Source organism: Phlebotomus papatasi, chromosome 1 (assembly GCF_024763615.1).
Source record: "Phlebotomus papatasi isolate M1 chromosome 1, Ppap_2.1, whole genome shotgun sequence".
Lineage (NCBI taxonomy): Eukaryota > Metazoa > Arthropoda > Insecta > Diptera > Psychodidae > Phlebotomus > Phlebotomus papatasi.
The window spans coordinates 105,488,707-105,632,885 of record NC_077222.1 but is presented as its reverse complement, the minus strand read 5'-3'; the positions used below and the strand labels follow the sequence as shown (position 1 = coordinate 105,632,885).

General features: G+C 34.5%; 4 protein-coding genes across 6 annotated transcripts; 3 read left to right on the top strand and 1 right to left on the bottom strand.

Moving 5' to 3' along the window:
- Window positions 1-65,836: 65,836 nt before the first annotated feature.
- LOC129799068 (zinc finger protein ZFP2-like) lies at window positions 65,837-70,723 on the bottom strand. Its single transcript, XM_055842676.1, has 3 exons — window positions 70,532-70,723; window positions 68,989-70,461; window positions 65,837-66,115 (listed from the first exon to the last, which is right to left on the bottom strand). Exons 1-3 carry the CDS (start codon window positions 70,622-70,624, stop codon window positions 65,933-65,935), a joined length of 1,749 nt encoding a protein of 582 aa, XP_055698651.1. The 5' UTR covers window positions 70,625-70,723; the 3' UTR covers window positions 65,837-65,932.
- An 8,281-nt stretch (window positions 70,724-79,004) lies between these two features.
- On the top strand, window positions 79,005-106,771 carry LOC129799059 (sodium/potassium/calcium exchanger 3-like). Of its 2 annotated transcripts, XM_055842662.1 has the most exons (8): window positions 79,005-79,248; window positions 95,826-95,999; window positions 96,096-96,283; window positions 96,373-96,559; window positions 100,630-100,707; window positions 100,770-101,246; window positions 101,864-101,965; window positions 106,112-106,771. In XM_055842662.1, the coding sequence occupies exons 1-8, from the start codon at window positions 79,215-79,217 to the stop codon at window positions 106,444-106,446; spliced, it is 1,575 nt and encodes a 524-aa protein (XP_055698637.1). In that variant the 5' UTR covers window positions 79,005-79,214; the 3' UTR covers window positions 106,447-106,771. The 2 variants fall into 2 exon arrangements, with proteins under 2 accessions (XP_055698637.1, XP_055698638.1); XM_055842663.1 differs by lacking the exon at window positions 100,630-100,707 and having other exon boundaries at window positions 79,159-79,248.
- A 7,042-nt stretch (window positions 106,772-113,813) lies between these two features.
- On the top strand, window positions 113,814-129,610 carry LOC129799056 (sodium/potassium/calcium exchanger 3-like). 2 transcript variants are annotated; one of them, XM_055842660.1, is made up of 5 exons: window positions 113,814-114,314; window positions 114,421-114,606; window positions 119,325-119,618; window positions 119,706-120,041; window positions 128,349-129,610. In XM_055842660.1, the coding sequence occupies exons 2-5, from the start codon at window positions 114,459-114,461 to the stop codon at window positions 129,215-129,217; spliced, it is 1,647 nt and encodes a 548-aa protein (XP_055698635.1). In that variant the 5' UTR covers window positions 113,814-114,314; window positions 114,421-114,458; the 3' UTR covers window positions 129,218-129,610. The 2 variants fall into 2 exon arrangements, with proteins under 2 accessions (XP_055698635.1, XP_055698634.1); XM_055842659.1 differs by having other exon boundaries at window positions 113,858-114,314; window positions 119,301-119,618.
- Window positions 129,611-132,359: 2,749 nt separating this feature from the next.
- On the top strand, window positions 132,360-141,589 carry LOC129799058 (sodium/potassium/calcium exchanger 4-like). The gene is made up of 5 exons (XM_055842661.1): window positions 132,360-132,620; window positions 132,838-133,071; window positions 133,311-133,621; window positions 137,377-137,608; window positions 140,679-141,589. Exons 1-5 carry the CDS (start codon window positions 132,542-132,544, stop codon window positions 141,437-141,439), a joined length of 1,617 nt encoding a protein of 538 aa, XP_055698636.1. The 5' UTR covers window positions 132,360-132,541; the 3' UTR covers window positions 141,440-141,589.
- Window positions 141,590-144,179: the final 2,590 nt, after the last annotated feature.

Here is a 144,179-nt window from a genome sequence, read left to right as displayed (position 1 = left end):
AAATCAGATATACCATGAGTTTGAGCAAGAAAAGACAAAAATTGTGATATTGGAATAATTGAAAAACCAGAAGCAAACCCTTTATTTCTGTACAAATACTTTAATTGTTTCAGTGTATTTTCTTTCAAAATATTGTTGATTTAAAGTAAAGGTATTCGTATCTCGTAAAAAAATACATAAAAGGATGGAGCTGGAATAGCGGGAAAAGGTGGAAAATCGTCATAGTGAAATTGGTTCTCTTTGATGATGACAACACGTTCTGTGGTAAAATAGCGTGTCTCTCTCCTTTTCCCAGCTTTCCCACGTTTTCACAAACATCAAACGTTCTTCTTCAGCTCGTTTTATTGCATCTCTTTCGCTATTTGCATTGTGTAATATTTGTGGAAAATTTGTCATCTTCCCAAAAAAAAAAAGGGAATGGATGGGTGCCACTATAAAAGATGTACTAACCATGGAACTTCAAGAGAGTATCACAAATTTCCCAAGCAAAAGACGCGATGAAAAAATGCTCTAAATGGAGCAATTTAAGTTATTTGATTTGCTGGATTATACTAAAAATGCCATTTGAAGGATACTGGTGCAAATTTCCATTGTAAATGACAGTAATGAAAGTTCCAATGAATAGCAATTACTATCAATTGAAGGGCTTCAAGTAGTACATCCTTTGTGCCAATTATTGTTCTGTTACGCAAAGTGGCTTCCATTTGGATTACCCAGACTCCCTCAATGACACTCTATATTGTTTTGAACTATTCCAATGAATCTTTTTGCCAACGTTTGTGGAGCTTTCGCGAGCTTTTTTTTTTTGTTACCAACCACCACACTCGGAAAAAGAATTTATATGCGTAACTGCAACAGGAAGCAATTTATTACATTTTGTCATTTTCATTACAATAAAATAACACATTGACAATCCAAAAAAAAAGTTTTTCCTCTCGTTTATATTTTATTTATGGCGGAAATAAATTTCATCTCAATTTCTTTTTTTTTTGCCTAAACATACTGTCGTATTCATCCTGGCAGCATTCTTTTCGTATAATTTTTTTTCTAGCGAAATAAAATTACATCAGTATTTACTTTTTTGTATTTTCTGCTGGAAAATATATAGATATTTTCCCCAGAATATTTTATATTTTAATATTTTCACTCGCAGCGCAGAGGGAAATAAGAGCTTAATTTATTAATGTAATTTAAATATTCAAAATTCAAAATTATGATGAAATTGCTCTAGTGTAATTAAGTGAAATTTAAATTAGGAAATGGATTTTAATTTCTGAATAAAAGTATTATATATTTACGAGAACTAAGGAAAGGCTTCTGGATTCGCACATACTCTGGCTTCGAACATTTCATATTTTTTTGACACATTCCTGTAACCCTTTATGGCCCCTACACATTGGGAGCAATTTTTGTCAAAAACTGCTTTCTTGAAGGAAATTCTCTGCAGCGTTGTAGGGGGAAACGTCAAATTTCTGTCAAAAACGCAATTTTTGACGAAAATTGCTCCCAATGTGTAGACGCCTTTAGAGACGAATGGAACATCGACGTCCCAAAATTAAAAACTAATTTCTCGGACTATTTAGAGGACAAAATAACTTTCTATAGTCGAAAAATTGTTTTTGTTTTTGGCACAACGGTGTCTCATTCGTCCTTAAAGGATTAAAAAATCCGATCTACTATTCGGTATCGGTAGATCTACAAATACGCCTTAATAGGTTCCGGTGGGCTGGTCATCTGATTTGCAAGAATGAAAACAACCCAGCCTGGAAAGTCTTTAAAGGCGGACTCTATGCTTCGAGGAAACGAGGCCGACTAAGCCTTCGATAGACCGTTGGCGTGGATTAAGACACCACCTCATTTAGGGGTGCGAAATATGAAATGTGAGGAGATCTCGTCCTCGAGGCAGACCCAGGACATGATTGTTGAATCAAATTCAGGATTTTGTCAGGAAGCGCCTTGGGATCGAACACGAACATCTTCCTGAAGTTGCAGAGGATCGACAGACGTGAAATAGAATACTAACCTGGATGTCCTAATGTACCGGACACACCTATGTTTTAAGCTGAGAGATTGCTTAAGTCGCAGTCTAGGCCATAAACCTAAGACTCCGATTATTGTCTGACTTTTCGAACTAGTTGGTCCCGTTTTTTCGCCCTGGTCGTCTCTTGACAAAGCGCCATACAATACAATATTTATTGAAGTGACACTAGCGATCGCACCGGGAATTAGTCAAAGTTGTTCTTTTTCCCCAATCGAGTGAGAGACTTTAATGAACTTGGTTTTTGTCTTTTCTGAGGTTGCCGGGATTGAGTAGAAGCTAAGTGTAAATCCTTTCCATTATTACAATTTCATGATTCTTACAATAACCACATTTGACATTAAAAAATAAAGTAAAAAAGATTGAAATTCGCAAAAATTTAAAAAATATTATTTATAATATATTTTGAATAATATGTTTCTTCAACCTTTTCCGACCAATTTAATTTTTGTATTGTTTAAATTTATCACAAAAAAATAAATATTATGAATCCATTTAGAAAAATATATATATATATAAATATATATATAATACACCTAAATTAAAATTGCATTGCCAAGAATTCTTTTCCGCTTATTTCAGAAAATTAATAACCAAAGAAATTCTGGGGAATTTTTAAGATATTTTAACATTTCATGAATTCTAAAATCGAGAAATATTGAAAAAATTCGGAAACTCATTTAAATACTAAAAGACTAAGAACATATGAAATTTATAGTCTATATCATTTTCATTTAATGGTACAGTCGACGCAAAATGATTTCCAACTAATTGGCATATTTTCCTGACTATAAAGGTATTTAAAATCTCTCTTTTGAAAAATATTAACACGTGTCATTTTAATTTAAAAAATAAGTCATCAAGTCGAATAATTTTTTGATTTAAAAAGTAATATGTGCAGTATAAAGAAAAACAATAATTTGTTAATTTGCTATTATTCCGCGATAAGGAAAGTAATTTTTTGCGCAAAAATGCGCTTCAGAAAATTTATAATCCAAAAGTGTTTTATTAGACCAATACAGCATTAGTCTAATAAAAATTTTTCTAGTAGAATTTTTTGTAGTATTTTTAAAACCAACATTGAACTTAATAAGTAGGGTAGCCACATCTTTTAAAACAATTTTTAATGCTTCTGCAACTTTATTTATCATAAATAAGTTAATTATGTAGAAAAATCCAGTTTCGCGATCAATTACAATAGTTGTGATCGAATGTGAGCATAATACATCGATGGCTGTTTCAGGAAAAATGCCAATATTTAATTGCAAAAATTGAGGAAAATATGCTTTTTTCAAAGGAAAAGACATATTTTTCACAAAAATAATGAATAATTTTATAACCCCCGATTGAATATTTTCTCAGAATAAAATAATTTTTTTCTCAAGAAAATAATGACGCAATTCATTAAAAAATACAGAATTTTTGGTCGGGAGAATGTTTAATACTCCTATTTGACTATTCTCTATAGACAGCTTACCGCAGCATAAATTCTGTAACAATATAGGTAATAAAAATCGTGATTATAATATCCCCCAAGTTGATAAATAATTTCAGGGGAAATTTCAAGTTCATTTTGAGAGAAAAAGAAAAAAATGAAAGAGAAAATCTGCTAAATGGTTTCCAGCATCATCTACCGACAGTGTTTAGTTCTGCCATCATCTGCTGCAAGCGCTAAACAGTGCCATTTTCATGTATTTGCTTAGCACTTTTTGTTCGAGAGCTGCTGATTAGCCAGCAGACCGATTCAGCAAAAAATGCTGAAAATGCTATTTTTCTGCTAACTGTGCTCGCTCGGTAGCAAAACCGGTCAAATTTACCGGCTTAAAAATTTTTAAAATTCAACACATATTTGAGCGGTACAATGTCGCTATCAACCTGTGATTTTTTATGATATACCTGTAATATATTTTTCAGTTTTTAAATTTTAATTATTTGATAATACAAGGGGTTACTCAAGTATGGAATACCGACACATTTTTCCGCTAGAATCCATGGAATCTATGGAATCACTGATCAGATTCTGATAGAATCTAAAATGGAATCCATACAGAATCACTAGAATCAATTGGAATCACTGGAATCAAATGGAATCACAGAATTCCTCATTTATGATTGCTATCAATTTGACAATATGATCCATGAAATTTAAGAAGTATTCCTGAAAATACCGATTAATGATAATTTTTGCTTTGTTGAAATTATGTAGCTTTTTCTTCCAAAAAGTTTTTGCTTAAAAATATTTCACTGTTGTCTTTTTGAAGTCAAGCAGTAAAAATAGAAATGTAAAAAATGTTAAAATTCGATCATTTATGTGAAAAATTGAATATATTTTCATTTTTAATCTGAAATATTTATTATACAGCAAATATCTCGGAACTTGCAAATACTATCTGAGATTCCTCCACCAAAACTGAACTACAACGTTGCAAAGGATTCCCCTACCTCCATAAATCACAAATCCAAGTTCTTCTGATTATTATTGCTCGCCTTTCGATCAAGACCCCATACTACTCACACAGACACATGACTTCGTATAGATAATTTTCGAAAAACAGTGAATAGTTTTCAAAAATCGTTTTATTTTGAAGATTAAATTTGACTTCTCGTCGATTTTTTATGAAATATGCCTTCATATCCTCTTTCCTAATTTGAATTCTATAGTTACCAATTTGTCTTCTTGAATAGCTAATCTTACTTTATTTCAGAGGCGTGCAAAAACCCTTGAAACAGAATAAACGTCCAATGAAACTTGTACGTCAATGATCAAAACCCTACTCTAACAAACTTATTTTTCCGTTTATTCGGTTTCAATGGTTTTTGCACACCTCTGCTTTATTTACATAATTTAATAGATTTTGTTATGAATTAATGTAAAGGATTTGAATTCAGTGACCTTTAAAACACTTTAAGTACGATTTGGTCATCAGTGACCCATATAGAAAATAATTTTACCTCACTTCCTAAAGTTATTTCTGTCAAATTTTTGTACGTAATCGTAAAGTAGAAGGTTATACAAATTTTGAATATTTTTTTGCAAATTTCCAACTGTATGATATAGTAACTAAATATTTAAGCTCAAAAATGGCGAATTTTTAAATTCTAATGTTAATAATTGATTCTAATTATTTTTTATTATAGTTCTTATTTTTTTTAAAGCAAAACCGTTTTGGGAAAAGAAACTCTAATGTTCATACATAATATTTATAAAAAAAACCTACAAAAAATCGACAAATTATTAGCAATAATTCGTTTTAGTGTGCACTGGGAACTGGAATTCGTCAGAGAATCTACAGAAACTTTCTGACGGCTTTTGTCCCAGGTCTAAATGAAGTTCACAGGAATATCTAAAGATTTATCGGCAGATTTTCGGCAGAGGTGTAGATTTTCTTTGCAGAAATCTTAAAGATATATGACGAAATTATTCCATCAGATTTTTTCAGAGTTTTTGTCAAAACGCTACCTGGAATATTTTTTGACTTTCCGGTTCCGTCTACAGAACCCAATAGGACTTGCATAGCCAAAAATAACAAACAAAATTAATTCTGCATTGCAATATGAAAAATGATTCTCAAATAAGAGCAATTTGAAGACCGGAATAAACTGAAACACAAATTGGAATAATTAAGAATCACGGAATACCGAGTTGAATCATTAAGAGAATCACACATTTGGAATCATTGGAATCACAATGGAATCTTATTGGAATCACATGAAATAAACGGAATATGGACACAAATTTTCGACCTTGAGTAACCCCTTGTGATAATAGAGAAAACACGAAAATTTCGACCTGGTTCTTCTCCTCCTTTATTTTCTAGCCAACGTTTTGGAGCTGGATGGCTCCTTCTATTGGCTAGAAAATAAAGGAGGGGAAGAACCAGGTCGAACTTTCCGTGTTTTCTCTATTATCATCAAGTTATCGGCCGGATTCCATATAGTTTTAATTTTTTCCTCTATTGCGAGAAAAATTTGTTGAACCGCTCTAGGAAGGATGACCAAAACCGGTCGGTATGTTTAATATTAAGGCACCTCTAGGTTTAAGTTGTAAGTGTGTCTAGGTGGTCTACTGCATAACCTGGTTGTTTTAAGGTAGCGGCCCCGATGACCGTCCGACTTTTCGAACTAGTTAGTTCACCTTTCCACCGGTGTCCGCCTTTTAGCAAATTACTCTACAACTCAAAACAATGGTTCTTGGATTATCACGAGTGGGTCGATTAAAGAGAGTTTAAGCGGGTTTATCCTTATTCCATCGAGGAGAGAAATCACAAACATTTTTCGTGTAAATCTTTTTGGGATCTTTCTGAGACGTAAGAGAACCTCTTGTGGATAGCAAATAGGCGAATAAGTGTATCAAAAGCAAACCGCTCTTCAAAATTTCACGAAAAGGGGTTGGAACTCTGTGAGAGCGGATTCTGGTGTAACATGGAGTACCAAATATATGGCATTCCGTTGGTGTGGGCCTGAAACAAAGCTCAGATGGGAGCTTTTTGGGAGGTGAAAAGTCGGTCATGGTATTCTTTACTCTTCTTACCTCTTCCTGCCCCATCGCATCTTGCCGTCTGACGGAGCTTTTGATAGGGATTTTTCTTTGGGGGATGAGAGAATTCGCTGCACCAGAGAAATAGCACGACTCGTGGGTGTGGGATTTCTTCGTTGGTACGTAAAAAGAAATAATCACAATCTGTGTCATTCTCCATTGAATGTCTTTTCATGTACCGAAGTGATAGTGCAAAAAAAAAAGAATCCTCTAACCTCTTGCACATTCTCTCGATGCTTCCATCTAACTTTATCCTGTGTCATGCTCATGGACCAAATAAATGGGATATTTGGGTCTGAAGAGGAATGAATGTTGGGAGGTAGAGCTGAAATTGTGTTACCCAGATCCCAAGGACAAAAAAGTTCAGGATGGATTTTGAGTCAATGACACGGAATGTGACGATTATACAAATATCCTTGTCACATCCAAACTGATTTATTCGTGACTTTTCACACATTTTCATCCACTACCCATCTTGAATTGCCTGACTTCCCAAATTTTCTGCGGAAAAAACTTTTCATACCAATTTTCTGCATTCTACTTCTTGTTATTTGCGTGTCTCCAAAATGACATTTTTCCTACGATTTTCCAGTGACTTGCAAAAATGAGACTTTCTTCAATTCAATTTCAATTTCCAAGGAATTTTCAATTATCTTCTTTTACTCAAAGACGTCCAAGAACTATTTTATTACCCGCCCTTAACTAACGACTTATAGTAGTGCTACAAAAATACTACTATATAAAACTTTACAAAGCTTCCCCCTCGTGTTAATTAAAATATAATGAAAACTTCGTATTTTACTTGCAAATTCAACATGCTCAAGAACATTCAGACGACATATTATCATCATCAGAATTAATGCACACACAACGTTACATCGCCAGGGTGAAACAATGGAATTTTATGAATATTCTCATGAGATACTTTTAACATGTCTAACATCTCATCCAATTAATGCTGGAGGGCAACGATGAAGGGGCCAGGACCTTAATGCGAAATGAGGTCTGAAAGTATCATCATTTTCTTTAGATTTGAGCTTCAGGAGCAATCTGACAAGCAAAAGTCTTTAGAGGTGGCACAAGTTCAGGGTTTCCATGGTACGCTACCAAAGTTCTTACCCCCAGTTTACCCATAAAGATAAATATTCGACTTATATTAAATTTCTCTGATAAAATTATAGTGCAATTTCCTAAACCTGGAAAATAGATAGGAATTACAGTGTATCAGAATCCATAGAGAACGTTGTAGTTTTTCATTTAAGATTAAATTTTATACCCTTTGTGAAGATGTAGCGAAGCTTTAAAGCTCTACAAATTTTTAGTGAGACGTGACAGTTTTATATGAAATTTTAAAGGCATTGGAAGATTTTAATTAGAGATTGCATAGGGGAAAGCTCCCTATCTTCGGACGCCTCAAGCTTTGAACTATTCAATTTCTTCAATATGTTTTTTTTTTTAATATTTTTGACCCACTATAATGGCTCCATTTTATAATAACTGGTCCAGTGCTTTGTATTTCCAGAAAAGAAAGTATAAAAAATTGAGGTGCCCGAAACTTGAGTCGTCCGAAGGTAAAGCACCTTCCCCTCCACTGAATTTTTGATTCTTGCTTACGAGAATTCGAATCACGAAAAAACATAAGAAAAATCATTAGGAAAATGTTGCATTTCTCTTTTTGAAAAGTAATTCTCTGTCAAAAATTATTTTTCGGCTCCTTTTAGGGGATCTGTACCAAATTTCGGACAGCTCTCAATTTCGCCCACTTCTTTTGTTTCTCAAATTTGCATGAATTTTTAGTTTTTTGCGCACTCTTGAGATTATATAATGCAAAAACAAAAAACAAAAAAGTACCGCTTCGACGAAAAAAGAAGAGAAGGCAAAGCGTCCCAGCTTTGCGTATTTCTCAAACTCATGATATAGAGCTCTCCGTGAATTCGTTTTTCACGTGATCTTTTAGTGCTTATCGGTCCACTAGAGATCAAATCGACGCTTAAATCACAAAAGCATTTGAGACTCAAAAAAAAAAAAAACGGTACGTAACCGATTCACTACCGATGAAGACCGATGCAGCCTGGTTCGAAATTTCAGTACCTTTCCAAAAGGTGCAAATTTAATCGGTTGAAAAATGGACTTTCTAAATTGGTTGACCTTCGACTTTTAATAATTCAAAATGGCGAATTGTCCTGTCATGGTATGTTAGGACGAAATGCTCGCCTAGACTACCCCTCAAACTTATCCGAAAATGATTGAAAAAGCGTGGGTCAATTTTGAGAAAAACCAAAAAACATCGTATTGGAGGGGATGGAGTGGGTGGGGAGGTTTAAGAAAAAACGTCTTGAGATATTGTTTTTATTATTGGGGTCACCGTCAAAGTTGATATCTTTTACCATTTAAGAAGCTCAACGGTGACAAGTTGAAAAAGAAGTCGATTAACTGCTTCTTTGAGTTCGAGCAGTAATAATCTGAAAAAACTTTTGAAAAAATCAAGAAAGGCAAGGAACTATGAGAATCAAGGTGGTCGAAATACTACTCAAAACTACATATGTCTTTTTTTTTTAATTATTTTAAAATGTATTAAGAATAATTTTAGAGAAAACACTCCTTGAAGAGAAGTAACACAAAAATTGAATTGGTATTAAAAATATTACATTTCAAACTTAAAACTTTGACACTTGCGTGCATCAATTCAGTACAGTTACCTAAATGAGGATATTTCGAAATGAACTCTTCTGTGATATGTTTGTTGAATTAGATCCTTCAGTCATCTGTTATAATGCTCCTAAGTGTGTCTTAGTTGAAATAGTAAGTTCGGTAGCCTTTCTATTTTAGCTGAGACACATTGGGAAGTATTATAACAGATAACTAGAAGATTTAATTCCAGAAACACATTACTAGGAGAGACTTTTCGAAACTCACCGCCAAGTAGCATAGTCCTATAGACCACAGTACGTCCGAGATATTTTTTGAATTTATTTTGAAAAGTTTCGAAGTTTTTTTTAAGAATGTTTTATTAAAAATAATAAAATTTAAAAGGATATCAATTGGGAAAGGTTTATTAACGAGGATCAAGTGAAAATGAAAAGCATATGAGAACTTTATGATAAAATTATTAAAAATTTCAGAAAACATCAAGTATTATGTGGGCCACATGACTTTCCGTCTCGCGAATAATTGCAAATTCATCCTTAAATAGAGACTGAATGTATGCTACTGGAAAACTGCAACTGAATTGCACTTAATGTTCTTCAAAAGCGCAAAACAGATGATTCAACAAAGCTTTCATGTTCGAAAAACTTAAACATTATTCAATGAGCACATTAGAGGGATGTTTCATACGCCGGAAAGTAGAATATTTTGACAATATTTTCGAATATTTTGACATTCAAATCAATTTAAATCAGCTGTTTTGACTGCTCATAATTAACTATTATTTCGAAATAAAATACCCAACTGCGCTGAAGCCCTATTTTATTTTATTATTTTATTTTATACTTTTCGAAGCTGTAAAATTTCCTCCTTTCGAAGTTCAGTATGTTTATGATCGAATAAGCGAAAATTTAAGCTGATCTGAATCATTTTTTTCCTGTCTTAAAACCGATGCCAGCCAAAATCCCGAAGTGATAAAATTCCGAAAACCTGACGTGCAAAATTCCAAATGCTCAAAATATTGATAGGAACGGAATATGTACAATAATTTTTTAACACGGAAAATTTCTCTTCACCTCCAAGAAGCGCGGCTGCAAACGTGACATGAAGTTTTAAGAATTCCGGGTTTCGGTTTTCGGGTTTTCGGCTTTCGAGATTTTGACTTTCGGGATTTTGGCATTTCCAGGTTTTGGATTTCGAAATTTTAGCTTTCGAGTTTTTAGCGACCAGAATTTTTGTCCAGGACCTCTTAAGACATATTTTACAATTGGAAAAAAACTGTATCGTCTTAAATTAATAAAAAGTGTTATTAAAAAAATTCTCTGGTGTTGAACTTTTGTTTGTAAATAATAAATGCCTAATCTTTTTTTTTTTAAGTTATCACGACTAGGCGTATTTATTAACTTTATACCTCTAAAATTTAATTTTTTTTTAATACAACGTGTAAATGAAATGTGAAGCGTTTCGAAATAAAATAGTAAATTTGGAAGATTATCTATTTTAGCCAGGACTCATTTAGGGTGATTATAACAGAAAACGGAGAAAATTTATCTCATGAACAAACCGGTGAGGGACACTTCCCAATTCGAAGTTATATTTCGAAATACCCTCATTTAAAAGAAGCTTAATGGTTCGTTCCTGAGATAAAAATTTCCTATTTTCTGTTATAATCTCCTGAAGTGCGTCTCGGGTAAAATATAGAACCCAGCAGAATTTATTTTCTTCCAATGTCTGAAAGTAAAACAATTTTAAATGAACTTAATGCACTCTAGAATGGAAATGTCAATAAACAGATGTCATGAGGGAAACCATATTCAAGTTTTATTGTTTTTTTCTGTTCCAATTGTAAATTTTAATTACTCTATTTATTCCATTACTTGGTCAACTTTTAAATTAAAGAAAAAAAATGAGCAGTAAAATGTTTGCAATAACGTTCAATAATCATTGACACGGAACCTTTAACTATACCTTCCAATTATTTCTTTTCGTGTTTTGTTTAAGAGTCAATAAAGTGAGTTGTAATTTATTTTAAAATCCACCCAATGCCCCGACACTGCAGCACGATAACACATTGTCCTGCAACGAAGACATAGTTGGAGCGTTTTTTTTTTGAACTTGTCGACGTGAAGTGGCCAGGAAATAACGCAATTTATTTGAAACTACTCGAGAGATTTCCTGCAGCATTGTATGGGAATGGTGAAGAACAGGAGAGACTCTATTAATAAAACAAGGCGGACCAATGAAGTGAAAAGCTTTACAGAACTTTGACTTTAACAATTTTCAGTGATGCCTCACGAAAGGAATTTTGTGTGGGAGATGGCAGGAAAAAAAAGGACAGACATGATGATTTGATTTGACCCTCGTGCAAAATGAAAGGAGTATCTGTTGGACCATGGAAAGGCTTTTTCACAATTTTATTCCAGGACATCGAAGAGAGGAAGAAAATCTTTTGTACACCACTTCCAGACACCAAATTCTACTTGGACTTGGTGAATTATTGCTAAAGCCACTCACAGTTCTTCCTATTCTTCAAGTTCTGTTAAGGGTACTTTTAAACGAGGGTATTTTAATTCGAAATCACCCTTAGGAGAGAGAAATTCTCCGCTGAGTTATATCTTCTGAAATGATTTTTCTTTTGAAGTATTATCGAAAATCTTCTTGTCATAATCAAGGACCAAGTATTGAATAAGTTCCACGAGTTCCACTGTCAAGATTATTCTATTACCAACGTATTGTGTAGTAACGAACATTCGAAATCGAATAATTCCGTTACTCGATTTCGAATGTCTAAACAACCGGAGCTCTGTACTTGACCCTGGGTTATATTGAGTACAAAAACAAAGTTTTTCGAAATTAATTTTCGAATATATGAGGTTATGAGGGACGCTAACGGACGCTAATGATTGGAATGTCGGCCTCCAATAGTAGAGATGGTAAAATTTCAGAAATTTCACAGCAGTCGCCACCTACTTTAGGCGAAAATTCATGAAATTTCTTGAAATTTACCAACTCTATCCAATAGTATCTCGGTTAAAAGGTAAATGAAATTCTACTTGTACAAAGTGTTAATGTTCGAAGGAATCATAACAAATTTCGAAATATCAAACTTTCGAACAAATTCGAACAAGATTTAAGAATTCGTGAAATATTATTGCCCTAGGTCCTGATAAGTCTTCAATCTAATTAAAACTGATTCTTTCTCTCCACGAACACTCCGTTGTGGTACCGTTATCGAGAAGGGAAATGACTGTCAACTTTAAGATTATGACCGTTGTTATCTTGGCAGAAATACTGACTTCTGACTAGGTAGCTTTTAAATTACTTACTCAGTACTTATAAGGCTTACAAGGCGACTTATAATAGAACGAATATTCAGTATGAGCATCACATCTTTGTTTCTTTTACCACAAAAAAGTAAAGACTCTGTTACATGTTCGAAATTCGAAATTCGAACAGGAAATGACAGAACAATCAGCGCCAAAGCGGCGGGTATATGAACATGAACTTTAGACTTCCGGTAGATTTTCGAATAGATGTGGCTTAGCTTTAAAGTGGCTTTGTCTCTTCGAAAGGTTATTACTAAACAGAGCCATTAAGGAAGATTTACTTGCACAAAACCAAGCAGTCTGGGCGGCTACAGGCAACTGTCGCTTGTCCAGACTGTTCATGCCACTTGTGGACAGGAAAAAGACGAAGTCAGGGGGTGAACAAATATGGTCAGCGAATGAACTGTGAGTTGCAGATCGACAGATTGCGCCGATCCGTTTCCAGGATCGCATTGATCGCACGATCACTCTCCAATATCGTACTGATTGCGCGATCAGTCTCCAGGATCGCACTAATCGCGCAATCAGTCTACAGGATCGCGCTGATTGCATGATCAAACTTCATGATCGCACTGATCACGCGATCAGTCAACAGGATCGCGCTGATTGGCACCTAGTGTGAACCATGAGTGACAAACTTGTTTACCCCCTGGACGGAGTACCTGGTGAGCAGTAACCGCTGCAAAACGCGGTAGTTGGCTGATCTTTTCACCGAACACTGTATAAGTAAACTCGGTCCTACATTATGCCAGGCGAGCGCTACTTGGCAAAGTGGTGCTGGACTGGAATGACCTTCCAAAATTGAAGGAGGTTTGTCTAATGGAATTTATCCGTAGCACTAGCTGGTTCAATACACAAAGCCCGAAAGCGACAAAGGGTTTGCACAAGGAGATGAGAAAGTGAATCAATTTCGTGGCTTGGATCAGCAATTCTAGTAACTTATAGGGAATTAGGGTGGAGCCTATACTTATGGATGTTATACACACTTATGGACAACGCAAAAAACTTCAGTTATTACATTAAATAAATTTCGAAAAATTAAAAAAATTGTTAATTACATCATAAACTAATAATATTATAATATTTCGAAATCTGTTTAACGTGAGAACTTAAGACTTTTGGACGCTGTCCATAAGTGTATAGCATCCATAAGTGTAGACTCCACCCTACATCGCTTGAGTTGGTGATTTAGGTGACAAGAAAGTTACGACAAGAGCTGATGCGAGGAACAAGATATAGAAGAGCTCTCAAGCTCAATCGATATCCCGTAGAAGTGACTGATGGCTAACAAAAATTCAAGGCCAAGAGATGTAGGGGAAAGTATGGTTTCTTCGGACAACCCAAGCTTCCAATAATTCAATTTCTCAATTTACATATTAAGTACATACAAAGGATAAAACGGAGGTTCTGCTGGATGCAGCAGACGAGTCTGGGAGGTCATGATGCACGAAGAGGATTGAACGTCTGAAGCTGAGGCTGGGACCGGAGGATGAGCTGAAGATGTATGAGAATGATTCTAATCTAATCTGACCCAGTTTTCGAAACCGATATTTTAGTCGAGACACACAGGAGTATTATAACAGTTTTTATAGAAGCATTTTACCTCAGGAACAATCCACTAGGGGGATATCCGGAATCTCGAAATATCCCCATCTAAATGAGACTTTAGGCCGCATTTTAGATTCTTCAATGATACAGGATTTTCACCAACATTTTTCCCTCCTTCCATTGTGTTTTCCAGGCATAGAAGTCTATACGTGGGAAAAACTGGAGGTAACTTCCGTGTTTGGACACAACATTCATAGACTCTTGATTTATTAAGTTATACTAAAAGAGTCTTCCTGGTGGAGAAGGGAGGGTCTGCCTGGGTGAAGAGTCATCAAAAACACTTGAGATTTCTATCAAAAATATAAACTTTGCAGCAATAGAACATTTTGAAAAAGAGCAGAGGAATAGGAAAGAGTAGAGCTTTTACCCTTACTCCCTCCCCCTCAATTCCAATTTCCAACATGATGTGTGCTTTCGAGCATCAAAAATGTTGAATTTCCGTGGAAATGGAAAGCAGAGAAATTTGTTTGGTAAATAGAAAAATGTTTGCTCATATTTCATCCACATAATGTCTTAATTGTTGTCGATTTGTTGTGCTTCTTGATAACTTTTTCACATGTTAAAAGTTCATCGACGTTTCCTCTACTCCATATAATTCTGCCTGGTGTTTTTTTTTTATTTTAAATCCCCCAAACCCCATAAAGAACATTAAGAGAAAAGCTAGTACAAACATTTTTCCAACACGAATGTGAAAAGAGAAAGATGAGAGGATAATGGAAAGTTTTCCTGACTCGTTTTATAAAAACAAATTAAATAAAATTTATACGGGAATATGCAAAATATATTGTTGAATTTGCCTTAAAATAAAATTTCTGTGATAATATGAATTTGCAAAACAGAAAAAAAAACTGAAAGAAATTGGAACGATAGTGGGAATTGTTTTGAAAAATATTGTTGAATAAATTTTTAGAGTTTAAATCACATGTGAGTTAAATCCCACTTTTTTTCTCGCCACTATCGTGAATTCTAAATGCAAAAATTGCATTTTGTGAAAATGTTTTAAATTAATAAATTCCAGCATACCATAGCATAAATTTTTATTGATTCATAAGTCAATTTCTTCTCTTGAAAATTGCATGCGAGTATTTTACGATACCATGCGTTCGTTAGACTGAAAACTGAGTCTAAAAGAGCTGCAGTGTTTAAGTAGTTTAGCAAAAAAGCTTAAGAAAGTATTATATATATTTAATTTATCAGTTTTTGTGGAAGGAAAATTTCGTCTAACGTTAAAACGATAAAAGAGATGAGGAAGTGAACCGATTTCTTCCCTTGGATCAGCAATTCTCGTAACGTAATAGGGAATTATATCATTTAAATGAGCTGGTGATTTAGCTGAAAAAATTATGACAACAGCTGATCCGACCAATGAGATACAGAAGAGCTTTCAAGCTCAATCGACATTCCGTAGAAGTGACTGATATGGGTAATCAAAATTCAAGGCGAAGAGCTGTAGGGGAAAGTACAGTCTCTTCGGACAACCCAAGCTCCAATAATTCAATTTCTCAATTAACATATTATGTATATAATTAAGCACTTAAAAAGTCATTAATTCAGTGTCTTAATTTTAACAAGGAACTATGGGAATGAAGGTGGCTGAAATAAGGCACCAAAGCTGTGTCTACATTTTTATACATTTTAAAATTTATTAAGAATGATCTTATAGAGTAAATAAAGGCGATAAACTGTATACAAGGTTCCAAGCAACACTCCTTAAGAAGAAGGAAAAAATCAATCTGTATTAAAAATATTACATTTCAAACTTGAGACTTTGGCGCTTGCATGCAATTTTGCCGAAATTTGGCACTCTTACCCTACTCAAAAATATAGATGAAAATTTAACAAATTTCAGTGCCGGAATGGCTAAAACAAATACGACAAGCCTTAACACAGCCTTAATATTAAGTACTTAATTAGGGCCTTTACAAAAGTGCTTAATTAAATAGTTCATATTAAGGACATGAAAAGTATTTTCATTTAGTACTTAACTAAGGACTTTTGGCTCCGCATTTTTACTAACGGTTATTAAACCTGGTATTTCATTCTTGATATTTGTTTTATTTATCAAAGAAATATTTTCACATTTGTTTAGTTGTAATAATTAACACGTTGTTCTAAGCTCTGCTAGACCTATATCTAGGACGAGAAAATTGATAATAAGTTAATGGTTTAAGAAGAATATCGAAAATCTTGTATCAACCACTGTTACAGGTATAAATATAAACCCCGTACTGGAACATGTTGGAATGTCCATCTTCGACAGTCTCCTGGAATAGTGCCCCATTGCCTATTCCCAGAGAGTCACGAATCAAGCATCCTCACATCCTTATAGACAGAATTCGACTGAGGAGTATATTCCTTCGGAATAATCCATCTAACTCTTAACACTCCATCTATCGGCAGATTCTAGCGATACAATATGTCTCTAAAGTTAGCCGTTATAGCACCTCTAAGAGTTACCACCCCAGCTGAGCAGTGATCGTTACCATTGGCTTAGAAGAGTCTTTGTCAAGGTGGGCTTACTCCTTCCAACTCCCCTAGGCTCAACAGTCCTACTGCAATTATTAATCATATCAAATTATCGATGGTTGGGTATCGACCGGTGTCGTATTTGTATTTTTTGTGTCTGCTTTTGGCGCAAGTTCATCTACAGACACAAACATCGCCTCATACGTGAAATGCTAACACAAAAAAAATGCAGATACGACAACGGTCGATGCAACCAACGATGACTACAAGACAGCGATTATTCTAAAAATGATTACTAGGTAATCATTTTTACAGTATCATATCTCGTAGTTGAAGAATCTGCTAAGTTCATTGTAGATCGCGCAGGACTGCCTTTGCATAGATGCTTCTTCCTTGTTCCCGGAGGAGTAAAATTGTTTATTACCAGGAGGATACGGTCACTCATTTTATGTACAACAGGTACCAGACGAGTGCTACTGGGTAAATCGATGCTCTGGTCTGATTCACCTTGTTCGTGAGAAGGTTCAATTGAGGATGCATAATGAGCTCAAATGGGCCTTAGTATAGCGGTCCTGTAAGGTACGGCCCGCACTATCATCTTCTCCCAGAGTGGTTGGACAAAGATCGTGCATTTTATTAAGTTTTTACTACATGTACAAACTGGTGTGGGGTAGTATAAGAGACCTTACCCCTCAATGGGATGTATGGCCACATCAGTTAGTAAGAAAATTGTCTTAATAAGGCACTCCGATCTTTGTACCGGGTGAAACTCGAACTTATAACACTGTGAGTCAACCCGGGAATCCATCTACCCAAAGCCCGCGGGTTGGTCTTGCCTATTTCGCCATTGAGATTTTTTTTAAGCCTAGTAAACGTAGGGGTGTACTGAGTACCTGGGTTGCAAGTCGTAACCAAAGAAAAGCAGTCCAGGTGTTCGCTAGAAGTCTGGGGTCGGATGCCTCGATTAATGGAAGGCCCGATTTGACTTGCCGGGTATGCGATGAGGTCCTGGAAACTCTGGTCCACATACTCGACATCTGCCTCGAAACAAAGAGCAGAAAAGTCCGTGATCTTATCACGTACGAATCGGGTCCGAGAAGATCTCAACGCCAATGCTCTCCAAAGAGCAGACCTCTATTCTCCCCAACGATACCTGTATTCAACCCGACTTGGTGGTAAAGAACGGGGAAGGGATCTCCTTGTTCGACGTAACAGTTAGCCAAGCGTAACGGTTTATAGTGGTATGGTCCATCGTAGTGGACATTAGGTGGTCCCACCTTCCTGGGGATGGTGCCCCGTTCAAAGCCCCTAAGGGTTTCCACCAGGAAGTTTGAAACTACCGTCCTATTATCACTCCGTTGCTCCAACTGAGTTATATTACCTGTTCATGAAGTACGGAGGCCCGACCTCGGCACGGAGTCGCTTGTGTTATGATCTTAATATGTTCTGTCATATATTTTTTTATGCAATTCTTATTTCATCCACAAAAACCTTGGCAAGTGGCTATATGGCGCAACTACTAGCTATGACCAAGTTCTCTCGACAGGGTTTTTTTTAGAGACTGACACAACTCTTCCATAACGGAGACGAGGCACACACCAGTAGCTTCTCCTTATGACCCGGTAGCTTGCTCCTAATCCATTCTGTATCCGCTTTGTTTATTCTATTCCCTAGCCCAAGGATTTTGATTGGATTTGGTAGTTTAACGGAGAATCTCGGTTAACCCTTTAAGAACAATTGGAACACCGGTGTCCCATAAAGAAAATATTTTTTCCTGATTATCTAGGGTTATTTTTTCATATGTCTGTACATAATTGTAAAGTAGAAGGTCGAAATAATCTAGAATATTTTTTTTAAGTCTCTAGCTATTTGCTATGTAGTAAATATTTAAGCTCAAAAATAGCGATTTTTAAATTCTCAAATTCAAAATTGATTTGATTAATTTTTTATACTTCCAATTTTTTTTAAGCAAAACCCTTTTTGCAATAAGAACTACAATACTCATGCGTAATATTTTTCATTAAAGCGAAAAATATTATTCATTGGTATTTTCAGAAAAATTATTTAAATTTTTGGGCTATTTTTGTCCCTATCATTCATAGAAGCACAAAATATACCGAATCAGACTCTGTTGGACTTTCCAAGGCTTGATGTAAGACTTATCATTGATTATGTTTCCCAGTTTAATTTTTATTGTTGATTTTCAGTCCGTAAAAAGTGTGTCGTCGTTAAAGGGTTAATAAGGAATGACGAAAATATAGTACTGCAATGCAGTTCCGGAAGACAACTGCTTTCAAACTAAAAGATTAGCGTCTACCTTTTCCTAAGAAAGAGGGAATATCTAAAGCCCAGTTTCGCAACATTTGGACATGGATCTGTCGAATTCGTGCCGGTCTGCCCCATGTAAGTTTACAAGATTATAGTGTTTCCAGATCAGAATATTAAAATTCACCACTGGAATTGTCTGTAGGAAATTTATAATGTTTCTATTGTATGTTTATATTGTAAAATAGTGCCGAGCTGCCGATTTTTGTTAGCGAACATGGTATGTTCAATATGTCCGTCTGTCGATTTCTGGCCAAATTTTACCGATCTGTTGATTTTTACCTCCAGATCGGCACAATTTTGCCGATCGCCGCTTACGGTTCACTTCGAGAGTCACTTATTCACCCCTTGAACGAAAGCTTTAGTGCTTTCGGCGTCTCAAGGTACCACATTCTCTCCTAAAGTTTCCTGCGGAATTTCCTTGTAAAATTTTATTGCACTGGAAGATCGACAGAAATTAGAGTGATAGAGCTTGGCGATAAGAAAGGCCAAAGTGGTACTTAAAGGTGGATGGATTTTAGCGCCGACTGCTGCCCATCACATAATCCCTCATCCTCAGAATTCTTGCAAAGCCACCACACGAACCTCTTTTACTAACTCATTAATCATATTACGTTCCGGATGAGCGGATGATTCTTTTCCCACAGAGAGAGAGAGATATCTTGAGCATCTTTGAGGCTGAAGGACGTCTTCTTCCTGGTAAGGATGTTTGTGAGTCGGATGGAAATTAAGTTGCCGGTGGAGGCTTAATTGTTGGAAAAAGGAAAGCAGATGGAGCACGTTTTGTGGACATTGGAGGAGCAAGTGATTGTTGGTCTCCATGTCTCTCGGGAGAAGAGTGAGTCGTAAAGGATTATTTCTTTTGTGGATGGCATTAAGCCACGGAAAAAGGGAAATTCCATCAGGATGGAAAATGAATGAAATTCTCGTGTGTTTACTTCCTCGTGATTTTAGGGTAATGGAGCTTTGTGTTGGGTTAACTCAGGCCTTTATCCCCCAAAATACTGGGAATCTGGGGAATGCCTGTTGGGGATTATCAAGCACCCATGTGACACACGCACGTATTTGACCTTAGAGATGGCATCTCTCTTGTGATTTTCCTCAGGGGACCAGTTGACTCCGGAGCAGAGATTCTCCGTCAATCCTCTCAACTTTTGGGGGATTTCCGCCCCATCGTCCTCGTGCCAAGGAAGAGTGCCGAGACAGTTGGTAATTTATCAAGTTTTCCAATTTGAGTGACGACAGAGGGTGTGTTAGGGCTTTCGTGTGGCTGAAAGGTGTCGCCTTGAGCTCAAAATGACCATGTCAAGTGGTCAAGGATGTCTTTTGCTCTCGACCAAATGTGCCAAACACAGTGCATCCACAACTTATTCCCATCTCGATTTAACTGTGTAAATTATCCCACAGTCAATATGTTCCAATCTCAAATCAATTGATCGCGTGATTGGTCACTTCTTGTCTCCCCAGAAGTCCAATTTGAGTTTAGGAAGTGTCCATTTGTGCTGCCCAGATAAATTAACGACAAAATGGACAATCTCCCCAATTATTCCCATCCAAATCAATAGCCACAAAACCAAATTCATCTATAACATCTCTCAAAATATATATCACAGTAACTGTATCAATTGATAATCATATGATTATCTTTGATTGAATTTGCATAATAGAAGTGTACTAAGAAATGGTAATTTGCAGATGAGATGCTTCTCTAGGCATTTCATATAGCTTTCAAAGTAGCCTTTATCTAGCCAAAAGCACTATGCCATGCCATTTTCCTTTTGGCTAATAAATGACTCCCAAGTTCAATAGAATTGCTTGTTCTTCCGTTTCACTCTCGTCTTAATGGTAATTACAGTTAATTACACTGGAAATATCTCAGTGATTTGCAAGACTAATCTTAAGGAAAATATATATGTTTAAAATATGTCAATAGGAAAATTATTCAATTACATTTGCATATTTGATGCTGAGCAATCAATGGATAATTATTCCATTGGCAAATATGCAAATTTTAAAGATATTCAAAGCAGATTTTCAAGGGGATTTAAAGCAATAAATACGCACGATTTATTTTTAGTAAATAAAGATTAATTCAAAAATTTTGAGGCTTTTCTTTTGAGGGCTAAATGAGATGTCTAAAATGGGTTTATTCAGATTCTAAAACAAGTTTTAGGGATAGTCTAGTAGATGTTCCTACCCTTCCCACCGAAATTTTTTAGAGAAAATATTATACTCTATTCAGGGATGAAATCTCTCCCTTGAGAGATTTCCGAAATTTCTAAAACTGAGAGAAATCCGAAAAAGTTAAAATAACATTCCAGAAATGTTAATTTTACCCTGCATTATAGATCCGAAATCGGTGTAAATATTACCCTTTTTAGGTTTGTTATGGGTTAAAGTTATCGTTTTTCGTGTTAATTTTGCACTTGAAAAGGTGTAAAATTAACATCAAAAAATGTTGATGTATTTTTACACCTAAAAAGTGTTAAAGTTACGAGGAATAAAAGTTAAGCGCACCCCCTTTTTTCTCAGTGTAGGACTACCACCGGTCTACTTCCAGGATCTACACCGGTACCATAACAGCTTTTGTCACTAAATTTTCAGTAAGCGACTTCATTCTAAAAGCTTCTTTAACCGGGGCCAATTCGAAATTAAACTGATTCTACTAAACTCAGTAGGAAAATTCTGTTGCAGTATGATGACAATGTCATGTGACAAATAAGAAAGGGGTGCCAATACGTCCCAAGCTTTGCAAAGTGATAGAACTCATGACTTAGATGCTATACCTCCAAAGCGCTTTCGCATCAATTACCGTTTACTGTTTCTGAACCGATTTGAACCGATTCGTAAATCACTCAAAAGATCCCACAAAATAGTTTTAAGAGTAATAAAATTGATTTTATGCTATTAAATTACTTATAGGTTCATAATCGGTTCAGGAATGGATACACGGTGATGATCCTTGTCCATCCTTATCCTTTATTCTCTCATACAACGTTCCGGAAGCAAATACCCTCCTTTCTCAAACGGTTCCTGAGAGAATAAAGGAGAAGGAAGTACAATGAGACTATTACTGAATCCATTACTTTGACTGTAAACACGTTTAACATAACCAGTTCGTTACCGGTTTAGAATTTGAAACGATTTATAAATCACTCAAAACATTGTTCAAAATACACCTCAGGAGCAATACAATTGAATTTCCAATAAAAATTAGTTATCGATTATGAACCGGTTCATTGCCGGTTCCTAAAGCGGGCTTCAGACCTAAGGTTTAGGCATATGGCTTAACTTATCTAATTTCTTTCAAGACAAAATTTAGAAAACATTGACTTAATATGGAATATTAAGGGCAAATGGGTACTCTATGGATCAAGCGATCGAGTCGAGGATCGAGCACTCGCTCTATGATGCAAGTGTCCCGGGTTCTAATCCCCTTTAGGTTACCAGGAATTTTTCTGGAGTTAAAGGTATTCGTATAAGACTGACAATCTTATCCCATATGAGAAAAATTATAATACATGTCTAGAAATCCCTTTTCGAGAAGGCTTAGTTCCTCCATGGAATGTTGTGCCAGCAACGTATAAGGGCAAATGGTACATTACATTTTGAAAAACCAATACAATTGATAAGGGCAAGAGGCAAACAACTGACCAAAATTTCATGTCGTAGAATAAAACAAAATATTCACAATTTTATATGAAAATAAGAAAATATTCGAATATTTCCCTAAATATTCGCAATATTCGCAATATTCAGGGATTATTCGCGATATTCACAATATTCAAGAATTATTCGCGATATTCGCTGTATTCAGGGATTGTAGGTATAAGCCCGACGTTAATTGCAATCAACAATAGGGAAAACCGGAAGTCGTCGGGAAGAGATAATCACTCAGGGAAACACATCAACTATCATCCGAAGCTCTGATGATAGTTGATGTGTTTCCCTGAGTGATTATCTCTTCCCGACGACTTCCGGTTTCGCAATATTCAGGAATTATTGGCAATATTCGCAATATTCATGAAAAAATGCCAATATTCGCGATATTCACGTTGGTAGATGTTCTAGGCTCGCGAGTTGTTTCCCCCTTGGATAGGGGACTCTCCGGTGGTGGCCAGTGGCTTTGAAGTCACCTCACCAAGAAAAACACTTCTTCAATCTTTGCCAGAGCTTTCGGTCCTGGATGTGAACCTTCTTCAGTGGTCGACCAAACTATGTTTTTTGTACTTTATGAGGATCGTTATTTTGTGTGGGTTTAAACAAAATCATCACTTTCAGTTTATCAATTGGGAAGGTTTTTTTAGGAAATTGTTTTCACTGACTTTCAACTTTTGAGCATTTTTTCTTTAGGTACCGATATGATATGATTTGGTGCTTTCTCCAGGAGGTGAGACCCCTATAGGAGAGTCCCCTATCAATACACATCACGTCAGTTCTTCATCCAATCCAATACAATAGTTTCTTATTTGAGATTTAGGGACCTTCAACAACATAGGTTAACCATCCAAGTCTGACATATATCCGAGATTCGTATAACTGATTGGAATCGATTCAGATTTATTGGAAATTCCAAGACCTTTCTAACGAGCACAAACAGGATACAATTCGAATGATATGATTATCTAATACTCGGTGGCATTAGGTGAAAAGAGTATAAGAAAATTGAAAAAATTAAACGAAAATAAGATAAACGGTGAGCAAAAAACTGTAGGATTTTTTTGCCACAGTTTTTACTACAGTTTTTTGTTCAGCATTTATCGCATTTACGTTTTATTTCTTCAATTTTCTTATATTATTTTCACCTAATGCCACCGAGTATGAGATAAGGTAATACGCTAATAATTGAGAATTTGCGTAAGAATTGCAATGAAAATTCGTAAATTAACGAAATATGGTAAGGCTTTTACGGTGACGATGAGCATTTTACTGTAATGCGATTCTGTCCTAAATCCTCTCGTTCAGAAATAACCTTTCCGATTTGAGAGCTCTCTCCGACTGAGGTTTTTCCTTTACCGATTCGAAGGTATATCAGAGAGAACTTACCTAAAAACCCGTTGGAAGTTCGAACGTTTAAACCGACGAGTTACACAAAAGTGAGCAAATTCATCAAAAGGGCTTTTCTTTGAATGAAAATGCAATTAAAACGTTCTGCCATCCTAAATTTCCACAAAACTACACAAAAATTCACTTTTTGCAGCAAACGTTTGCACACTGTTGTTGACATTGTTGACGATTGAAGGGATTGAAGTGTCAAGAATATCGAAATTCGATATGGCAGAACAATCAGCGCTAAAGCGGCGAGTACGTGAACTTGCACTTTAGGCTTCCGGTAGATTTTCGAATAGGTTTGTCTTGGCTTTGGAGTGGCTTTGTCTCTTCGAAAGGTTATTACTGATAGGAGCCAATAGGGGAAAGCGCTCTACCTACGGACAATTCATTTTTTCAAAATAATTTTAACAAATTTAACCCATTATAATATTAGTATTTAAACAGCTAGGTCCAGTACATGATATTTTCTGGACAGGGCTATAGTTCAAATCCATTAAAGACATTAAAAAAAATGAGTTGTCCGAAGTTAGCGAGCTTTCCCCTATTCCAAATTGTTTTGAACGTCGAGCTATCGCAGATCAATCTTAAAGCTCCGAATGATAAGCAAAATAAAGTCGTATAAAGCTCAGAGATTAATTTCTATTTCAAAAGAGAAATTTCAAATAAAAATATCCTTTTTTAAAAGGATTTCTAAAAATAAAAAAAAAAATTAATTAATTAATTTTAAGTTTTTAGATAGAAAAACTTCTAAATAATAAGAACATTTAAACCAATTAAACCTATTTTGAAAGAGCTAATTTTACCAGATTTAAGTGTTAAATTTAGGATAATTCCCAAAGTGCCAAAACTTTATTCAAATGAATACAAGAAACAAGAAGTCTTGTAAATCAAATTTAAGTAGTTAAAATGAGCTAATCGACCAGAAAGCATTCTTTTCAATATAACTTTATATTTTTGAGAAAAACTCAATGTGCCATAAAACGTATAAAAATGCTATTTTTTTTTAAATGTAGCTCCTATTCATCCAATTCCTTTATAACTGTCCATAAAATCAATAAATCTTTTTCATTGTTTTCATTCAAAGTCACCCAACGATGCTCGTAATGTTTTTAAGAGAGAGTTTTTCTCAGAGAAGGCGCCTGATAATGTTCCAAATTGCAGATTAAGCCTGCGGAAGCAAGCCAATTTTTTTGACTTTACCAGCCAAAATTCGACATATAATTTCTTTATTCTCTCGGAAACAAAAAATCATTATTTCCTGAATGGTTCTCCTTATTGTTAATGTTAAATTTTATTTTATTTTTTGTTTTCTGCCATTGCAGGAATTATTCCATTCATTTCTGTACTCAATGTGTACCGGTTTCGGCAAAAATATCAAAAATTCAATCCCACAAATTCACTTTTAATTACATCCATTCTATCCTTTTTACCTTTCATCAATAATTAATAATTGTGGGAAATTTTTCTGCAGTTGTTTCCACTTGGAGCATTTCTTCCCGGTCTTCATTCAACATTAATAATGAATCTTGTGCAATTGAGAAAGAAGTTGGAACAGAAAGCAATACATGAAATCGATTGGATTGAACTTAGCAAGGATATTGGAGGCTTTGTGGGGTGAAATCGATCGAGATGAGCTCGGTTGATGTGGGATGGAATTAAAGAAAAACAAATACTGCGTTAACCAATTGATTGGGTTTGCCATCCTCTCCAAACACGAAAAGGACGTCCGAAAGAGCCAGACACGAGAATTTAGCGATTATCATGGGATATCGACAAGTTAATTAAAAGACAACAATCTGGTGTACACAACTCACAGTTGTGGAATGTACTAATTGTCTGGCGAATGGTGGTAATATCCCTGCAGTACAGCGTCCTGATTTTGCGGAATGCTCGATAAAAAGGCTTTCAATATTACGCAAATGGTTTAATATTCCGAATACCATTTTGGTGCCAAATTTAGGAATTTAATGTAAGAAAAACGTAATTTAGACGTTATTAATACCTTTGACTTGCGGTATTTTTTGGACAACTTTTGGAGACCTCAAAAGTCAATTAGTGATTCGTGTCTACAGTAAAATAAATAGTGAAAAAATAATTTAATTGGAATTTAAAAATATTATGAAACTTTGTCTTAGTATAGACAAAAACATTATGTAAAACTGATCTTGAAAATTACAATAAGAAAAATAACTCTGCTAATAAGCAATAAAAAAGAAATTTAGGGGAAAGTGCACTACTTTTGGACGACTCAAGTTTCGGACAACTCAATTTTTTTTTCTATGTTCCTTCTGGATTTAAAGTATGGTTCTTTTCAAGAAATTTGAGGTAGTTATTAATGAAATAATAATTTTTTATAATGGACCATAAAACTTATTTTATTATTTTGAGTCAATAACATATTGAAAAATGGAACGAGCTTTTCGGAGCTTGAGTCGTCCGAAGAAAGCGAGTTTTTCTCTAAAATGTTTCTTCACTCGGAAAGCAATGAGGTAAAGATGAAACACTGAACAGTGCATTTGACATGCTTCTTTGTCGTTTCAACACAAAACCAACGTACTCTCAGATTTTTTTCCTGCTACCATGAATATTTTCTTTTCGATTTCATATTTCATTTTCTTTATTCTTACTTGATTTTTTATTAGCAATTCAATATTAATGTTTGCAAAAATTTTTGCCGTCAGACTATCGCTGACCTAATTGCGCAATATATTCACAATTTTTTTAGTGAAAAGTATGCAAAAAGGACAATGAGCAAAAGTGGTCTATGGTACGTCCACCAAAGAGACCTGTATCATTAGATAGGCTTTTGTAAAGGTAACAACTTTTGTTCTTGAGCAAAGTTCTAAACCTTGGGGGAAAAATTCTAGAGCATAAAAACTATTTTCGTAGAAGAAAAGCAATCTCTTATACGAAATGTGTGCATTTATTCTGCCTATTGTTAAGAGAAAGAATAAATAAAACACATCAAATGACTGTATAATCTCGAAATGGACATAAAAGCATATGTCTTTACAATGCATGGGACGTCATTGAAACATAATCTTTCCGTACAGAAGTAGATTTTCGAAAATTCGAAAATCTATTTGAAGATCTAAAAAAGAGACTTTCTTACTTCTTAATACTTTCGCAAGGTGGCGGAAGTTACATCCTGTTCGAATTTCGAAGTGCTCAAGTGTCAAAATGTGACGATCTTCACATTGTTTGTGAGGAAACCAACAGAACAACGACGTTTACTGTTCTTGCTCCAGTATTTAATCACTCCATAATCACTGAGTAACTCTTTTGCCAGCTTTTTAGTGTGATATTTGTTAAATTTTCCCCACTTTGTTCGAAAATGTAATATGAAAATTCGAAATTGAATTTGAATTCTTCGAACATCAACGACTTTTTGTGCAAATATAGTTCCATTTACCTTTCATCCAAGACACTATTGGAGAATCAAAATCTACTTGTGATTAGGCTCAATGGCTCAAAGTCAAAACTTTAAACCTTATATCTCAGAGATTTGTCAACCGAATTTAATCAATGAATACTCAGTCGAAAGGTCTCAAAAAATCCTATAAAATGGCAGTATAGATAATTTCACAAATTGACAACAAAGGGCGCAACGCCTTATAAAACTTTTCAAATAATAAGAAAAGTTTTAAGTTTCGAAACTATTCTCAACCGATTTTATGGCCTCATTGGATTCATCGATTTCAGTAGAATCAATATTTAGACTTTTTTGTAACTGTGAATAATTTATTTTCGTCGCCAGAAGAAGAGGGTCAAAGTCAGCAATGTTAATTGATGGAATAAAACTTTAAAAAAATGTTTTTGAAATAATATTTCCTCATTTTTATGCATTAAACTTTTCCTTAAAATGAGCATCCGAGTTTGATCGAATTCAACGGAGTTAAAAAAAAGCATCGCAGTAAGGTTCTTCTTCGCAAGGTTCTTCTTCGCAATAAACTTCTTCTCTAAAATAATGATTCTACATCTGATGTATTAGGGCTTACAACTGCCATCAAGTAACAAAGAGAAAGGTTGAGGTCACGCGAGAGCTTTTTTCAGTCTTTCAAATCACTTGACGAATCTCCGGAGGAGGCTAGTTTCAATCTATGGAAGGAAGTTTTTTCACCAGATTTTGTGGAACTGAGGAAAAGCCTTCCCTGGTGGTGACTAAGACTGGAAGACATGGAAGTCTCTCAATCGTTTGAGAAGCGGCGTAACGCGCTCGAGAGGCAACAAACGGCAATAAGGATTCTCCGAATGTGACATCCTTTGTGACAGAGTCTGTCGTCCCCTGCCTCATGCGAAACAGGGAATTTTATGTCGGCAAGTCCGCTTGCCATTAACGTGTCCCGTTTTTGCGCAAGACAGACTTAATTTCCTCGACACGTTACTAATCGTGTCGATAATAATAACCAAAGCTTCTTTTTAGATCTTTCAATAATAATAATTAATTAGAAAAAAAATATCCCTCAAATAGCTGGAGAAAAAGCATTTCAGCCGATTGTTTACGGAGGCTGGTCACCAACGCTAAGACGGCGGCGGGCGGATGTATGATATAGGGTGATATGCGAAGTTGAATTTTTCAAACCAAACTGAAGAGGAGACTTAAAGAAAACGATGGGATGAAAGAAAAAGTGAAAGTAATAGGGGAATGTAGGCATGGTTCGAACAGAGTGAACCTTCAAACTATGCGAATTTTCTCTTTCTTTGCAAACAGCTGACCTACCATTTCTCATCTCGTATCATGAGATTAATAATGGTCTATCTTATGGGAAGGAAATGACGATCTATCTCTTTGAAAACAAAGAGAAAATTTGCGTTGTTTGAAGGTTCACTCTGTGCGAACCATGCCAACATTCCCTTATGAATAATTCCAGTGTTTTTGTAAAGCAAAACTGACTTGAGGATAATGCTCAACGCACAATAACTTTTGTTTTGTAAACATGTTTTTGACATTTCAGTTAGAATGAATGAAACCGAGATCTAGCCATCTCGCTCTCTCTTATATTAAATTTTGAAAACATGTTTACAAACAAAATATATTGTGCGTTGGGCATAATAATTTATTATGTATAGCCAGAGCACAATAACTTTTGTTTTGTAAACATGTTTTCAAAATTTCTATGAGAGTGAGCGAGATGACTAGATCTAGATCTCACTCACTCTCCTTTAAATATCAAAAACATGTTTACTAAACAAAAGTTATTGTGCGTTGGGCATTAAGTTGATGGGGAAACCCCAGTTCATCGAAAAATGGGATCTCTCAATTGATGAGTTTTCCTTCAGCTCCGTTTCTCAAGGAATTCCGGTATTGTTACCAATATAAGGTTCCAGTGTTCACACATTTAGGGGGGTCCTTCGATAACCTCAAGTTACTATCAGACAACGTTTGAGCTCAGGATCTTTTAGCAAATAAACAGATGTACAAACAACATTAAACTCTTCAAATTCATAAAGTTCTTCATAATAATCGAAATATCCAAGTATTTTTATAAATAAAGTATTGCTCTCTCTCTGTAGTCCGAGCAGTAAGAACCTTTATGTGGGTGCTTAAATAGCCAAGAAATGAACGGACAATTTCTTTAGTTAATCTCAAATAAATACCACTCAAGTGCAGACAAGGTAAAATAATGATAGTTGATCAAGTATATGGTATACCCCTGATAATTGTTTAATTGATGTCCAATTCAGTGGCTTGCGAATGAATTGCTTGTTCGCCCCAACAACAGACTGCTGGAGACCAATAAAAATGTTTTTGGGGAGAAACCTTGGGTGAAGAATGGCAAAATCTCCAGCAGTCATCGATTGCAGTCACATTCAATTTTCCCGAAGTCCCCCCTAGTACGACCCTATCGCAATTTCTTCATACAATGTTGAACTCATTGTTAGATTTATTAATCCAAGCACGAAGTGCAGAAATTGAGGAGACTTTTGTGGATAAATGGATGGAATTTCTCGCGAACTCTTTAAATTGTTGCTGACGGTGGTGGTTTCACTTGCTTTAAATCGCATTACCACCAACTTCCCGCCCACTCTCAGGCACCGGAAGTCCCAGAGTTGGATTGTTTGGATTGAAATGTATGAAACCTTTCAAGAACTCAGCGATTTAGCCAATTCTTTGATTGCATTGCAGGAGATCTGGCATTAAGTGAATATACAGAGACAATATTCAATTTGCACAAACTGTTCTGGATTTTAAAATTAGAAAGGATTTTTGCAAAATTTCCTAAAATTGTGGAAAATTTAAACCTTATTTTCTGCATTTATTTCCTTTTGTGCAACGTTGAGTCTGTGTCCAGGAGAATAATTCTGGCAGAGTGACTCTGAGAAGTGACACAAAAGCAACAACATTACTCAATTTGATGTCTTCCCAAACTCCCTCACCAGAATCCAATCCCCCTCAGTCCCCAATTGAGAGGGTGAGAAGTAGTCTTCAGAATGTGCAGAGAACTTGGTGAAGCCACTTTGTCCCAAGATGACCATCATCGGTTGCCTCCTTGCACAATTTCTCGTCATCGTCAACTGAGTCCGTGTCCGAAAGTGGAGCACCCAGTCCACAGGAGATTCGAGTGGGAGGATGGGAGTTCTCGCCCATCCATGCACCATCTTGAGATATTTACTCATGAAATTGCCAAGAAGAGTAAATGGTGAAGGAGATAAGGAGGAAAATTAAAGGGCTTCCCAAGCACCGGAAAATGGAATTTATCTCTTAGCACAATGTTTCATTGCAAGTAAAATTGTTGCGTCCGGGAATTATAAATCCAAGGATATCCATGGGAAATACGAAATGGTCTTCAGGATAGCCTTCCATCTTAACGGAGAAAGATGCATGATGGCAAAAAAAAAATATCCTCATAAAATTATTGGATAAAATCTGCCACAGAAAGAATATTGATGACGCCTTGTTTGTGTCACAACTTCCGGGGGTGGATACAAGATAAATTGAATGTCTGACACTTGGGATGGGTTGGCTGTTTTATCACCTTCAGCGACACACCTGAAAATTCTGCGATAAGAAAATATTGCAGTCAATGTCACTCGCAATATTTAATCCAAGCGACATTTATGGCCAATTTAGGGGCATTGATTTAAACACACAACGTTTGAGATTTCTTGTAAATGCTCCTAAATTTATGTCACCCTGGACTATTTACCGGATTCACCCTCAAGATTGCTGTAAAAAATAGGTGAAATTGAAATGGAATTTACTAAATTGCCATACATATAGATGGTTTTGGGTGAAAGAAATGAATTGGTTAGCCCTCAATCCTTCACTATGTACCGTACCCAAGTAGCAAAATCCAGCCAGATATTAGAAAGTTCCCAAGAAGCAAAATAGCTGCCTTATAGAACCAAGTATTAAACAAGTCTTTTAGTGCACTTTTAAAAGACTTTAAGTGCGAATTTTCTGTTGAAATTCCTATAGAAGCTCTTAAGATCCTTAAGAGTGCGCCACTTTACTTATAGTAATCTCAGTGATGGAACCAAAAGCTTATAAGTAAATAAAAAGATTTTTTGTTCTATAGTGCCTTACTTAAGGAATTCTATAAGACTATATTAAGAAAAAATGTTTCTTGGGTTGTTTTCTTCCAACTCTACCCTCTACCCCAGGTCTCAAGTTCGTTGAAACAGATTGTTAGGGACAGTTCTAGTTTTCGAGATATTTTTGATTAAAGTTGCTAAAAAGTTCGATTTTTCCATGTTTTCTGACATATATGAGACTAAAGCGCCCCTGGCGTCAGTTGTACGAACTTTATCTGTCCAAAGGATTATCGAGCATCTAAAGGAGAACAAATGTTCCCATATTAAGAAATAAATCGCTCCAGTAGAATCGAAGATATAGCCACCCAAGTATCAAAAACAGCAGAAACGGTTTTGCCTAGATTCCAGGCGCAAAATCCAAATGAAATCAAAATGATAAGTATTTTCGTAAATCATTTGACCCTAGCAATAGAAAAAATAGTATGAGAACCCAGGGACAAAATCACCGTTGCACAGTATAGTAATGCATGCTACAACTGCATGAATAATTAAATAAATAAAATAAAAAATAAAAAATAGTAATATATAAAAAAAAACAAATAAAATTCAACAGAAACTAGATAAAAAATATTCTTATTATATTTTGTTGTGAATACTAATTTTTTTTCTTATTTCAGTTCCATCTTATTAGATTTGGAAAACAGGTCGCAGCAAGAACGTAAGTTTGAAGTAATATTTGCGTCAATTTTACACTATAGACTTCACATACAAAAATGGCGAAATATTTAACTCTAAACAGAAAAAAAATATTTCGTAAAATCGTTCTTAAATGTTTATAAATTCCTACCGGGGGGGATCTACAAAATGCTCGTAATCGTACAACCTACAAAAAAGTTCGTAAAAGTTTGTAATTTCTTCACAAACATTGTTCGTAGCATGAGCACTTAACGAGCATTTTTTGTTCTTTTACAAACATTTGTGAGTAAATATTTGTAAGAAAGCAAGAAGAATGTTTGTAAAATTTTGTAATTTTGTCGGTTGTTCGTTAAGAATTGCCCGAGAAACAAAAATATAGGAACAAAATGTTTGTAATAAAACAAAAAATGCTCGTTAAGTCCTCAAGTTGCGAACAAGATCACTGGAAAACGTGCAAACATTTGTTCGTAAATTTTTGTTTTATTGACAAAGTTTTACGAACAAATGGCAAAATTTTACGAAAACTTCTCTGTGTGTTTGCTAACATTTACAGACAAATGTTTGTAAGAAAAACAATGTTCTAATGCTTGTACTTTTGCTACACTGCAATTAAAAAAAGAAAATGTTAGCTTTCACATAAAGGTATTAATTCACTATTTTTCCATCTATTACACTTACTTTGTCAAATTTAGTCTCCATACTCGACTCTACTGCACACGCTCGTGCACTTCAAGATTTTAATTTATGTTAAACATTACTTTTTCTCACAAATTTTCACTCCAAGATGAACCTATGATAAACAAATAAAGCAGAATTTTGTCAAATTCAGCAGCGTCATACAAAAAGAATACAAGTTGTATACAAGTTGTCTGCTTTACGGAACAAATATAACTAAAAATATCAAAACATGATGTTCATACAATTTCAGGATATTGTTTGAACATTTTACCATGAATATGTAAGATAAATATAATTTCGATATATTCGACATAGATTTACACATTTTCACTAGAAAATAGATTATATTATGACTCGTTTATGGCTCTAATGACATTTAGTCGTAATTTTGAGTGAAAATAGTAATATAATTAACAGGAATTTATCAAACAAAATGTATTATTTATATTAACAGAAAATAACTGATATTTTTCATACATTTTTAGTTAAGTTATTTTTCTGACATACAACGCACTAAATTTTTAGATAATATACCTCCATTATGTTCGTACATTATATTTGTTTTAAAAAAAATTGCTTGAATTCGTTGAAATTATGTTGGTTATATTTGAGACAAACATTATTTGGATATCAAATGCGGCTTAGGTAAGATGATAGAAAAGCATGTTACAATTATAATAGTCACCATGACGTCAGCACATCGTCACTATAACTGCATTTAATCTTTAAATTGGTTGAATTTTAGTCATTTTGGAGTGTAAATGTTAAGTAAATGATCCTTGACGACAAAATAACGTCAATCTTACCACATTTTGCTACTTGGGAAAAATCGAGGGTGATAGAATAAGTAAAAAGTGTCTTCTTTAGGGTAGGATTTCACATGGAACTTTCCACTTTGAAATCATAAGACAGAGTGACAAACTCTCAATGATGGGGCTTCGCATTTTCCAGGGTGCATGGCATGGTAAAAGGGTTCACAACCCATTGGAGGATTAGAAAATTCACATGAATCAATAAAGTGACACTGGGGAGATACCTTTTTGCCAGTGTTTCTCCCCACATTTTCCTCCTCATCGCTCAAATGGCTCCTAAACCCCAAAGCCCCATTGCTTGGGCTTTTGCAGAGGGATGAAAAAGGAGGACTTTTTGGATGGCCCCTCCAGAAAAGATGCTTATCAGCCTAAACTATTACCCTTTTCTCTGCGCAATAGGAAATAAAGAGTCTCTATTTTGATTTATTTGACTTGGAGGCATTTTTGAGTGAGGGAAACATTTACATAATTTCTTGTAAGAAAATATATCTACTCAATATTCAGTGATTTTCATCAAAATGATTTACAAGAATGGAATATTGGACACTAAAGGGCAGAGGTTAAGGAGCCTTTTGGTTCAATCTTTTGAGAAATATTTTGTTGATTTTGCAAAATTTATAGAGAAAAAAATGTTGATTTTTAAGCAATAAAGGAGATTCTCAGAGTTAGAAAACTTCCATAGCCGCTTGAAATATTTTAGTGCAGACCTCTAACTTGAGGATATTCCTCAAAATTTCCATACAGGAAAGATTTCTCTACAAATGAACTTCCTCTTGTCTAAGATAATGAATATTACAGCTTGTAAATTTATCCCCAGAATCTCATGGAGCATAAAATTTGATATTCTTTATTTCAATTTTAAACTTTTCACCTCGAAGCCTTCAAAGGTTGTTCGAGGCCAGTGTTTTCTCTTGAAATAAAGCTGCAAATCTCTCATGCAGACTTATCTGCCGGAGAGATATTAGGAGCACTAAATGATGTAATTCACTTTTTATCAGCACTGTCTTCCTCATTTAATGAAGATTGCCAAAATGAGAGCAAGTTGGGGGGTGCCTGGAGGTAGGGTAGGAAAGGTAAGCAAGTACCTTGGCTGTTGCTTTTTCATTTTCGAAAAGGCAAATTGCCAGAGGGATGAAGGTTATATAAAAGTGTCAGAGACATCGTATAATTTCCATTCCGCACGCATTCAACTTATGCAAATTCAGCCCATTCACCATTATTTTAGCCATTTCTTTGGGTAATTCTCTGTGAGGAATGAGAAAATGTAAGGGGGAGGGCGTGTGAGATAAAGGAGCTCCACTAGATCACAAATTATTCCAGCGAAGCTCGTCGGAGACACAGAAGAAAGTCCTCGACACGCCCGTGCAAGGGACGTTAATCTGATGCCCTCACATGCTGACACGCTCATTATCGCGGCCGTTCATCGTTTGTTCTATGCCATCCGGACTGACTCCTGCAGCACTGTCAACTTCCTTCCAAAGTGCCCTTCCTATTTCTCCCAACCACTCCTCGAGGTGAGAGTCTTTTTTTTCCGCACCCCAACATCTCCCGTACCCTCGCAAAAGCGTCACAGTAACAATTCCGTTGACTTAGGTTAGTAAAACCCGAAGAAGTGCTCCTTCTGTGCCTTTTTCTGACACGGAAGTGCTATAAACCTACCCCTCGATAAGCGTCGTTAGAGCTTCATTCTCTTTCCTACCCTTCGCGCCATCGAGCTTAGGGTGACTTTTTGTCCTCATCGACTTTTGTAAATGTTGAAATTTTACAAAAGTTTCCACGCTTTCGACACTATTTCGCGACTCATGGCCTCAATAGGGAGAGCTCCACAGGGGGTAAAGTACTCAAGACAGACCATGAGGAATGGGTAGAAAAGCACATACTTCAGAAACCGACTATTCACATTTTATCAAAAAATAAGAGTTGAAAAACTAAAATTTGTAGATTAAAGATTTTTACCTTTACAAATATCATGGACCAACGGGTAATTCATTCCAGAGAAGTCGTGCCAGTTCGGCTAGGGAACTCACGGGGTATCCGAGGAACCGACGAAGAACTCGGGGAACCCACGGGAAACTCATACATTTTTCAGGGACCCCAGAGAACTCTTGTATTTTTTCAGGGAACTCACGGGGAACGACTAAATTTTTTCAAAGGACACAGGGGAACCCATGTATTCTTTTCAGGGAACCCAGGGATGCTATACATTTTCCAGGAAACTCTGGGATCTCATATATATTTTTTCAGGGAACTCGAGATCCCATGTATTTTTCAAGCGACCTCACGGGGAAGCCCTAATGTTTACCAAGGATACTTGGGAAAACTATGTGTTTTTTCAGGGAACCCAGAGAATCCAGGGTACCCATGTATTTTTTTCAGGGAACTCGGGATCTCATGTCTTGATATTTTTAATGGGAACCCGGGGAACCCATGTTTTTTCAGGGACCCCCTGGAGAACCCATGTATTTTTTCACGAAAATCACGGAAAACGCCTAAAGTTTTTCAAGGTAGCCCGGGGAACCTGTTGTTTTGTCAGGGAACCCAGAGAAGCCATACATTTTCAGGGAACTTGGGGACCCAGGAACCTGTGATTTTTTTCAGGAAACTCAAGAACTCGTGCATTTTTTATGGGTACCCACGGGGAATTAGAGGAACCCATATACTTTTCGGAAAACCGGTAACTCGAGCCACTAGCAGCTTATAAATATTCCCTTGTCGTGGCTAGTATCAGCAAATATATCGTTCAGAGCAATAGTGGGCTATTTTAATATGGAAACGCGTATACAATTAGCTCCTTATACTCTAAGCATCACAATTATCGTGGTTTACTCGTTGCCAACATTTGAAAATCAGATTGTGTATTTTCATATTGCTACAAGAACTTTTGATATAACCCGTCAAATAATTTCGTTAGATATCTTTCAGATTTCTGCAGAAAATATCTATACCCCTACCGAAAATCTGGAATACAGCAAATAATGTGCTAGGTTTTTGTGCCGGTTGTGTCTCTTCAATTTTTTTTTCGTAAAAAGGTATGGAATGTGTTGAATGTTATGAAGATAATGATTTTAGATGTTTTTTGTTAAATGTCTTAAGTTTTGTTTTTGACCACTGTGTATCGGGAACTGGTCAAAATAGGTCTCATGACCTAAGACCTGGGTAAGGGGGTTAGGGAAGGGGGGGTGAACAAAAAAACCGAAAATCTGCCGATAAATCTGTAAAAATTCCTACGAATTTTATTTGGGTCTGGGACAAAATTCATAAGAAAGCTTTTGCAGATTTTCTGACGAATCTTGGTGGATAATCTGACGAATTTCTGTGGATAATTTGCCGATTTTTTGTAGATTTTTTCTACATTCCAGACTTTCCAGACAGATTTCTCTGAAAAGATGGAACATTTTTCATTGAATTTAATTGCAAAATTCACTATAGACGCCATGTTATAAGTAGAAGTTAGTGAAGTGAACATTTTAAGCAGAGTGTCGACTTAAATTTCGTGTATTTGTATCATTCCATGGGCGACTTTTAAGAAATTAGTATTTCTACTCACTTCTTTATACTTTTTTAAAATGTTCAATCGGTAATGCTTGTTAAACAGAGCATACCATTTTCTTTACAACTTCTACAGTTTCTTCATAAATCAACAATATTTTTGTGAAGTAATGGACACTATGCAGATTTTCTAGGCAGAAATTCTGCCGAAAATCTACAGATTTTCTCTGAATATACTGGAATATGTCGTTAAAATTAAAAAAAAAACTCCGAGTAAAATCGGCAGGTAGAGTAATGATTTGACGGGAAATGACAAGGAACTTGCGACACATGCTGCTACAAGCGACCGACGATATTATGTCAAATTTTCGCTAAATTGTATCATTTTGAAGTAAATGTCAAAATGTTACAAGTATCATCAGTTTACAAACATCGTCAAAATGCTTGATTTTGACGACAAAAAATCTCAAAATATGTAGAAGCCATTGAATATAGATAAAAGATTTATAAGATAATTGTATCGCGTATATCACTTACCACGTTTGATGTTCAGTGGTTCGCGTTGGCCAGTAGTCTGATTTCTTTCCTCTTATTTCTTCTTCTTCTTCTTGTCTATCTCATCTAGTCCCTTTCAGACACTCTAGTATCACACTCTATTGTCATACTTTACGCTGCTTCTTACACTCGGCCAACTTAATTCAAGTCGACCTCGATTCGTACCTTCGTCACATTTGGTCCTTCGCCATTGATTTTCGTCACGTCAAAGCATTGGTTGGGTCTAACTTTCATAATCTTATAAGGTCCCAAAAACACACTCCCGTATTTTTTCCAGAGAGGATCTTGTGCTCGTGAATTGTAAGGTCGTCGTTGGGTCGTTTGGGACTTCATGATGGTTTCTCTGGCTTCCTCTCGAACTTCACGTCGTTGCTCGTTCATCTTATGAGCTCGGATCTCTTCAAGCAATTCTCCTAAATGTAGGGTATTCTCGTGCTGCATTTATACTCAAAACGTAGATTCAAACGGACTGAATCCTGTACAAGTATGCATGTTTGAGTTTATAAACTTCTGAATCGATGCGATATATTTGTACCACTTCCTATTATTCGCGACACACATCTTCATCAGTATAGCGATAATCACTTGATTTACATTTCTCACTTGTCGGTTTTCTTAGGGAATTCCCAAGCTCCAAAGCTTCATAATGACTAAGTTTTCCCTATGTTTCTCAATGAATGTGACTCATCGCACTCATATTTCAAAAGCAGGGTAAAGTGCTCAGTTTTCAAAATATATTGCGGAATCAGACCAATTCAGAACCTAGAAAAAAAATAGTCGTTGTGAAAGTGAAACCTGTGATCGTACGAAGCATGGGCACTTTCTCCTACATCTCGTTCATCAACTACTTTCTTCAGGAGATCATCTTTCATGCAATGATCATCATATGTTCGAGACGTTCGAGTTTTAAAAATCTGAGATATCGCGTAAGTTCTCTCATTTCTTTTTTGTTCATTTTTAATTGCCTCGGTTAACAAATCTGCGTAAATTAACATCACTAGTGCTCGGCTTAAAGCCTCAGCGTGTCTCAAGTGTGTTCCCGAACGATGCTCGACCTCATCATATCTTTTATAAAGAATTAAAAGCAAATAACATTATAAATGTAGTATCCGATCATCAAACTCTGTTATAGCAAGTTTTTCTTGAATTGTTCAATATCTTGTCAATGTGATAAAAGCTATAAAGCTTGGACAGTGAATATCTTTCTGTCCTTAGACAGTATTTAGCCATACAGGATCCTAATGTAATAGAGAAATCACAATGGTTGATCTTCATTTTTCTTCAAAAAAAAAAGAAAACGATTAGCCTGGACACACACCGGATGCCATAAAATTTTTAAAGATCATTTTTTAGGTCTTGAACTTTATCCTGTTTCACTATCTGCCACAATCTATAATATCAAGATAAATTTTTTAAGCTTTTTTGAACGAAACTCATTTATCCTTATCTTTATCTATGATATAAAACTGTCGTTCAACTCTGCATCTATCTTTATATCACGGTATTGGGAAAAATAAAAAAGGAGAGCGGCAACGAAGCCAGTCATATGGATAAATAAAGTTTTCTCTGTAACACAGAGAAAAGCTGTTTACTTCATATTATAAAGTTAAAAGTTTGGTTTGATATTAGAGCGATTTTTTTGTGTGTTTTTCAGAGGGTTGAGAATGTATGTACGCTTTGGAGTTGGTCTTATTGAAACTTTCCATGGCGCATTACGAACAAGGAGAAACTTTCATCATTTCTTCCTGTTTTTTTCTCCGTCAATGCTTTTCTGCTTTTCTCTATACTAACCAACTTGTTCTCTAAAACCCTCTACACTTTTTCTTACCCCTGTCTAAATTCAATCTGATGCTTTCTCTTTCACAACAGGATGCTTTTCAGGAGCTTTTTTTGTGTTTCGTAACACATCTTGAAGCTTTAGTATTCTGAGAACTTTTACACATCATAATTCTATGAGAGAAAATTGCAAAAGTGAAATTTTGTGCTAGCTAGAACCGCAATTGGGATTTTTTTTTTGAACACCATCTCGAGCAAGTTGGGAAAATTGTTGAAAATTTCTGCTCTTGCCTCAATCTACAGCCAAAATGTTTTCAAATCCAATGGTTAAAGTTTGAATACAAAAATAATAATATTGTCTGAATTAGTTTTTCAAAGTATTACCAAAATGCGTGACAACTTTCACCCCAAATTCAAAAAACCGTCTGAGGGGATGGTCCCCCATTGAATTTCCAGTGAATGGAATTCATGTCAGGTACTAATGTAGATGTTATATGATGGAAAAGCTCATAAAATTCACTTGGGTGCATCATAACCCTAAAATGTTGATGGAGAACTTTTTCATGTGGACAATCGCATGAGATTATTGAATGAAGGAACATTCACTAATGGGCGTCGGTAAATTATGCAATTTGTGCTCATCACGTGAATGATACCCGACACGATTTCAAACTATAATTACATAATTCAAATGGCAGTTTCTATAAACCACAAAACCACATTTTGTAAAATTACTGCAGTGGACTTTCAATGATATGGAAACATTTCACGCCAACCTCCACTGAGCCATTAAAATCCGCTTAAATTACTGACTAACTTCTGGAATCAATATTAGCGATATGGCATTCGCACAAAAGATGTACCATTTGCAAAGAAAGACCTACGAATATTAATTGAAATATTAAATTGGAACATTTTTGGGGACTCTCACCATTTATTTCGCTTACTAAAAGCCAAAAAAGGTACAACTTAGCTACAAGTTTGCTTAGGTCCTTGACACACTTAGGACTTAAGCCGAGAGACGGCTTAGCGGAAAATGACAGAAATATGGTTTAATCATTATTTCGAATATAATTACGCTAAGCCGTCTCTCGACTAATCTTCAAGTCTGTCAAGGCCCTTAGGGTAGCTTTAAATTACGGTAGTTATGGTTGACTTTGCCTTCCGTGGGCGACTTTGACCCCTTACTGTTCGTAAGTTTTTTTTTTTAATTCTAGCATTTAAAGATGGTCTCTACCGATTCGATCTACCATGTTTGATCTGTCAGGATCATTCTTACACATTAGAAATAAAGAAAAGCTTATGAACAGTAGGGGGTCAAAGTCACACACGGAGGACAATGTCACCCTCATTTTGGGAGTAGGGTAAGTGTGCCAAATTCCGGCCAGCTTGCAATTTCGGCCACCTTTTTTATTCCTCAAATTTCCATGAATTTTTAGTTTTTACATTCTCTAGAGATTATACAATGCAAAAGAATATCAAAAAATGTAGCTTCGACAAATGAAATGACGTGAAAAAGGCATTGGAAGAATTCCTGAAGGGCAAGGAACTATGAGAATGAAGGTGGCCGAAATAGGGCACCAAAGCTATGTCAACATTTTTATTCATTTTAAAATGTATTAAGAATGATTTTATAGAAAATAAAGACGATAAACTGTCTACAAGGTTCTAAGCAACACTCCTTGAGTAGAAGGAATAAAAAAGTCAATTTCTATTAAAGATATTACATTTCAAAATTGAGACTTTGGCGCTTGCATGCAACTATGCTGAAATTTGGCACACTTACCCTAGATAGATTAAATAAAAAAAATATATAAAAAAAAATCAATTTCTCCGCTCTAAATAAATAGTTATGGTTGCAAAAATTTAAGGAATAAGACGTTCCCACAAAACTCAAGAAAAGCCGTTGCTTTCGATCCCTAGGTAGGGAGTTCCAAATAATACCATTCAGATACAATGACCGGAACTACGATCCCAACTATGTACGTAGCGGGACCTATCAGTATAAAGTAGTCCAGAATTAAAATCCATCAGAAGAATTTTGAGAAAGTAAGGTGCGGTAACCGGATCGTTTTAAGTAGAGTGCTACTTAAATGCTCGTTTTTATTATTAATTATTTTTTTAATTTTTTATTTTTATTTTTTTTTTTATTATTAATTTAATTATTCACTGTTTCATTCACAAACATAATATAAAAAAATATTAAAAATATCAAAGAAAATTTAAAAAATAATGATAATACTGAAATAAGTTAGCATTCACTAAGTGGATGGCCTATTCGCTAATTGAATCAAATGGTTTTTTAATTGGATTACTAAATTTACAAGCATATTAAAGGGGCAAAATAATTTCTTATTACATTTTTTAAAATTTTTATTGGATTATTTCATTTAACATTTAATGTGAACGACAATATTTGGCGTAATATCAGTTTTATGAACAACCATTGGAGGAACAAGTTGGCCAGTAGCAGACAACATGTGGCACATTCCTTCGGTTCAGAATTTTTAAGACCTGGCACAACACGTGAACTTTTCCTGGCCAATACATTTCCATCTTCTGGTGTCAAGAAAAACGCACTTTCTTAAAAATTAAAAAGCCGGTCTGGTAAAATGGTTAGCAGTTCGTGTTCTGTGAATAACACGATAAAGGACCGATTCGTAATCGATAACTAATTTTTATCCGTTAATCCATTATACAACTCCTAGGCTATTTTGTACGATATTTTGAGAAATTTCATCTGTACAATAAATCGGTTGTGAACCGGTAAACGGTAGATTATGCGAAAGTACTTTTGAGGTATAGCGTCAATCACGAGATCGAGCATTCCACCAAGTTGAAATGCTTAGCCAGTAGTTTTAAGTTGAGTTTTGCCTTTTCATATTTTTTTAAATACTGACTATTTTAAAAATTTTATGAGAAATGCATTTGAAAATTATGGATGTATAACTAATTTTAAATTTATTCGTTTTCATGAATCCCATTTGTTTCTTTTTCTTCACTGGGATTTCAGCTAAATACAAGACATTATTTAGTCATAGTTATTTATTTAAGAGAAGATGATAAAAAGTCATTGTTGCACTTTTCCAACTAATAGTAGTTTATAATTTTTTAAAATTTAAATTAATTATTTCCACTTGAAAAATTCTGTTTTTAGTTAAAGTTTTGGCTTTTAAAATGAACTATACAATATTAAAATATTTAAATATTTATAACACAATCTCTTAATACACATGAAGTTTTCTGAGTAGTATGAACAATGTTAGAAAATTCCCACAGGAGAAGATGGAATGTTGAGAAAAATGTTTTTCATTTCAGAACAAAGTTTGTATTTTAAATGTTTTCCTCTTCTATAAAATCACTGAGGAAATTTTGCCATTATCAGTGCAGTAGGAATGCTAAAAATTAGTGGATTTTTTAAAGTGTTTTGAAAATTTCTTTCAGCTATTTTTTCAGTATTGCAAGTTTTTGATCGTATTATGGTTAATTTTCCTCTTTCCTTTTGAAATAGAATATGAATTTAATGTTTCAGTTGTTTTTGGTATTGAAATGAAAAGATAAAGAAATAATAAAGTTGAATTGGTAGCTTAAGTTGATGCAGAAATAGAAATTCGTGACGGAGAAGTACTCCAGGCAAGATCAGAATAATGGTGGTCCATAGAAAAATTTTCAATTCATCTGACAATTTTTCGTCATCTTTCCGAGATTTCATCCCTCTTGTCTGCCCATTTTTCATCAAAACCCCAAACGACTCTCCATTTATTCCCAGCACCATTGAACCATAAATAGGTCTCACTCCCAATTTCGTCAAAGCTCAGAAAGCTCATTCACAGGAAGTGCGGAGAGAAATATAAATGTGCACAGGCAGCCAACAGATAGGCATATTGGGCATATTTGAGCCGGGAAAAACTTAACATGTATGGGAACACAATCTATGGATTGATGCTATTAGCATATTATTCTATCATATCAATGTTCTAAAAGCGAAAATGACATTTTGCTTATGAGTATTGTATGAACCTTACCTGAATATTAACATATTGCGCAAATATCACTCCTAGAAGTATGTCAAGTGCAGATACCTAATGTCCCTGGTACACCATTTAGATCGGAAATGTCTATCGTGAAATCTGAATTTCCTCTAACCTATTTCTTCCTTATTACATTCAAATTACATTTGTTTTGATTTGTTTTGATGCTCGCGAAAAGAAGAAGAGTTCAATAGAATGGAACCGATATATGCGAAATGTTCGAGAAAGAAAGAAAGAGATATAAATTTTCTTTTCATGGAATTTTCCTGATCTAAAAGATGTACCCGAGCCATAAACATACTTTTTTTTAAAGAAAGAAAATCAATTTCTAGCTTAATTTTAAAATTAATGTTGAGATTTAATACATAAAACATATTTACTTTAAAAAAAAAATAGAAATCTTTAACTCAGACGCATACCATTTTGGAATAAAATAAATATGAAAATGCAAATCAATTTTCGGGGATCTTGTCACATTTATAGCCATTTTTTGAGCAATGCATGGTTTAAATTGATTATTTCTTGTTAGTATGGAGGCTTATTAAAACTTTTATGCGGCTTTCCGGATTATCTACTATTAATGGGAACCGATGAACGTTGGGTAAGAAGGGTCAGCTTGAAAAATTCTAGGTTCTTCCCAGAGCTTTCGGCTCAGACTCCAAGCCTTCCTCAGTGGTAAAATCTTGTCTTTTCTTGCTTTGCCTGATTTTATGGCAAAGCGAGAAAAAACAAGATTTGACCGCTGAGGAAGGCTGGGAATCTGAGCCGAAAGCTTTGGAAAAATCTAGAATTTTCTGAGCTGACCCTTCTTTCCCCGGCGTTTAGCGGTTCCCATTATTACTTATTTCTGTTTGCAGATCGGCGTCTCTAACTTGTTTTTGTTCTTTCGGTCCCTAGTGATAAAATTGTAATTGTTAAAGTTTTTAAATCTATTTTATTTCATTTCATATATTTAATAAAGAAACCATACAACAGACTTCTAAGTCCCTCACGTATAGTTACAAACAAAAGAAAATGAAAAAGAAACAAAAAGAAAACAAAAACAGAAAGAAAAGTTAAATCAAAACAATAAAAAAAAATTTTACGATTATTATTATACGACTATTTTACGAGTAGTTTGCAATTGTTTAAATTCTCAGGAACTTCCTTAAATAAAGCTTACCTCAAATGCTTTTGATGTGAAGCTAAACACATTTTAAGCAAGGTGGGAAAAGCTCTAAGGCTTACGTTTCGGTGAAATGAATGAAACTATCATAAAAACCTAATAGAGGCTTCTTATCTTATTTTTCCTTTGGTTTATAATTGTTTTAATTCCCCAAAGTAACATTTTGCGACAGTTCCAATTGAGATTGTATTAATGACAAATGTTCCAGTAGATTTTGAGTCGAAATTCAATACGTTCAGAAACTGTTCAAAGCCTGTAATCTCAAGCTTGTGTAAGATAGCATTGAAAGATGAAGTTATAAAATAGAATTGCTCGATAAAAAGATTGTGATAAAGCCATTAACGGTTAGTATTTAAAATTAATTAACATACTTAATATTAGATACCAATTGTATCGAGACATCTGTGTTACAATGTTATCATTTTTACAATATCATCTTGTAATGCAGGAATTAGCTAAGCCCCTTGTAAACGCTCCAATAGGTTTCCTGCCCTGGATTTTTTTTTTAGCAAAACTGGATCAATTTCGTACGTTTTTATACCGCATTATTTTTGATCGTGTTTTTATCACGTATTATTATATTTTGAAGATATCGGTGATCAGACATTCGGTTCTTAGCAGCGGTCCAGAATCTAAGGCGGTCTTCAGACTAGAAGTTTAGCCCAGTTCCCAAAGGTCTCAAAATCCCGAATAGCGAGCAATTTTAGTGCTTTTTGAGAATCTATAGGTCACTTATCTTTAATAATCCAATCCTAAGTTAAATTTCTCCAAAAAAAATCTTGATTGATAAGAAATTAGAACAGTTAAGCCACATGGCTAAGTCTTAGGTCTGAAGCCCGTATAACTCATAACTGCAAGAATAAAGCCAGGGATTTCACCATACCGAAGAGCTAACTATAGCATTTTTACCAACTGCTCCTCGAGATCCCTTCTAAGATGCTTTTTTTACTTCTCCCCATTTTTAGACTCTTTTGCTCTTTGATTACAAAATTGATTATAATGTAGTAGGGGTGTTGAGCCTAGAGAAGTTGGAGAGAGAAATCCCGTCCTGACGAAGACTCTTCTAAGCCAGCGGTACCAATCACTGTTCAGCTGGGGTGGTAATTTTGAGGGGTGCTATAACGACGCCTAACTTGAAATTACGATATTTCTATCGTTCCGCTAGATGGGATTGTGAATGCTCAATAAGATATTCCGAAGGTACTATCGAATCGACTCCTCAGTCGGTCTTCACCAACGAAGCGAGGAGGATGCCAGATTCGTGGCTATCTTAAAATAGGTAAGGGACAGGCGATGAAGGGTACTCCAGTATGTTTTGGTGTGTGGCCTGTAGCATTCGTGCTACTATAATATTAACTTATAATATTCTATTTTAATAACTAGTTTAATACCCCAAATTTTTCAAAAAAAAAAAAAGAGAGATGGCTTAAATTGTTTCGACGATTCACTAGTTATTCGAGTCGACTAACTCGATTTTTTTTTGTAAAAATCGTTTTATTCACTTTTTGGAAACTCTTTATACCCTCCACCTTCACTGTGAACATTATACTTGAAAGGTAATTGTTTTCGAAGTTATAGAAATTTTAAATCTCAAAAGTCCTATATACTGCATGTAAAATCTCAGCTTCAAATCGCACTCCTGGGTGTTATTTATTTCTTATTCTGACCGATCGATTTAAGTACATAGAAAATATTAGTTGTTCGAAGATTTAGTGATCCGAAGGTACCACGCTTTCTTCTTGCATACGTATAGTCCCTGAATCGTAAAATCCGAAATTTATTTATTACTATGTCAAGGTTTTATCACTCTGGAAGGCTTATTTTTCAACCGATTTTTATAAATTTGGATTTTGTGGAAAGGACTTGAAGTTGTCATATGGGCTGCATTGATTTCAATCGATAATAAATCGTATTTGTATCCGTATGATTTATCTCTCCCAAATATTTCCACTGTTTGTTCGTTTACTTGCTACTGAAATAGAGGTCAAACGGTATAAGATAATGACTTCCGTTCTTCGATAACCCCCCTATAAATTAATATTATCTAGAAAGTATTTTTGTATTGATTTTATAAGATTAGTGGTTTTGAACAGTATCAATAATTTTATAAATCTGTTAAAGTATTTAAAGATTTTTTATTATTTTTCGATTTAATTCTTTGCAAATTTTTCTCCTGACAGACCTATGTATATTGCAAATCTTCTGCACAAGGATTTCAATTTCTATTTAAGTACAATCTTCCATATACACCTCTTGGCATACAACAATGATTTTGAAGACAATTGAATTAGAAATATTTTGAAATGAATTTAAGGGAAAAATTTTCCATAATAACACTGACAATGCTTCATGGGATATTTCCACGTGCGTGGCATTAAATTCATCCCATCGTCAACTTCGAGATGTGATTATGTTCGAAGGATAACGAGAAAAACGAGGGAGAAACTGCCATATAGACTTTACTGAAAATCGTAAGATTGATGATAAAAGAGGAAGAATTAAATGAATTTCATATGGAACCATGGGGACTCCTTTTCTCCATTCGTTTCCCCTCAAAATTATCCACATTACACAGAGTTAAGCGAATTTATTCCATTTCAATTTTTTTTCTTACCTCATCTAAAGTGACGTTTTCTCATGTTGAGGCCCTTCATCTAAAGAGTTTTGTCGCGTATGGGAACAAATTCACATTGAAAAGAAAATGAAAAGGAGACATTCATTTTTCATACATTATTGCGATAATATTCACATCATTTCCTGCTATTTCTCTGTCTCTTGATCTTCAAGAATTCTTCCACTTGGCGCGATTACGCAAAAACGGAAAGTGTGGAGCTGAATGAGCCTCAAACCCTGGAAAATTTTATTGAAAATTCACCTTCTAAGGCCTCCAACTGGGTGGCAACCAAGACGATTCGAGCAAGAGGAATTTTTGCAATACATATATATTTTTTCTTATTCCGTGAGACATTCATGCAACACTTCAAAGCTCTTATTGAGACACATTCTAGCAATTGGTGCTTTTTTTTACGAATATAATGCCTATGGTTGATCTATACTTAGAAGTAGGTTTCATAATGCATACAAAAGTGGAAAATAAGGTCAAATCAGCCAATATGGGCGAAAAAAATTCGATATATATTTTTTTAACTATTTGCTATCTATTGGTTGATTAATTTTCTTTAGCGAAATAGCTTTTAAGTTTGGAGTAAAGACACATGGTATAGGCTTTTTTTAAACTTCTCTATTTCCTACTCTTTATGACGTTTCGGAGATTGGTTGTATCCTTCCTCGAATGAGGGAGGACGGGGTGAATAGAAAAAGATTAACCTAGGGACATTGTTATTTTAAGAGGGGTTGTCGAAGACTGGAAGTTGTTATTTCGAATCGTTTGAATTTTATATGGATCAGAAGACCAAAAAGTGATGGCAAAAGAGTCCCATGTCCCATACTCAAACTTATGACTTCAGTACTGTATTTTAAAAGTGCATTCGCATCAATAAACGTTTACCGGTCCACAACCGATTAGAACCTATTCATATATCGCTCAAAAGATAACCCAGAATAGTTTTGAATAGCCTACAATGAATACAATAGATTTTCAGATTAAAAAGTAACTTATTGGTTCATAATCAGTTCGTTACTGGTTCAAAACCGATTGTAACCGGTTCAGTTTCGTCAGAAAATCCAAGGCGAAGAAGTGGCACGGAATTTTGTGTTTTCTTATCCTGAAAGAGTGGCTATCAATAGCAATACTTCACCAATTAATTACCGATTATGACCGAAGCAGTCCGGTTTAGAATTTCAAGACCTTTCAAATCACACCTTGGAAATTACAAGGAACCAACTCATTTTTAGCCATTTTTCAGGAGGTAGCATGAAAGATTCAACTTTATGTAAATAATTATCTCAATTCAGTAACTGAACGAAAACAATTTATTTCTTTTCTACTTGAATGAGCATTGATACAGTAGAGCCTCGCTATAATCAATATTTGGTTCCAGTTTTGACACTTGGGTCGCACTATAGTCCATGTCATTTTTTAAAATTATCAATGACTTTTAGTATTGAAATTGCTCGACGGCTTCCACTTTCTTTGCGATTACTTGTCCTCGCTTTCTTCATTATGGATCACAATTATCACAACTACTCTATAAAGTTTGCCAAAAATATGCAAATAATTATGACAACATTGCATGTCGCGTACTAAAAAACATAACCTAACTTAAAATCAGTGTTTTGAAGTCAACGGTCGATAAATTGTGGACTATAGAGCGATGGCCTATAGCGGGGTTTTACTGTATAAACATCGAAACATACATATTTTTACCTTTCATTTTTTTTTTGAATTAGCTCCTTATCATTCTACATGACGCGCAAATTTACTTGAAATTAGAATGACAAGGGATTGACTTGCTTGAGTTAGACCCTTATTTCACAAAAAATTGAACGATAAATCTATTTTGTGCCCCTTTATTTCAAACAAATTTGCACAAGTAATAAGAAAGAGAAAAAATTTTTAATACTTTTCCAATAACGAACTTTTATGACTTATATCATCTGAAAATTTATTAAATTCTCTTTCTACGTGTATTAAAATCACAAAATCGTAAAAAAGTGAGGTGGTCTCCTGTAATTTCCAAAGATTGAAGATTCCAAATTTGACTAAATCGGTTTTTAGCTCTTTTTAGCGATTGACATTACATCTTTTCTTTCTGAATTTATTTATAAATGAAAAACTAATAAATAAAATAAATAAATAAATAAAAGATTCAGTGGTTTCTGCCGTTTACCTGATGAGATCGGTAGTGAAGACGGTCGGCAGCCGCAATCAAGCATAGTGAGAGAATAAATTGAATTGAATTGAATTGAAATAAAATAAATAAATATAAATAAAACACTGAAAAAAACTGATTAAAAAATTCATCCTGTCAAATTTTGTCAAAAGGATGTTGTTCATCAATTTCACAAAACTTTTTCTTACTTTTAGAAAACTATGCTTTTGATATTTTTTTTACAAGATTCAGTTGTCCGCCGATTTGTCAATCCTTTCTGTATCCTTTTCTATTCCTGTATGCAATCCTTTTGACAAACTTTTCTTGCTACTTTGACAAAACTTTTTGTTAGAGTATCCTAAAATCGATTTTATTGAGAATTTTTGTGAAATTTTGCATAAATTCTTTTCAGTTGAACAAAATTAATAAGAACCAGAAAAAAAGATTTATAAATCACAAAAATATTAAAATAGCTCTCTGAATCTCCGAATGATAGACCCCTCAAGCAGCTACTTTGCAAGAGGAGCTTAAGCATATGAGATTTAACAATTTTTCTTTTTATGGAAAATGTAACTTGTCGCCTGAACCTATTTTTAGAGTTGGAAGAAAAATTTCGTTGTAGGCGACAAACAGTCAGAAATAGAAAGAAATTCTTCGGAAAAAGAGGAAATAAGAATATGGGATGTAGAGTCTTACCACAATTTTAGACCATTCACCCCGCAAACGTGAGAAGAACCACTAAAAAAAGCTTCGAAAGCTCTTCACGTGCCAGAAGAAAAGGCAGAATTTCTGTGAATATTTAGGCATAATCAAAGCTCAGAGAATGAATCAAAATGAGGAACTAAAGCCCCAAAACTTGAATTACTACATAGTTTATATCATTTCATTGATCTCATGCCATGAACCCATTGCCAAGTATAGCCTTTTCCCGTCTTTATGTTTAGCCTTTGCATTTCAAATTCATCCTTATACATTGCGAGATGAATGCAGAAGACAACGTAGAGCACATGAAAAGTTCATATATCAGATGAAATGATCGAAAAGAGTGAATGAATGTATTTTATTGCAAGTCTGGAAGAAGGAAAGGATTCTCTCATCCATTCACATCCAGATTCATACAATTTTCTTTCTCAAATGAATAAAAATTGATTTTTTTTAGAGAAAAAGTGTACTACAAGGAAAAAGTAGGAGAGTTCAAGGTGTATTCAGAGTAGATGTTAATACTATAGGGGGAAGCGGAGCACCTTTGAAAGTGGGGCACCGTTAAAATTAGGATTTTCCCTTTTTTTAAACAAACTTGAGCTTTATCATGATATATTCTGTTGCACAATCAGATTGAAGAGCTAAATTACATATTAGACGTATTTAGAGTAGAAACTTTACCAAATGACCTTGAGATATCCATAAAGTAATCTTTCAAGGTCACTGAGATGTATGGACGTAAGGACCACTATTAACGTAACGGTTATATTTCGTTTTTTAACCTCACATTTTTTCTCAGTCTTTAAAAAGAAACATTAGCCACAAGTACATTGTCAAACTAACTTGAAACTGAAGTGTATAAGAAAATTCTTTTGGTGATACAGAGAGAATTTCATAACAAAAGAATCTCCAATTTCTAGTATTCTGCCTCAATTCTCCATTCAGTTTGAAAACCAAACCAAATATTCACGGAAGCATCCCATTTCTTTATCTTCTCAATCCTCCATCCGCCCTGTGCACAATCCCAGTCTGTTCTATTCTCAATCCAAGTTGCTCCATTTGTGGCCCGACATCATCATCCCCCAGGAGCTCATTTTGGGGCCATGAACAACTGAAGAAATAGAGAAACGCCTCTTGAACATTTCCTGGCCTTTCCTATCGATGTTCCTTATGTGATTGTTTGAGGAGAATAAAATAGTGCCCCAAAAAAGACATACACTATTAGAAATTTTTTTCCACCCAAGGGGAAGAGAGTATGATGGATAATCAGTACACCGAGTACACTACTTCTAGTATTTATAGATTTTCTATGTGAAAACTTCTTTTCGCATCTACGGCTTCTAGAAGTCTCCCAAAAATCAGTCAACTTAAGTCCTAGAGCTTTTTGTACCTTCTCAATGGGAAGGAATTTTAGGTCACGCCCCTTTGGGAATTACAGTTAACTACACCGAGAAAAATTTGGATGGTATTTTCTACAAATCGTGTCTTTAAATTCTACTGCCTCAAAAGATAGTAGAAAATACCATCCTCCATAGATACTTTCCTTTAGAATCTACCATCTTGACATTTTAAAATTTACTATCCTATGGCTAGTAAATTCTAACAGCCGGATGGTAAAATCTACTATCCTCCTTTAGATTTTACATTGACCTGTCTTAGATTCTAATATCCGGGAAGTAAATTTTACTGGCCGTATATTTGATGTTAAAATTTAACTGGAAGACAGTAAATTTTAACGGAGGATAGTAATTTGGATTGAAATTACTATCCAAGCCAGTAAAATTTGCCATCCTGCTGTTAGAATGTCATTTTGGAATATCGTGGGTGCCGATGCAACGGTTCCCGATATGCTTTGAATATATTATAGCAATTCGTGGCGCAGCTGGAAGATGCTGGACTGTCATCACAAAGGTCGCGTGTTCAAATCTCGGCTGAGTCGTCAATGTTGGAAAAAGATTTTCACGCATCAAAATGGCTTGAAATACAGAGAATGTCATCCAGGAAGGGCCCCAAGCCCTCAAACAATGGCCAAAAATCAATGAAAATAAGGAAAAATAAATTTTTCCGACATTTTTCATTCTAATATCCGGCTAGTAAAATTTACTATCCTGCCAGTAAAATTTACCATCCGGATAGTAAAATCTAATATCCGGGGATATTAGAATTTACCATCCGGCTATTAGAATTTACTATCCATGCAATAGATTCTACAATTTTTGACAGTCCAATTTAATATCGCGTTTGCTGGGTGACTTTTTTACTATCCGGCCATTAGAATTTTGTATGGAGGATGGTAAATTTTACCATCCACATTTTTCTCGGTGTATATTTATATATTTTTTTAATCATTTTTCAATGTGTGATACTGTGATCCTACAATCAAATTTTCAAGCAAACCATTACCAGCAATTACAAATTGAACACAGATTAAAATTAGATAGAAAATTAGGCCATGCCCTCAATGGAACTTGGCTAAAGAACTGTAGGAATTTACATATATTAAGTTTTATAAAACAATTTTCAATACTTCCAGTCTCATGAGAATGCGAATAAAAATTTAAACTGTACACAAAAGATAAGTAAAAAATAGGGCGGGGCTTAAAAAGAAATATGGCAATGATTTTTTTTCCTATCGTTCAGTCGGTTTTGTCGGTTCTGTCATTTCCAAAGGTTTTGTAGAACTTATTTTTTAAAAAACTGCTAAAGCGAAGCATCATAATTAATTCAATGTTTCAATTTTGTTCTTTCGTATTTAGCCTGCATAGAAACAGACCACGCCTCCCATACGATTTTTCAAAAATATCCTGATAGTGTAAATGATAATACTTTTTACAGACTTTTGCCAGTTTCAATAAATTAAACATCTTAAAAGACGAGAAAAGAATTATTTTGGGTAGGAACAATGCTAACAAGTGGGCAGGGCTACAAAAGGGGCGTGGCATTATGTCAATTCTCCTAATTTCCCCCACCCTTTCAACATTTCTATAATCAATTTTTAAGAATCTTAAATCCGATTTGTCCAATTGATCTTAGTTCAAGTAACAATTATAAATGAACAAGTTTTTAGAACCTTAGGGGGAAGTGGGGCATCTTTATAAGTGGGATACCTTTGAAATTGGGATTTTTCACCTATTTTTAAATAAAATTGTGCCTTATCGTGATATAATTTAGATGCACAAACTGATTGAGAAGCAGAATTATATTACGAAAAGGCTCAATTTTATTTAAAAATAGGTGAAAAATCCCAATTTCAAAGGTGCCCCACTTTTAAAGGTGCCCCACTTCCCCCTACTGTTCTCAAAGGTTCTACTTAATTAATGTTCTTATTGTTGGTTTGGGTCACGACTGTTTGGTAGACGGCGAGGAATGGGTAATGGAAGAGTCAAGACAGGAACCAACCCAAAGAAAAGTCGATAATGTAGAAACACTTTAGATCAGTAAAGTGCTAAAAACTCTTCATTTTCATGAAGAGGGCAAATCTTTCTCCTAAATAGTTTTTAGTATGTCTGTTTTCACGTATTTCTGCATTATTGACTTTTCATTATGTTGCTTCCTGTCACGGTAATACTCCTCAGAAATCATTGTTTGTAAACCACCAAACGTGACAACAATAAAAACAAAGAAAAGTCAATTAAGCAGAAGCACATGAGAACAGTCATGTACTAAAAAAGTGTCCAAAAGATTAGATTACCCATTTCATTTCAAATACAATGAGGTCTGATGGGGACTACCATGACAAGAAACAACGCAAAAATTAGTCGATAATGCAAAAATATTTGATAACAGTGAAGCGCTGAAAAACGTACATCTTCCATAATGAGTGCAACATATTCTCCTAAATAGTTTTTAGTACATGTTTGTTCTTATGTCTTTCTGCGTTTTCGGCTTTTCTTTGTGTTGATCCCTGTCACGGCTGTCACCCTCAGATCTCATTTTGTTTGAAAACCAACAATCAGTCGTGACGACAATCAAAGTGAAGAAAAGTCGAAAACGCAGAAGCACATGAGAACAGTCATGTGCTAAAAAAAGTGTCCAAAAGATATATTACCAATTTCATTTCAAATACAATGAGGTCTGAGGGCAACTACTGTAACAGGAAACAACGCAAAGAATAGTCGATAATGCAGAAACATTTGAGAACAGTGAAGGGAAGATCTTTCACTTAAATTGTTTTTAGAACGTGTCTGTTTTAGGGGAAGTGTGCCCAATTTCGGCCAGCTTCTAATTTCGGCCATGCAAATAAATTAATTAAAATTATGTATGTAATCTTCGAATAGTCAATGAATTCATTTTACTTTTAAATATTTATTCATTTTAGGATGTATTAACACAAAGACAGTTAAATTTTAGGTATAATTTGAATTTAAATTGCGTTGTAAAAACTTAGTGTGGAAAGAGTCTTACAAAAAATGTGACAGATCGATTGTGTCTCTAGCAGTGTTGTGATTTGTGGTGAAGTGCAGAAAGTTTTCCTTCGGTGTTTTTCATGAAAATTGATTAGTTTTCATTAAAGATTGTTTATGTTTATATTAATAGTGAATCAATCTTTAAATTTCGAGTAAAATTTTCCAGCTGGATCCTGTATTTCGCGTAAAAAAGTATATACTTTGTGAGCGTCTCTCCGGTGAGGTAGTGTTGCCTATTTCGGCCACATCTTTTGCTTTCCTAAATTTCTTATTAATTTTATGTTTTCTTTTTCAATTTCTGAGTTCTACAATGTCCAGAGAAAAAAACTATCGCTTCTATGAAAAAGATGATATGGAAAAGGCATTGGAAGAGTTCAGGAAGTGCAAATTGATACGGGAATCTGCGCGTAAATTTGAGATGCTACTCTTCAGGTGTTTAGGACAAATTACGCGGAAGATCTCAGAGCTTGTGGGTCATATTAACGCATTAAACTCGTTCCGTTTGACGTTTTGAAATTTTCTCTCCGTTGCGTCACAACAGGTGGTCAGATAAAAGGTGGCCGAAATTTCACACAAAGTGGCCGAAATACTACCCAAAGCAATGTCCATATTTTTATTAATTTTTCTATATTTTAGGAAGTGATTTAAAGAAAACAAAAATGATAAACTAGTCTTGAAGGTTCCACACAACCCTCCCGAAAAGGAAGCAACAAAAAATATCAATATTTATTAAAAATATAGCATTTCAAACTTAGGACTTCGGTGTTTACATGCAACTATGCCGAAATTTGGCACACTTACCCTACGTGCTTTCGTATTATCGACTTTTCTTTTGGTTCTTGACACGGACGTTTCTCCTCAGACCTCATTGTAACTGAAAACCACCAAACAGTCATGACAGCAATCAAACTAAAGAAAAGTCGATAACGCAGAAGCACATAAAAACAGTCATGTACTAAAAAAAATGTCCAGGAAAAAGATTTTCCGTTTTATTTTTCAACTTTTTCAAAGAAGTAGCACCATAAATCCAGATCAAAACCCGTGTTTCATTAATCGCAAGTGATCGTTACATATCCAGTACTAATTTTCTATCGAATTGTATGACTTTTTTATTAAAAGTCTCTCAGTTTATGACCCTATACATCTGAGAACAATTTTTGTAAAGAAATATGTTTTTAAGGACAATTTCCCCTATCGTTTTTGGCGGAAATGTAAAATTAAAAAGCACATTAAAGAAAGAGTGAATTTATTTTTTAGGGGCGGGGATACTTTAGCTTAACGTACAATAAAATTAGTTTCAATTTAGTCTCATAAAAATACTATCTACAGAAATCTTTAGTAAGAAGAAAAAGATTTATTTGACATTTGAATAGGGGGCGTGGCCTTGGGCGTGGCTTAAATATATTTAGCGTGGAGCTTAATTAGAAGTTCAATAACTGCCTTCCTGCTCCCTTTTGCACTTCATAAGACTTTGAGTCACTTTCATCTATCGGTACACTATTTTCGATCACAGTATCATCCCCTTGAGTTCATCCCCGTTATCCCTATCCACATTTTCCTGCCCCCCCATTGGGTTAAACACAATTGAGGGCATCCTAGCTCTCAAGAACATAAATTATACAATGGTTGATATCACAAATAAGCATGCCCGACATACTCCATCATTACAGCTGGCATTTTGTCGGGAGAGACACCCCGAGAGAGACTGAAGGAGCGATGATTGTGCACTTTGGGATAATTTCCCATCCGCCCCTTTCCTTTTCCATCAACACGAAAATTCAAGCTCCCCCCGGCAATCGAAATATGACGCCAAGCAATACCACCCACACGCAGTTCCACCTCCCCCTTTTCCGGAAACAGATAGTCACCAGGATTTGTTCATGACCCATTAGAGTTATGAATAGCATAGTTGGAAGAGAAAGTCACATTGTCGTATAATTATGCAAATAGGACATTTTATGCTGGTTCCGTTACACACTCCACCTCACACAGAATTTACATTTTGACTTTTGGGTGGGTGGGGGAGGGGAGGAATGGGAGAAAAGCTCGAACCCAGGCTCCGTCAGGTTTAGAGCTTTAAATGGCACAGGTGGCATTACCTTTGGGGAAGGGCTTTTGAAATGAAAAGGGGACGCATTTTGGTGTTGTACTAACTGCAAACCCCTTTCTCTGTGGTTATGTTCAAGTCCCAAGGACTCCTGTACTTGAAACTAATGATACAACTTGACATTTCAAACCGCACAGGATTATCATTCATTGTTTCAAATCATCGAGTATCACCGTTTGCCAGGAAACACCAAAGAATTTGTGTAGAGTGTATGAACTTGAGAATGGTTCAATGTTGGATACATCTTGGAACATAAAGATAACACTTGAGGCTACAAAGGTTATAGTTTAGAGTGGGTTTAGGTCTGGTTGATTTTGAAAATGTTTAGAGAGAAACTTCAACCGCATTTAAGCTATATAATACAATACAAAGCATGAAGAGAGAGGATCATTTTGCGTGTAAGCTTTGTTGAGTAGTTTATGTAAAGCTCTCAAATAGATGCTCACTTTCGTAATGCTCGAAATGAGAAGAACATTGTAGTATTGCAACTTTTTAAATATTTATATCAACGCATTTGTCCGTTTGACATGAGATTTAGAAGATAAAACGATGGCAGATAGTCACTTGGTGTCTTTGGTTACCCCACCGATAAGTCAATCGTAGAACCCCCAGATTTTTCTTGAACCGTGAGTAAATTAGTAAAGTACTTTGTCCTGGAAGGTAAAGGAGGAAGTGACGCACCTTTGAATTGGAGCAGCTTTGAAATTGGGTTTTTTCTCATATTTTGAATGGAATGGAGCCCTATCTTCTTTATCATAATGTAATTTAAATCCTAAATTCAAAAACGCTGCCCCAATTCAAAAGTGTCCTACTTCCCCCTATTGATTAGGACTATCGAGTCTATTCCAAGTATTATAATGAATTCCAAAAACACCTTAACCCATTCCTTACCATGGTATTATACATCATACGCAAATTGAGTGATTTCAGATGATTTATTCCAGGGCAATTGATATTCGAGTTTCTATCGGTAATGGATTTTTAATTACTTTAGTTCTTCAATTACTTAGGAAAAATAGCCCGATAGAGAAAGTCATGCAAAAATTTTGCTCAAAATGGCGGACGGAAAATGCGACATCCCGTCGAATTTGTTAAAATTGACCTTCATCTTCTTTCCTGATTTTAATTTTGGTTGCCTATTTGGTTTCTTGGATAGTTACTCTATATAATCAATAGAGTTTGTAGTGAATTATTGAACAGAATTTAAATTCAGTGACCGTTAAGACGCGTGTTTGAGGGCGGCTACCCGCGCCCCCATAATGGATAAAAATTATTTCTTTTCAGAAAAATCATCTATTAACCTGTAGGAAACTAATCCCAAAATATGAACATCCTATCTCAAGTATTTCTGGTACATTGACTGAATGGGTTAACTCCTGGCTAATATCTCTTCCATCTTTGTATAAAAAACCATACAGTCTCCTATCGGAAAATATGCAGAATTAAGCAACAAATCAATGGACATGCAAATATTTCAGCAAGAAGAAGTGGACGTTCCAAAGACTCAACAACGTAAGACAAATCGTGCGTATTTTAAATTTGAGTTAAGAAAAAAAAAAACAAGATTATGCCGATAACACAATTGCTCCCACCATTGCCTGACGCCAAATGTAGACGATTTTTCAATTCAGACATTTTGTAGCCCAAGTCAGTACTAAAAAATACCAGAGTGTCTTAGCAGTTTAGTAGTTTAGTAGGAGAGGAAGTTTAGTGGGACAAATTCTTAAGAATTTGACGGTGATGGGAAGGGTCCCAGTCAAAATTGCGAAAGCCAAAATCCAGAAATGGCCAAAATCCCGAAATGCCAATATCCCGAACACCAAAAACCCGAAAAATCGTAATCCCAAAAGGCACAAAATTCCAAAAGCTAAAATCCCGAATACCAAAATCCGAAAAGAGCCAAAATCTTGAAAAGGCCAGAATCTCGAATAGGCCAAAATCCCGAAAGCCAAAATTCCGAAAAGGCCTAGATCCCGAAAAAGCTAAAATCTCAAAAAACAGAAATTCTGAATTCTTAAAAGTGTCATAAGAGAAATTTTCTGTGTTTTGGGAAACTATTCTAAACCTAGAATCTATTGGACTTCGAGGAGAGGAAGGAGTACACTGAGAAAAAAAAGAGGGTGCGATTAACTTTTTTTTCTCATAGATTTAACACTTTTAAGTGCAAAAATATATCAACATTTTTTAATGTTAATTTTACACCTTATTAAGGGTAAAATTAACATGACAAAGGGTATCTTTAACCCCTAATACACCTAAAAAGAGTAATATTTACACCGATTTCGCATCAATAATGCAGGGTAAAATTAACATTTCCGGAATGCTATTTTAACTTTTTCGGATTTCTCTCAGTGTAGGAAGGTATTATCTTAAATAAATCAATTTTCTGTAAATCATAGTGAATAAATTTGCGAAAATTTGTACAAAAGAAGTGTATAAGTTTTCTTCTTTACTAATATATTCTTTCTGTCTTTACAGATTTCCTCAAACTACTTTCAAGTACTTCAATGCAAATCCACCAAATACTGCAAAAATCAGAATCGAAAATTTTCAAAATTTCAACACTCTGCAGTAAAATTTATTTAGTATTTCCTGCGTGATTGCTAAGGAAAGAGTTAAAAGTAATCGATCATGCTTATCACCAAGATCATCAAGATAATCCTAAGAAATAAATCAAGAAGGAAAAAAATTTAGAAAGATGAAAGATCCCAATAAATTAATTCACATAGCAGATAAAAGTGATTTAAGACTTAATGAAATTCTTAATTTTCAAAAAGGAACAATTTTTGTAGTCTGATTTTAAAAACTGTTTCTAATATTTTCTAGTTTTAGGCTACACAAAATTATTTTTGTGCGGGAGACCGAGAAAGACATAAGCGAAACTCATGAGAAAGAAAATTATTAGAATTTCGACTTAATGAAATTTTACTGATATAAAAGGTGTAGGGGAAGAGCTCATAATTCTGGACAGTTTCTAAATTTGGACACTTTGAGGGTAAAATTGGACACTAGAAATAAATTGATTGAAATTATGGATATGTATTCCAATATTTGATGAATAATGAATTCTATCTCAATATTTGTTCTTTTTGGAAGATTTTAGCATTAAATTCATCAAATTTTGAATATGATTTGAGTTGAAATTGCCTTGTTAAAAATTCAGTTGGAGCAATTGCTTACAAGAAATATGTAGGACTTGGTGTTTGCTTCAGTCTTATTCAGCTGTGGTGAAGTACTCACAATTTTTCTACGTTATTTTTGAGTGATATTATTAAATATTCATTGAATATTGTGTTAATTCACGTTAATAGTGATTACATTTGACTTGAAATGAGATTGCCTTGTGAATTACCTTTTTCGTGTGAATAATGGGAAATTTTCTAAGAGATTCACCAGTGAGGTGATACTCCTTATTTTGGACAGGTGTTTCTTATCTCGAAATTTCGTGAAGTTTTAGCTTTTGTGATGACTAGGTTACATAAATGCCTGGATAAACAAAGGAGCATCATCTCTACGAACGACATGTAGTCAGAGAGGCCTTAAAAGTCTTCCGGAAAGGCCAGGGAATGCGCGAATCCGCGCTTATTGTGAGTAACGAAAACAACTCACTTTAACTCTTTCGTCTCTTTTGGGACTGTAGTACCCAAAGAAGCATATGCATCTTCTATCAAAAACAATGTTTTTTAATTATTCAGAACTGATAAAAATCCGATTCTTGTGGATGATTACAAACTATAAGGATGTCCAAATGTAAGATATTTTTTGTAGAACTTCCATTAATTCCTAAGCTTAGATATTTTTGATTAAAAATTGTGAAATTGGCTTGCAGCATATGCTGCGGTCCGGAAGGAGTTAATGAATGATATGGAAAGTTTCCGGGCTTCTCGTGACATTCTACGGTTCCCTTACATGAACAGGAAGACGACTTGGTAATATAGGTTCGTGAAATGGAGAACAATGGGCATTCTATTGAGGCGGATTAGCTGTCCAAAATTGCAAGCAAAGTGTCCAAATTAAGAACCAAGATGTCCATAATTAAAGTCAAATTCACCTCTACATATCAATTCATTTTTAAACGTATTAAGACTAATTTTAGTAAAACCAAAGACAATAAACAGCTTGCCAAGTTTCTAAACAACCCTTCTGAAATGAGAGTAACAAAAAAGTCAATTAGTATTGAAAATATCGCACTTCAAACTTAGAACATTGTTCTTACAAGCAGTATGTCCAAAATTTTGAGCCTTTTCCCTACCGAAGCCATTGACCCTCAAATTAAATTGAACTAAGTTGAATTTGTTTTTTTGTTCAAAATAAAAAGAACGGGAAATAGTGAAATAGGTTTATGGGAAAAGTTTGGAATAGAAAGAGATGTAGATTTAGATTACATAAAATTTTCCTGATCTAAAAGGTGTAGATGGATCATTTTGACCGGAATAATGCCCCATCTGCTGCATCCAGGAAATATTTTGTCTTGGATCAGGGGCATGACATTTTCTATGTCTCCTATATGTTTCTAGCGTGCCGAAAAAACTTTTTAGTTCATTAGCTATTTTCTGTCATTGCAAATGAATTAGCGAATAATACAAATACAAAATACAAGCCAATTTAATATAGAATAGGCAACCGAAAACCCCAAATTGGCAACCTACGTAGTTTTGGAGGTATCTCGTGAAATGTGTACGAAAATAGGAAAAAATTACACTAAAACTGGTCGCATTTTTCAGAGCTAATGTCACCCCCTGTCTTGGATATTGTACTACAGGTAATGAATATGTGTTAGTTATTATTGGGTTATGATAGGCTCTTTCTCAATTTCTTTAGTGATCGGTTTGATTAGTTTGATGATTAAAACGTAGAGGAAGGCTTTCAGGCTTTCCACGTATTCTGGTTGTGAAAACTTTATATTTTTTCCATATTTAGCTAGTCTCAAGTCACCAATTTCCTCAAGAAAATTAGATCACATTCATTAAAGGAACATTGGAAAAATATGATATGCTCAAAGCCATAATGTGTGCGAAGCCTGAAAGCCTTTCTCTATATGGGTTAATTTCACTGCATTTCCCTGGAATCCGTCGAATTCGGCTTTGTATCTAAGTCTCTTGGATTCTGAATTCATTGTTCAGGGAAATTGTGGGTAAAATTTCTCTCGAGCGGAGAATGAAAATTTATGTCTGGGGGGAGAATGTGTAAATTAGTTGTAAAGTAACAAAATATTTTAATGGCATAACTTTACATGGAATTTCCATATAAAGATGCAACCCCTTCTTGTTGCTGCGGTCTGTTTTGTGTTGATCTGACCCATTCAGAAATTTGCATAACAACACACAAATTTGGGATTATATTGTTCCAATGTTTCGAACCACTCAAATTCAACTTATGCTGCCCAACCCCGTATTCAATAACAAACTATACCGATAGAGAACTTTCTAAACTAAAAATCCACGAAGGTATGCTCCACCTTGTCCTGGAGAGAATATCCTAAAATAACAAAATTACAAGGATATTACATTTTGATATTATGTTGGGGGAATCTTGCTGAGAGATGAAAGGAAAAAAGAAAAGACCAGAGAGTCAATTTGAATGGTTTCAAAGGAGGACTTAATACTCTATCTCATGTCCTTGTTAGAGGATTTGCTCTTACTCTGCTTAAACCTGTCTAAAAAATGATATTTTATGGAAAATATCCCCTTAAATATAATTCAATTCACATGAGTTCAATATCCACAGAATCCCTTTTGTAAGTTTTAAACTAATCCCAAATACAAAATATTTTAGATTTCTGTTCCACTGCTGAAATATAGGGGAAAATCTTATCCAACTGTAAATACCATAAATTCCAGATAATATTCTCATATCTATCCACAGCATTTTAATATTTATGTGAATATAAAGTAAGGTTCTTGTAGTATAAAATACTTGAGATAAATGAAATCTACCCACAGGGAAATTGCAGAAAATAGAAAGAAAATTTCGTTTCGAATTAATTAGTCCTTGTTCAGGAAATTTTTCTCAAGTTGTATTAATGGGAATCTGTGTTGTCAATTTTCATTTTACTGATTAAATTATCCTCGTAAATTTTTAAGCAAAATTCCATCTCAAGCTCAAAGTGCCTCTGACAGAAATTACATTGGGTTTTTCATCAAAACTCTCTCCCTAAAATTCCAGTCATTGCTAAAAAGGATTTTAATTTAATTCATTTTATGTTTCTGGTCAATTATTCGTAAAGATATCGTCTTAAATAAGAGATATTTACCAAATTTATTACTTAAAATTTAATTTTGCTACGACATCCTACACTTAAATCCAGGGGCAACCCAGTAATATATCCCAATGGAAAGGGTTTCTTGACTATTTTATTTCGCGAATCTTTTTGAAGGTTTCTCAGTCATCACAGAAATGTCTTATTGTTTCTAATGGCTCCGGAACACTTTTTAGATCGGTAAAATTTCATTAAAACAAGATTCGCGTCCCTTTCTTTCTCAAAAGATTTACATAAGTCTATCCCATTCTTTTGCACTTAAAATTGGACTAAAATAAATTTAATTTGGTGTGATGTTCAAAAGAAGAAGAAGAAGAGTGCGAAAGAGTAGGAAAGACATAAGCAAAAATTTTTGAGAAAGGAAGAGATGTGAATTTTGCTCTTGTGAAATTCTCATGATCTAAAAGGTGTGCTGAAGCCCTAAGAGTCTAGAAACTGACAATCTAGTTCGAGGTTAGGATATCCACTAATAGATTTTTTTGAAATAAATTGCTTCAAATGCATTAAATCGACAGGACACTTATTTTTTGTATTGTAATATTTCATTTTGATAACTAGGGTAAGGGCTCATAATTTTGGACAGGGTGAATATAAGCATCAATGTTCTAAGTTTGAAGTGCGATATTTTCAATACTAATAGATTTTTCTGTTACTCTCTTTTTAGAAGAGTTGTTTAGAAACTTGGCAAGATGTTTATTGTTTTTGGTTTTACTAAAATATTAGTCTTAATACGTTTAAAAATGAACTGATATGTAGAGGTGAATTTGACTTTAATTATGGACATCTTGGTTGCTAATTTGGACAATTTTCTTGCAATTTTGGACAGCTAATTCGCGTCAATAGAATGCCCATTGTTTTCCATTTCACGAACCTATATTACCAAGTCTTCTTCCTGTTCATGTAAGGGAACCGCAAAATGTTACAAGAAGCCCGGAAACTTTCCATATCATGCATTAAAGTGAGTTGACTTCGATACTCCAAGTACGCGTGGATTCACGCATACCCTGGCCTTTCCGGGAGCCTTTTAAGGCTTTTTTCACTTACATTTCGGTCGCAAAGCTTATGCTCCTTTGTTTCTCCAGGCATTTATACAACCTAGTCATCACAAAAGCTAAAACTTCACGAAATTTAGAGAGAGAAACACCGGTCTTAAATAAGGAGTATCACTGGAGAATCTCTTAGAAAATTTACCATTTTTCACACGAAAAACGTAATTTACAAGGAAAATCTCATTTCAGGTCAAATGTACAAATCACCATTAACGTGAATTAACACAATAATCAATGAATATTTAATAATATCACTCAAAAATAACGTAGAAAAATTGTGAGTACTTCACCGCAGATAAATAAGACAGAAGGAAACACCAAGTTCTATCATTTTTCTCTCAAGCAATTGCTCCCAATGAAATTTCAACAAAGGAATTTCAACTCAAATTATATTCAAAAGGAAAATGATCAAATCCGATCCCGGAATCGCCACGAACGGGACCTATGCCAATGGATAGACATTCGTATAGGTAACAACTTTTGTTCTGGGACCAATGTTCTAAACTATGGAGGAAAAATTATAGGGCATAAAGACTATTTCTTAGAAGGAAGAATGGTAAAATGTATATAATGGACACCGATTCATCTTTATCCAGAGATGAGAGTAGGCGCATTTTGCAGATACTGGTATAAGATTAAAAAAAATTTTGGAACCCAGGACGATAAACGTTGGGAGTCCTTGTAAAAAAGCCTCTATCCTTCCGATAAATCACTAATTTGACAACAAATTACGCAAGAACTGTTAAAGCGATCTTGATAAAATTCGATATAGGGTCAGTGTATTACTTAAACTTTTTATCCATGCATACCGTCCCCTCCCCCCACTCTCCATTCTAATAGCCCCCATACAAAATGAGAGCATTTTACTTTATAACTCCTTTCTGAGAAGAGGTATTATCAACAATCGTCACGAAGAACTTTTTGATCGAGCTTGATTGAATGAAAAAAAAAATGAATAAGTAATACCGTTAACAATCATTTTCCAGATTTTTTATATTTCATTTTTCGCCTCATTAAGATCTGTTGGCACTTGAAAGATAGAAACATATCCTCATTGTATAATCTAATTGGCATTAGTGATGATTTTTTTGATATTGTAATGAATATTTTGGGGTGGTATGCTAGTTAATGAGTCTTCCTTAATCTTTGTTCCCATGTCGAATTTCAGCTTTTTAACTCCTCTCTAAAATTAGTAATATAATCAAGATACAGAGATGATGAAGAAGTCGTGAACCATATTGGCATTTTCGATTTAGTCCACACACTAGAAGCAATTTTCGTCAAAAAGTGCCTTTTTTAAAAAAAATTCTGACGTTTCTGTCTACAAGAATAGGGGAAATTTTTCTTAAAAAAATCATTTTTTAAAGAAATTTCTACTAGTATGTAGAGGCCTTACGGATCTTACGAGATTTATGACTATTATTTTTTCACTTTTTTCAATTGATTACAGTCAAATTCTTTTTGATTAATCTGCTAATTTACTGTCTTAGAATAATTTTATTATAGAAGATTATTTTAAGACGGAAAAGGCGGAAAATTAAAACTTTTATTTTAAAATTTGACTAAGAAGCATATGCTTCATGTGAACAAAAAGTACTTTAAAAAATAATTTAAAATTTTATTTTTATTACCTAAATTTCAATGCATAACAACATCTTTACAATCACGATTTTTAGATCAAATAAATCTAATATATTATAACTAATCTTGGTAGAAAAATAATCCTTCTGCAAAAGCGTAAAGCTAATGGGTTAACGAAACACCATAAGAGACTCTTAATCTCCTTAAGAGAGTAATATTAAGAGATTCGAAGGTGTTTGTCGTGGATAAACTCTCTTAAAAGTTTAATAGGAAAACAAACCGAATAAAAATTTCAATAAAACTTTATTAATCCCAATTAATTCACAATACTTGAGAATTTTATTTTACTTTCAAGAGCTCTTGGAAGCTTTTAACCCTTTTTATTCCCTTAGAACAGTATTTTCATCTGGCTTGGGTTCTAGAATTTGATTCTCCGTAACGATAAAAGTTCCTGTATTAAGATGAGTGAGTTGATGAGTAGACAAAGTTGATTGCTGTGAAAAACTCTTCTTGCAAACATTACAAGAATAGGGCTTTTCTCCCGTATGGCTTCTGATGTGGACCTGAAAGGCAAGGATTGACATTAATGTGAATTTCGAGGTTATTTCAAAATATTCAAAAAAATTTTTCTAAGCCTAGATTCGGTTTCAAAATTCGGAACGCCAATTTTTGGACACTAAATCTATTTTTCGTTTTTGATTAACAAAAAATAGATGTTTTTTCCAGTTTTTTCTTTAAACTGATCCCTCTTAATGTCATGTACTTTGCATAGATTTTTCTTAGTGAAAATGATTTTCGGAAAAATATCGAAAATAATAGAAAAATATGAAGTGACATGTCATTATTGTAAATCCCAAAATAGATACAAGAATCGACTTAGCGATCAGCGCTGAAAATGAGGATGCTACTTCTGAATGTTCGATAGGCTAAAATTCCGTATTCCGGATAACTCTTTCGTCTCCTTTGGGACTCCGGGTACCCATTGAAAAAAGAATTTTTTTGGACTATTTAGAATCGATAAAAATTCGATTCTTGTGAATAATTACAAACTATAAAGATGTCCTGAACTAAGATATTTTTGGTCAAAAATCGTTAATTTTCGATTTTCTGCTTCCTTGCAGATATTGTGACTATTTTAATATTTCTAGACCCGAATAAGGAAAATCCTCTCAGGGCCAATAAGTATGATAACTAACAATTACAGATTACATAAATTCGAAAAACAATTTTTCCTTAAATTTTCAAAAAACTTGTTCAAACTTTATGAGTACTCTCGTCCCCAAAATCTAGAGGTCAAATGTAAGGTTATCGATACAAAATCGATAATATTGGCTTTGGGAAAATTGAAGTTTGTATTCTTTGCGTTCTTTTGGGGACGAGAGTCCCCATGAGTTTTCCAATTTCCCAGAGGAGGAAAAAATTCTTTCTCTGTAAAAGTATCATATTTGACCACTAAGAATTACAATAAAGTGAGTTTTACTGAAATTCGTTCGCTGGATATGTTGTGGTTCGGAAAAAGATAACGCAAGGTTTCGGGCAACGCGGAATTCCGGATAAACCAAATGTAACTTCGAACAACTCTCTCAGAACTAAAGAAATCTTTAAAGTACTGTAGAATTGCATCAAAGTCCTAACGTATAATTTGGAATTCTAATTTAAACCTATAATACACGTTTGTGAAAATCCCGGATGTATAAAAGTTACTATTAAGATCAATTTCCGGACCGTTTCCAAGGTCTATGTGATGTTATTCCTGCTGGAACACTCGTTAACGTGTCTACGGGTTAGAAAGCCGAGAAAATCAGTCCGGTATAAAAAGTTAGTGAGGAGGAATGTACGGACTAGCTAGAACCTCTCAGAGAACCTAGCTGAATACTAAAAGGCGTGGCGGTTAAATGCTTTAAGGCACCCCTTTCCTTACAAATAATGATAAACTAGTCATTCTTACATAGTTTCCTCCCCGCAATTCCTAGGTTCCCCATAAAGCGGGCTAGATGCCTGATAGGCCCCAGTACACTCAAGTGAGTGATAGTAGATTGGGTAACCAACCCCAGTGGCAAGTCAGCAACCTGAGGTTAATCAACAAGGGCCCTGGTCCTTCTAGAGAAGATTAAGCAAGAGCCTAACAACCCCTCCCCGTAAAAGCAAGACGTTCCTGGAACGAACAGACGGAGTGTCGTCAGGACTCTAGGAGATCAGTGTGAAAGGCCCAGTTCCTTAAGGAGACATTGCAGCTACCTAATTAAGTAAATGATTCCCTTAACTGTTTTTTTCAGTAGATTACTGACGGCAATTCGTATAAGAAGGTCAAGGAGATGAACTCCCTCCGCATGCGTCAGGGGGTGCAATCCTTTCAGGACAGGAAAACACAAAATTCTTTACCATTAAAGCTTTCGACGCTTCACCGCGTCTTCCTCAGTGGCTAAAAATTCCCTTAACCTACGACTGACCGATTTTAATGACATTAGACTTACTCCTATTGTTCAAGGGATTTAAGATAAGGAAGGGCGAATGCGTAACGTACAGCCTTTTCCCCTCAATTGAGATGTTCCACACCAAGCGGACTAAGCACCTGGTAGGTCTCGGTATATTCAGATACGCAACCATACGCAACGGAAGTTTGGGAAACCGACCGCAGTAGAACTTACGAAAACGGGATCAGGTCCTTCTTGAGAAGGCCGGACGATGACCTAGCAACCTGACCTCGGCACAATTGCTACGAACATTCAACACTGAGCCTCGAAAAAGTAAATTGCTATTCAAAATCAGAGAAATCGAGGCTTAAGTTCACGATAAGCCTAGAATTGAAGGACCCCAATTCATTCCCGGACTCCCGGAATCACGAAAATCCCCTTTGTAGAGGCACAAACGATGTGAACTGGCGAAGCTCTCGTGACGCAGTAGCTATACTACTCGTGTCACTACCTGACCAGACCACAATGGTTCGAATCGTTCGAATGTAATAGACAGACTGCTGCCTCAGGCCTTACCAAGCCTACCCAACATGTTCCCCTGTCTCCTGATAGCGCCATCTATCTAGATATTTTACGGTAATCCCCAGACCTTACTACCTACTACTACTACCTTATTGACGTTCGTCATGTACTGAGTGACTGGTAGAGCAATGAGCGAGTATCTAGCCTCACGATGCACGTTATGCTCGTGTGGATCATACCGATATGCAACAAGCATTACGGGTAATTCACAACAGAAAAACCTTGGACATCTCTCTACTGGAGGTCATTTTTCTATTTACCGGTCACGTTCCTAAGGGACCAGGTCTCTCGGACCCCTCCTCAGAGGTTTCACAGGAGGGAGAGAGTTTCCACTGAAGGAAAGTATCACTAAAAGCATGCATTGCTTTTAGTGGTTTACCGGATTGCTTCTTAAGCATCCTGTTACTCCTGTTACTAATTTGATTGCTTAGCTTCCTTACGTTCAGGCTGCTGCTGCTCTTGAATCTCTTCTTGCAGACGTCGCATTCGTAGGGTTTGTTGGAGTTGTGAGATCTCATATGTCCATAGAGATGTCCCGAACTGTTGAATCCTCTTCCGCAGAGTTGGCAGACGTGTGGTTTCTCTCCAGTGTGGATCCTCTGATGGATGACTGCGGTTTCCTGTCTGGCGAAGCGTTTTGGACAAATCGAGCAAGCATAGGGTCGTTCTCCAGTATGGCTCCTTCGATGGATGGCCAGAGTATTGGATCCGGCGAATGATCTACCGCAGTCCGAGCAAACGTACGGTTTCTCTCCTGTGTGCGTCCTCAGATGGATCCCCACGTAGCCGCTTTGCTTGAAGCCCCGTCCACAAATCGGACACATGAACGGTCTCTCTCCCGTGTGGACCCTCATGTGCTTCGTAAGATTGCACATCTGCGTGAAACTTTTATTGCAGACTTCACAGACAAATGGCCTCTCTCCCGTATGGGTCCGGAGATGGATACTCAGGGACCTAGCTTCGACGTAGTACTTGGGACAGTAGGGACATGTCAGGATCTTATGTTTCGTATGATGCTTCATGTGTTTAGACAGTGAACTGGCCCACTTGAATCTCTTTCCACAAACCGAACACAAATTTGGCTTCCCCACAACATTCCTCAGCTCCCCAGTATGCTTTTTCTTATGCTTGGTCAGGTTGCAGCTCTCAGCAAAGGTCTTCCCACAAGTCAAACAGACATGGGGCTTGACAATCAGATGAGTCTTGCTATGACGTCGAAGAATTTTGCTATCTGCGAATTTTTTATGACATTCTCGACACTCAAAGTGATTCTCCGGTTCCTGAACACCTGTCACCTGGACTTCCCGGTGAACCTCCTCCGAATGCACGCACAGCTCTTCCGGAGAGGCAAATGTAGATCCACAGATATTGCAAGGATGATAAATCTTCGTTTCGTAGACTTTTAAGTCCTTCACCGTGGCCAGAACATCATCACAAGGGGAGCAACAAACTTCTGGAAGAATTTCAACTTTGGATAATTCAATCCCAGTGTCCTGAATTTGAAGATTCTCAAAGGGAATGTCTTCAGAAGTGCCCAAAGTGTCATCGAAGTAGACACTCTCCTCCGCAATGACTTCCTGGGATTGTGAATTGTCTTCCGGAATTTCCGGAAGATTGTCTTTTTGCAGACATTCAATTACTTGGGGTACTTCTGCTGGAAGTTCCTCAGGAACTTCTTCCTGAGTATTTTTGGGGCTTTCCGGACATTCTTCCGGAACTTGTTTTGTCAAATACAGCCGGAATGTGGCATCAGCCTTTTGACACTGTTGCTTGAAGGTGAAAGCCCTACTGACCTGTAGTACACATTGTATGCACATCTTGTCCGGAAGGCCATCACCTCTTTCAACTTCCACGCAGGACACTGTCCGCAGCATATCATCGAGGCAGGACCCAAAGATTGTCTTCATTTCCACCTGTAAACAATAAACGTCATAGCAGTCCATGCTGTATATGTCCAAAGCTAAATTTTAAGCACTTTCTTACCTTTTGCCCCATACAAGAGCGACACAATTTGTCAAAATCCATTGCACTTGTCACATTATTTGAAGAATTTAGCAATGCAGACATGTTTTTCATAGGAAAAGTATATAAAAATAGTAAAAATCTCTCTTAATAGCACTTTGTTTTGATTTTTCACGTTCATTGAGCATGTGCACTACTGTCAAAAATATATATGAAGCATATGCATCAAGCAATTTCGAACAACGAAACATATTGGCGGGAAAATAAATATTCGAATAGAGGAGGGTGGGGTTCCAAAGAACAGGAACTGAATTCAATAAATTAAATAATCTTAGTTGTGGTTCGTAATCACTGTTCTGGCTTTATCGTTTTAATAATTCTATTTAGTAAATTCTTTTTAGCAACATTTTCTGTGGAATTAATCGAAATATTTAATATTTAATTACAAATATAAAAGTTTATCGAATAATCGATCGAATAAGATGCAACAGCAGTTCTTAAAATTTTCTGTTGCCATCAACGTTTATCTAAATTACCCTTAAATGGCGAGCAACAGAGAGACACTGGTTCTCATAACCTCTAATTTAATAATTTAAAATAAAAAATAAAAACAAAAAATAAAAAATGGAACCTCGATTAAAATCTAAATAATAATACAAAGTACCTACATCCAGAAATTCTATAATTTTTAAATTTGTTTTAAAAAATGTCTAGGCAGATTGTTTAACTACACATGCCAATGACCCGAAATTATTCGTTTTATCGATTTTTCAAGATCAAGGCTTTGATAAGACTTTTATGAGAATATTTATCAAGCATTTTGAGAAAGTTTTCATTTACTTGAAGTTTCTAGAATCATCATCAAGTCTAATTTTTTCAATTTTTTTTCGATAGGGTATAAACCGATTATGTACCTGTAATCATTTTTTTTGTTGAAATATTGATTGTAAATTAGTTTTACCAAATTTTAGGCACAGTAGGGTAAGTGCTCATAATTTTGGACAGTTTCTAAATTTGAACACTTTGAGGGTAAAATTGGACACTAAAAATAAATTGATTAAAATGATGGATTTTTTTCCAATATTTGATGAAAAATGAATTCTATCTAAATATTTGTTCTTTTTGGAAGATTTAGACACTAAATACGTTAAATTTTGAATATGATTTGAGTTGAAATTGCTTTGTTGAAAATTCAGTGTGAGCAATTGCTTACGAGAAATATGACAGAACTTCGTGGCTTACTTCAGTCTTATTTAGTTTTGGTGAAGTACTAACAAAGTTTGTTCGCTGTTTTTGAGTGATATTATTGAATATTCATTGAATATTGTGTTGATTCACGTTACTGATGATTTGTACATTTGACCTGAGGTGAGATTTGCCTTGTGAATTATATTTTTCGTGTGAAAAATGGGAAATTTTTTAAGACATTCACCAGTGAGGTGATGATTCTTATTTTGGACAGGTGTTTTTCTCACGAAATTTCGTGAAGTTTTAGCTTTTGTGATGAATAGGTTGGGTAAATGCCTGGAGAAACAAAGGAGCATCATCTCTACGAAAGAGATGTAGCGAGAAATGCCTTGAAAGGCTCCCGGAAAGGTCAGGGAATGAGCGAATCCGCACGTACTTGGAGCACCGAAGTCAACTCACTTTAATGAATGATATGGAAAGTTTCCGGGCTTCTTGTGACATTCTGCGTTTCCCTTACATGAACAGGAAGAGGACTTGGTAAGATTGGTTCATCAAATGAAGAACAATGGGCATCCTATTGAGGCGAATTAGCTGTCCAAATTTACAGCCAAGTTGGACAAATTAATAAACAAATTGTCCAAAATAAGAGCCAAAGTCACCTCTACATATCAATTCATTTTTAAACGTATTAAAACTAATTTTAATAAAAATAAGACGATAAATAGCTTGCTAAGTTTCTAAACAACCCTTCTGAAAAGAGAGTAACAAGAAATGTCAATTAGTATAGAAAATATCGCACTTCAAACTTGGAACTTCGATGCTTATAAGCAGACTGTCCAAAATTATAAGCACTTCCCCTATGAGAGAAATTTATGACTGCAGGCAAAGTGTGGGAAAATTGTTCTATGAACATTTCTATAAAGTTATATTATTGAAGGAAAAGGGAAGAAGAGACCGAACAGTTAAGAAAAGTTCTCCAATTTTGCTTGAAATATAGGTTAGGGAAACTGCTTGTAATTTGAGACAGTGCGTGTATATAAGCTCCAATCTCCTAAGTTCGGAGTGCAATATTTTCAATAGAAATTGAAGTTTTTTGTCACTGAATGAGTAAAAATTAATAAAAATATAGACATGACTATGACTGTAATTTTGGACACATTGCCTGTAATTTCGGACAGCAGGATGCACATTTCGTCCATTTTAAGAGCCCAACTTACTAAGTCGTTCTCCTGTTTATGAGACAGAAGCGTAAGATGTCTTAAGAAGCCAAGAAACTTTCCATATAATTTACTCAAGTATTTATATTCCCTTGAAGGCGATATTAACAAAGCCTTAAAAGTTTAATAATAATATATTCCCTTGTCTTTCTGGAAGTCTTCTAAGGAACTTCGTGTTTTATCTCGTTTGTAGAGATGGTCCTTCTTTGTTTCTTAAGGCTTTATACAACCTAATTATCACAAATATTAATAATCTACAGAATATCGTGTGTAAAATTGTCCATTTTACACACGAAAAACTTAATTGGCAAAGCATATTTCATTTGAGATCTAATAAACATATTCCTCTTAACATGAATTAACACAATATTCAATTAATCTTTGAGAATATCATTTAAAAATTGAAAAAAAATTATTAGCACTTTACCACAACTAAATAAAACTGAAGTAAATGAAAAATTCCATCATTATTTCTAGTCATGAACTGCTCATATTGAAATTTTTACGAAGTAATTTTTGATTCAAATGAAAATCAAACGAATTTAGTTGTGATATCTTTTAAGAAGGAATGGCAAAGCGTCCCAGCTTTGCACAATGCTCGAACTTACGAGATAGAGCTCACCGTGAATTAGTTTTTCGCATGATCTTTTGGTTGCGTACTGGTTTACTAGATATCAAATTGATTCATAATTCATAAAGGCATTTGAAAATCAAAAAAAATCAGTAGGGGAAAGTAATCTCCCTTCGAACGTTCATACCTTCGAATAATATGAAGTTCCTTTAAGTTTTCCTAAGAAACTTGAACATTTCTATTAAATATTTGTTAGCTTATCAATTATTGATAAATTATGTGACAATCATGCGGAAATCTCTTAGGAAAAGTAAAAGAAATTCACATTATTTGAAGGCATGAACTTTCGAAGGAAGAGTACTTTCCCCTACTTAACCAATTCATTATCAATGAAGACCGATGCAGCCGGGTTCGAAATTTCAATACTTTTCCAAAAAATCCAAATTTAACCAAATCGCTTGAAAAAAGGACCATCCAAAGTGGTTGACTTTTGACTTTCAATAATTTAAAATGGTAAATTTTCCGGTCGTAGGTATGTTTGGACGAAATGTTCGCCTGGACCACCTCTAAAACATATACAAAAGTCATTGAAAAAGCTTGGGCCAATTTTGAGAAAAACCTAAAAAAATGTTTTTTGTGGGGATAGAGGGGGTGTCGGGAGGGGAAAAAACGTCTAGAGATATTGTTTTTTATTGGGGGTCATCGAAAACTGGAAGTCGATATCTCTTACAGTTTAAGCTCTAGAACAGTGACAAGTTGAAAAAAGGCGATTATATAACTGATCTCTCTTTGAGTTCGAGCAGTGAGAGAGTAAATATTCAGACAGAAAACATTATTTATCAAATATATTAAAAGAAAATTCTATAAGTTTAACCAATTTGATTGTAGTGTCCATCCTGTGATCAAAGCGTCCAAAATTAGTAGCTGTCCGAATTTAGAAGCACTTCTCCTATAAACCAATTTTTGTCATTTTTGTATATGCCAATTGAAACACTAGTATTACATTTATCTATCTGTACATTTTGTATCTTATTACTTAGAGAAATTAATATAAAAATTAGTATAATTGCAACCATGTACTGTGAAGATTGCAAAACTGATAAATGGGAGTTCGAAAAATGAGATGAATAGTTATAAATTTTAGTAAAAACTTTGCAAGAAAATTGTTTCTGTAGATTGAAAATGAACAAATGCAATATATTTATATTGGAAAAAATTGAGTTTAATTGACACTCCCAACTTTTTGTGAAAACATTCAAGATCAAAAATCAAATTCGTTCCAATATATCCCCGCCTTCCTCTAACGTGAGTGTGAAATGAGAATGAGCAAATGCATGAAGCATTTGCTCATGAAGCATTCTACAACATTTACTTAGGTGTCTCTTCCCACCATGACTAATAAAATATTTTTTAAATCCACAAAAAATTGCGAAGAATATTAAATAGTCCTACACACAGCCATCGCTTACAAAATGCTAAACATTTGCCCAAATAAGCAAAAAAAAACCTAAACAGTAAGATAAGAATGAGATAAGTCGAGGTGAAAGATCTCTTATTCCATTATCAGCAATTTACTGTGGCTATAGTACCTTCATGATAATAAATATCTAAAAACTGTTTTATATAATTCACCTGAAAGTGAGACAGTGACCTCGAGAAATTGAGACATGCGAGTTATTCATTCATTCATTCATTCACATCAAAATATGTTTATATGTATTAAAAATTGACGATACGGAAAGAAATGGACAAGAATTGGTGATTATGAGATGATTTTAATTAGTAAATAGATGAGTTTTTTTCTTCACTCTGAAATTTAATTACTTTTGAGAATGAGTCTCATTAACACTTCTGCTACCGGTACAAATTATCAGCTGAACCAAAAGTAAAAAGTAATAATATTGGGACTGGATTTTAGTCAATACAGGGCTCAAAAGCGTTGTTAAATTACGCGATTTAAGATATTCGTGTAAGTAAATGTATATTTACATCGCAATCCTTTATCTTACTCCTTATCTTAAATTTATAATGGTAATGAAGTACTGCAAAATTGTAAATGTAATTTACATGTGTCATATATTCAATAACTTAAGATTTAAAATTCAGTAAAAAATAGCCTGACTTAGCCCATAAAACTGATTTTAAAAATTACAAAGCATTTTGTTCCTTACTAATTCAGATGAATTAGTGAAACAATATATATTTCTGTTACGAAAAGGAATGTAATTAATTATCTTCAAGTATTTAAACAATAGCATTTTCCTCCTGAATTTTTATTATTTTTATTATTTACTCAAAATTATTTCAATGTTGAATATAATTTGAGTTATTGAATATTTATTACAATTTTGGTATAGATAGGGTGTTCCTAATATCGTCCACTTGTTTTGCTTATGAAAATTAAACAGTAAGAAAGAAATAAAATCCCGTAAACTATTTGAACAAGATGCTCTTAAAAAAGCTTTGAAAGAGCTTCTTCAAGGCGACAGTCTTTGTAAAACTTTCTGTAGGATATTTCACATACTGTGGACGATATTAAAAACAATAAGCTTTATGTATCACCCAAAGGAATGTAATACTTTTAATCATTTTAAAAAGTATTATAAATTATTTTAGAAGAAAAAAGATGTTATAATGCTCTACTCAATACCCGTGAAAAGTTATAACAAAAAGAAATCAATGTACTTTGGACACACTTTGTTTTTTTTTAAGCAAAAAATGTTAATAAAATTAAAAAATGGTTCATAATTTCCTAATTTTTCTTCCTCCAATAATTTATTACTTGTCAATTTTCATTTTTACTGAACAGTTTACCAAAATACTGCCCAATTTGCTGAAACTTTTTTTTAAGTATCGCAAGGGCTAACTCATTTCGCGGAGCTAGAACCAACCTAGGTCAAACATGTCTATTTTGGAATTTTGAGATTTTTTCACTGTTTCAGATGGTCAAAGACAAAAAGAAAATCACAAAGAAACACAAGACTTTATAATATTAATAGTACTTTTTCGGCGTTTCCTTTCCTTTTGCCTTCTAAAACTTTTAGGAAATATCAAAGATCCAAATTAGACATGATTCTAAATTACCCCATCATACCCTAATACGGGCTTCAGACCTAGGCTTAAGCCATATGGCTGAAAGTCCCTAATTTCTTATCTTATTAGCCGGTTAAAACCGAACAAACGCCAAATGAAACGTGTACGTCAATTGTCAAAACGGTATTTGAACAGACATATTTTGACGTTTATTCGGTTTCACACACGTGCACACCTCTGCCCCAATGAATTAAGTGCTTAGGGCGCTTGTTCCACAATGCAAGTGTCCCGGGTTCGAATCCGTTTAGTATCACAAGAATATTTTGGCATTCAATGTGTTAAAATTTTATCAACTGGGCTTTATTTCAATTGATTGCAAATGACTTAGAAGGGATAGAATGGACAATTATATCCGTGTTTAGAATATCTAGAAATTCCATTTCCAGAAAAACCTAGATCCTAGGTAATGCAACTGACAATCTCATTCCTGTATCATAGAAAAATCCTTATTCATGTTTAGATATATCGCTTCAAAGATGGTTTAGCTCCGCTATGAGATTTTAGGCTACATTGTTATTAATATTAGCGTATATGGAGAAATGGGGCACCTTTGAATTGGGGCAGCTTTGAACTAGGGATTTTTCTTCTATGTATAAATGGAACTGAGACATATCATACTATTATTTAGCTCCTTCTGTTTATTGATCTCAATTATTATCATGATAAGGCTCAATTTAATTTAAAATTAGATGAAAAATACCTATTTCAAAGCTGCCCCAGGTTTAAATTCGCCCCACTTCCCTCTATTTTTCTCTGGAGCTAGATTATACCATGGTAAGGTTCAGTATCATTTAAAAAGACCGGAAGTCGCTATCTCGTACCGTTTGACCTCTAGCTCGGGAGCAACCTTAAGGTTAAGTAAAAGAAATTTCCGAAAAAAAATTCAATAAGACAAATGCACGGATTTTTGAACTGGCTCAGATTTATTATGTGGCTTTTTTCTTGATAAATACAGTACAAATTTTTTTGAAGCACAAGGAACCAAATTATAAAACCAAAGCATTAAAAATATACAAATAAAAACTAAGTATTAAATTTATCAAGAAAAAAAGCCCTGTCCAAATTGTACCACTTTACCCTATATTCGCATACGACGTTTCGAGGACGATTTTCCCCTTCCTCATATAATGTGAATATAATCGAATAAATCTTAACCAGGTCAAAAATCCGTGCACTTGTCTTATAAGTCTTGCACTGACCGAATTTTATCGAAAAATATTCAAAATCGGTACATAACTGGTTCATCACCGATAGAGACCGTTACAGCCGGGTTCAGAATTTCAATACCTTTCCAAGAAAGCTAAATTTAATCAACTCGGTTAAAAAATGGGCCCTCTAAAGTGGATGACCTTTGACTTTCAATAATTCAAAATGGCGAAGTTTCCGGTCATAGGTATGTTTGGACAAAATGTTCACCTGAACTACCTTTAAAACATATCCGAAAATCATTGAAAAAGCTGAGGTCAATTTTGAGAAAAACTTGAAATTTTTTAGTGGGGGTCATCGAAGACTGGAAGTCGATATCTCTTATGCCCTAGACCTATTTACGACTTAAGCCGAGAGACGACTTAGTGGAAAATTATGGAAATGTAGTTTAATCATTATTTCAAATATAATTACGCTAAGCCGTCTCTCGGCGAATCCTCAGGTCTGTCGAGGCCCTTACCGTTTAAGCTCCAGAGCGGTGACAAGTTGAAAAAAAAACGATTATAGCGATTATATAACTGCTCTCTTTTTGAGTTCGAGTAGTAAAATGGGTGAGAAAGCCGAATTTCAAAGCTACCTAACTCAAAGTTGCCCCTCTTCACCCTATTAGTCAAAATTCCTTCAATTAATTATCGTAGAGTATATAAAAAATAACAATTTATAGGAAGTTATCCCCATTTAGTTATTACTAAACTTGATATTACCATCAACATCGTTTACATTCTGCAATTAGCTACCCAAAAGCTTTAATCTCTTGCAGTTTTAAATCCAATTACTGAACTTTTGATAGCAACTTGAATTAATTACCCGACCGGGGGTGTATGGATTAAGTCACACAAACGTGTCGGTGTGTATTTAAATAACTTCTGCAAGGCTTTCAAGCTGTGCAACTACATAACTCTTCCTCAGGGGGGTTCATTGATGGGGAAATGACGGTGAGTCAAAGACGATTCTTTCTTTCTCTTTATTTTTTTTCTCCAGTGACCAAGAGATAATCGCTCGACTGTGTTTGAAGATTGAATGAGTCAGTGATAAGAAATTGAAAATGTTTTGGGGAATTTTCTTCGGCACTTTTTCCCCCCTAAAAACTTTTTTCTTTTGGTATTTGTGAGTTGATTATATAGAAAATATGTAGTTTCTTGGGAGTATTTTCCGTGTGATCGAGTACCATAAAGTTGGTGTAACATTGGGTCTGGACATGGTATAGTAAATCCAGTACAGTTGGGCTATGTTGGGTGTAGTTGAAAAGTATGAGTGGGGAGTGTATTGGAATAATTGGAATATACTTGGGATGGGACACGGGTCTCTGTCTCGCTCATGCTGGGGCTACAAAAGCACAGAGACAAGTAAGAAAATACTTTGTGTTGATCAGAAAAAATTAGCGAGTATCTAACACCATCAGTTTGCCAGTGACTACCAAGATATCAAGATGGAAGACTACTGGGGTCTCGCGAGGAATAATGGTACGACTTCCCTCAATAATCTCCAAAAAAAAATCCTCTCCATCAAAAGATCATCTTCTGCTCTTTTTTTTACTCTAATCCAACTTGCAACGAGAGTTTTTGTAACTGTCAATTATATAAGCGCGGTTTAATTCGCGGTCTCCCTCGTACCAACGAAAAATCATCCAATAAAAAGATATCATATTTAATAAGTTGTGCTCCAAACTCCATTCAATCACGACCTCTCCTCCGAGACATTCTCACAAAACTTTTTCACCACCTCAGGCTGAATTTCAAAATAAACACCTTAATCGATTATTTTTCCTGCACATTAAAAACAAAGTGATGAAGTTTTGTGGTATTATCCAGTCATTCAAGTTTTTTTTCTCTGTTGAAAATATAACAAGAAAAAAGTGATAAAAAAGCATCTCGACTGAAGTATATCAGTTTGAATTGAAGGAAAAAGTGTCATAAATTCAATTTTGTGTGGTGTCAAAGTGCCCATAATTACATGGTTTTTATTTTTCACAAAATTGATGGATCACTTCCAGTCTGAACCAGTAAATGGAAGAAAGACTTCTTATTGACGAAGCATCTCAAGGATCTCGAAGAGTATAATTCAAATTGAAACATACAAAAGTCAAAGTGCAACAAATTGAACCAACTATAGAAACATTTCTCATCGTTTTATTGCTCCAACACCACGGAGAGGGCTATATTAATATAATCCCTCGACTTTACAATACCTCGAAGAAATTGCCATCAACTCCCCCAGGAATGCATAATTTTATGGAATATCCCTAAATTGAAGTTTTGTGAAAAAAACGTTAAGTTTTTTGACCGGATATGGAATCTGTAGGCCAAACGGTTACAGATAGTGACTTGCGAATATCAATGGACCTCCCCATAAGTTGGATTAGTTTGTGAGATTGACTTTTGAGATACAGTGTGACTGCAATAATGTTAACAAATTTAGAACAGTGATATCATTTACATTATCGTGTTGCATTATTCCACTATACTGACTTCAGATCTAAGGCTTAGCCATATGGCTTGACTGTTCAAATTTTTTATCAATCAAACTTGTCAGAAGAATTCGACTTGTTCGAATATAAGTCGAACAACTCGATTTTTTACAAAAATCGTTTTATTCGCTTTTTGGATACTTCTTTATATCCTCTACCTTCCCTGTGAATATCATACTCAGCTTCAAATCTCTCTCGTGTAAAATTTGCTTACTGCGAGTTATTCGTTTCCTATTCTGAGCGGTCAAAATGATCTATTAGACTCTAAAAAAGCAATAAAATTGCTCGTTATTTAAAATTTTGAGACCTTCGAAAATTGGGCTAAACCTCTAAGTCTAAAGATCGCTTTAGGGTAAGATGGGGTAATTCTATATCATGTCTATTTTGGAATTTTAAGAGTTCCGCACTGTTTCAGATGCTCATAAAGAAAAAAAAGACTACGAAAAAGTACAAGACTTTAAATTCGGAAATCCTGAAGTTCCAAATTGAACATGATTTTAAATTACCCCAAATTACCCTAATACAGGCTTCAGATCTAAAGCTTAGCCATATGGCTTAACTATTCGAAATTCTTATAAATTAATTTTTTTTAGAAAAATTTAATTTAAGGTTGAATAACGACTAATGACTAGATTCTGAAAAACCAATAGAATTGGTTGCTATCGATTTTGAGACCTTTCGGACCTAGGCTAAACCACTAGTCTGAAGACCGCTTAAGTTCCGACCGAGGTTTATTAACGGGTTTATTAAAAACACACTAGGCGTCTGTTCAGCTTTGTAATAATATTTCAAATATTACAAATGGCATAATATTACTTAATTATGCCAAGCTTTTTCTGTATTTTTCGGTATTTTTTTATTATAAAGAAATTCGTTAGTTAAATCAGCATCTGTCGTAACTTCATTTATACGATTTTGAAATTCATATATAAATTTCGTTGGTTGGATCAACAACTGTGCTAACTGCATTTGCTTTGTGTTTGGAGTTTGCATTCGTTGTAAACGACGCATCACTGGATGGCATTTACAATGAATACAGACACAAAGCAAATGCACTTAGCAGAGTTGCTGATCCAATTGGCGATGTGTCGTAACCTCCATTTATAGTGAACTTACGACACATTCTCATACAAAATTCTTTCTAATCCGCATTTGCCGTAACTTCCTTAGCTCATTTATTTGACTTGTAATTTGCAGCGATATAATACATCTCAATAAAGAGAATCACACATTTTTCCAAATATCCAAAGACAGTGCGCAGAATGGAAAAATAAATAATTGTAATACTCCCGACCTAGGGTAAGATGGAGTGCTTTGGAATCATGTCTAACTTGGAACTGCAATATTTCCTAACAGTTTTAGATGGCAAAACGAAAAAAAAAAACAACTAAGAAGTACTCTTCAATGTAAAGTCTCGTACTTCTTCATGATTTACTTATTGTCTTTGACCATCTGAAACAGTGAGAAAATCTCAAAATTCCAAAATAGACATGATTCCAAATAACCCCATCTTACCCTATCTGCCATCTTTTCAAATCAAACGAAACGACGCGACACACAAAATTTATTTTAAAAAAATTAATTGAAAGCTTTTAGTGATAGGGATAATGGCCCATTTGACTAATTTAATAAAATAGAGGCTCTTGTCACTAGAAAAATTCAAATTGATATTGTGCATCTTGACAAATTCTCGTAACTTCCAAAATATCCGTACATTGAAGTTACGGCTTTATAAACGATGGAAGTTACGATCAAATCATACGGTGTTCACTGGTAAAAATAAAAGGATCAAATTGATCCAAATTTGATCCTTTTGCAAAGGATGGATCAAATTTCGAACTCTGCACATTTTTCATAACAGAACATGTTAATTTGATTCATCCTATGCAAAAGGATCAATTTGATCCTTTTATTTTTACCAGTGTTAGCTTTAAATCGTTTTCTAGATTTATTTCAATTTGACTTACAGTTTATTGATTTCACTTCATTATTTTGATTCAAAAATTATGCATTCAAGGCTCATCATTAAAAAAAATTATCAAAATAAAGTTACGACAAATGCTGATTTAACTGACGAAATACAAATCACAAACTAATTCACTCCACTTTTTGTTATCCGGCTGAATGAAGGTGATAATGATAGGTAAAAACTCTAATGAGCAGCGGGTTCTTATGAATTTTTACCTGTGTTTGACAGCTGTCATCTGTAAAATATATAAAATTTTGACACGTATAATTTAAAAGACGGTTTGTTCGAAACTCGTACGGGGAAGTGGCGCACCTTTGAAATTGGGATTTTTCTCCTATGTTTAAGTGGAACTGAGCAACATCAAAATGTAATTTACCTTCTCAATCTATTTGTGCAGCTAAGACTCATCACGATAAGGCTGAATTTTATTTAAATATAGGTGAAAGATCCCAATTTAAAACGTACCTCACTTCCAAAGGTGCCCCACTTCCCCCTATGGATTTGTCAATAGTAACGCCATCTTTACGTTAGTTGACATTTTAGAGAAATATTAAGTGATTTTTTTATAGAATGTCTGTAAAGTTTATTTGAATTTTTATGACGTATGAAAGGACCTACTATCGTTAATATCATTGATTTTAATTCGTTTACATTAATGTTAACTTTATGCAAGTTGTATTTTTCATATCTCACCTTAAGTAGGGTGAAGTACTCTTCTTTCGAACGTTCATGCCTTGGAATAATGTGAATTTTATTTTATTTTTCCTGCGAGACTTACACATTTTTATTAAATCTTTTAGCTTATCATCACTTATTGATAATTATGTGTAAGTCTCTTAGGAAAATTAAAAGAAATTCACATTATTCGAAGACATGGACATTCGAAGGAAAAGTATTTTCCCCTACAGGCGTATGCAATTTTTTTTGAGTTCTCAAACTCACAAGATAGACCTCATTATGAATTATAATATTTGACATAATTTTTGTGTCCATAGTGGTTGACTATTTATTCAAATTAGGTCATATATTATCAGAAAATCATCTAAAATTTGGAAATTTATTAACAAATTGTATTCAAACAGTAAAATCATAGCTTCGGATTTTTTTTTACGAATTTTCATTCTATCTAATTGATTGTTTTTCAAATAAGAACTTGAGAATTGCGGATTTTTAATATTTAAAAGAAAAATCAATTGAATTTTCTTGTGATATTTGCTTCTTGTTCAGTGAATTCCCATCAATTTATTTGTTTTCTTTTCATAGTGAAAGCATTTTTAATAAATCTGATCTTTCAAGATTGAGTGTAATGCCCTAGACACACTTATGACTTAAACCGAAAGACGGCTTTACGTAATTATAATCAAAATAATGGTCAGATTGCATTTCCATCACTTTCTGTCCAATCCGTCTCTCAGTTTAAGCCCAGAAACGGCTTAGTTAGTTGGAAACTTATGGGAATTTAGTTAAATCATTATTCTTATTATAATTACGTAAGTCGTAAGTGTGTCTAGGGCATAAGTTGTGCAAAAGATTTGTATACAAGATCAGCAGATGTCTTGAAATATTAGTAAACTCCCTCGGAACAACTTCGAAATATTTCAAGATGCTTTCTGCAGTAAACAGATTTAAGTTATTTTTTCAAAATAAATTTTAAGAAGGGCTTTTGACAAAATAATTGTTAATCAATTGGGGCAAATTTGGTATCATTTGAAAGGTCTTTGAATTTGGGTTATTTTAAAATCAGGGAATTTCAAATTAAACCGGTTTAAAGCAGTACAGTGCGTCGGTAATTAATTTGTACAAAATCGGTTAACTGTTATTCTTAAATTTAAAATTCAATTCTTTATGGCTCCGGTACACCTTTCATGACATACGCAAAACTCTTAAGAGAGAAAAGAATGTGAATTTCGACTTTATGAAATTTTCCTGACCTAAAAGGTGTGCCGGAACCATTAAGATTTACGTTGTTTTGGGTGTTTAACAAAATGGTAAACAATTTATCAAATTTCCAGTCCTATGAATAGCTTTATCCCGCGAATATTGGACAGCTTTGCTAATTAGTAAGCAATTAATACGAAACCAATTTCGTTGTCACATGGCTTGAAGCGCAAGTTCGAGCATTTCGCAAAGCTAGGATACAATAGCATCCCCTTTGTGTTCAATCATCCTCTCACCAGTCTTCATGAATGGCACAAACAATTTTACAACTCGGAAAAAAGTGAGAAGAGAGTGTATTAACATTATGGAGGATGCTGAAAATTTATTATCATTATAGATATACATAAAGACTCTTGGTTCGGATGCATATTGAAAGAGTCCACGGCGAAGTGGAAAGAGATTTGTGTTGATTCAATTAAGTTAAATCAAATATTAAGAGAAGTACACGGGACTAGCAGACAACATTTTACTTTATCTAACTCAAGCTTATCCCCAATTCACTTCATCATTGAGAAATTTCTTTCACTTTTGCTTTGAATTTTCCTACTGATCTCCCTTCCATCCCAAGAAAAAAGAAGAAGAGATTTCAAACCCTTATCAAAAATTCACTCAATATTCAATACACCAAAGCGATTTTTCTCCTCTCAAAAGCCCAAAACAGTGTGAAGTTCGACAGTACTTGAGCAAAAGGAAAAAAGCACAATGAAAGAGGAAAAAAGGTCGATCTCAATACCAAAAGAACCATAGAAGGAAATCCAATGAATTTTCTAAAGGCGAAGACTTAAGAGAGCAAAAATAACCATTTACCACTTGTATGGATTATATGTCGTATTTTTTTGTGAAGGTACTCGTTTGAGGAAGAAAAATGCGAGAGTTCAATAGCAAATAATTTACATCAATATTTTATTGTTAATCAAAAGTGAGCAAAAGAAGTTATATTTCATTTTGCCTCAAGTCCAAGATAGAATAAATGACAGAGTGTGTGAGAGAGAGAAAAACACACAGCTTATAAAGCATCTTTTAACTCCATAACAAAGACTTAAGTGGCACCCTGATTTCCTAATCAACCACAATAAAACTGCACACAATATGCCTCCTTCCTAACCAAATACATTTCGGTATAACATCTACACCAAGCACCAAACTAGACTGAAAATTCTTCATATTGCCATAAAGGCTCGGCGTGTTCTGGGAGAATTTTAGCATGATATCACTACACGAGCCACTTCAAATCGCTACTTTAGACTCTCACAGGGGTTCATGATAAGCCACAGATTAGTCTCGAGGGTAATTAGAGTTAAACTTGCATCCTATCCACTTTTGAGCAGAGTTCGTTGAATTCAAAATTTGAAAACTTCTTTTGAATAAGGGATTGCGCACAGAGTTTTTTACTATGATTTCTTTAGTTAAGAATCTTAGTGACAAAAATTAAAGAAAAAACTCCTGATTAAAAACCAATTAATTAAACTATTAATTATATAGGCGAAAAATTGATAAGAATATATTGATCAGTAACCCTTCACGTATGACAATTTAGATTTATCATTAAAGTCAGGATTAAAGTACTTAACGAGGGCCCTTATCCAGATATTTACAATAAAAAAGGTTACGGATATTAACAGAAAGTTTTTACATGTTAGAATATAAAAAGAAAAATTAAAAAGCAGTCAGGCAAAATTATTTATAGATAGATAAACTTATAATAGTTTATTGTAGGTTAGATTCTTAACGTAAGCTAACTCGGATTGCATGCAAATTCGATTTGGAACTAAATATGAGAGATATTATACAGCGATTTGGAATCGAATTTCTGAAAAATTGCAAACTTTTTATTTTTAAATCAAAATATCTAGCATGTAAATGAACTGACAGAAAGATGATAGTGGAATGTAGACAAAAATCTCCTCTACAATTTTGCCCCAAAACTTAATCTTGTCGATTGCTCGGTAGCCGAGATAATCCAATTTATTTGCTTTGGAACACGTTTTTTTTTTAGAACAGTGGGCATTTTGTCCATGTCACGAACTACAGCAATGTCAATAATGATTGAATTTTGTAAGGATTTTCATTTAAACCTTTATGTTGATACAGTAGTCGAATAAAAGCGGTCTTATTAGCAGCTGCATATTTTCGCAGTGTTATTCTGGGAAAACCCATTTATTTTACACTAAAACGACAAAATCGGACTGGTGGCATTGTCTGAGCAACAAAATTTTCTTTGAACGAAATGTAGATATAAATGTCCATTACAACTATGCCGAAGTAATCATCAAAATCGGTTGAGCAAGAGTTGAGATAATTAAGTTTATGTAAAGTAAAAATTAGTTTTGTCGACTTTAGCGCCAGTTACAGCGCTTTCCGAGACCCTTAATTTGCGCCCTTCCTCGTCAAATTCGGTTAAATACTATCAGAGATATGGCAGTTTGAATTTCGTGAACTTTGACCCCTCATATCTCCAGTTTTATTTTAACCACAGCGAACCCAAGCCACTTTTTGTAAATTTCATAGCCTAGGCTACAACACTCTAAAATTTGATTTACTTGCACAATGTCGTTTTTGAGAAAAATGAGTTTGACTTTCGGCACCACCGTAGCGCCACCTATGGTGACATTTTGAACTTTCATCTGAAATGCTCTCAATTCTTCCGGTGTTCGTCAAAAGGGTATTCCTCTTTCAAATTAAAAGAATCTGGTTTTTCTCCAAAGCTTTCAACCCTTGGTATGGGTCTCTTTCAGTGGGCCAATTTACAAACTTTTAAGTATTTAAAAAACATCTAACGTCTGACTAATTTTAAGCATTGCCACATTCACTCTAACTCTTTCCCGGGGATTCTCACTGTTTTATTAATTTTAAACTATTTTATTTGATTTTTGAAAATATTTGGTGCTCTCCGTGTTGATCTTTCACTGTCGCTTTGTCTACTCTGTTAGAGTTTTGTTCAAATTTCAAATGAGGCAACAAACTTTTGACGCATGAAAAATGAACAAGTTTTGGAAAACAATTATCCTTTTTATGAAATGAAATGAAATAGTTTTTTCGAAATACATAAATTTAAGCGCATTTACCATTTTATGACTGAGCTGTGCGTGATTTTAAGCGCAATCTTAGCTGTTTTATGATTCAGCTGTACGTGTTTTAAGCGTAATCGTAACCGTTTTATGATTCAGCTGTCCGCGTTTTTAAGAACGATCTTAACCGTTTTATGATTGAGATCTGCGTGTTTTCATACGCAATGTGAACCCTGTCATGATTGAGCTGTACATTACACAGATTTCAAGCAACTAATTTGCAAACTGAAAAATTTTAAAAATTAATTTTTTGTATTACTTTTTGCACCTGGTTTCCCGAACGTAAATGAGTCAACAAACTTTTGATATCTACTGTATGTTTATTATTTGTGGTTGCAATTTTAAAGAGCAAAACGATGTATAAATAACTATGTCGTTTAACGCAATAATTATAAAATTTCACCGGTTCTGAGAAATCTAATGTTATTATTTAGTGCAAGTGCAGATGACCTCGTGAGATTGCAAAATTCGCGTTTTATCAAGCGCATAAAGAAATATTTTCAAATCACTTTTGACTATATATGTGGCAAATAGGGTAACTGTACCAAATTTTGGCCAACTTGCAATTTCGACCACTTCTTTTGTTTCTCAAATTTCCATGAACTTATAGATATTGCATATTCTGGGGATTGTACAAAGCAGAAAAAACAAAAAATGACTCTTCGACGAATGAGATGACGTGTAGAAGACTATCTATGGGAAACTGGGGCACCACCAAACATGGAGCAGCACTAAACACTAATTTTTATTACTAAACTACTTGGACTATCTGGACCATTTCTTCAGTGGACAAGCATCCCTATAATGCCAATAAATTTCTTTAAGTCTTATCCTCTGAATTCGAATATCTGATTAAAATATCTCAGTATTTGGTACTATCCCGTATTTGGTGGTGCCCCAGTTTCCCTTACAAAGTTCTAAATTCTAAGCAACACTTCTTAAAGCATTTTAAATTTAAGTTCTGGCGCTTGCATGCAATTATGCCAAATTTTGATAGGGGAAAGTACCGATTTTTCGTATGATCTCAAGTTTATTAAATTTTAAAACCAGTTTTTAAAATATTGGTGCGATCAATCACACTTTTAGAGAAATACAGTGGCGGCTAAAATAATAGAATCACTTTGCAAAGCTTATTTTTTTTAACTTGTATTTTTTCCCAATTTGTTGATATAATTCTGGCTGCTAGAGCACTCCATTTTACAAAGAATACGTCAATTGTGAAATTCATTTCGCCCAAAAAATTGGAAAACTGTCATTTAGGTGGAGGTGGGGCTACTTTGAGCTGTGGGGTTACATTGATATGCGATTTTTTTGCATACTTCTAAAAGAAACTACGCTTTAAAGTAATGTAAGTTAAATAAACAAAACTATTAAAGAAGTAAATAAAATAATTGTAAGGTCATGCTTCCTTTAGAAGTATGCGAAAAAATCGTATATCAATGTAGCTCCACTGCTCAAAATAGCCCCACCTCCCCCTATGGTTTCTAAATATGGCTGTATTTAAACTTATTCGATTTATAGACCACATTCTTTAATTTAAATGAAAGTGGTTCTATCGTTTTGTTCAAACCAAATTTCACTATTGATCTATTCTGTGAAAAATATAGATCTCTAGCGCCCAAAGCAATATTTATTTGACGTAAGGTAATGGGCTAAGCGTTCCTTCAAAAATCGTACTCTACACCCCGTGCCTTTGCGCGAATCTTTCTCTGTCGGGACACATATTGTATGCAAAGAAAAGATCGTTATAACGACAAAGACTATACAGCCTAAGAAGAAGCATTTCCGCCGTTTGGTTTCGGAGGCCGGTCACCAACGCTGAGACGGCGGCGGACTCATGGTAAGGGTGGGAAATGTAGAGTTGAATAAATTAATTATTATTATTATTTGAACATTTATATATCAAAATTATTTTAACGAATTGGAATAAACAAAAATGCCAAAGGTAAAATAGATGTCTTTGCGGAGTTGATTCTATTATTTTGGCCGCCACTGTATATAAAATATTCAGTCATTACAAAGCTTGGGATCGTACGAAGTATGGGCACTGTCTCCTAGTTACCTTATATGGAGGATTTCTAGGAAAGAGAAATTTCTTCTTGGGGACTATTGGAGTCTTCTTTGGCCAATAAAAGATAGGCATGCAGACAGTCAATAGAACTTTACAATGGATGTTAGTTCTTCTGTGATCAAGAATATTATGCAGATTAGATAAGGCTTTCTGTGCGTAATTATGAATCCAAACTTTATTGGTTTTATCTGGAAACTCTTTAAAATAATGCACAAATTTTAATTGGGAAGATGAAGGTTTAATCCTCAAGATAAAGTATTTATCTTCAGAAAATCGAGGTTAAAGGAGCAGAAATTTAGGAATTTGATTAAATTGTAAATTCTGCAAATATTCCGGTATTGTTTGGAATAAAGGCCAGGCGATATGGTAATTTGTGCAGACGATTGTAGAAAGATAAAGAACTTTATCAAAGTTTATACTAGCTGTATTCTTAGTATAAACATTGTTTGTAAGATATTTACTCTCATTCAGAGTCTTGCATATCACAAAGTCATTTTTCTTTAAGCCCAAACTTCCCCTACACTCATTGACTTGGAGAATAACAGAGATTTTCCACATATTATCATGACTTATTGTCTCTATCACCACTGAGACATATTGTCAAAAGTGTCCCCTTATCAAATGGATTTATTTATAGATCGCTTTAGAAAATATAACAACTCATAGAAGTTGACACAAGTCCAAAGTTGCATATTTTTACTCAAGATCATTCAAACATTTCCATTTGGGTATGCAATTGTGATATTGAGATAGAAACTATCGTATCCGATAGCATCTGAAATGAATGAGACAATCTATTTTTAGTTAATATTCCTCAGCTAAACAATTCACTGTCACATTCTATCCCCCCATTGATAAATTCTCATTGTGGCAATTTTACACATTTTACGATCAATTCACCAAGATATGCCAAGCAAGTGGATCTTAATTACTAATTCACAAAATTCTATATTCTTCCCCGACCCATCAATATGATAGGCTCTTCTGACACAATGATAAGGTCATCTAACTAATTAATAAAATAGGAGAGAATGAGAATCTTTTGAGAAATCATGCTTCATGAACAATTTCTCAGCAAGAGAATGGTAAATTTTATTGCTCAAAAATTAATATAATGCAATTTAAAAAGCTATAAACCCCCAGATTTTCACTTGAGCATTCTAAGAAATAGGAAAGAATAGCAAAAAGAAGCTGAATTCTTGCAAATTTCCGTGGAAATTCTCAATTATTTTCGTCATGCAAAGCTCTTTACCATCTTTAGTGATTATTATTAAATAATGTCAACTCTCGAGAGGTTTCTTACAATTTTCCTCTTGATCTTTTAGAATGCTTCTAAAAGATAGGAAAAACAATTAGTCAATGCCCCACAATTTCTGATATTAAATCTCCATTCATCTCGAAATAAAGCACAAAAATTGACATTAGGTTGCACGTGATGATTTTGTTGCAGAGAGATAATCATTATACTTAATTATTTCTCATGGAAGAGAAAGATTAAATTATACAATCAACGTTGATAGACAAAAATGTGTTTTGTATGTTAATTTTTTTTTCCCTGCCAAAGTAATCAGATATAGCGTTTTTTTCTGTATTTTTTTAAATATGCGATAGCCGAGATAAAATCCACTACTAAAAATTGTAAAAATTGCAACGGAAATGAATGGAAAATTATTTCTCGTCCTCCTTGCCGATTAAAAAGCTAATTTTCTTCACGGTTCTCGGTGTAAAAATTTGCAAATTTTCCCTCAAATATCAATAGATTGATTTAGTACCAAAACTTTAGAAAAAAAATCACAGAAAATACCCACAATTGATACTAGAAAAAATAAGCGCGCATCAGATGAGAAGAATTACTTCCCCGTCAGCATATTTTTTTCAATCTCATCAATTCATCGAATTTACTCATGCAGAACCATGGATTTAGCACAATATTTGCCTCACTATTCGATTTTTTTTTTATAAATACATGTTTCTTTTTAATTAGATCTCTTTATGCGGGGAGATACACATATATTTTGTTGATTTTGTACTCAGACTCTATCATCACATGTTTGTGCAGCTTCAATCAAAAAAAAAAGATAAACAACCCGAATTTTTCCAATTTTCGCATCAGATTTCCATTGAAATTCAATAAAATGGAGACTAAATTGTCATTTTTTAAAAAGTCTTTTGTCTATTTTCGCACTCCAAAATTAATCCTCCGTGAGTAAAATTCGCTTTTTATCTCCATTGCACGATACGACAATTTTAAAGTAATTCCATATAATCGAAATTTTGGAATGCAGAGGTCTTTGTTGATTTTTTTGCGTTTATGTGACACGCAATGCACAGAAAGATTCATTTTAAAGTAAGCACATGAGAGTGATTTTTGTGATATTTAATTCAAAAACGGTTAGAATCCGCCAAGGGGCTTACTAATTCAGCATTGAAGTTCATTTATTAGACATCTTTCCAAAAATCTACCTTAAAACCCATATAGGGGAGACTGGGGCAAAATTAGCCAGCCTCAGAAATGAACAGTAGGGTGTTAAAGTTTTCCTTAGAAGGAAAACTAAGCGAACAAATATTTATTCAGAGTAATTAACTCTCTTCCTATAGGGTGAAAGGAACACTTATTGACACTTTAAGAACTCGTGTCAGTCCTTATTGACACCGTATTCTGTACCATTTGGAATAATAAATTTGAACTGAATACTTATCCTTACCGAAAAATGTAAATTAATGAAAAAACGCAATATCACTTACATTTTATTAAATCCATCATTTCGAAAAAAAAGTGTCAATAGAGGTTCCCTGTCGAAGAGGTGTTCATTCGACCCTACATTGTAGAATTTTTCAGTTTAAACATCTTTTCACAAATTAAAAGCAAAGACAAAATTTATTTGCTTGCAAATTCTGCCCCGATCTCCTCTATATAAAAAACGTTACGTTAAATTCTTCAAATTATTTAAGAGTTAGGGTAAGTGTGCCAAATTTTGGCATAGTTGCATATAAGCACCGAAGTTCTAAGTTTGAAATCCAATAATTTTAATGCACATTGATTTTTTTGTTACTTTCTTTTCGGGAGGGTTGTGGGGAAGCTTGAAAACTAGTTTATCATCTTTGTTTTCTTTAAATCACTTCCTAAAATATTGAAAAATTAATAAAAATATGGGCATTACTTTGGGTAGTATTCCGACCACTTTGAGTGAAATACCGGCCACCTTTTTTCTGATCACCTTTTGTGACGCAACGGATAGAAAATTTCAAAACGTCAAACGGAACGAGTTTAATATTTAGTTTAATACGTTTATATGACCCACAAGCCCTGAGATCTACTGTGTAATTCGTCCTGAAAACCTGAAGAGTAGCATCTCAAATTTACGCGCAGATTCCCGTAGCAATTTGCCTTTACTGAACTGTTCCAAAGCCTTTTCCACATCATCTTTTTCATAGAAGCGATGGCTTTTTTTCTCTGGACATTATAGAACTAAAAGATTTAAAAAAAAAACATAAAATGAATAAGAAATTTAGAAAAGCAAAAGATGTTGCCGGAATAGGCAACACTACCTCACCGGAGAGACGCTTACAAAGTATATACTCTTTTACGCGAAATACAGGATCTAGCTGGGAAATTTTACCCGAAATTTAAAGATTGGTTCACTATTAACACAAATATAAAGAATCTTTAATGAAAACTAATCAATTTTCATGAAAAACACAGAAGGAAAACCTTTTGCACTTCACTACAAATCGTAAGACTTGTAGAATCACAATCGATAAGTCACATTTTTTGTAAGACTCTCGCACTGAGTTTTTACAACGCAATTTAAATTCAAATTATACCTAAAATTTAACGGTGTTTGTGTTAATACATTCTTAATCTAAAATTAATAAATATTTACAAGCAAAATGAATTCATTAACTATTTGAAGATGACATACATAATTTTAATTATTTATTTCCATGGCCGAAATTATACTCAAAGTGGCCGAAATTAGAAGCAGACCGAAATTTGGCACACTTCCTCTAAAGTGACACATGCTTTGCAAAATGCATGAACTCGTGAGTTAAATGCTATACCTCAAAAATACTCCCATTTTATTTACTATTACAAGTTTACAACGGGTTTAAACTGTTTCATAAATTACTCAAAATATCGCTCAAAATAGCTGAGGAGAGGAGTAATAAAATTGACTTCCGTCAATTAAGTTATGTCAAAGTTAAGTTCAATTGAGTCTGTCAGTTAAGTTCATAATCGAATGGAACTGATTTAGTTTTGTCTTAAATTCTAAGACCTTTCCAACGGGCCTATATATGACCCCATTCGGTTGAGATATGCGCTCTCTAGAGCGTTTTTAACGTTTGACCTTGGAACCACTGATAAAGTGATTATAGCTGAGATTTCACTTGAAAATTCTATTTTGAGTTACATTTTGGTGATAAAGAATTGCGTCGAGTAAACTGTTTCCAGAGACAAAAGCGAATCACATTGGCTAGACGCGATTCTGTACTCCAAAAATGCAAGTCAAAATCGAATTTTCAGATATTTCTACACTGAGAAAAAGAAGAGGCTGCGATTAACTTTTTTCGTCATGACTTTAACACTTTTTGGGTGTAAAAATATATCAACAATTTTTAAATATTATTATTACACCTTTTAAGGGTAAAATCAACATTAAAGAAGGGTAACTTTAACCCGTAATACACCTAAAAAGGGTAATATTTACACCGTTTTCGGATCAATACTGCAGGGTAAAATTAACATTTCCGGAATGTTATTTTAACTTTTTCGGATTTCTCTTAGTGTAGTAGCACGGACCCCGAGTTGCACGCATTTCGAGGTCGCTTGTAAAGAATCTCAGCTACCATAAGCTTATCTTGGCTTATCATTGGTCATTTTCTATTTTAAATAAAGTCTGACTGAGGAAGGTCAACAAAAGAAACAAAAAAGTTCAAACAAATTTTTTAATGTTAATTTTACACCTTTTTAAGTGTAAAATTAACATGAAAAGGGTAACTTTAACCCATAACACACCTAAAATGCATAATATTTACACCGATTTCGGATAAATAATGCAGGGTAAAATTAACATTTCCGGAATGTTATTTTAACTGTTTCGGATTTCTTTCAGTGTATGTTTAAATGGAACTGAGCCATATCATAAATGCAGTTTAGCTCCTCAATCTGTTTGTGCAACTAAATTATATCACGATAAGGCTCAATGATATTTAAAAATCAGTGAAAAATCCCAATTTTAAAGCTGCCCCATATTCAAAGTTGCCCCATTTCCCTCTATTTGTGATTTTTCCTTATTATTCCAAAGAATGTTCTAATGCATTGATTTAATCCTGGATTTTTGTGCGAAACGATTTAACTTGCTTTCCTGAAAATCAATTATTCGAATTTCGTGAATATTTATCGAATAATCCGAATAAAATTCGAATCCCAAAAATGTTGCGAATATTTTCTGAGTATAAGAATTATTTTGAAAATTACAAAACGTGTCTTAACCTATTCCTTACCATGGTATTATACATCATACGCAAATTGAGTGATTTTTGATGATTTATTCCTGGGCAATTTTTATCCGAATTGCTGTCGGAAATGGATTTTTAGTAACTTTAGTTCTTCAATTACTTGGGAAAAATAATCCGACAGAGATGAAAATACATTTTGTTATTGTTTTCCTGCTTTGCGGAAGGTCATGTAAAATTTTTGCTCAAAATGGCAGACGGAAAATACGTCGTTTCGTCGAATTTGTTAAAATTGGCCTCTTTCCTCTTTTCTGATTTGAATTCTAGTTGCCAATTTGTTTTCTTGGATAGTTACTCTATCTAAATCAATAGAGTTTGTAATGAATTAACGCACAGAATTTAAATTCAGTGACCGTTAAGACGTGTGCTTGAGGGCGAATCCCCGCGCCCCCATAATAGATTAAAAAAATGTCTTTTCAAAAAATTCATCTATTAATCTGTGGGAAACTAATCCCAAAATATGAACATTCTATCTCAAGTATTTCTGGTACATTGACTGAATGGGTTAATGGCTAAACTTTGGAATGAGATTATGAAGAAATTGTGACATTTGCTGATGCAAGCGGCAAAATGTGTAGAGCATTCAGTAAGTACCGCGAGTATATTGCAATACTGGGCTAGATTTTGACAATAGTGAATGTAAACCATCAATTTCTGCCTCTGCAAAATGCCATTTGAATTCGTCCAATTTTGTCAAGCTTTGATATCGACGGATAAACCGAAAAACTGACCAGAATTCCTTTGATATTGCAAATGGTCGATATTATTATGATTAATTCTTCGAGCATTTAGACCAGAAAGCTATATTTGCATACACCCCCGCATCATTAAATTTCCATGAAGGGCTCTTATCAAACCCAAATTTCCGATTATGACTTTTTCCTGGTACTTCACAATCAACTGGATAGCATTTCTAAATCAAATTTAGACAGTTTTTTAGCGTACTCCCACATTGCATTGAATCCGGAATAATTAATCTAAAGATGCATATTGTTTCTCTTCCAATAAAGGTTTAAACTGTACCCCGCCAGCAATTGATGACTTTCCCAGGGATTATTTCACGGAGGAGCAGCGACAAGCTGGTGCTGTGGTGCTTCACATAGTCGGCAGTTTGTATTTATTCGCAGCTCTGGCTGTTGTCTGTGATAAATACTTTGTACCTGCCGTTGAGAAAATATGTCAAGGTAGGGGTCTTGCAATGGGATACCTGGACATAGGGGGAGGGGGAATGTGATGCATCTCTTGGTCTAACTGGCGTCTTGTTATTTTATCTGGTACAGCACTTAATATGTCAAATGACGTGGCGGGAGCGACATTCATGGCAGCAGCAACATCAGCCCCCGAACTCTTTGTCAACGTGATTGGGACATTCATTACGGAGGGTGATATTGGGATAGGCACCATAGTGGGATCAGCTGTATTCAACATTCTGGCCGTGGCAGCGTGCTGTGGCATTGGAGCTGGAATGGTGAGTCTCTCTTGTTCTTTCCCAATTTAATTGTACATGGAGCATCTCAATCTTGAGCATCTCGATGGCTTCCTCTGTGTCCAATTTAGGTGGTGCCGCTCGATTGGTGGCCCTTAACGAGGGATTGCTTAGCTTATGGAATCACCGTTGCCATTCTCATTTGCATAATTCACGATGAACGCGTGGAATGGTATGAGGCTCTAACGCTCGTGCTTCTCTACATTGTTTACATAGCCGTTATGTATTTTGACAAATCCTTCCAGAAATGTGCAAGAGGTAATTTTTATCTTACACACATGTCATGCACTCAAAGTATTTTTTTTGTGTTCTATTGTAATTAATTTAATCACCATTATTTGTCAGTAAATGTCAGTGATAAGCTTAGATCAGCTTATTGTAGGTGAGATTCTTAATTTTAACCAATGTGATATCTGTTCTAAATCGACTTGAAATATCGATTACATGTCATCTATCATTAACCGTATTAGTTTTCCAAATTTTATTCAGTTTGGGATAGGGTATTACCACGAATATCAGTCCAAAATTCATGTTAATCTTTTAATATAGATTCACTTTTGCAGAGCATTGCCCCCTGGCTAATTACGTAGGGGAAAGCACGCTACTTTCGAACAACTCAAGCTTCGAACAATTAATTTTTTCAATGTGTTTCAAATTAATTTGGTCTATGAATGAATTTGGCCTATTGGAGCTATGATTGACATCTGTTAGACACAGAAAAAAATTAAATTGTCCGAAGCTTGAGTCGTCCGAAATTAGCGTACTTTCACGTTTTTTTTCGGAAACCGTAAAAAACGAAATTTAGAAAACATCGAAATTTTCACGCAAAATCATCCCCTAAGTTTAAAAAATTTAAACTTAAACAGAAGCTCAATGAATACAATCCTATCAACTATACTAGTAAACTAAAATAGATTTAAACCAAGATCACTTGCTTTATAGAGCGAGAAATGTACCGTTTGATCCGTTGGAGACCCTTTATTGCTCAGTTTAAATTCTAAAAAAAAAAATATAGGCTTTTTTTGACCACGTAATTAGGAAAATCCCCTTAATGAGAATTAATTAAACAAAGTCTCAATGAATACAATTCAATTACCTTTAATACCTGTGAATTCATGGTGATTTATAGGGGATTTAAACCCGGATACTTGCATCACGAAATGTGCACGCTACTATACCCCATTCAGGATTAAGAGCAAAAGAGTGGGAAAGTTTCACGAATGTATAGCTTTCAAAAATATTAAATTTTTGAATAGTAAATTATTAATGGCTAATTATTACTCTTAAATAGCCAATACCAAAGAGAAATTGGCCTGGTTCAGTTGGCTTCAGATTCGTAGAAAAGCGTTTGGTAAATGAACTTAAAAAGAAACTTCAGCTCCGTGAAAGTACCTTGTCGGTCTTTAAAGCTTTAAATTCTCATATAAAAAGGATTTAAACACATTAATGACTATGGTATATCATACACGAAATTAAACGATTTTGGATTATTTATTTACTTAAAGATGTTTAAAGATAGCAATTTACATTAGTCCTTAAAAGGCGTGCGAAAAATAGGTGAACAGATAGAAATAAGGTAAAGTGCTCTCAAGTCGATCGGTTCCTCAATTCGACCGGGAGGGTTATTTATTCAATTTATTTATATTTGCACTAATATTTGGCGTATGATCCAACACTAATAGGTCAATTATTCTATAAATAAATACGAATCAGTGACAATTTTATAGAAATTCACCATTAAAACATTCAAATATTGACCACCGGTTGAGTCGAAGAACCGGTCGACTCGCGGGCACTTTACTTTACGCAGAACTTCTTCTTTAGGCATGAAATAAACTTCAAATTGAATTGAATTGAACTTCATGGAAAATTTGACATTATTATGGATGCATATTTTGAGATCGTGCTGTTTTTGATAATATTTTCCTTCACTCAAGTTCTAAATTTTAATTCGAAATTGCAAATTCTGTTCCTAGATAGTTACACTATATATACAAATAGCGTTTGTAATGGTGTAATATCAATAATTTAAATTCAATGGCCGTTAAGACGCGCGTTTGATAGCATTTCTATTTTCGGTATTTCTGGTGCATAGTTCTAAGGGGTCATTTTAATTTAAATATTTAGCACGAGAAATAAATATATTGAAATCTGAGGAAATGAATATTGAAGTTTTAAAATTCATAGGCTCATCAAAACTTTCAGATATCCTAAATATGTTTAACATTTCTATGTCAACTGAATAATTATACAGAAATTTTATTACAATATTCGTTAAAGAGTTTTTTATATCTTTTGTCTCTATATTGGACAAATTTCCATTTAGCAAAACTTGCTACAGTTAGTGCAGAAATTTTGTTAAGAAAACGTTATTCGTTCATCATTCAAATGACTAAGGGTAGTGCTTAATTCTATTCATTAACCTATATCAATTATTGTGTATTTTTACCCGAAAGAAGGTACTCAGAACTCACCAAGATGAGACGCCAGTCTTTTAGAAGTTTACTTAGACAAGAACTTAGATAACTCATGCCCTAGACACACTTACGACTTACGTCGAAAGACGGTTTAACGGGTTTAACGTAATTATAATAAAAATAATTATCACATTACATTTCCATCAGTGTCTGACTAATCCGGCTCTAGGCTTAAGTCGTAAATGCGTCTATGGCATTACGTATCTTTTCGAGATATTTACGTCCCGAGAACGTTAGTTCTTGCAATTATGATTACCACTCCTATGGTAATCATAATGAGAGCATGATACATTTTAGTATTGATAAACTGTTATTCTTTCTTTTCTAAATATTTAAAATAATACCAATATTTTTACCTCTGAAAAAAAAAATTTCTTTTGCAAGTAAGCTTCTTTGAAAGAAGCATCAGTAGGGCGATGTGGGACTACATTGAGTTAGGGTTACACTAAAAACGCTACTATTTGCATATTTCTAAAGAAATCTGGGTTCTAATGCTCTAGATAGACTTACGGCTTTAGTCGAGAGATTACTTTTTAGGAAACTGTTGGGAATGTAGTCTGATCATTATTTTGATTATTATTACGCTAAGCCATCTTGCTGCTTAAGCCGTAGGTCTGTACCGTACAGCAAATAACGTGGATATATACAAAATAATCTGAATCTAAATTAAATTATGGCTAAGTCAAGTTTTTTTCAGAAATATGCAATAAAATACTCCTTTAATGTAGCCTCACATTTCCCTAAATTATTAAAACGGTCGGTAGGAATAGTTAGTCATTGTTTGATTTAATACGTTTATGTTAATATTTAAAGAATTTGGCATTTCGATTTAATGATTTTTCGCGGAATTATGTACTTAACACTGAATCTACCAGCACTGTGAGAAATCCGAAAAAGTTAAAATAACAATCTGGAAATGTTAATTTTATCATGCATTATTTATCCGAAATCGGTGTAAATATTATGCTTTTTAGGTGTGTTATGGGTTAAAGTTACCCTTTTTCATGTTAATTTTACCCTTAAAAAGGTGTAAAATTAACATTAAAAAATTTGAGATATATTTTTACTTCTAAAAAGTATTAAAGTTATGAGGAAAAAAAGTTAATCGCATTCCCATTTTTTTCTTAGTGAAGGCATTAAACTTACACTAAACCTTCCAAGACTGGTTAAATTGACGGGGTTAAAAACTTTTTAAAATTGAAACATATTTAAACGGTACACATTCGCTATCACATTTTGTGATTTTCTTAAAATATGCATGTAATGAATTTTTCAGTGTTTAATTCAATTTTTTGCAAGAAAAATTTGTTGAGTGTCCTATACCTACCGCGGTCTGTCATTTGATGGAGTGTGCTTGGAAAAACGGACGGTAGGTTTAGTTAGCAATTATATAAAAATTGAATAGTTAAACACCAAATATTGCTGTTTTAAACAAAATAAGGCATTCATTAATTAGGAGTTTTTAAAAATACTTGGGTAAGGTTTAAGCTCAATCTTATGGTAAACCGATTCGAATCGATTCGGACTTGTTACAAATTCCAAGACCTTTCTAGCAAAAACAACATTATAGCACTAGGTTGAGAAATACGCTCTCTAGATCCTTTTAAACTCTTGACCTTGAAAAATCTTTAATAGAGATGATTCAAAGGTATTTTCGTATATGGGCAATTTCCAATAAAATATCCAAAAATGTACTTGCAGTGGCAACAGATGAGATTATTAAGAATCTCACCAAAAGTTCAGAATTTCGTTCAACGTTTAATTGCAATGCTACCACAAGGAATTTGAGAATTAGACCACAATTTGCACAATTCACATTTTTATGTATCATTGGGGCACGTTTTCCCGTAGGTAGTTTGAAGCACGCACGACAACGTAGGTCTCACGATGGCACGGCGAGTATTCGGTCAAAGAGCAGTCGGGAGATGGGTAATTTTGTCATAATTGTGCACCCAATTTCACCGGATTCTAACCAAGCAATTCAACCACAGAGACTCTCGAGGCTCACCTGCCCCTTCGAATTGAGCACTTCCAGCAGAATGGAAACATCAAGAACATCACCCACATCGATGCCAGCAACAATGAACTCACCTCAGCCATTGACACACAGTCCAAGACGACTCCTGTTCGGGTACCAGAACCACCGCCAGCCACGGATACTCCTGACAATTCCACAGTCGACGTGAAGCAGGACACTGAGGGAGGAGTACTGAAGATGGAGGGAAAGGAAGTGCCAGAGGATGCGGAGGAGAATGAGGCATTCTCGCTCCTTCGGTATCCCTGTGAGGCCAGTTGTTTCAGGCAATTCGTGTGGTTCATCACCTGGCCCATCCACTTAGTCTTCTTCTTCACCATCCCAGACTGCGAGAAGCCGCGACTCAAGAAGTGGTTTCCGGTCACATTTCTCATGTGCATCATCTGGATTGGGTCACTGTCCTACTTGGTGGCTTGGATGATAACCATCATTGGTGAGAATAATTTTTCTAATAAGTCACTTAACTTTTTGAACAAATTGCGACATTGTGGGGACTTGATTTACCTTATGAATCGATAGTTGAATTTTCTTAAAGTCGCATTGAAGTTGAATCAAAATTTGAGCATACTACTAACTTTCCTTCACCATATCCTTCAGAATTTAATGTGATACTTCTTGCTTACTTTCCCATTGCACTTCTGATTTAATCCAGCAAAAGAATTTCAATCATTTCTCAATGCTGTGAACTTTTGCTTAAAGTAAACTCAGATTGACTTTGATTGTGATATGACTCCACTCAAAAACTATTTTCAGAAGTAATATACACATTATTAAATTCAATCGGAAGACTGCAATGCACTTCTCAATCTGAGCGAAAAGAAATGACATGACTTGATGCGAAATTAAATATCATATAATTCAATATATTCGCGAGACAGATAATTTTACAGATAAATAAACCCACACCATTTTGCCTCTACCACTGGGTTGGGTTCAAAAGGAGAGAGACTTGGGAGTGAAAAGAGAATCCATCAATCAATATTGTGACAATTTTTTACTTGATTCACGGGTTCAATTTTCCACACAATCGATATGCCAATTTATTTGCAGGTGACACTCTCAAGATTCCAGACTCAGTGATGGGTATCACCTTTTTGGCAGCTGGAACGAGTGTACCAGAGGCCGTGTCAAGTGTCATTGTGGCGAAACAAGGTGAGAAGCTACTGATAAGTTCGATTTAGCTCATAACAGCTGTGATTCTTTCATTGGAAATTCAATTGGATTAGTCAGTACTTCAGTGATTTTAGATGATTTATCCCTGGGCAATTGATATTCTCATTGCTGTCGGAAATGGATATTTAATAACGTTAGTCTTTCAATTACTTAAAAAAAATAGCCCGACATGGAAATACATTTTAAAATGTTTAGGTTAAAAAATCATCGATAATTTCTTTTTAAATTAAATATATCACTGTACCACAGTGCCGAACAAAATTGTACCAATATGTTTCACAATTCTCTATAAACTCTATAAAGCACTTAGGGTAAGTGTGCCAAATTTCGGCATAGTTGCATGCAAGCGTCAAAGTCTCAAGTTTGAAATATAATATTTTAAATGCAAATTGATTTTTTTTATTCTTTCTTCTGAAAGAGTGTTGCTTGGAACCTTGTAGACAATTTATCGTCTTCATTTACTCTAAAATCATTCTTAATATATTTTAAAATGAATAAAAATATAGACATAGCTTTGGTACCCTATTTCGGCCACCTTCATTCTCATAGTTCCTTGCCCTTCGGGAATTCTTCCAATATCTTTTTCACGTCATCTCGTTTGTCGAAGCTACATTTTTTGTTATTCTTTTGCATTGTATAATCTCTAGAGTACGTAAAATGTAAAGGTTCATGGAAATTCGAGGAACAAAAAAGGTAGCCGAAATTGCAAGCTGGCCGGAATTACGCACACTTACCCTAATATCTCAAGATCTAATTTACATTTTGACTGAAACTTTTTTCCTTAGAGAGCTCTATTATTAAGCTACAAATTGTGCCTGTATTAGGATTTTTTGAAAAAAAAACTAATATTGTAGAGGCTTTTAAAAAAAGGATGTATTGGTACAATATTTGTCACTTATACGCAAACGCTATTTATTGTTCTAGAATTTTATTTTATAAACTATATATACGTAAATAGGAATTAAATTTAATAACTCCCAGCCGTTATTAATGCATTTTGTTTGTATGATCATATCCGGAATTTTCCACTTACTACAATATAAGTAATGATAGATTTGAGTCAATTAAGTTCTTATACACTGTGAGAAATCCGAAAAAGTTAAAATAACATTCCGAAAATGTTAATTTTACCCTGCATTATTTATCCAAAATCTGCGTAAATATTATGCTCCTTAGGTGTATTAGGGGGGTTAAAGTTACCCTTCTTTCACGTTAATTTTACCCTTAAAAAGGTGTAAAATTAACATTAAAAGATGTTGATATATTTTTACACCTAAAAAGTGTTAAAGTTATGAGGAAAAGAAGTTAATCGCACCCTCTTTTTTTCTCAGTGTATGAAAAAGTGTATCAATAATGGATTTTGGTCCAACAAAATGGTTGCAAAATATGACGTAGGTCATATAACAGAGATCAGACTATATATCTAGGCTTAATCCAGTTGTAAAATTATCAAATCTGGACTCTAATCAAAGTTTATTACCATTTTTACTGTATTTGGGTGAAAAATTCGCTTTCGGCGAGTTCTAAACTATTAGCTAGCCTTTAAAACTAATCAAAATCGGAAAAAAATAAATAAATAAAAAAAGAAAATAAATATATGGATGATATATGATTTAATAAACATATAATAATAGTAATTATTATTATATTACAAATCATTATAATGAAAAAAGAATTAGGGAAAATATGCCAAATTTCGGCATAGTTTCATGAAAGCGCCAAAGTCTCAAGTCTGAAAAATAATATTTCCAATACATACTGACTTTTTTGTTACTTTTTTTTAACGCTAAACCTACCAAGACCCGGTCAAATTGACCGGTTTAATAACTTTTTAAAATTAATATATATTTAAATGGTACAATGTCGCTATCAAACTTCATTAATTTCCGAAAATATGTATGTAATCGTTATATTTTTCAGTGTTGAAATTTTAATTTATTCCTCTTTTCCAAGAAAAAGCTATTGAGTAGCCTACCCCACCGCTTTTCGTCATTTGATCGAACGCGCTAAGAAAAACAACCCAAAACGGTCGATAGGTTTAGTATTAAGGGATGTTACTTGGAACCTTGTAGACAGTTTATTGTCTTTATTTTCGCTAAAATTAACCTTAATACATTTCAAAATGAATAAAAATGTAGACATAGCTTTAACGACCTATGTAGGCCACCTTGATTCTCATAGTTTCTTGCCCTTCCGGAATTCTTTCAATGTCTTTTTTACATCATCTCGTTTATAGAAGAGACATTTTTGTTACTTTTTTGCATTGTATAATCTCTAGAGTATGCAAAAATTGAAAAATCATGGCAATTTGGCTAATAAAAAAAGCTGTCGAAATTACAAGCTGGCCAAAATTTAGTACACTTACCCTAATAAAAAATCCAAAATAATTTGTAAAGCGTAAAAATAAAGATACAATGTCTTTTAGCAAAATCTGAATAACCAAAGAAATGCGTAGATTTATTCATATATATTCATAAATCTTCATATATATTCATAAATAAATATTCATAAAAAAATATTCATAAATATTTAGGGTAAGTGTTCCAAATTTCGGCATAGTTGCATGCAAGCGCCAAAGTCTCAAGTTTGAAATGTAATATCTTTAATAGAAATTGATTTTTTTTATTACTTCTTTTTAAGGAGTGTTGCTTAGAACCTTGTAGACAGTTTATTGTCTTTATTTACTCCAAAGTAATTCTTAATACATTTTAAAATGAATAAAAATGTAGACATAGCTTTGGTGCCCTATTTCGGCCACCTTCATTCTCATAGTTCCCTGCCCTTCAGGAATTCTTCCAATGCCTTTTTCATGTCATCTCGTGTGTCGAAGCTACATTTTTTGTTATTCTTTTGCATTGTATAATCTCTAGAGTATGTAAAAACTAGAAATAATGGAAATTCGAGGAACAAAAAAGGTGGCCGAAATTGCAAGCTGGCCGGAATTTGGCACACTTACCCTATCCCGCTGGCAGCCAAAATCCAGAACGCCAAAATCCCGAAAGTCAAAATTCCGAACGCCAAAAGTGCCTACCTACGACACTTAAGAATTCAGCATTTTGGATTTTGGGATTTTTACCCGGATCTATTTACCTCTAGACAGAAAAAATATTTCGTAACATTGTTCGTAAATGTTTGTGAATTCTCACTGGAGAGTTAAAAAGTGCTCATAAAGCGTATAACCCACAAACAAGTTCGTAAAAGTTTGTACTTTTTTCATAAACATTGTTCGTTACATGATCACTTAACGAGTATTTTTTGTTCTTTTACAAACATTTGTTCGTAAATTTAATTTAATTTAAGTTTTACAAACATTTGTTACTAAATTTTTGTCATTTGTTAGTAAATTTTGTCATGTACAAACAAATGTTTGTAAAAAACAAAAAATGCTCATCAGCTGATTGTGCTACGAGCAATGTTTGTAAAAAAGCACAAAATTTCACAAACTTTTTTGTGGATCATACGATTTTCGAGCAGTTTGTAAGTTCCCTGTAGGAACTCACAAACATTTACGAACAAATTTCATCTGTATATTGCATTTAGAATTACTTAAAGAGCACTTTAAAAATTTTTCAAAAACCTTTCTTTTTTTATTACATATCTTTTAATCGAATGTATATATTAATTATGCCACGGTTTTCGAAAGGTTTTAAAATCTACAATAAACAATTGTAAAAAAACAAAATAAAATGTCCAAATCGAAGCCCATTTTAGCATTTTAAACCCTGAATTAGGCACTTTATTTAATAATTAGAATTAGGCACTTTATTTTATCATTTATATTTTTTCCTAATTTTTCAAAAATTGTTTAAAAACAATAGTTTACTTTTAGAAATATCCCAAAAAAAATGAAAATCTTTCTTTTGATATAACTTTACTTTTTAAAGAAAAGAATTTAATTTGTATATAATTAGCATTTTAATTTAGTTTAACTTAATTTAAAAATTTTCCGAAATATGAATTTTGAAAACATCTACTCTATGAATATGAGCTCAATCGTAGATGGTTGACTGACGCACAACACAGCAATAGCTGTGACAATGAATGAATCACAGCTAATGGGTAGCTTCCGTGGTGGGCGATTTGGGGTTCTTTTCTTGACAAAAAGTGGCATCCATCTCTTTCAAGGGCACGGATCAATGGGCATAAGCAATTCAATTGGATCCAATACGTTCGATATTCTACTGTGTTTGGGTCTGCCATGGCTCATTAAAGCCGCCTTCCTGCCCATTGAGCCTGGTCACCACTGGGTCGGCATCAATTCAGCCGGTCTGGAATACTCAGCCATTTCCCTGCTCTCCACCCTCCTGATGCTCTACATTACATTCTCATGCAACAAATTTCGCCTCGATCGCAGAGTTGGACATGTGTGTCTCATCATGTATGCGGTATTCTTAATTCTAGCTAGTTTAATTGAATTAAATGTGTTTTTCCGTGTCAATTTGCCCACCTGTGGCCGGTGAGCATTTTTCCAGCCACTCAATCACTGAGAGAAAAACACACAAAATCACCAAAAACACACCTAAGAAAAAAATTCCACGTAGACATTTGATTTTATAATTTATATAAAATTCCCCTCCTCCCTTCCCCCCACATTCCCTTCTCCTTAGTACCCCGACAGGAGAGATTACCATTTGGGAATTCGATTGAAGAGATTCCCTCCAGAGAATCCAATCTCTGTGACATAAATCTCAATTTTCTGTCGAGAAATTAATTTGGGATGAGATGCGAAAGAAAATGAGAAAGATTATGGGCAAAGCATGAACAAAGTCATTTGAGAAAACAAAATAACTCTTTTAGAGATGAAAAAAAATTACAAAAAAAAATCAGAAACACCAAAAAAAACATCCAAACCACACAACAGACACAAAAGACTAGTTTAAAAGTATTTTAATTGATAATTTTATGTTTAATGTGTATGTAATTTTATGTTAATGTTATAAAGTTAGATAATGTGTTTATTAGTAGAGAGAGAAAATGGAGAAAATGATATTTAGTTGTTGTGCTAAAGCAGGAGTTGAAGATATTGTGAGATATATCCGAGGGATAGGTAAATTTGAATTAACGGTCAAAGGGCGGTATTCAGCATAAAGTCACACAATATTTTTTTTAAATGTTTAGCAATGCAAATTAATAGAAAACTAAGGGATAACTTGAGGTATTTGTAAATTTAATGAATTTGTAGTCTAGAATCAGGATAGAAATTTAAAAAAAAATAAACAGGAATTTTAATTAAAATTTGTTCTATACGATGTTGTTCAGTTCGTGGAATTTATCCGTACACTGTACAAACTATCTCGTATAAAACACTATCTTCTCTTATATCGAAACACTTTCTAATCCTCAAACCGTAACAACAACGAGCCATTTTATTAGTGTCTTTGATAAGGGAGATAAAGTTTTTTACAGTGTCCTTAAGGGATGTCGAATCTAAAACCCGTTAGTTCCGATCATGCCGAAAGTGCCCATGCTTTGCACGGTCCCAAGCTTTATAATGACTATATTTTTCCCATTTTTCTGAATAAATGTGACTCCGCAATATATTTTAAAAACAGGACACTTACCCGTAGTTTTTAAAATATGGGTGCGATAAGTCACATTTATTGAAAAACATACTGAAAAATTAGTTATTATAAAGCTTGGGACCGAGTAAAGCATGGGCACTTTCTCCTAGTTACTGTAAATTGTGAAAAATTAATTAAAAAATGAAGATGAAAAATAAATTAATTATCGATTAATTAATTCATTCATTCATTTTCAACCGCTTATCCCTATTGGGGTCGCGGGCCCATGACATCCAATCTAGCAGCCCACGCCTGTCGGTCCTCCGCCACTTCAGGAAGATGTTCGGGTTCGATCCCGAGGCGTTCCAAGGCAAGATTCTGAATTTGATTCAGCCACCTTGTCCTAGGTCTGCCTCGAGGCCGAGGTCTCCTCACAATGGCTTGCATAGCTTTTCTGGGGAATCTTTCTTCATTCATGCGTTGAACATGTCCATACCATCGAAGTTGTGATCTCTCAACCCGAAGATGCAGCTCCTCGACTCTTAGTTCCTCACGAACGGCCACATTCCTCACTCGATCTCTACGAGTGATTCCCTTTACCGCTCGAAGGTACCTCATCTCGGCAGCTTGTACTCGCGATCTTACCCTTTCGGTCATTACCCAAATCTCATGACCATAGGTGAGAATAGGAATGAACACAGCTTTGAAAACCGATAATTTAGCCGATCGACTAAGCTCGACCTTCCTCAACACGCTTCTGCCAAGCTCCCTCATTACTGCAGAAGCCTGACCGATTCGCGACGAGTTTAATTAATTAATTAATTAATTTTTATTTTTTTAATTAACGAATTAATTAATTATTATAATTAATTAATTCGTTATTACTGAACGAAGCCATTCTTGGTTGACTAATATCTTAAACATTTTGTTTGTCTTGCCTTTTACACAGCCAATAGTTCTTGGTTTAGACGTAGACACTTCATCTGTCAAAGCCTTACTAAAGCTACCAAAAGGCTTTAATCGTTTCAAACGGGAAATTGCAAACTACGAAAATTTATTTTCTAAAAATTCTTCGTGGTTAATAAATTCTGAGTAGTAACGAATTTATCTAGAAACCTAGTTTAAAAGAAAAAAAAATCATCTATCGTTGTTGAAACGTATTCCGCATTGATTTGTCTTTATTGAAAAGACAACTTTGTGTAACGAACTTCCTAAGGACAGAAGAAATTGTGGTTTGCCCTATCTTATACGGATTTCAGGCATAAGGCTTAGCCATATGACTTTAGGGGCTTAGGGGAAATTGGAGCAGTAGTAAATAGGGGTAATTGTAAACAATGATATTTATGTGTACACTATTTGGATTTATGTCGACTATTTGTTCAGAGAACAAGGATCCCTATACTATCTACAAATTTATATAGGTCCCGTGCTCTGAAATTTAGTATTTAATTAAAAACATTTTAGTATTCGCAACTTCCTCGTGTTTACTACTGCCCCAGTTTGCCCTACCTCTTCTAATTTCTCACCATTCAAAAGTTTTTCGAAAACGTTAATTCAATCTTGAATTACTAAGGGCAAATGATCTATTAAGTTCTGAAAAAACGATAAATCGTTGCTATTTAGGGTTTGGAGAACTTCAGGAACCTTCAGGAAACTTGAAATCTGAAAATCGCTTTAGGCTGCTTTTCCTTTCTCCTTTTATTTCTCTTTTGTTTATTTTTCTTTTTTTGTAAACTGTTTTTTGTATGATTTTGCTCATAAATCCTACGAGAGGGTTTTAAACCGTCTTCATTCTAGTCACCAACGCTAAGACGACGATGGCCGCTAAAATTCAAATATGAAATCCTTAAAGCTTTGTATATCTGAAATATGTTTTCAGGAGCAGTAGCTCAAGAGCACTCATATTATCACTAAATTGAAAATGAATAATATGGTACACACCTCAGCTTCCTTTATGGCTTTATGATTTGACAGTAAAATTTTGAAAAAAATAGCAAAATCGATTACACCGTTTTGATTTTAAGTACTAACACTAATATAGTTCTTGTTTAAAATTATCTTTCCGCTCTTTCATGAGAATTTCCGTACTTTTCCAAGAAAAATCTCTATATCGTGAAATAAACATTAATCAGAACGGACAAATTTTAAACTGTTTTTTTATATTAGTTACGTTTATGATATAATTTTTATTTAACCATTTAAGGCCAACTGGAACACAGGTGTCCTAAAAAGGAGAATAATTCTTTTACTGCTCCAACTTCACAGAGAGCAACAAAAATACCGTTGAATAACTCTTAATAACGGTTTTTCAAAGTCATAGGTTGTAAAGGTTATAGACAGCAGATTTCTTAATCTAATGCATCACCAAAAAATTATATGTATCTCTCAAAATCCTTTCGCGCGAAGAATAAAAAATGAATCCTATTTGAACTTGTTGGAAAGGTTTTGAAGTTCTTGCCAAGCTTGAACCAATTCCATTATAAACCGGTAATTAAATGATTCACAACCGTTAACTAATTTCTATACCAAATTCAACTACATTGCATCTAAGGTATTTTGGGAAATGTTCTGAGTGATTTATAAATCGGTTCAAATCGGTTGTGAACCGGTCATGAATCAGTTATGAACCGAAAAGTAATTTTTAAAATTTATGACTTCTTGCAATTTGATCGTTTTTAATATTAATAATATTCTATAGAAAAGCCCGATAATTAAAATTTATTTTTAGGATTTCGTTAAAAATCGTAAATTTACGAAAATCGGTAAAGTTCTAACGATCCATATGATTCTGTCCTAAAGCTTACATGTACAGATAAATTAAAATAAATTCGACTATCACAGTTTTCCGTAAAAATGAAAATGAAAATATTACACATAATTTATAGCGGACTTTTCAAAATAATTTTCCTCAGTGTTGTTAACCCTTACGTACTCTCCATCACATGAAGTATTCGTTTAGCTTTCAATTAGTCACTGAGAGCTCTATAAAATTAACTCTTGCATTGCTAATTCTAATTTAATTAAAGTTTAACACGTAAAGTTTTTTATTGTGTGACTTTATGTCGTAATATCCCACGCTGAAAAAAAAATCAGAGTGTAGAAGGTGAAATTTCGGAGTAATTTTGTGCAAGAACAAGAGCAACTGAGAATATAATAAGGTTAAAAACATACCAAAATGAGAAAAGCTTTCACTGTAATAAAACATTCGTCACATAATTTAATTTATATGTTCTGAAAAGATGTTTTCAGCCTCTTACTTTTTTCTGTTCTTTCCTGCAAAGTCTTAGAATTTCCAACTTCTGTATTTTTTTTAACTCTTCTATTGAGTTTATTCTTCTGCGTTGCGATATATATTTTGAGATCTGTATTATATACAATCAGTAAACTATTTAAAAGAGGAACACTAATAAAGAATGTAATATTTAGTGGACTATTTTTATAATATTGTAAATATTCCATGAAAAATTCTATAAATATTTGTAATTTTATGTAATAGCGTCTTAGTGATTAGTTCCTGTAATCCAATTACAATGTGCATTACAAATATTAGGGAAATATTCTAATTTTAAGATATTTTCTATCTCTCAATGGAAAATTTTTCTCCTGCCAAGTTTCTTTCTTTTTCAACTTCAAAGAATTCTCCTATAAGTCTCTGGACTTTCTATATTTCCCATCTTCCTCATTTATTACTTGTTTTCTCACACGAATTTGAATGATTCAAATAAATTTGATGACACTGTTAATCTCTTATCACAATTGCATTTTTTTTTCCTTCGCAACAAGTACATTGACTCAATAGATTTGGAAGAGATTATGCCAAGGGGCAAACAACTAACACGAAAAATTTCTTCTTCCCAAAAGTAGCAATACCCAAGAATAATTTATACTATGCTTATCATTCTACATTTATTATAAATCATATAGATTTATAATCGAGGTTTTAAGAATTTTACACGTTGCAGAATGTTCTGAAAATAAATTATTTTTTAAAATATCAAAATATAAGGCATAACTTCAAAAAATGAATGATTTTTTCTCACTCAGTTTTGAAATTAATTTCATAAAGAACTTTTCATTATTTCCAAAATTCACCAATTTTGAAAATTAATTAATACCATAATCAGACAACTTGCAACAAGCCTTGTATTGGTTTAATAAGAAAATTTATCCTTTCATTAAAATCTAACGTGTTAGAAGCAATGAACGCTAAACCTTCACTCACGCGATTTATGGATATATTTACAGATTTGCTAACAAAAAAAATGTTTTAAATTAATCATAAAGTCCCGAGAGGCAAAATCCCAAAAGACCAAAATATCAGAAGTCAAAATCCCAAAAGGGTGGAAAGACTGACTGTAAAAAATTTAGGAAAAAATAAATTCCCAAAATCTTCAATCAATATCCTAAAATGCAAAATCCTAAATGTCAAAATCACGAAAAGACAAAATCCCGAATGGGTGGAAATTTAGACAGCAACAATCTTTTAAAAGTTCAAATCTCGAAATCTAAAATCCCCAAAGCCACAATCCCGAAAAAACAAAATCCCAAAAGCAAGAATCTTGAAAAATCAAAATCCTGAAAACCAAGATGCTGAAAGCTAAAATCCGGAAAGCCAAAATCCCGAAAAATCGCCATCCTGAAAACCAAAATCCCTAAAATCAAAACATCTTCAGTCAAAATCCTGAAAACCAAGATATTGAAAGCTAAAATTCCGAAAGCTAAAATCCAGAAAAGATCAAAATTTCGAAAACCAAAATTCCGAAAAGTCAAAATCCCGAAAAGGTCAAACTCTCGAAATCCAAAATCTTAAAAGCCAGAATACCGATGGTCAAAATCACGGAAAGACAATATCTCGAATTGGCCAAAATCTCAAAAGCCGAAATCACTAAACGTCAAAATCTTAAAAGCCAAAATATCAAATTCAAAATCCCGAATCCAAAATCACTAAAAGTCAAAATTTCGAAAGCTAAAGTCCCGAGAGCCAAAGTCCCGAAAGTCAATATTAATATTCCGAAAAAGGTCAAATTTCCGAAATCTATAATTTTCAAAGCTAAAATACCGAAAGCCTAAATAACGAAGAGACAAAACCCCGAATGATTCGAAATCCCAAAAACCAAAATCCGTAAAAGTCATCTCGTTTACGTCAATGCCGCGTTTTAGAAGTAAAAATTACATTGAACTAAATTGAATTTGTTTTGATATATAAAAGAATAAGAAGAGTTTAAAAGAGGGAGACAAACGTATTAAGAGCGCTTGAGAAAGAAAAGGATGTGAATTTTATTGAATGAAAATTTCCTGATCCAAAAGGTACGCCGGAGTCATAACTGACCAAATTCACACTTTCTACTGACTGTATGTTTTCTGATCAAAATTGATGACATTGCTGATAAATATTGCCAGATTTTTGACCAAATTTGACTTTTTTTGCATTAATATTCTGTTTTTTGATTCACCAAATTTGATCATTTTACTGACTCTCATTGATTTGACTCTTTAGCTAATTAGTTTAATTTTGATCAAACTTTCATTTTTACTGAACTTATAAGATTATTTTGTTGATCAAATTTGGTTTATTGATAAAAGAAATTCAGAGTTATATTGACAAAATTTTCGATTAAATTTTTATATTTATTAACCGTGCGTGTTTTTTTACGAACGAGATTGATTAATTTCACTGTTCAAATTTTATTTATTTATCAATCAACCTCAGATTTCTATTGTCAAACTTTAATTTCACAATAGCTTCGACAATTTTATTGATTAAATTTTACTTCTAGCAATCTAAACGATCAATTCGAATAATTTTCTAATCACGTTCTGAGTTTTAGAATATTTCTACTTCACATTTTCTATAAGTTTGAACTATTTACCATTTTATTACGCAAACTAATATTTTTTTGACTAAATATCTTGATTTTTACTTTCAAGTTATGATTTTTTTACTGAGCGTTATTTATTTACTGACCAAATATGTTTAAATAATTTATTAAATGAGCAACAACCAAATTAAAAATTTTCAAAGCAATTTTAGGACCTTTCTAACAATAGACTCCATTGTTCACCCATACTTTGTACAAAGCCAAGCTTCATAATGACATAATCACATTTTTTATAGAGAACCTTAGATCAAATTTAATCATTAGGAAGCTTGTATGAAGCATGGGCAGGGCACTTTCCCCTACTATGAAAATTTAAATTTTTGTAATTGTTGCAAAATATTAGCAAAATTTATTTTAATTTGTCATTATCACAATATGCACATTGATTGATGCTCTAGATTTATTAGTTGTTTGCCCCTTGGAACTAATACACTCTCACAGCAGATTTGGACGAGATTTTACCGAAATGCATAACTTTATCGGATAATTTTGGAGGACTTTGCGATAGTGTCGGGATTGAGTCATTTTAGTCCATTTAGTGCAGCTGAGTCGAGACACATCTACATTAGACTAAATACCTCATTATCTATTGATACAGTGATTAGACCAAGACTTTCCGTTCAAAGTGTGTACAAGTGCAAATAAGAAGTTGTTGCTCGAGAGATAAGAATCCCCGCACTACCTAAAATTTTTGTCTATAAGAAAAACCTCAGACATCTTCCTCATTTTCCTCACTCTCAATCTAAGCTCCAAACTGTGAACAGCACGCAAAAAAAGACACATTGAGAAAAACTTCCACAAAGTGGACAATAAAAGTGTTCAAAGTGTCGCAAATACGATTTAGGGTTGTCTTTAAGATATACTCCAAAAAGGAGATGCTTTTATGACAATTAATCCCAGCATTAATTAGACTTTGAGCATTCTTTCTTTTCTTTCCTGCTTCACGAGGTGAGTGCCCAAAAAAAAAACTACTCTGACTGGATTTTTTAATAATAATTTCTCTTTCATTTCTTATCTGGTTTCTCTTTTTTTTTTTCATCGGACCACAAAACAGACACAAAAGCCACCGCCAAAGAGTGAGCCTGACCAAGAATGAAGACAAGAATATCGAGGAGAATTCAAACGAGAGTGACATTTCTACTGAGAATCCTCATTTTTCTGGGTGTAACAGTATTTTATCTTGTGATCCCAAACACCGGGAGTGATGCAAATGGACAATCAAAGAGTTATTTCGTGTCTGGTGAGTTGATTCCTCTTTAATTTCACTCATAAAATTCTATGGCGGTTGCAGTATCGTGCTTGAAAAAGTAGCGCAGTGTTCTTTTTTTTATGAAAAATTGAAAATAAAAAATGTTTTTGGTAAGGAAGTAGAGGAAGGATTTCAAGCTTCGAACACTTTATTTTTTTCCCATATCCAGCCAGTTCCAAGACACACATTTCTTGGAAAAATAAGTCAGATTCTTTAAAGGAACATGGGAAGAATATTAGAATGTTCAAAGCCGGGTTATGTGCGAAGGCCGAAAGCCTTTTCTTTTATTTCTCCAAAACACAAACTTTACAAACTTAAAAAAAAACAATTAAAAAAAGTGCAATATTCAAAATTCCTTAAAACATATTAAATTATTTAATTTCAAAATATTTATTTAATAATTAATGAAAACTTGACGCATTATCAACACAAAATACACTTCAAAGTTTTGGCCAATCAGTGTCTGCAACGAAACTCAAATATTTTTTCAAAGTAAATAAATGTTTAATTACGTGTGAGTAATATTTTAAAGCAAACAGCGAATGGAAAATTGCCAAAGAAAAAAATATAAATAAATAGGTTTTTACGGAAAAAAATCTGACTACGTTGTCCGTTTAATCTTGAAGTCTTGAAGAATTTTTATTTTCTTATCAAAAAAATTACTTTTTTTATTGTGTTCTTTTCAAAATTGTAGTTTTCAATTGGTCTAAGATAATGGTTCATTTTAAATTGATTTTTTAAAAGCTAATCACCATAATTTCAATTTTAAATCTTTCACTAGTACCTTTTTAAAGAAAATTAGTTTGTATTAAAAATATTATTACATACATCTCAAACTTAAAGAATTTAGTACAGTTGTTATATGTTTTGGATCTGTTTAGGTTTGTCAATGAATTAAACAAATTACTATTTTAATTCCAAGCCAATAATTAGAGGTGCTAAAAAATCAAAACATATTTAAAAAGACAGGTAATGATTGCGAGAAGAAAATTAACTAAAATAAATACAATAGTCAATAAATAATTTATATTAGGTTCTCTGTAAATATTTAGATTGTAAATAAACGGATATTATACGTAGATAATAGCGTAAACTAGAAAATAAACGTTTACAGTACAAAACAGATAATAGCGATCAATCTGGATCAATTATCGACTTCTTATTTAGCGCAGTTTCGTGGGGTAACATTTAATTCTTTGATAGGGAAGCTTGAATTACAAGGTTAAAAGTGGTTTATATGTTTTTATTAGTTAAATTGATTGATAAACTATCTAGTTCGCAATAATGTAATTTTTTTGAAAAAGAAAAAAAAATTTAGTACTTGAAATATATCTGTCAAAAATTTAATGAAGCTCAGTTTTTTCCTACGTCTTCAAAAAAATCGTGAAAAACTACTGAGTTTTGGCTTTAATAGTTCAGGCTGAAAATTAATTCCATCCAAAATTTTATTATAATCCTTATGATTTGTTTATAATATTGGCAGTTTAATGGTAGGGTTAGTTCAAATTATTATTTACGTATTGAAGTCCGGGCGCCTTTGACCCCTTCTTGTCCCTAAGCTTTTCTTTACTTCTAGAACATAAGGATGGCCTTTACCGATCCGATCTACCATGTCTGATCGTTGAGAACCGTTTTTAAACATTAGAATGAAAGAAAAGCTTACGAAGTAGGGTGTCAAAGTCACCCGCAATTACGGTATTCTTTTCCTATTCATATGCTCCGATAAAAATCTTTGTAATTTTGAGGTGCCAAATTTCTTTAAACCTCTAAGCTGACACTGAAATGGAAAGGTCATACTTCATAAAGTTTAACAATAAAGCCAATAATATTTTGAACCTTTAAATAGAAATTCTTATGTGACCTCATGATAACTCGTAAAAACGTGAAGCGTCATTTGCCTTTATTTCCGAATAGGGAATTGTTCATTTTGAAATTATTAAAACCAATATTAACGGATTTCTTAATCTCAAAATTGATTTGTGTTGTTTGGCTTAGGAGGCTAGTCATTAACGCTGAGATGGCCGTAGAGGCCCGATGCAAAAGTAAATGAAAAATTTGAATAATTAATTATTATTAGGATATATTTATATGCACACTATCTAACTAAAAATTTTGTCATTAATGGAAGTGTCTTAGATATTCTACAGTATTTTATTAAAACGGATTTAAATAGAGAATTGGTGAAAAAAAATATTTTATGAAAATTAATTCCAATACCGGTACTTTATGGATTCATTACCTGTTGAGACTGTCAGTCTCAGTTGTGTGGGAAATTTCAAAAACTTTCCAAAAAATCCAAATTTATGCAATTCCATTGCAAATTAAACAATCCACAGTGGTTAATCTATAACCTTTACAAATTCATAATTGCGAATATTTTGCTCATAAGTATCTTTGGACGAAATATTCAACTGAACTGCCTGAACTAGTTGTACAACATACTTGAAAAGGAATGAAATCGGAGGTGTTAATTTTGGGATAGACCAAACAACATGTTTTTTTTTTAAACTTGGCGAAGGAAATATGTAAAAGACTTTCGATTTGGAAGTGTACTTATTAATTATAGATCTCTATTCATTGACAGTCGGATGTCGAGAAAGCGAGTATATTTAATACAATAGTTTTTATACCGTTTGAGAATGATCAGCGTCGCCTCTTGCATCTCTTTAATTAATTAATATCGTTCGACATATCGCCGATCGGTGGCAGCCAAAATCCCGAAAGCCAAAATCCCGAAAGCCAAAATCCCGAACGCCAAAATCCCGAAAAGGCCAAAATCCCGAAAGCCAAAATCCCGAAAGCCAAAATCCCGAATTTTCTAAATCCTGATAGGAATGAAATTATATGGAGGAAAATGTTTAGAATAATTTCCTAAGACACAGAAGATTTCCCTTTGCCTCCAGCAAGTGCGGGTACAATCGTTGGAGTAGCTGTGACACTTTTAAGAATTCGGGATTTTGGCTTTCGGGATTTTGGCCCATTCGGGATTTTGGCTTTCGGGATTTTGGCGTTCGGGATTTTGGCTTTCGGGATTTTGGCGTTCGGGATTTTGACCGGGACCCATATTACATGCATATTTTAAGCAATTCATAGTTTGACAATACGCTTAAATATGTGTTAATTTAAAAAAAAGAAGCTTTTAAACCGGCCAATTTAACGGTCATGGTACACTGGTAAAAATAAAAGGGTCAAATTGATCCTTTTCCGAAAAAATGGATGATATTTGATCCTTTGAAGGGTTCACTTGTATCTCTTGAAATTTTGTATGCATATTAATCACGATAGATTATGTTTTATCATAAACAATTATTCAATTCATATTTCTGCCATCTAAGCGAGAATCAAAGATGACTTTTTCATTGTTTTTATTCGTTTATTCCGGAGTTAAATAGGTGTCAAAACAGTGACCCTTTCAAAGGAGCCTCGGTGACCCTTTCATTTTTACCAGTGTAGGTTTAGTGTTAAGCCTTCGCAAGTGAGCTTTGAAGAAAAGATAGAATAATTAATTTTTGAGATTAGTTTTTGTATATTTCATTGAATTTTTCTTAATAGCTTTAAACGCTTTAAATAATGTTACTGCTTGCACTCAAAAATAGAGCAGTTATATAATCGCTATAATCGTCTTTTTTTCAACTTGTCACCGTTGTGGCGCTTAAACGGTAAGAGATATCGAGTTCCAATATTCGATGACCCCCGATGAAAAAGCAATATCTCCAGACGTTTTTCCGTTCCCCTCCCCAACCTCTCTCTATCCCCTCCAAAAACATGTTTTTTGGTTTTTTTTTTTAAATTTGGCCAAGCTTTTTCACTGATTTTCGGATATGTTTTAGAGCTAGTCCAGGCGAACATTTCGCTTAAACGTACCTATGACCGGATAATTCTCCATTTTGAATTATTGAAGGTCAAAGGTCAACCACTTTGGGAGGTTAATTTTTTATCATGTACGTTTTCTATTGGATGAATCAGCCTGGTTTTAAGATTGAAGCTCAAAAGTTTAAACCAGGATACGCGTTGAATAAAAAGCCTTAAATGAAAGCAAAATTTTGAGTTGAAGCTTCGAGACTTAAAAATTGTCCTAAGTAAAATCACTTTAGTTGATAGAAGTTGATTTCTAAATAATTCTAAGATTTTGAAGGAAAATTGGAAAATGTTACAGCCTGTTTTGCTATTTTTATTGAAAAATATAAATTTTTCTCGCTGGAAACATGTCGGATCTGCTTATAAATCTTATAAATTTGGAATTCCGGACAACACGGTATTTCGGACAGGCCAATTTGGAGGTCTGTGCTTTGATAATCTTATAGTAATAATTCAATAATTACGGAATTTTAGAGTACTTTGAAGATTATTTTATTGATTTTTTTATCAAGTTTTAAAGGAATTGTCCGGAATTATACGTTGTCCGGAATTCCAAATTTTACCCTGTAACATATCAAAGTTAAGAAACATCCATCAGAATTATTATAAATTAATTTTTTAAATTCTTTTCCCCTTGGAAGTTTGAGTTTAATATTTTATAACCCAACACTGAGTAGACAGTAGAGAAATAGATTATACTACAAAGGTAGATCATCCCCTCATACCAAGTCATTAAGTGGACACTTTTACGGTTCTTTGACCAATAACAAAATTTCAAATTTCCCTGAAATTCTGCATGCGTCATTAACTCTGTCCCATGACTGTAGAGGCTTTCCTGAATTTTTCAATAGGCCACAGCCTCCCCCGCAGACATTTAGTGAGTTTTATGGAGGACATCCCTCAGATTCACTCAGTAAGATTGGATCCAATCGCACGAGTGAGTCCGGTGGTCAATGGGGCGGAAGGATACGAATTGAATTGCACCCCGGCCGCAATTCTCGAGTTCCCATCTGATGGTCTCACGAGGGAGCAGCGTCAGAGTGGCTGGATAGCTATCCATGTAATCCTCGTATGCTACCTCTTCTGGCTCCTGGCCGTTGTCTGTGACGAATACTTTGTGCCGGCCATTGAATCAATGTGCGACAGTAAGTTTTAAACATTTCCTGCCTCTCCCGATAGCAATCATCCAATTTCCGGACAAGCATCAACATCTCCTTCCTCAATACTTTCAGGCCTGAAAATGAAGAAAGACATTGCCGGTGCCACATTCATGGCAGCTGCATGCTCCAGCTCCGAGTTGTTCATTAATTGCGTCGGGACGTTCATTACGGAGGGTGACATTGGGGTGGGAACTATTGTGGGTTCAGCCGTGTTCAACATACTGGCTGTACCTGCATGCTGTGGCCTGATTGCTGGGCAGATTGTACTCCTGGACTGGTGGCCAGTGAGTCGGGACTGCCTCATGTACGGATTTGCTGTTGTTGCCCTCATCTCCACTCTCTACGATGGCAGAGTCATGTGGTATGAGGCGCTTTGCTTGGTTTCTGCGTACGTTATATACATTGTTGGTGAGTTCCTTTTTACAACCCCATTTGCAAGTTTAAATAGAGTTTGCAGGAGCATTGCTGATAAATTACATTAATACCCAAGCGACAAATTATTACTCCAGCTTAATAGTTACTCGATTATGGAGGAAAAATGTGGCGTTTTAGGGTCGTATACAATAAAAAACGTATATTAGATTTCACTATAAATTGTTATGAAAACACTTGCAATTAAATTTTGCATTGTCAATTAAAATTCATTTGAATTGAACTCCAAATTATTGCAAATAAATTTAGTTAATAATTTGTAGCAGTATAAAATTGTTAGTAGAAATATTTGGCAGTTAGATTACTCTTGCCTCCTATTAGCCATTCACCTAGTATGAAGCTTTTTTACTCAACCCTAATGTATCGGACGATATGATTCGCTGAGAAAAAAGAGGGTGCGATTAACTTTTTTTCCTCATAAGTTTAACACTTTTAAGGTGTAAAAATATATCAACATTTTTTAATGTTAATTTTACACCTTTTTATGGGTAAAATTAACATGAAAAAGGGTAACTTTAACCCCCAATATACCTAAAAAGGGTAATTTTTACACCGATTTTAGATCAATATTGCAGGGTAAAATTAACATTTCCGGAACGTTATTTTAACTTTTTCGGATTTCTCTAGTGTTATAATCAAAATAATGATTAGACTACGTTCCCTTCAATTTCCTACCAAACCGTCTCTCGGTTTAAGCCGTAAGAGTGTCTCGGGCATAACTATCAGCATTATAAGGATTAGGTAAAGGAAATGTTTGAAAAGAACGTCTAATTGATCCCAGGCTCTCCTAATTGATCCTAATCCTAAGCTCTCAGTTTGTGATAAATCTTTCCTGCTAAAATTCACTGACTAAATATTCTTGAGGATTTGCCTGAATTTATTTTGGCTCTTATACTCAATGATTTGAGGTGTGCGCCGTTTGACCGATGAGAGTTATAATTGGTAAGCCGGCGGTGGACGAATTGCACTACGTAGAGTAGAATAAAATATTAAACGATATTCTTAGAAAAAAATTTAAAAAAAAAGCTTTTTTCTTATGTAAGGGACAAACCAACAATCCGTTCTAATATCTATAATATTTGGGAGAGTGACCTGCTTATGCATCGACTGATGTGGGCTCCAGACTGTTGCGAGCTTCTGCACTACGTCCTAACACTTTCACGACTCAATAAGCACTGACATCCGTACTCACTGAGATCGTACGATCGACTAACTCTAACACAGTCGTCTTCTCCACCACCAGAGGCGCTGGCCTAGAAAGGAGACATTGCGTCTCGAATATTTAGGGTTGCCTCAGCAGAGCATTTATTGCTATAAGGCGGGAAATTTGACTGCTACATCTCGGCCGTCCTGACTTCACCAATGTCCTCATTGGAGTACTTTAATAATCCGAAAAGATCAGGGTTGTCTTGAGGAATGGTTACAGTCCCTGGCCTGCCGAGTACCTAACTCTTTTCTTGACCTTATTAGTCAAATTGATCTAAACCTCTCTACACACATCGGGACTACATCATTTGCTCGCTTCCGTTGTCATAAAGACTTGATTTCGGATGTATGCTATCAAAAGCAAGTCCGAATATTTCTTCAGATGATGGTCACAAAGACTACTGGAACAGGTTATCAAAAACCTTTCCATCTGCTTGATTTGTTTGAGTTGCTCTTTTGTAGTGGTCCTCTTGTGTATTACAGTTGTTCCTTCCTTCTGATTGGCTGCTGGAGTTCTCTGAATTGTCACTTAGACTGATTTGTCACTTAGACTGATTTGTCACTTAGACTGTATTGTCACTTAGACTAGGTTGTCACTTAGACTGGGTTGTCATAAAGACTTGGTTGTCACAAAGACTGGATTATCACAAAGACTTAGGTGGTCACCATGGCTTGAGAATTTTAAAATTCCTATAGGAGAATATTTAACGGCTTTCTGATTAGGATCTCAAACCCAGGAAGCCAAATCCAAAGTAATGCCTTTAATCCTGTCAACGTATGGTTTTGTGTTTAAACCTACCAAAATTCCAAAGAGACACATATTAAAATCTGAACCTTGATTTAACCTTCCATTTGACTCCAAAGTTTTCAATCATCCAACTAACTTCTTCGGTCTTTTTTGAATTTAGTGTTTATTGTCAATAGCCATCCATATAAATTCAACAGTCATGAACTTCACATAATATAAATCTCCTGTTAACTTTAACAAAATAAAAAAGTTTTTCTTCACTAGTGTCTATTCCTATTCGTTAAATTCATCAGTTACTAGGTAATCACTGCGAAACTCTTGGACTTCTCTAAATTTCAGCTAACTTCTTAGTTGGAGTAATCCTCCTGAAACATCTGCATATTCCACGCAATTGTCCAATTATCTCTTCAGCATCATTTCCTGGTATTCTTCGGGTATATCTTCCTGAGCTCTTATTCTGAGACAATTCACACGTTTTATCTTTAACTGCTTCTGGTGCTCCATAATAAAGTCAACTTAAATCTTGTAACACTTATTTGATAAATAGTACTTCTTCTCTGAGTGTACAAAAAGATTCGATTAAGTCTATACGTGATGATCTGACATTTTTTAATTAAATCTTCATTTCCTCAACGTGATGGTATATTCCAACTTCAAAATATCCATAGAAAATAGTGGCCATCTTTGTTGATTAATTATTTTAACTGACACTTCACTACTTCACTATAAGACTCCTCTTTCTTTATCTCTTTTAAATTACAGACACTATTCATTCAATCCCCTTTTATTTGACAGATAGAAGAATTGCTCGGCCATCCTTATCTAAATATCCTTCGGTTTTTTCGGGCAATTTGCAATTAGGTGTCCAGGCTGCTTGCAATGGTAACATTTACGATTGTCCCTCCTCTCTTCGCTTCCAATAGTGTTCTCCTTTTTCTTCCCCTCCTCCTTGTCTTCCTTTTCTTGGCTTTCCTTCCTGTACCTTTTGTATCTCCCTGTATTCTCAGCCAAATACAAATCTCCACGAGAAGTCAAAACATAAGGGTGATACCTGTCCAATTGCTCTGAAGAACGACTGTACCTCCTGGATGATCTAGAACTCTGACGATCAGTTCTCTCTTCCTTCTCATCTGTACGATTTTTCTCCTCGGTCTCCAATAGAGCATGTAAAAGTTTTGTCAAAGAGGGGTATGTCCGATTCCTCAATGTGGTCCTGCGACTTTCCGGTGACATCCCTCCAATGATGTACTCTTCCATGGATTTATCGTCGAGAGCAATCTTCCTACCCATGGCACACATTCGATGGAAATATGCAATCACTGTCTCATTTTTAGACTTCTGGGCCTTTCTCAACTGCTCGTGAATTCTGGGAATGCTGACTTTAACAGGAAAGTTTTCCACAAAGTCCTTCTTAAAAATGTCCCACGTCTTCAATTGTCCCTTGGCGGCGTGGTACCAAACTTTTGCCGTGCCCCTCAATCTCATAGAACTGTAGAGAATTGCAGCACCATCACTCCACCCGTACATCTCCTTGGCAGTACTACAATCGTCTATCCAAAGGTCACAGTCCATGCAAGTGGGGTCATCCGGATCGAATCTTGGTATTATCGTGGCAATTTCCTGCGGGCCAATCTTTGGGGCAACTTCCTGAGTTGAACTGTGCCCTGAGAGTGACTCTCTGAGCCGTGGTGTCTCATTTTCTATTCTCCTAGAACGAGGCATCCTGCGTGACAAACACACACCACAATACCTTCAGCAATCACGTCTAATCACTTCTGTGTGGAAACTTGCCAATTAATTCGATAAATTTTGCACAAAACTTCCAATTTATTTGACTCTGATATTGCATCAGCCAACTTTCTTCCGTCAACTATTGATACTTTTCCCCTCCGTCAGTCGCGCCACCATCAATATCGAAATTTTCGAACTTGTTTCCCCTTTTTTCCGCTAGGAGATCGCATGATATTTTGTGACGTCATTTTCACCCAATGAGAATTTTTCCAACACAATTACCACCAAAATTATGCGCAATTCACGCTTATCCCCGAAATATTGCATCTCTTGCGAAAATTTATCTTTTATTCACCACGGAATTTCATCCCTCATAGCAACAAAAGCGTCCCCATGAAATCTTTCTTCGATTTTTGAGTAAATTTTCCCTTCTTACGCAACAAAAATTGATTTTCTTTCTCTCTCTAAAAATCCAAATAAAACGCAATTTTCCCCAACTTGAGTCACTTATCTGAATTCCTGTGTACGACAGGAATTTTCCTGTTGCATCTTGCAGCTTTCTGTCCTTCTCTTGAGCCCACCAAGCCAATTGTGTGCGTTGCTTTTCGCAATGATGGCCGCCATGACTTGCACTTAAATTCTTCAGGATTCTGGGGATATTTTTCCCCAAATCCCACTTCTGAAAGATGTAAGGGACAAACCAACAATCCGTTCTAATATCTATAATATTTGGGAGAGTGACCTGCTTATGCATCGACTGATGTGGGCTCCAGACTGTTGCGAGCTTCTGCACTACGTCCTAACACTTTCACGACTCAATAAGCACTGACATCCGTACTCACTGAGATCGTACGATCGACTAACTCTAACACAGTCGTCTTCTCCACCACCAGAGGCGCTGGCCTAGAAAGGAGACATTGCGTCTCGAATATTTAGGGTTGCCTCAGCAGAGCATTTATTGCTATAAGGCGGGAAATTTGACTGCTACACTTATGAATTCAATTCTAAAAAAAGGCAGTCCCTTGCGATGCCTTCGTTTCCTTTACAACTTGCTCTTATTCTGGATAGAAAACTAATAAGAAAATAAACTAATTCATACGATATAGGGGAAGGTTTCCAGCCTTAAACAAAAAGGCAGGGGTGGGTGATGGACACGCGCTCTTGAAAATTCTTCGCGATTATTCTGAAATTTCCATCAGAAATCTACCACAGATGGTTCAATAAGTCCATCCAAAGTGAAATTTTTCCCATGTAGAAGACTGGGAAGACTAAGAAATCCCAGAGAAGAGCCAAGTGATTGATTGATTTCATTTAGAATGTCATCAGCCTTTGATATTACATTTTTTTGCTTTTATCCTAAAGAATGAAATCCCTTCTATAAATTCTTTCTTTTACTGTTAATTTTGTTTCATTTTATACGGTTAATAGAATAAAATTTTTGCCGTAGAATGAAAGAGACAGCAAAGCGTCCCGGCTTTGCATAATGCTCGAAATCGCGAGAAAGAGCTCTCCGTGAATTATCTTTTGGTAATCCGAGGGCCTAAGTCAAAATATAACATATCCAAAACTAAAATAAACATTAACAATATCCAGTAATAAAATAATATTAAAATAAATCATTTACCGGTACTTTACCGTTTCATTGCCGATAGAGACTAATGCATTTGAGTTCAAAATTATTAAAATGCAAAATTATGCAATTCAGTTGAAAAGTAAGTCCTTGCTTAACCTTTTATCTTCGAAAATTCAATATAGATAATTTTGTGGTCATAGTTTCGGTCATAAATTGAACTAGTTACATAACACATTTGAAAATTTATGAAAGTGCAAGGGCCGATTTTGAGATAAACCAAGAAAACACGGTTTTGGAGGGGATTTACGGGTCAACGAACACAGGAAGTAAGTACTAGGCCCTCAACTAGAAATCTACCTGTTTTTGATTAAAGAGACATGAAAAATTTTAGGAAAAAAATCTAAAAATAATTTATTTAAAATATAGGTCTTCGCTAGCTTCACATTTGTGTAATTTTTTGGACAATACATGGATGCGCCGAAGACACAATGAGACATTCGTGGGTCAATTGGACCAGTTCATAACCGATAACTAATTTTTATTCGAATTTTAATTATATTAGTCCTGAGTTGTTTTTGGGTGATTTATAAATCCATTCAAATCAGTTGAGAACCGGTAATAGACCGGTTAAGAAGCGATAAATAATTTTTGTCCGAAAATCAATTTTATTACTCTTAAAATTATTTTGTGGGATCTTTTGGGTGAATTACAAATCGGTTTAAATCGGTTGAGAACCGGTAGATGGTAAATAATGCGAAAGTACTTTTAAAGGAAAAAAGCTTAGAAGATCAGCCTGATCCTCCAAATTTTGGGCTGATCTATAAGTAAATCGACACCAATCCGCATTTTTCGGGCTGGTCCCTAAGTCGATCCCTGTGCCTATTTTGGGCTTTAGGGTGTCCAATGTAACATAATGTGCAGAGGATGCAATGAAACTGAAAGACGCCCATTCGCTATGTGTGCGACTGTCCCAGCCTATGTAACATCAGATGTAGGCTGCTGAGTAAAGCGATGCTGTCTGATGAAGATCTATCAAGGTTAAAGCCGACATGTTTAATAGAATTTTTCCGAAAAACGGGCTGGATTGATACATATTGCCATCAACAGGGATTAAATTAACTGGGGATGCATAATGGTTCCAAAAGGAGGACTGGGTGTAACGGTTCCGCAGGAAACCGCCCCTATTGTAATCTAATCTAATCTAATTCTATTATTATATTAAATTTGTTTTTAAAGACCTGACAGGGAGAAGTGGGGCACCTTAATTAAAATAGAGCCTTTTCATAATATAATATACATAGCTGTATAACCAGATTGAAAAGCTAAATTACATCTTTTTTATCGATAATCCGGTGTTCGTCGGGGCGAGCTTACTAGGCCAGAATAAAAGCCTTTCCTTCCCAATTTTCGAGTAAATGTGGAAAAGAGTTAACACTAAACCTACCAAGAACCGGTCAAATTAACCGGTTTAAAATTAACACATATTTAAGCTCTATAATGTAACTATCAAACTTTATGAATTTCTTAAAATATGCATGTAATATATTTTTCAATGTTTAAATTTTAATTTTTTGCTCTTTTTCAAGACAAATTTGTTGAGTATCCTATTCAACCGCGGTTTGTCATTTGACCAAAAAGCGACCAAAAACGGTCGGTAGGTTTAGTGTTAATGTAAATGAATGTTAATTTTTCGAATAAAAAATATATCCTTCAGCCACTGAAGAAGGTGCGTAGTGCACCGAAAGCTCTGGGAGAAAATGGGAAGAAAAAGCTTTTATTCCGGGCTAGTCCGCTCCCACCCGACGAACACCGGATTCGAAGTATATTCAAAAAATGAATAAACGTCGGCTCTCCTTGTTGCTACAATTAAATTATATCGCAAAACATAAACCGACGTAATAAGATTAACGAGGTGGGGATTCCGGGATTAGTACGGACAAAGACAAGCTGCTGGATACCTCGAAAAAGCCCAAGAAAGAAGAAAAGTGAAGAAAATTGTGAAAAACGGTATTAGACAAATTCTAGAACATTGTAATAAAGTGCTCCCTTTGCCTCTACATGCCCTGTAAACATCCTGACCCAATTGATAAAAAAAATCTCAGAGAACATTTGAAAGACTTGACTACTGACGAAGCCTTGGAGACCGAGCCGAAAGCTCTGGAAAAAGTTGAAGTTTTCCCTGAGTAAGTTGTGTCTTCCTACAAATTCCGACGAATTCCGGAATTCCCTCCTCGCTGTGTTCCATTTAAAAATCCATTCAAAAACCCGGATTTATCTCTTATTTTTAAATGGAACAGAGCGAGGAGGGGATTCCGGAATTCGTCGGAATTTGTCGGAAGATACAACTTACTCAGGGAAAACTTCAACTTTTCCCAGAGCTTTCGGCTCGGTCTCCAAGCCTTCATCCATCAGTGGTCAAATCTTTCAAATGTTCTCTGACATGTTTTTATCGGGTCCCGGTCAAAATCCCGAAAGCCAATTCCCGAAAGCCAAAATCCCGAAAGCCAAAATCCCGAATGCCAAAATCCCGAATGCCAAAATCCCGAAAAAATCTCGAAAATCCCGGGATTTTGGCTTTCGAGATTATGGCCTTTTCCTGATTTTGGGGTTCGGGATTTTGGCTGCCACCGGATAAATCCAAACTTCAAAACTGCCACAAATTCAAAGGTGCCCCAACTCCCCCTAAGGGGATTGGGTGTATTTCATTCGAAAGTGAAAAACAAATCAGTGAAATTGTCTGAAAAGCTGCGTAATGCATTACTTAAGCAGATTGTTCCATAATGTTCCATAAAATGTGAAAATTTCTTGTTATTTTTGGGATAAATAATGCAATGTAACAATCAATAAATTTTATCGTGGACTATTACGCCATTAAATTACACCGCCACTTGAATAAAATTGAAGCACGTCTACGTGCTCCTTTAAACCTCAGAAAATCAATTTATCAGCACTGCTCTTGCCAGTCATGCTGTCCAATCAATTCCCAAGCACACGCTCATGGCGACATTTCCATTTATTCTGATAGCAATTTGCTGCAATGATATGATTGCACGCAAAGCTCAAACCGTGGTACATTCGTGCGGAGAGCAGTTCAACGGCTCCGCCAAATGCTGCACAAAGCCACCCAAAACCGTGAATGAGGGATCACCTCTGATGGATGGGGTGCAGAGGCTGAAGAATGGCTATACCAAGGACCACACCGCGTCCACCGTCGATGTCAGCGTCACTGAGAATTGTGCAACAAGTGAATCGGATGACTGCGTGGCCGGAGGACCATGGGCAAGGAAGGATGAGTCAATGTTTATGTTTATCTGTCGCTGGCCAATTGCCTTCCTGCTGTGGTTCACCATTCCGGACTGTCGGAGGTTTCCGCGACTACGCTTCCTCACGTTCATCACGTGCGTAATCTGGATCGGAGCATCGTCGTACGTCGTGGCCTTCCTCATCACCGCCATCGGAGACACACTGAACGTTCCGGACTCCGTGATGGGTCTGACATTCCTGGCGGCGGGTACCAGTGTGCCCGAGGCTGTGTCCAGTGTCATCGTGGCCAACAAGGGTCACGGTACCATGGGCATTAGCAATTCCATCGGCTCAAACACCTTCGACATTATGCTATGCCTCGGTCTTCCCTGGCTCATCAAATCCCTCGCCTTTCCCGCCACTCCCGGAGAGCATTGGGTGTCACTGAAATCATCCGGTATGACCTACTCAGCCACCCTACTCCTCTCCGCCCTCGTTGGCCTCTACGTCTCCCTCCTGATCAACAAATTCAAGCTGGACTGGAAAGTTGGTGCAACATGCACATTCTTCTACCTCTTCTTCCTCATCATCAGCAGCATGTTGGAACTCAATTTCTTCTTCCCAGTCAACCTGCCCACTTGTGATCACTGATTTCTCCCATCATCCCGCCTATCTCTAGTGCTTCAGTATTTATTTTCAATTTATGGCTCTTTTTTTCTCTCCCTTTTCTCTCTTTCAATTTCTCCTATTCCTCGCTTGATTTTTTGTTGCCCAAGTGGCCATAAATCAGAGCAAAGACTAACATTACTGCTAAAAGGGGTCTCATCACTTGTAACACAAACTCTCAATTTCAAGTTCTGATTTTCTCCCCAAGGCTACTTCAGCACAAGAGTTTCCCATTGAGATTCCCCGTTCATCCTGTGAAACAGCACTAAAGACTGCAAATTTTCATGCAATTTATATTTGTTCAATTGTAATTCATTTTTTTGATTATGTATCCATTCGAATGTTGTTGAAAAATAAAATTAAAACTGTTGTGAAACATTTCTATTTTCTAATTTATTTTGTTTTTTAAAACTTGTAGAATGTTGTTCTATTTGTATTCAGGCTTTAAATGAATTTGCGAGCTACCGGTTAAGTCATCAAAGTTTCGGTCTGGGCAGGTGAATTAGGGGAAAGTAAAGCAATTTTGGAATAGATTTTTTTATATTTTTGAATAGAAATGGACCCAATTATGATATAATTTAGTTCAGTTAAATTACTAAGGCTTAGTTTTAAAAATTCTCTTCATCTTTTACATTGAAGACCTAAAACGGATTTAGATTAAAATGAACTATGTATACTAGATGAAAGGTGCTTAACGGAGCAATCATCTTCTAGAATCTAGATAGACTCCTAAAAAATTAGGTGACTCAGTACAGATATTTATCCGATATTTATTCAAAAAGCCAAAATTCCGAAAGACAAAGTCCCGAGAAGCCAAAATACCGAAAGCCACAATTCCGAAAATCCAAAATTCCGAAACCCAAAATTGTAAAAACTCAAAATCCCGAAATCCACAATCTTGAAAAGCAAAAATCGTGAAAAAACAAAGATCCGGTACGCCAAAATCTCGAAAAGCCAAAATCTTGAAAAACCAATGAACCCGAAAGCCAAAATCCCAAAAACGCCCAAATCCGGAAAAAGCAAAATCCCAAAATTCTAAATTCGGAAACCCAAAAATCTGAAATATCAAAATCCAGAAACCTAAAATCCTGAAAAGCCAAAATCCTGAAAAAACAAGATGCGGTAAGCCAAAATCTTAAAAAATCAAGATCCCGAAAGCGAAAATCCCAAAAAGTCAAATCACGAAACGCCAAAATCCTCAAAAACCTAGATCCAGAAAGTCAAAATTCCAAAACGAAAAAATCTTCAATAACCTAAATCCCGTAAGCCAGAATCCCAAAAAGTCAAATCTCAAAATGCCAAAATCCGGAAAAATCAAGATCGCGAAATTCAAAATCCTCAAAAACCTAGATTCCGTAAGCCAAAATTACAAAACGCCAAAATTCTCAATAACCTAAATCCCGTAAGCCAAAATATTGAAAAATAAAGATCACGGAAGCCAAAATTCCGAAAATCCAAAATCCTGAAACACCAAAATCCTGAAAAACCAAGATCCGATAAGCCAACGTCTCGAAAAGCCAAGATCTAAAAAAATCAAGATCCCGAAATTTGAAATCCTGAAGAGATAAAATCCCGAAAAGCAAAATCCCGAAACGCCAAAATCCGGAAAAATCAAGATACCGAAATTTAAAATCCCGAAAAAACAAAATACCGTCAGTCAAAATCCCGAAACACCAAAATCCCGAAAAGCTAAAATTCCGATACCCAGAATCCTGAAGAATCAAAATAATAAAAACACAAAAAGCCGAAACCCAAAATTGAAAAATCAAAATCCCGAAAGCTAAGAATACGAAAAGCCACAACCCTGAAATGCCAAAATCTTGAAGAATCAAAATCCCAAAAGCCAAAGTTTCGAAATGCCAAAATTTCGAAAAGCCGAAATCTCTACACCAAAATTCTGAAAAATCAAATCCCAAAAGCAGAAATCCTAAATGGTCAAAGTCTTGAAAGGGATGAAATTATACAGATTATTTCTTAAAACACAAAAATTTTCCCATTACCTCCAGGAAGTGCGTGGGTGCAATCGTGGAAGTAGCTATGACAACTTTTAAGAATTCGGAATTTTGGATTTCCGGATTTTGGCTTTTCGGGATTTTGACCGGTAGCTGCTCAAAGCATTGTACTATCTGAAATCATGATCGGTTTCTGTGTTAAAGCCGAATACCCTTTACCTCGCATTGATAGTTACCCCTGGGGCCAAGGCATATTGTGTGCCGGATCAGTCTATCTTCATAACAACGGCAGGGACTACGGAACCGATCCGTCTTACAAGTTTAATCGAACTTTGAGATATAAAATTAGCCATCCGATATTTGGTGAAGTTTAAGTATTATGGGGATAATCAGTCTATCAGATTGTGAAATATCACTGAAACTTGTTGTATGAAAATTCAAGCTTTGGCTTAACTTCTCTAACTGGTTGTTGGTTAGGGTTTTTGGTAAAATTTCGATTTAGGATTAAATATTGAAAGCAAATAATCAATGAGATTTTCAAAAATTAGTAAAAGTGATTGCTATTTAGGATTTTGAAATCTTCGGAATCTGGGCTAAATCTTTTGTCTGAAGACCACTTAAGGCTTAGCCATGTGGCTTAACTTATATAATTTGTTATCAGTCAAGATCTTTTTTTGGAAAAAAATAATAGGATTGAACTATTAAGCCCAATTGATCTATTCGATTCTGAAAAAAATTGGTTACTTTGTAGGATTTTGAGACCTTGAGGAACTGGTCTAAGCCTCTAGTCTGAAGATCTGTTAATAAATTACAGGTTTAACACTGTTTCATAAAATCTCTTTTGAACTTAGAACGGTTAAGTCAAACCAGGCCTGAAGAGGGCACATTCATCGTCTTTTCTACAGAACTTCATCAATCACAGTATAAGTATAAACGGTGAATTATCAAGCTTAGACGAAAAAATCCGCCAGCTTAATCGACTAATACAATAAGATAATCTTTATGATCAACTCCAGATAATAGGTGTTTAAATAAATTATTGTCTACAACTTCCTCGAACTCTAGAAATATCAATACGGAACATTAGGGCCATAAATTACTCTGAAAAAAATCAATGCACCAATATTTCGTCGCAAATTGCAGTAGATAGCAAACCCTGTAATGCACAAGTGGATGCACTTGAGAGAAAAATCCCCTCTTGATAGATAAAAGGGGCCACAACAATACTCAAAGATATTTTGCAATTAAAGACATTTTAGTCGTAAGTTGCGTGTCTCACTGACAAGATCGAAACTTTAAATTAGGGAACGTTTTAAATTTTAAATCATTTCATAGTGAATAATTAATAAGCTAAAATATGAGACTTACTCTAATCTCTCTCTGTACTATCTCATCAATTATTCCTATGTGCTGTGGTTCGTCGGATGGAGCAACAGGTTGGTTGGGGTTGGGGTTGTTTGTAGGGGATGAGTAAGAACCCTGCAGATTCATGGTAAAGGTATCAAAGGCAAAATGTGAGGTGATGTATTTTGCACACCCTCGTACAAAGTGTTTATCCAACTATAGTTGTCTCAAGTGGGTGTTTGTAGGGAAATTGAGCAAAGGGGAGATTAATTTGAAGGAGTGCTATATATGATGACCTACATTCCCCAGACGCCGATATTTTCACCAAAACCAACTCAATACCACACCAAAGTCATCCGATTCTCAGGTATTTCTATGATCCCCAACTGACCCTTGAGCAGAAGCTGGAGCTTGAGGATGAGACATGGCACTGGTATCCATGGAAGAGGATTCAATGGCGGTTGGGGGAGAATGGGAGTGCAACGGAAGAGGATTGCCAACGCCCATCATCCATTGATGAATTTCCCACCGATTTATTTACGCGTAAGTGAAAATATTTGCAGACGCACGCTATTTTTTTTTTGTCCCACCTGGACAAACACTGACATTTAATTGTCCATTGTTGATCAATCGCCCTCATGGCGTGAATTAAGTTTGTGTCTTCAATAGATAAGATAGCACTTCCAAAGGGGAAAAAAATTGCAACGGACCTTGCCATTGACTTTTGAATGGAAATTTGTCCCACTTTTATCACTTCTATTCCTTCCTCATTATCACTGCAGAGAGCCAGAGACTACAAGGTGGTATCTTACTCCATTTCCTGGCAACTGTCTATTTCTTCACATTCCTCGCAGTCGTAGTCGATGACTACTTCCTACCGTCTGTCGAGTGCATTTGCGTCCAATTGAAAATATCTAAAGATGTTGCTGCTGCAACTTTCATGGCAACAGCCACAACAATGCCGGAATTCTTTACAAACGTCTTGTCCACTTTCCTTACGAAATCCGATATGGGCTTGGGCACAATCATTGGATCTCTGCTATTCAATACTCTAGGTGTGGCAGCATTAGCTGGGATTGCAACTAAGAAGCAGGTAATAGTTCTGTTCTTTGAATAATTTTGCTTAAGACGAAATTAGAGGGTCCGCACATTTGAGTTTGTCAATGTAAACATGTTTTGGGTGTTACAATTTTGAATGAACAAGAACCCTACCGAGAGGGCAGCCGTGATCAGACCAAGAGACCAAACAGTTACAGATAGGGGCTCACGATTCAAGATCAATCGAAGCCTAAGTTAGTTAGAAGTAATTCGACCTAAAGACCATTGGCATATTTAGATTTGTCAAACACTCCAATGCGAATTTTTTCATTATTGGATATATTTTAGAAGGTTCCTGGTCAAAATCCTCAAAGTCGAAATTCGAAAATCCAAAATCCCGCAAAGGTTAAAATCCTGAAAGCAAAGACCTAGAAAAGTCACAATCCCGAAAAAGCTAACATCCCAAAAAGCCAATATCCTGAACAACAAAAACCTGAAAAGTCAAATTCCCGAAGAGGGCACGGTCCTAAAAATCAAACTTCCTAACACCCTCATCTAAAAAAAGTCAAAATTCCAAGAGCGCCAGAATCCCGAAAGAGAAAAAATCCCAAAAAGTCAAAATCCCAAACAACAAAATCCTCAAAAGTCAAAATCTCTAAAATCAAATTCTCGAAAGCCAATGCCCCGAAAAGGTCTATATCCCTAAAGGCTTATATCCCTAAACACCAAAATCGCAGAAGCGCCAAAGACTAGAAAACAAAAATTCTGAATGCCAAAATCTCGAAAGCTAAAATCCCGAACACCAAAGCTCCAAAAATTAAAATCTTAAGCAATAAAATCTCTAAAAGCCATAATCTCGAATAAGCCAAAACCCTTTAAAGCCCAAATCACGGAAGCCTAAATTTCAAACACCAAAATCTCAAAAGCGACACAATCCCGAAAATCCAAAATTACGAAATCCAAAATCCTGAAAAATCAAAATTCCGAAACCAAAATCACAAAGTTTAAGGTCCCGAACGCAGGAATCTCGAAAAGCCGAAATTCCGAATTAGCTAACTTCAAGAAAAGCCAAAATTCTGGGCACCAAAAATCCGAAAAGTCAAGATCTCGAAGGGAGCACAATCCCAAAAGTTAAAATCCCGAACACCAACATCTAATCCAGAAAGCTAAAATTACGAAAAGTCAAAATTCCGAGAGTGCCCAAAATCCCGGAAAGGTAAAAAACTCGAAAGCGGAAGTCTCTAAAAGCCGGTATCTCGAATAAGATATCATCCAGAAAAGTTAAAATTACAAAAGGAGCAAAATCCTAAAAGCCAAAATCCAGAAATCTAAAATCACGAAGGGGCTAAAATCCCGAAAACCACAATCCTGAAAGTTAAAATTCCAAGACCGCCCAAAATCCCGAAAGGGACAAAATTCCAAAAGTCAAAATTTCAAACACCAAAATCTTGAATGGGCCAAAATCCCAAAATCCAAAGTCCGGAAAATTCTAAATTTAGAAAGTCAAAATCCTGAAAATCAAATCCCGAACTAGCTAAAATCCTTAAAGGTAAAATCCTCAACACCCAGAATCCCGGAAGGGCCAAAATCCAGAAAGCTTAAATTCCGAAATGCAAAGTACAGGGAAGTCAAAATCCCGAGAGTGCAAAAATCCCGAAAGGGACGTAATCCGAAAAGTCTAAATCCCAGAAAAGCGAAAATCGAGAAAGCAAAATCACTAAAGCGCCGAAATGCCGAAAACAGAAATCCCGAATCGGTCAAAATCCCGAAAAGCCAAAAGCCCGATAGGCCAAAAATTCCGATAAGTCAAAATCCGAACATCAAAATCTTGAAAGCCAGAATTGAGTAAATTATTCATTTCGCTTTATTGGAGCAAGAGTTTTTTTGCGTTTTAGGAAGTTATTAGTTTCACTTCCCGGAGAAGTTTTCCGTATATGACAAAACGAAATTCTTGACTTTCCAGAGTTTTATCTCTTTCGATATTTTGGTTTTCAGGATTTTAACATTCGAGATTTTGACTATAACTGCCTTTAAAATTATTCATAAAACCAGTTTTTCATGGAAGAGGTTTAAAAAAGCTCCAGAAAGCGTATTCCTTAACAGATCCAGACAAATTTGGTGTCGTTGGAAAGGCCTTGAAATCCATGACAAATCATCGGTTGCGTCTACCTCTGTCGTATCTGCATTTGTTTTGTATCTGGATTCGGTGCAAGCTACAATACAGACGTCCCCTCTTGTGAGAAATGCTGACACAAAAGAAATGCAGATACAACAGAGGTAGACGCAACCGACGAAATATATAAATCGGTTTCAAACGATTATGACCTAAATTGTGAATCAACTCAAATTAATTCTTAACCTAATTTGAATAACTATTTATTTTTGTACAGGTAGTGTAGTGATGCAAAATTAATATAGGGCTATTGCATATCAGTTACGAAATCGAGCATTTAACAAATCTGTTACGCTTTATCACTTTTTATTACTTGCAGTCAAGTTAAACGTTTTTAAAGCCCATATGATTCTATTGGGATTTTTTCTATAGAAGACCATTTTATTTATTTACTCATTCTGATTAAATTTTCAATTTTCGGATATGTTTAAATATTTGTGTTTAACGATTTTGCAAATCTTAAAAATAAAAGTTCCCTGAGAAGCTTATTTTCTAACCGACTGGGATAAGTTTAGTATCATTTTAAAGGTCTTGGAAATGAGAAATATTTTGGGCTGTAAGTTAACCAGAAATAAAGAGATAAACCGAATTGTAATTCGAAATGTAACTGCACTTCTTTTAAGAATTTTTAAGTAAGATCGGAGCAATGTGAATTATTTCTAAATCTGTAAAGAGAAAAGTGAAACGATGCAATTCAGAGGCATGATAAATTACCTAAAATAATTTTTTAAAAGCTGATTTTTCCGTCATGCAAGAAACTCACAATTTCAAGCATATCGCAAAGCTGGGATGCTTTGATCATTCCTAATGAAGCGTGAACTGTTCACAAAACAAAATCAATAATTATTGTTGCATAATATATTTATTAAAATGCGCATATTATGTATAAGTGTGTAATCAAAATGTTGTTTAATTTATTACATATTTTATTAATATGTGCTGTGCAGTGTATATTTTATTTAATATGCGTTGCACATTGTTGTACAGGTAGTACAGTAGACTCTCACTCAATAGGCTCTTTTTCAATCGGGCGAAAAATTTTGTTGACAATTATCACGTTTAATTATGAAGCTAATTCGCTCAAATTCGCTGTAGTTCTTCCTATTTTATCGTGATTCTTTATAATTGAGCGCTTTTTGTGGAATTTGCAAAGGCTTTGACGCCCAAATCTATCGATAAACCGGATGACATTTTGCCCCAAATGCCCAATTGAGAGAGAGTCTACTGTACATTGACCAAGAAACAAGACTATTGATCTATTGTTCAGAAAACAAATCTGAGTAGGGGAAAGTACTCCCCCTTCGAACGTTCATACCTTCGAATAAAGTGAATTTTCTTTAAGTTTTCCTAAGAGACTTAAACATTTCTAATAAATATCAGCTAGCTTATTATCAATTATTGATAATTATGTGACGATAATGTGGAAATCTCTTAGAAAAATTAAAAGAAATTTACATCATTCGAAGGCATGAACGTTCGAAGGGAGAGTACTTTCCCTTAGTTTCTACTCATTATAGGCTACGCACAAGTATTTTTTCTATGGGAACGTACTATAGATATCTTTAACCTAAAACATCAAAAGCATGTTTACAAAACAAAATGACTTGTGGACTGTGTATAACAATTTTACTGTTTAGGTACAACTTGATTGGTGGCCACTAGTGAGGGATTGTACGCTGTATATCTTCAATATAAGCCTTTTGACCATAATTGTGTGGGATGGAGCGATTTTTTGGACTGAGTCATTAGTTCTTTTTATCCTCTTCTTCGGATACTTCGTCATTCTGTTCCAAGACAAACGAATATCTGGTGTCGTCAAATCATTTGTAGAAGACAGAATGAATTGCTGCACCAGCAGAGCGTCCCATGGTAAGTGTTTATAATGCTTTAAGGTAATAAATTGCACCTAATCCCGTTTTGAAGACCATATAAAAAAGTATCAGAGATAAATTCAACAATATAAGAGACGAACAGTTAAAAGTTAAAAATAGCGCAATGTGTTTTCTAATGTTCAATTTCGTAGATCGTACGTCATAGCCAGTAAATATTAGTTCTTTCTTATCAATTTACTAAAATTCAATACAATCATTTTACTTTCTCACGCTCAATTGATTTGATATCAAAGTGATTTAAGGCTAAGTATCCGACTTAGCTTGTGGAAATTACGAAAATGTGATTTGGATTATTGGGAGATTTAGAAAATTCCTTATCGAAATTCTTTGAGATCATTTGTTCAATTACAGAAGATTAAGAGAATGTTTTTCGACTTTTTTGGGTGTTTACCTCAACCATGGGGATTTGTATAATTACCTATTCAAAAGTGAAAAATATTAAATAATAATAGAAAACATATTCAAAAATTCATTATTTCGTGAAATTTTTAAATTTGTACCAAGTAAAATTAAACAATATATTAAATTTATAAAGAGTGTTTAAATAGGTATTTTACTTAATCATCCGTGAATGCGACTTAAATAAATTAGCTAAAATGTTCGCTATATATGTTTTTAGTACAGGCAGGTGCTAAAAGTCCACATACGTCCTTACGTTCTTCATATCAATTTTACTTAGCTTTATTATTGATCTTTTCTCTTGATAGACACATAATTTATATTATCCGTTTATTGTTAAAAAATTAGGATTATACATTCCTAAGAAATTAGTACATGTTGCTTGACAAGTCTTTTGTGTAAGTTTTATTACTCTTTTTTAAAGAATTTAATGAGCTAAAAATTGAAATGCGTCAGAATAATTTTAGTAATCAAGATTATGTGTGCTTACATTATTTAAGTGGAGAAAATCTTAGTACAGACAAGAGTACAGATTTGTAAGATATCGTTTAAAATATTTTTATGTTAATTTCAGTAAATAAAACTAATGATTTTTTTTTAACTTCGAAAGAATGTTTCAAAAAATAGTAATGGATTTTCCTAAATTAGATACTGTCAATATTCACGGTCTTCGCGTTTAGTACAGTCTTGTGCTAAAAGTATCACCCTTTAGGGATAGGATTTTAACTTTTTTTAGAAACTGGATTGAATTGATAAATTTTCCAAATTCGAACGAATCTTACGAAGAATAGAAATGGATTTAACAAATATGTACCTTGAAAATTCACGGTCTTTACGTTTAGCACAGTCATGTACTACAAATATTATGAAAAATAATGAAAATGGATTTTAGTAAATTATGTACTTTGAATATTCACCGTCATTGCGTTTAGTACAGTTATGTGCTAAAGGCACATAAAAGATAATTCCTTTAGGAAAATTATTATTATTTTTTTTTTTGAAATAGGGTCAAACAGATACATTTTCTAATTTCAAAAGAATCATACGAAGAATGCAAAAGGATTTTCCCAAATTATGTACTGTGAATATTCACTGTTTTTACGTTTAGTACATTCATGTGCTAAGACATTTTCCTTCAGGAATAGATCTACTATTCCTGAACTACTTGTGTACTATGAATATTCACCGCCTTTGCGTTTAGCACAGTCATGTGCTAAAAACATTATCCTTCAAGAATATGATTTTACATTTTAAAAATAGGATCAATCTGATAAGTTTTCTAACTTCAAAAGAAATTTACGAAGTACAGAAATGGATTTTGCCAAATTAAGTTCTTTGAATATTTACCGTCTTTGCGTTTAGTACAGTTTTGTGTTTAAAGCACTATCCTTTAGGAAGAGGATTTTAATTTTTTTTGGAATAGGATCAAACAGAGACATTTTCTAATTTCGAAAGAATCTTACGAAGAATACAAAAGGATTTTCCTAAATTATGTACTATGAATATTCACTGTCTTTACGTTTAGTACATTCATGTACTAAAACATTATCCTTCAGGAATAGATCCTTCAGAAATAGGATCAAACTGATAAATTTTCTAACTTCGAGAGAATTTTACGAAAAATAGAAATGAATTTTACTAAATTATGTACTGTGAATATTTGGAATATTCACACCGCCTTTGCGTTTTGCACATTCATGTGCTAAAAACTTTATCCTTCAGAAAGATTTTACATTTCAAAAATAAGATCAATCTGATAAATTTTCTTACTTCGAAAGAATTTTACGAAAAATAGAAATGAATTTTACTAAATTATGTACTGTGAATATTCGCCGCCTTTGCGTTTAGCACAGTCATGTGCCAGAAACATCATCCTTCAGGAATATGGTTTTAAATTTTAGAAATAGGATTAATCTGATAAATTTTCTAACTTCAAAAGAATCTTACGAAGAATAGAAATGGATTTTATTAAATTGTGTACTGTGAATATTCGCCATCTTTGCAATTAGTACAGTCATGTGCTACAAACATTATCCTTCAGGAATAAATCCTTTCGAAATAGGATCGAACTGAATTCTAACTTCAGAAGAAATTTATTAAGTACAAAAATGGATTTTACCAAATTCAGTTCTTTAAATATTTACCGTCTTTGCGTTTAGTACAGTTATGTGCTAAAAACATTAACCTTTTCTAACTGAATAGAATTCTAATATAGAATCTTACAAAGAATGGAAAATAATTTTACCGAATTATGCACTCCGAATATTCACGGTGTTTGTGTTTAGTACAGTCATGTTCTAAAAGAATTATCCTCCGGATGAGATTTTATATTACGGTTTTTGTTTATCTTAGGTAGAATAATTCAATTTTTCATAGTGTTTAACGATTCCCTAATATAGTTATCTATTTTTTCTAAACATGTTTTATCTCGTGGAATTTTAGTACATGTTAAAACGAGCATTTTTAGTGGGATTCTTTAGGTTTTATGACCCCTAAAGAGTCTCAGTTTCCATAGATAATTCGGTTTCAACCTTTATCTTACAATCTTTAATATTCAGTTATTTAGTACAACCATGTTCTAAATATTTTAATTTTTATTAACTTCTGTGCTTTGCCTTTAATGCAGTTCTGTATAACTTTTCCCACAGATTTAGAACAATCTACTACGAATTCTACAAAGAAGAGTTCAATAGAAAAATATTCAGGAAAATTCGAAGGATTGGATGGAATAAAGATCTCGCAACTTCCAGCAAAGTCCCCGGAAGAAACTCAAGTCAGGGAGTCGACATTGTGTAAGGCTCCACGTGGCAGTCATCTTCAAACCCTCTGGTGGCTATACACGTGGCCAATAAACTTTGTATTGAGCATCCTTGTACCAAATCCTCGGATTCACCGCAAGTTCTACCCTATTACATTCCTTCTGTGTATCTTTCTAATTGGAGGCAATTCGTACATGATCTATTTTATGATTTCCATCATTGGGGATACATTCAGCATCCCGGAATCTGTGATGGGGCTCACATTTGTTGCTGCCGGAGGGTGCCTACCGGAGGCCATTTCGTGCATCATTACAATTCGCAGTGGAGAAGGCGGAATGGGGGTGTCGAATGCTCTGGGAGCCAATTCCCTGGCAATTCTTCTCTCACTGGGTCTACCATGGTTCATCCGGAACACAATTGGACGCAAGCAAGATTTAGGAACGTACATAAACATTCACTCATATGGAATCGAAATCACAATACTATCGCTAGTTCTAGCCGTAGGGGTGCTCTTTGTCGTTATAAGTTTAGGTCATTATGAACTCAAGCGTTCTGTCGGTTTTATCCTCCTCTCCATCTATCTCTGTTTCATTACATTTGCCATTCTCGTTGAAATGGATATTTTCTTCCCCTCTGGCAATAATTGCTGAATTATTCTTCATATTGATTTTACGCGAATATCATTTTGCGACATATCATTAGTTCATATACAAGGTATGTACTCCGAAAAATCCACTCTCATTCGCAATATTGTAATTTTTTTATTAGAAATAGAAATAAAGAAATTTTGTAAGAGGTAATCATGGATGCATATTATTCTTTCTCAAATGCGATTTTAGGTGACGCCCTCTTCAAGAACGAGGGGGAGATATTAGCTCGGAAACGGTGTACACTGAGGTGAAAGTACTGCGGAAGTGGAAATCTCGAAAAATAAAATGATTTTTGAATTTTTTTATTTAATTACAGTATGAAAAGTGCTGGTATGCATGTAGCGCAATTAAAGCTTATCCTGGAGGATTAAATTTATGCCGGTTTTTGTCGCAATTATCGTCAATTCCTCATTAAAATCCTCTTTAAAAAAATTCAAATATCGTTTCACTAACGCCCTCTGTTGCAATGGAGGAAACTTAATTGAATTACCTTCCAAAAATTTAAATTTAAAATCACGATATTCAGTTGAAAAGTTTTTGAGTGTAATAAATGTAATATGTAGTCGATTCTTTGACATGGTTTTGCTACTGAAAACTATCGGGAATAACTAAAACTAAATTACAGGATATTAATTTGTCCTACAACTTTCAGAAAAAAATTAAGAATTAAAAAAAATGAAAAATATGGAGACATTAGTATGTTTAAAAAAATATAAATAATAATTATTATATAATATTTATGACTCTTCTAAAATATTATTTTTGACACAACGACTAAAGTAGTGTAAATCAGAAGAATCTGCAATAATTATAAATGGTTCTTATATTTTTGAGCTTTAATTCGACAATATATTTTTTATTACGAACTTTTTTGTCTTCAAAAATAACATTTTTACCGTTTATTTTTTTTTAGAAACGTGCCACTTTTATGATAAACTGGGCTTTCGCATCTTTAAGACCAAATATATCATGGTTCATATACAAAATGCTTTTTATACATTCTTTAAAAAAATATTTTTTATAGACGATGATTTAAACAGAAAGATTTAAAAAATACTGTTAATACTCTCGGTAGAATTTTAAATATTTTTAGAACTATGAAGTCTAAAATCGTCTGTTTTTCAGTCTAAAATTTTGGCCATTGATTGATAGGAAATTCCTAATTTATTTTTCATTATACTCTATCTTGTTCGAAATAACGTCAAATACTTTTAAAAATGTTCTGTTTAAAGTAACACATAACAAAACTTTAATCATGAGTATTATGTATGTTAAAAAATTAAACACAGACTATTTTTTTATTGTTTATCAATAAATTTAGATATTTATGTTCATTATGTTAATTACTGAAAAACGGCATATTTGAGATAATCCTTGCAATCAAGTTTTTTCAATATTAAAAATTAGAAAAAAAATGACTTACATATATTGACATTTAAATTAGCAATATGGATTTCCATGAATGCGGGTGACAGCACATATAATGACGGTAGGTTTTTTTTTAAATTATAAACACGTACCTAATAAAAATAGAAAATTATAGGAATTTTTACTAATTATTTTGCGAATTTTATTTATTTATTTATTTTTTTTTTTGAAATAATAATAGTATATTAAAGAAACGAATATTGTAAATGAAACTGTTAACGATTTTTTTACAACATTTGAGTTGCACTGGAATATCAAAACTAACAAAGTAACAATAAAAATAATTTGATATTTAAAAAAGTGATAAAAAAGCTTTGAATAAAGTAAAGAGAATTAGAAAATAGACCTTAAAGTTTTTTAAGTAAAAAAAATAGTTAAGTGATGATACACTGTTTGTTTCTATGCGAATTTCTTGATTCATACTTTCTTCTGAATTCTATTTTTTATTTTGCATATTTGTTCTTTGTGAAAAAATGAATTCTGCATGAATAAGTTTTCCAGATTAATATAGAAAATAAGTCTTCCAACAGAAATTTTTAAAATAGAGATTTTATTTTCAGTTGAATTAAAATGCAATTACGATATCCAAAAAAATAAAAAATAATAATCCAACTGTTCAAGAAAATTCAAATTAGATTTTAGTCGTGTCTTTTAAATGCAAACGCCGGAAGTGCTTGGAAGTGCTTAGAAGTGCAAGAAGTGTTGGAAATCACCTATGGCACTTCCGGAAGTTTGGAAATCTCTGACGTTTTCCATACAAATTTAGAAAGTGCTGGAAGTGGTGTACACAATTTTTCGACTAATATCTTCCCCTTGTTCAAGAACCTATTGAGGACTTATGTGCCTACACAGTGTTTACTTTTCAGTAATTAATAAGAGGAAAATTCGGTACATCTAAGACAAGACGGACCTCTAAATTTTGGATAAATAAAGAAAATTCCATGGAATGTCCTGAACATTCTCTATACGATGGTTTTATGCAAAGCCCCTCAAAATTCCTCTTCGGAAGCAATACCCTGATCTTAAGTGATAAGAGCCACGGAACAGACCTGAGGTTTAGCCAAGCGATCAAAACTGCAGACTTTGCGAAAAATCCATAGATATGTTAAATTCGGAATACATACCCTAAAATATATATAGTTTACGGTATATATTCGATTTTGTATATAATTTCAAATAAACATTTAAGTATTTGCCAAAATCACTGCATTTTACTCAGTGGTCGTACAGTTTTTGGTATTTGGTACGTCTGATTAAGTCTGATTGATACAACTGTGAACTGATATGACCCGCTGAATGAGAAGCACGCGCC

Coding starts and splice junctions, on each gene's coding strand:
- LOC129799068 (XM_055842676.1), bottom strand. CDS start 70,624: ATGAAAAACATGTCTGCATTGCTAAATTCTTCAAATAATGTGACAAGT. Junction 70,462..70,531: donor GCTCTTGTATGGGGCAAAAG/GTAAGAAAGTGC, acceptor TATTGTTTACAG/GTGGAAATGAAGACAATCTT. Junction 66,116..68,988: donor AGAGCAGCAGCAGCCTGAAC/GTAAGGAAGCTA, acceptor CTTGCCTTTCAG/GTCCACATCAGAAGCCATAC.
- LOC129799059 (XM_055842662.1), top strand. CDS start 79,215: ATGGAAGACTACTGGGGTCTCGCGAGGAATAATG. Junction 79,249..95,825: donor GGGTCTCGCGAGGAATAATG/GTACGACTTCCC, acceptor CTTCCAATAAAG/GTTTAAACTGTACCCCGCCA. Junction 96,284..96,372: donor GTGGCATTGGAGCTGGAATG/GTGAGTCTCTCT, acceptor TGTCCAATTTAG/GTGGTGCCGCTCGATTGGTG.
- LOC129799056 (XM_055842659.1), top strand. CDS start 114,459: ATGAAGACAAGAATATCGAGGAGAATTCAAACGAGAGTGACATTTCTA. Junction 114,607..119,300: donor AAAGAGTTATTTCGTGTCTG/GTGAGTTGATTC, acceptor CCATGACTGTAG/AGGCTTTCCTGAATTTTTCA. Junction 120,042..128,348: donor GTACGTTATATACATTGTTG/GTGAGTTCCTTT, acceptor TTATTCTGATAG/CAATTTGCTGCAATGATATG.
- LOC129799058 (XM_055842661.1), top strand. CDS start 132,542: ATGAGACTTACTCTAATCTCTCTCTGTACTATCTCATCAATTATTCCT. Junction 132,621..132,837: donor TTCGTCGGATGGAGCAACAG/GTTGGTTGGGGT, acceptor TACATTCCCCAG/ACGCCGATATTTTCACCAAA. Junction 133,072..133,310: donor TCCCACCGATTTATTTACGC/GTAAGTGAAAAT, acceptor TTATCACTGCAG/AGAGCCAGAGACTACAAGGT.